We start from the raw sequence: 144,179 nt of genomic DNA on the forward strand, positions 1-144,179 counted from the left end.
CCAGTTGTATACAGGTTTTGGGAATTGTGGGACTATCTGCTTCCCAGAGGGTGACAGGAGTGATCTGGGGTAGTATTATGAAGAATATAATCCTAAAGCACCTGCTTAATTGCAAAGTAAAAAATCAGGTCTGACAACAATGATTTGTTCATGGTCCATGCAGGGTTCTTATTTTTGGTAAGGAGGGAGGAGAGTGTAAGGAGGATTTCTGTCTGGATGATTAGTGGTAGGTTATACTGGGTCATGAGTAGACTATTGCCCTCCAGAGGATTTACCCCCCTTCCCGACCAGGCCATATTTTGTGATACGGCACTGCCTTACTTTAACTGACAATTGTGCAGTCATACAACGCAGTAGATAAATTAAATTTATGTCCTTTTTTCCCCACAAATGGAGCTTTCTTTCTGTGATATTTGATTGCCTCTGCATTTTTTTTTTGCGCTATAAACAAAAAAATACCAACAATTTTGAAAAAAAAAAACAATATTTTTTACTTTTTGCTCTGAAACATATCCAGTAAAAAATCAAATTTCTTCACAAATGGCGGTATATATACTGGAATTTTATTTATTTTTTAATACTAGTAATGGAGGCGATCAGCTACTTATAGCGGGACTGCAGCATTCTGACACTGGGTGGGAACTGATTAACTGCCACTGACATCCCCAGTGAAACTAATACAGTGATCAGTGCTAATAAAAAGCACTGACACTGTACTAGTGACACTGGGCAGGAAGGGGTTAATATCTGGAGCGATCAAAGGGTTAACTGTGTGCTATGTTTTACTAGGGAGACATGCTGCTTTGTATTTCTCTGCTGTGCAGAGAGATACAAACCAGCATGTCCATGCTGACAGGGAAGAGACCTGTGTTGTTTACACACAGGTCTCTCCCCTGTCAGCTTTACCCGGTGATCGCCGAGTGCTTGCCAGAAATCGCCAGCCGGGAACAGGTGATTGACATCCCTAGCCGCCGCTAGCGGTGCAGGTAGGGCGGCGCGTGCCCCCTACCCAGAAAAGTAAATCACGTATATCTAAGTGATTTTGCACAGCCCTGCCACCCTGTATCAGTACTTCTGCAGGAAAGCGGTTAAGAAAGAGTTGTGGCTGTGGGAGTGGAAGGTGAGCTCCTGTGGTACTTGATTGTTGTTGGACTTCTTTCTAGGTATCTACTAGGGTGAGTTGCTCAGGAAATTGGCTGTGGTGTAGAAGTTATGAGGCAAATAGTTTTGCCTATTGTTAGTTGCAGGACCTGAATTGGAATGAGAACACAGACTGCAGTAAAACATTTTTGTTTCAGTAAAATGGAGAACTAGAATCTCTGTCAGGTTTCTATTAATGTATGAGTCTTCTTGCTTCGGTGACTACCACTTTCATTATTTCATTCCCTGCTGCCCAGACTCCCAAAGGGACAGAAAGTGAGGCAGTATCTCTTCATTGAGGTCATGGACAGAAGTTAACACTTCCAGAGTTTTGGCTGAAGTTGGAATTTATTCTGATCGGTTTGTTAGATTGAGTCTTCTGATGACCATCTCTCACAGCACTGCAAGCTTGAGTGCGTCAGTGGTTTGGTGATTACCAACCTTATTCCCATAATCCGAAATCATTTAATAGGACATGGAGAAGGAGAGGCCATCTCAGGTTGTGTTTTAAGCCCTCTACACGGATACCTCATTAGAAGAGTGGTATCATTAGCATTTCTCTGGCACCTCCTAATGATTTGAACTACCACACCAGTGTGGTTTCTGTTCTGTGTTATGACATCAAGTTAAAGTCAATTTTCTGATTACAGAACATTGAGTCATTTTGTCACATTGCTAGAGGGTGTTTGATTAAGCCTGCTCTACAGGTTTGTATTGGGTTGTAGTAATATGTATATAAACAAATGCTTGCAGGTCAAATTACTTGTGACACCATTTGGATATATACAAATACAATCCTTTCATTAACCACTTGCCCTCCTGAGGATTTACCCCCCTTCCTGACCAGGCCATTTTGTGCGATACGGCGCTGTGTTATTTTAACTGACAATTGAGTGGTCATGCAATGCTGCACCCAAATGAAATTTACGTTATTTTGTCCCACAATTAGAGCTTTCTTTTGGTGGTATTTGATCACCTGTGCGTTTTTTTATTTTTTTAGCTAGAAACAGAAAAAGACCAACAATTTTGAAAAACAAACTATGTTTTTGACTTTTTGCTATTAAACATATCCAGTAAAAAAATTTAAAAAATCAAATTTCATCATAAATTTAGGCCAAAATGTATTCTACTACATATCTTTGCTAAGCAAAAATCCCAATATGTGTAAATTAATTGGTTTATGTGCAAGTTATAGTATCTACAAATGGCAATATATATACTGGATTTGGTTTTCTTTATTTATTTATTATTACTAGTAGTGGCGGCAATCAGCGACTTATAGCGGGACTGCGGAACTGCAACAGGCATTCTGACACTGGGGGAAACTGACTTGGTGTCATTGACATCTCCAGTGACACCAATACAGTGATCATCACATACTGGATTTTTTTTTTTTTTTAATACTAGTAATGGAGGAGATCAGCAACTTATAGTGGGACTGCAGCTGGCATTCTGACACTGGGTGGGAACTGAATAACTGCCACTGACATCCCCAGTGACACTAATACAGTGATCAGTGCTAATATAAAGCACTGACACTTTACTAATGACACTTTACACTTTAATGACATCTGGGGCAATCACAGGGTTAACTGTGTGCTTTGTGCTGTTTTACTGTGTGCTGTGTGTGTGCTTTACACTGTAAGCACACTGTATGGCTCTGCTATTTTGGCCTAAATTTATGAAGAAATTAGATTTTTTTACTGGATGTTTTATAGCAAAATGTCAAAATAATATATATATATATATATATATATATATATATATATACTTTTTTTAATTGTCAGTTTATAGCGCAAAAAATTAAAAATGCACAGGTGATCAAATACCACCAAAAGAAAGTTCTATTTGTGGGAAAAAGGACATTAATTTTTTTTATGTACAGAGTTGCATGACCACGCAATTGTAAGTTAAAGTAACGCACACAAAAAAAATGCCTGGTCAGGAAGGGGGGTAAATCCTCTGGAGGGCAAGTGTGTTCTTTCTGTGATGTTTTTTAAATGCTTATTTAAATTATGTTATAATTTTTTTTAGTCAACGTAAGCATTGCTATATAACGTATTCAATGCTTCTAAAATTAGTTGGGTGTTGATGAGTTGTTTTTTTACACACAACGTTGTTAAGCAAAGTGTCCATCTCTTTTTGACAGCTGCACGAAAGGCAAGACTCCCAGGTAATACAGATTTCTATCTATGCAACCATCTTCCTTCAGCATAACACAACCAGAGGGGTCCTCACTGTCTAGTTATCATTATATAGATCCAGGTACTTGTCTGGACTCGTGTGCACAGGACTGAAGTAATGAGGCCATTAGTGCATCTAATGGAATGGCATAATCTTGTTGCATTATGCTACATGTTCCTAAATGACGATGAATGCGCTTGTTATCATTCAGGAGTAGCTCAAGGGTCTGGCACTGATTACTTTGGTAGATTGTAAAAATTTGCTGATTTGCATGAAACCACAACAACCCTGCTGACCTGCCCTAGAGAGGTACAATCTAATTGTTGTGTTGTTGCTATATTATGATTTGTCTATTAGGCATCACTTGTATTAAGCTGGGTGCACTGTCTAAGAAAATTGGGTGAACGATTGTCCGGTTTTCCTCGATGTTTCACAGCAAGTCAAACCCAAGGATGATGCTAATTGTACAAAACTTCTCGAAAGATAAAGCCTTTTTTTGTTTGACGGAGAAACGTTGTAGCATAGATTATTGTTGTTTATTGTTTCTGATCACAATCAGTTTTTTGTATCTGATTTTTCTCATACGAAAACAGTACACATTAAACGAAAATCACATATGAGAAAAAACTTGAAGTTTGTCCTTTCTGAAATTTTTGTTTGAAAAGTCTGAATCAGATGTCAAAAATTTGGTATTCACTATATCAAAAATCGTACGATCGTTCCACGTACGGAATGTTTCTCCCGATTTTCTCATAGTGTGTACCCCACTTTACTTCCATGGCAGATTTGCTCTGGCCATGGTGGAAAGAGAGAGCAGGAAGGAATGATTAAAGTGGACCTAAATATTTGCTATGTTACAGCCCACATGGAAGAAAAATATATTTGAAATATATTTTAAAAATATTCTTACTAAATATATTGACATATATTTGAAATACTACAATTTTGGCCATATTCAATATATTTAAAAAAAAAAAATATATATATATATATATGGTTAGCACTTCTGCCTGGCAGTACTAGGGTCGTTGGTTCGAATCCCAGCCACAGCACCTCCTGCTTGGAGTTTGCATTTTCTCGCTGTGCCTGCGTGGCTTTCCTCCAGGTACTCCGGTTTCCTCTCACACTCGAAAGACATGTTGGTAGGTGAATTGGCTCCTGTCTAAATTGGCCCTAGTATGTGTATGTATGAATGTGAGTTAGGGACCTTAGATTGCACACCCCTTGAGGGTTAGGGACTGATTTGAATGTACAAAATATATATATGTAAAGCACTGAGTAAATTGATGGCTTTATATAAGTACCTGAAATAAATATATATATATATATATATATATATACTACATGTTGAAATGTGTTTTTATATATTACAAAATATATGAAAAATATTTTTAAAAATATATTTTTTTTAAATATATTCTTCAGATTTTTTTTTAACATATAAAAAAGTCATTTTACCATATATTTTTACATATATTTGTAAATGTATTCCAAAAATGTAGATTTGTATTTTTAAAGACATGCAGTGTATTTGAAATGTATATTTAAAAATATTTTTCATATATTTTGTAATAAAAACGCATTTCAACATACAGTATATATATATATATATATATATATATATATATATATATATACCTGCCTGGAGTTTGCATGTTCTCCCTGTGCCTGCGTGGGTTTCCTCCAGGTACTCCGGTTTGCTCCCACACTCCAAAGACATGCTGGTAAGTTAATTGGCTCCTGTCTAAATTGGCCCTAGTATGTGTAGGTGTGAATGTGAGTTAGGGACCTTAGATTGTACACCCCTTGAGGGTTAGGGACTGATGTGAATGTACAATATATATGTAAAACTCTGCGTAAATTGAAGGCGCTATATAAATACCTGAAATGAATAATAAATAAATATATATATATATTTACTTATTTATTTATTGAAATATATTTTGAAATATATTAAATATGGCCAAAATTGTAGTATTTCAAATATGTCAATATATTTGGGAAGAATATTTTTAAAATATATTTCAAATATATTTTTCTTCCATATGGGAGGGAACATTTAGAAATGTTAATTGTGCCTAAGCCATACTCTGAAATATTAACCTTTTGCCTGGAATTCCTCTTGAAAAATAGCAGTACACTTACTGATTTCTGAAGATGCCTTGGCACGCCTGTGCATAAAGATTTGGTGATGTCTGTATTGCTTACACTTTCAGGTGCTGGAGGGTCAGATGTGAGGAAGCAATACGCTGCCTTTTCCAAGATGGCCACCTCCTACACAGAGACAGTACAGAACAAGATGCTTGTTTAAGCAGGGAACAATCACCTGCTGTGGGACCACAGACAATACTTTGCGCCCTCTGCCTTCCTTTGTCTTGGGCACAGCTTCCAGAGTTCAGTTTCTCCTTAGGGGAAAACAGACCTCTCCACAGAAACATAACTGCTGTCCTGCAGATCACCAGGTAAACATATAAAGAGTTATATTAAACTATATTTAAACTACAAATCCTAAAATCATTCCCTGGTAGCAACTTACATTTCATGTTGAGGGACTTTCTTTTGTAATGCAGGTTTGCTCTTGTTCAAGTTTCACATGTTGATCCTGCCAGTAGGAGACTTCCTGCCCTAGAATGACAACACTAATGTGTTGTCACCCTAGGAAGTGTGACTAAATGACATGCGCTGTATGTCTACACAATTGGCCAGTGTGACTATGGGAATTGTTCATTCATATTTATTTTAAACAACTTTAAATGTAAACATGGAACCAAAATCCAAAAAGCAAATTTACATTAAAAAAAAAAGGTTACGTTTAAGAAATGACTTATATACGTATTGAATGTTTAAAATTTGGGTTTAGGGAAATAAAGACATGCACTTTGCATGTAACAGCAGATACAATGGTTTTTCTTCTGTCGAGTAATTAGTGCACTATTTTTCCAAAATGAATGAACAGGGAAATATCACACTGAAAATAACAAAGACACTCTATGAACAGTTGGTATGAACAGCAGAAAGCTGCTGGTTGAGGAATAGGTAGCTACAATCTTCTAGGCATGGAAAAACAAAACTCTAATGATCGACTACTATCAAATGGGACTGTTGGCAATTTTTTGTTCGATGAGCACTTGTGGCCAATTAGCTGCAGCGCTTATCAGTGTATTCTGACAGTGGAGGAGTCCCCAGTGTCAGGAAGTGCAGTTAGAAGGATTCCCCCATCCACTTTGCTTATGTGCATAGGGAAATTCATTCAGTTTTTCCGAACAACCTGCTGGTTGATCAAAACACTAATCAATGTATGGCCAGCTTTAGAGGCAACAGCATGGTGAGAAATCCAAAGCCAGATCCCAGTACAGCAGCCAAAGGTTGGGGTCAAGGTTGTAAATTAAACTCAGGAAACCAGTGGATCAAACCAAGACAGGACAATATGAATAGAACACTGGAGAACAAAGGAAAAATCTAGCTTCCTGTCATGGATCCAAAAACGACTTTACAACTTTAACATGTTCTTCCTCTAGTAGCTCCAGTCCCCTTTGAACTTTCTGTGTTTATCACTAGTTAGGTCAGACTCTAGGTTTGTTAACAGTTTGCTTAGGGTTTTTTGAGAAGAGAGCAATGTCTGCCTCTCAGATATGTAGCCACTGATATGTGACCACTTTTAGCTATTTGTAAGGAGGGCATTCTTCCCATTGACTACCAATATAAGAAGCATCCTTCTTCCCGACCACCACACTAATGTGCTGTGAGCTGTAGGTACCAGGGGTTCCTGGAGGACTGAATGTTATTTCAAGGGTTAAACCATGTTGAGAAGGTTGAGAAAGGATGATGTACTGTAGATGTTCCAAGGACTTGACTGTTGCCCTCCTATAACCAGGCAGGTTAGAGATCCAAACTCTGATGGGTTTCCTGATATGAAAATGCTAAAATAACATACCAGAGTTACAAGTATCGCTGTATGCTTTATATAATACTTGTATTTCCTGTGTATTCTGTATTTATCAGTTTCCATAGTTGCATATCTAAAGACTGCCCAGACTTCTTATGTACCCTCATTACCTTTGAGAGTTCAATTGATTTCAGGTACAATGCTAACTGGATGGGAAGGAGGGAGTATGTTTACACCTCGCATCACAAGAGCTCAATGCAAGAATATGGAATGGATGAGAGCAAGATGTGGACACCAGAACATAATATAGATATTGTTAGAAACATGTTTTTTTTGCATTTCACAATAGTAATCTGGAGGGGCTATGTGGGTTATACTGTGATTTTATTTTCACATGAAAAATTGCATCACTTTTGTGGCAGCCAGCAATCCAGCAGACACATACTGTGCATTTAAAACGTTGGAGGTTTTTATTGACCCCTTATTGAAGTGTGAAGCTAACAATCAATAATAATAAATACATCATAAATGACGATTCAAGGAGTAATCTGATTGTTAACCCTTGCCTTATGTCAAAGTGTAACTTCAAGCACAGTAATCTACTAAGGAATGGGTTTACAGCTTTGACTCATTTACTTGTGTAAAAAAAAAAAAAATTCCAGCTTGAGATGTTGACCTTCATAAGAGATGAGCTTTTTACTTCTTTACAACAGGCGGGAAGAAAGAAGATGTATGAAATGAAATCCAGGGCCGCACTTGCTGGCAAAAAATAACAAAAAAAAAAAAAATATATATATATATATATTTATATAAAAACCCAGAACCCAACAGCTGGGGTATTATTTACATACGTACCTGCTATAATGGCAAACTTTTTTCTGTTATAAAATAAAAAATTATAATATAGAGATGATATTATATACACAAAACTAGTACACATTCTCTTGAATAATATGTATTACCTAAAAAGGGTGAAAACAAATCTCTTAACTATCTCTAAAAATATATTTCAACGTGTTGGCATGCTATGTTTAAGATATATATATATATTGTATATATCATAGTTATTTCTAACCATATACTATACTGTTTTGGGTTTATTATTTGTATTCATTTAATTAAAATCTTTGTGTTATAGATAAATATGCAGGTCATGATGTACCCATGTCATGGGTTTTGCAAAACATTCTAGCTTTGTAAAGAGGGAACACAGCAGTATCTTTTTTTAGCTGAAGTTCCACTAACTGGAATGCAATATGGAACCCTAAAGGACATGAAGGCTTATGCAGCTGTGCAGACAATATTTTCAGCAAAGCAGTTAAGGTTAACATGTAAATGTGTTAAAAAAAAAAGAGCTGCACGTTGTAAGCATGCACATGTAAATATAAAATATTTGTCCTGAACATTATTTTAAATATATACATATATATCCACTATACATTATCAGATGTGAAACTTATTTCTCCAGAATCTCTAGTGGATCTCTTGAAATGCTCAATATAAAATGTGCAGATTTTGTCAGACAAGGTAGGGTAAAGTTAGATTTTATGTCATGTACTGTATTTGTATAGACAATGGAGAAAGTGGAGGAGGAGGAGGAGGAATGCATTAAATCCAGGATCTGGTTCCAGGATTTTATCAAGACTTGCGTCATCATCTTCAGAATCTGACCACCCAAAACTCTGTCCTCAATTCTCTGACTTTTTGCATTGCTGTGGATGTTAGAAGCAGTGCCTACCAATTTTACTTACATAATTATGTTATCTCTAGCTTTGTTAGAAAGAATTGCAGCCAGTTTGGATGGTATAATCATTCTCGTGATGTTTCCAGACTGCTGAAATCCAGTATGGACACACAATACTTAGTAAGCCACTCTGACTAATGTTCAATGATTTGGAAGACTGGTTTGGCCAGTTTTATCATTGGGAGCATCACTGCAATGGGGAAAACAAAAAAAGAAAAAAAAAACAAAGGAGAAAGTTATCAGCTTTCAGCACTGTCAGACAGTGCCTTCCAGATACAAGGCTGTCTGCAGAGAAATCAGTCTTACACAATATAGGGAAGAAAGTCCGAGAGCAAAGGCTTGTTCCATCATGTGCTGTAATATAGATGTTTTAGACTAAAGTTTGTAAATGTAAGCTTGTGTATGAAATTGCATTAATGTTTTTATGTCCTTAAAACTTAAAGGGTAACTCCACTTTCATGGGAAAAAAATATCAAATAAAAATAAATATATATATATATATATATATGTATGTATATATCATATCCAATTACTATATAAGCCATATTATTGTAATTGAGTGATTCCTTTTCAATCTGCAGTGCTGTAAGTTTCCCTAATATTCATTGCAATATGGCAGCTTGGAGGTGTTTCATACACAGTTGGTGTATAGAACACCCCCTAGAAATGTAATTTCCTGCTTGTGTGATTGGCTGAATGATTTTCCCGGAATTCTGCACTCAGACACAAATCAGATACTCCCAAAGGGTTATTCATGTCTACAGGAATTCAGACCCTGAAACTTTCCTCATTAGAACTCTGCAAGTGCAGCAGCTTATTAATAATGAAAAAGTCACTCACATTCATTGTGTATGTTGATACAGACAGCTTTTCCTTCAGAGCAACAAATGGTGGAAATCTGCAACAAAGTTTGCTAAAATCTTTGCAATATACATTGATCACTCAGAGTAGATTGTTTTTTTCTCAACAAAAGTGGAGTTATTTAGGACTATCTGCCCCATAACCCCAGTACAGTTAAAGCAGAACTCCAGTCTGCAGCAACGGATATACATGTATACTGCATATTATATTTCTTGTCTGGTGTGTAGCTTTCTGCTTGTATTTCAACATTTATCTGAGATTTTCTACTTTACAACTGGAGGGATAAAAGAGGTCACATGACCATACATACTTCTCTTTCATCCTACTGTGCAGTGGTGGAAGGAGGCAGATAGGGATTTATTTACTAAAGCTGGAGAGTCCAAAATCAGACTCCCTTCTGCATAGAAACCAATCAGCTTCTAACCTCAGCTTGTTCAATGAAGCTTTGGCAATGAAACCTGGAAGCTGATTGGTTTCTATGCAGAAGGGAGTCTGATTTTGGACTCTCCAGCTTTAGTAAATAAACCCCATAGAGTCAACAGATCTTCGCAGTAATGTCACCTGTAACAGTAAATGACATTTTGCAGACTTCCTTAAGAATTCGGGGCCTAATGCAGTTTTCTGGTGGTAGGTCCCTTTAGAATGATCTGCAAGCATTTGCACCAGTTTTGGTAGTGTTACTGACACTGGCAACAAATTCAGATAGTTCTAATTAGTTCCACTGCAGCAGTGACAGATTTTTAAACAATCACCACCAGTTTACAGATTAGGAAAGTGGCAGTAATTAAGACTTTCTCCAAGCTGGCATACAGGAAGACACCCGTGCTCAGAATTGGGCATGTTTGTGGTGGGAAGTTGTCATTAATGTGACCAGCAGAGGGTTCTCATCTTTGTCTCCATTCAGCTTTCAGCCAGGAGATTCCTTGGATGAAAGCTAAAGTAAGACTAAAGGACCAGGGATAGTGGTGATGTTGTTACCCAGATTTGGCAATGCCTTGAGTGACTTGAGTCACTGGGTAGGCAAAGCCTGATGGTTATTATTATTATTTTTTATTATTATTATTATTATACAGGATTTATATAGCGCCAACAGTTTGCTCAGCGCTTTACAATATAACGGGAGACAATACAGCAAAAATACAGTTCAATACAAGAGGGTTAGGAGGGCCTGATTCTTGGAGCTTACAATCTAAGTGTACAATCTAAGAGAGAGGTTCATATTAATTTTGATTGACAGCACATGGCAGTGGGTGGATTCAAAAGCTGCTATTGGGCTGAATAGTTGCTATGGATCTGCCCACTGCCAGGTGCTGTCAGTTAATAGAAAGGTGGACCTGATGGGGATCTAGACTCTCAGTTCACCACCAAGATCCACTCAGTCCTCAGCCATGCTCCTGACTGTGTGATGTGCATAGTGTACTAAGGAAGGTGTGTCCAGTAAGTTTACTCCCACCTCAGTGCCAGGCTCCAACAGATTCGAGTAACTGTCTCTGACAAGGTACATAAATTAGGCACAGTTACTGATAATTTCCATGTGGCAGCCCAACCGAATTCTAAAGGGTGTCTACAGCACCTTTTATGCATTACCCCAATTATTATTTATTCTAATACACCGAGCTTTGCATTAATATATTAGTTAAAGTGTTAGTAAACCCACAATGGTAAAATCAGTCTGTTTTTGCAGTAAAGCATGCTTGCTATACTCACTGTGGAACCTAAAGGTGTGTAAAAAGGCTGTTTGATCCTGTCTTCTCTGATCCTCCCCTTCTTCTACTGTCCCCAATCCATCTGCTGATAGAACAGAATCTTTGGGGGGAAGCTGCACACGCTCAGTTTGGTGTATATTGCTAGAGAGTTTTTGTTTTCTTGGGAGGGTGCATGTGATCAGTACAGGGTCAATCAGCACTGTCCAAGCAGAGGGTCAGCCTCCTAGGGCAATCAGGGGAGAATGAAAACTCCTCCTACAAGATTAACTTTTGCTCTGCTGGACAATGATAGAGGTAACTGCTGATGAGAAAAGGTACAGTATTTAGCAGTTTATACTGTACTTACTGAAATAATTGCATTTCCATGTTCTGTGTACTGTGGGAGACCAGATTTAGTGAATGCAGGATCCTGGGTTTAGTAACACTTTAAGTACACAAAAGTAAACCAGGTGGTTTGTGTTACGTGTTTGCAATGCAGTATGGAACATCATTCTGAGCGGTCGACACAAATCCAACACCTCCTGTGCTCAGGGACCCAGATCAGAAGAAGGTCAGTCGAATAAAATGATAAATGTTCATCCAACACTGATCAAAGTTTGTGCGGCTCTAACACAAAGCTAGGGAAGCTCGATATAGACTGTAGTAGAGAACAAAAAACAAAGCGCACCAACCTTGCGCATTACCTCAGTAAGCAATTCATAAATTTATTGATAAATTATACTCACAAGAGTAGCAGTAAAAAAGGCATATAACATCCAAAACCAACACAGGGTTAGGAGACACGTACAAGTTCCATCCGGAAGGGAGATAAACTCTTGGTCAAGCTGACGCTTTTCAAAGGGGGTCCCTTCTTCCTCAGAGCTCTGAGGTAATGCACAAGGTTGGTGCGCTTTGTTTTTTGTTCTCTACTACATCATTCTGAGCGATATGCTACAGAGTAATTCCTGAGTCCCTGGATTCAGTGTACACAGACGTGGGTGGGCTTTGCAACTTAATTTCATCCAGATTAAACTGGGTTTATGGAAGCTGTGTGCACCACAGAAGACTCAGCAGCTGTCACTGACACTGTAAATCCCAGTGGTGTGTCCGTGATAGTCAGTGGGTCTTAGGAAGCTAGCCTAAAATATATATATTATTTAAAATAAAATTGTTCCTATCTAAGAACTTGTTAACCTTTACTTTTGGCTTTTTTGCATATATTGAGACAAAGCATTAAAAAATGGTCTCAGTTTATTTGAAAATATCTTTGTAACAGCGTATACCCAGAGATGGACGTGGTTCAACCATTTTGGCTTCAACCTCCATCTTGGCAAAGGGGTTAACCATCCTGACAAACATATTTCTCCCTCATTCCCCCCCCCCTCTCTGAGAGGCCCAGCGACATTTGGCCAGTATGTGTGTGAGTTAGGAATGTCACAGGAGGGTCATAGGAGCTATAAATCCCCCCAAGGGAGCTTGGGCCTAGCTGTCCGAAGAACCTGTAAAATGTAACACCTCGTATAAGATAAGGCAAGCTTTCCCAGGAGTTGAAAGAGATTCCAACCTAATAAACCTAACTCAGCGTATGTGTCAGGGATCTCCTCGATCCCTGCCGCGATGGTCCCGGCGCAGGCGCAGTGCACCGCCCTGTGCAGGGACACGGGCGTTCGAGTTCGAGTTCGCGCATGCGCAGTAGAAGCCGTGGCCGCCCGCTGGGCACCAATGGGCGGGATATTTAAATGGCCCTGAGCTGTCATTCAGTGCCTTCTGGTCTTCCCTGCATCCTGTGAACCTGTGATCCTGTACCCCTTGTAAGTTTTGACCCGGATTGAACCTGACCTTGCTGCTTTCTCCTGCTCTGACCCTTGCTTTGCCTGACCTCTCTCCTGGATGCCCCCTATTGGATTTGACCTTCTGTTGCTGACCTGGCGTGTGACCCGACCATTCTATGCCCGCTGCCTTGTACCTTGCCGTCCTCTCTGTTACCGACCCGGCCCGTCTGACCTTGCTCATCCATCCATCCCTTGCAGTGGGGTCTTCCGACCTCCTCACATCAGACTCTTCCCCGTGAGAGCCCCTTGCGCATACTACTACCACTGACGGGCGCACCCAGTAGTCACGACCTGGTCTCAGGGAGCTCCAAGTCCATCCCCACCATCAGGGGCCCTGGTGAACAAGCACCCTGGGACTTAGATTCCGTGCGCTGGGGACGCCTATTCAGTGGAGTGCTAGTGGTACCGCCGGGCGGTCCCTTACAGTACCAGAAGGCCATGACTGAGTCTAGAGGAGGTCCCTCGCCGCTTGAGGAGATCTGCAGGCACCTGTCTAATTTGACACAGGCCGTATCGGCCCTGCAGGATAGATGTCAGCAGATTGAAACCCAATTCCAGACCTGCACTATATCCGTTCCCGTCCCACAGGCCGCGGTCCCCGCACCTCCAGCCGTAGCAGCCCCTGTGCTGGTGTCTGGGGCATCCGCACCACTCCCGGCGGCCGACCCCCGAGTACCCTTACCGGAACGTTTCCACGGGGACCGCACACGCTTCAGATCATTCCGCGAGTCCTGCCTCCTCTATTTTGAGCTACAACCCCGAACCTTCGTGACTGAATCCGTGAAGGTGGGGTTCGTCATCTCCCTCCTGCAGGGTGAACCCCAAGACTGGGCCCATCGATTACGGGGAAAAAATGACCCTCACCTCAGTTCGGTTGTCAGTTTTTTTGATGCAATGGCCATCCTTTATGATGACCCGCAGCGGGCAGCTTCTGCTGAAGCTACTCTGTACACGCTCCGGCAAGGCCGCCGAGCGGCGGAGGAGTACGCATCTGAGTTTAGGCGGTGGATGGGGGATACTCGCTGGAACGAGTCCGCACTCCTGCATCAGTTCCGTATAGGCCTATCAGAAGGCCTGAAAGATGAGCTCGCCCGGGTGGAGGTACCTGAGACTTTAGAGGACTTAATAGCACTGACCATTAAAATTGACCGTAGACTGCGGGAACGCAGGTTTGAGAGGTCCGGCCAGGGTCATGGAAACCCCTGGGGATCATTTCAAGGTCCCAGTCAAACACCTAGGCCAATCATCCAAAACCGGCCACCTGGAGATAACCCCGAACCCATGCAACTCGGCCTGGCACGGCCTAAACTATCCCCAGAGGAACATCTGCGCAGACGATCCCAGAACCTGTGCCTCTATTGTGGCGAAGCTGGTCATATGGCACGTTCCTGCCCGCAGAAACTGAGTAAGTGCACCTCTTCTTCCTTATCCATTGGCAATGTTGGTCCATCCCAATACTTAGTGGTACCCCTTTCCTTTCAGCTTCCAGAAAGGACCGTGGAAGTATCGGCCATAATTGACTCTGGGGCATGCAGCTGCTTCTTGGATATTAATTTTGCTCACCAGCAGGGTATTCCTCTCCTATTGAAACAGAAGGGGTTCAATATTTATTTGGCCGACGGTTCCCGAATAAAATCGGGGGTAGTGAACCAGGAAACCCCCTCCATCACCACTGTCATTGCCGGCCAGCACCAGGAACTCCTCCGCCTGGATGCTATAGCTTCACCCCTCTTCCCAGTCATTCTGGGGCTCCCATGGTTACGGGCCCATAACCCCCAGATTGACTGGGAGACCGGAGTAATCACGTTCCCTTCCCCATACTGTCGGGTATACTGCTGCACTTCGGGCCCGTGGGCCCCCCAAATCCTCCTGTGCTCTGAGGGGGAAGCTGAATTAAAACAAGTAATCCCTGCAGTCTACCATGGGTTTCTAGATGTGTTCAGCAAACGGGGAGCCGATACTCTATCCCCCCACCGCCCTTATGACTGTCCCATTGACCTGTTACCCGGCTCAGAAATTCCTTTTGGGCGAATCTTCCCCCTTTCAGAGCCCGAATTGGGGGCCCTAAAGGAATATATCGAGGATAGCCTCCAGAAGGGGTTCATCCGCCACTCCACTTCACCGGCGGGGGCGGGAATCTTCTTTGTTGAAAAGAAAGACAAAACCTTAAGGCCGTGTATCGATTACAGGGAATTGAACAGGGTCACGATAAAAAACCGTTACCCACTACCGTTAGTACCAGAGCTGTTCCAAAGTTTAAAGTCAGCAGTGGTTTTTACCAAGCTGGATCTGAGGGGGGCGTACAACTTGATTCGCATAAGGGAGGGGGACGAGTGGAAGACGGCCTTCCGCACCCGCTTCGGTCATTTTGAATATCTGGTCATGCCGTTCGGGTTGTGCAATGCTCCGGCCACTTTTCAACACTTTGTGAATGATATTTTTAGGGACTTTCTGGATGTCTTTGTGATCGTTTATTTAGACGACATTCTGATTTTCTCCCCGTCTTTGGGGGAACACAGAATACATGTAGCAAAAGTATTGGGGCGGTTGCGGCAGCATGGGTTGTACGCCAAGGCAGAGAAATGTTGTTTTGAACAATCCAGCATTGCCTTCTTGGGCCTGATTATCTCCACCGCGGGGGTCGCGATGGATCCCCAGAAGGTCGCTGCAATACTGGATTGGCCTGAACCCACAGACAGGAAAGGCGTCCAACGATTCATCGGCTTTGCAAATTTTTACCGGAAGTTCATCAAGAACTTCTCGGGTCTGGTCTCCCCCATTACTCAGCTAACCAAGCTGGGAACCCGATTCAGATGGACACCAGAAGCGCAGGGAGCTTTCGAAGCCTTGAAGAAGCTGTTCACTTCGGCACCCATTTTGGGTCACCCAGACGCCGCCCTGCCCTATATCTTGGAGGTAGATGCATCGGAGAATGCGGTAGGCTCCATCCTCTCCCAACGAAAAGGCACCAAGGAACTGCTCCACCCTGTAGCGTTCTTCTCACGGAAGCTTACCCCAGCAGAGAGGAACTATGATATCGGTGATCGAGAGCTACTAGCGATCAAAACGGCATTAGAGGAATGGAGGTACCTGCTGGAAGGTGCGGTGCACCCCATCTTAATATTTACTGACCATAAGAACTTAGAGTATCTGAGAACCGCCAAGCGTCTACGCCCGCGACAGGCGAGATGGGCACTATTCTTTTCAAGATTCAACTTCCACATTACGTACCGGCCAGGATCAAAGAACACTAAGCCGGATGCGTTATCACGGATGTACGAAGACGCCAAGGAGATCCCAGTACCCGACACCATCCTGTCCTCGGGTAACTTCTTGGTCCTTCAGTTGGACCTTCGTTCCAGGCTTCCACAAACTCCTCTACCCCAGGCGGAGGGCCGCTCCAGAACAAGGGGGGACTCCTATGGAGGGAAGATCGAATTGTGGTGCCGGAAGAAGCCCGAACCCTGGTCTTGGGGCATTGCCACGACCACCCGATGGCGGGGCACTTTGGCCCAGAAAAGACCCTGGAACTTCTCCGACACTCATTCTGGTGGCCAGACATGGCTAAGGATTGTAAGGGCTATGTAAGGTCCTGTGTCACCTGCCAGAAGAACAAGCCATCAAGAAACAAGGTTTGGGGTCTGCTGCGACCCTTACCTATTCCTGAACGACCTTGGCAAAAGATCTCATTAGACTTTATAGTCGAGCTTCCGCCATCCCGAGACCACACGGCAATCCTGGTGGTCGTGGACCGCTTGTCCAAGATGGCCCACTTCATCCCATTGAAGAAAACCCCCTCGGCGGCCGAGACCGCGCGAGTCTTCATTCGTGAGGTAGTCAGGTTGCATGGGGTCCCTGAAGACATTGTCTCGGACCGAGGGGTCCAGTTCACGTCCAGATTCTGGAGAGCACTGTGTAAAGCCCTGGACATCAAATTATCTCTCTCCTCTGCGTTCCACCCTCAAACTAACGGTCAAACCGAAAGGACCAATCAGACCTTAGAGCAATACTTAAGATGCTATACTTCGTTTACTCAAGATGACTGGCTGCCACTTCTACCTCTAGCGGAATTTGCGTATAACAACGCCCGCCACTCAGCAACAGGGCAGTCCCCGTTCTTTGCCAACTATGGCTTTCACCCAGTCTTCCTCCCGGATTTGGTTTCGGAATGCCCAGTACCAGCAACACAAGATGTGGTAGCGTTCTTCGCTGCGAACAATAAGAAGCTTCAAGAGGCCATCAGTCGGGCCCAGGAAGACTACAGGAAAGCATTCAACAGGAAACGGAGAGGAGATCTGGTATTGCGGCCTGGAGAGAAGGTTTGGCTGGCGACGTCCAATTTAAAGATGCTTTGCCCGTCAAAGAAATTGGGACCCAAATTTATAGGCCCCTTCTGCATTAAACGGATGGTTAACGAAGTAGCCTACGAACTCGTCCTCCCTGCCACGCTCAAGATCCACCCGGTCTTCCATGTGTCCCTGCTGAAGCCAGTGGTCCCAGATGCCTTCCCTGACCGGGAATCTAGACCCCCGGAACCGGTAACGGTCGAGGGAGAAGAAGAGTTTGAGGTTGAAACAATCCTGAAGTGTCGAAGGAGGGGAGGCCAGACCCAATTCCTTATCAAATGGAAGGGCTATGGCCCTGAGGACAATTCCTGGGAACCAGCCCATAATGTCCATGCACCCAGACTTGTCCGGAGGTTTTTCACGATCACCCGTGGTGGAGAGATCGGGTGGGCATCCGGAGGCTGCCCGTAGGGGGGGGGCAATGTCAGGGATCTCCTCGATCCCTGCCGCGATGGTCCCGGCGCAGGCGCAGTGCACCGCCCTGTGCACGGACACGGGCACTAGGTCCGGGCCGGCCGCGGCGTTCGAGTTCGCGCATGCGCAGTAGAAGCCGCGGCCGCCCGCTGGGCACCAATGGCAGCGCAGGGCGGGATATTTAAATGGCCCTGAGCTGTCATTCAGTGCCTTCTGGTCTTCCCTGCATCCTGTGAACCTGTGATCCTGTACCCCTTGTAAGTTTTGACCCGGATTGAACCTGACCTTGCTGCTTTCTCCTGCTCTGACCCTTGCTTTGCCTGACCTCTCTCCTGGATGCCCCCTATTGGATTTGACCTTCTGTTGCTGACCTGGCGTGTGACCCGACCATTCTATGCCCGCTGCCTTGTACCTTGCCGTCCTCTCTGTTACCGACCCGGCCCGTCTGACCTTGCTCATCCATCCATCCATCCCTTGCAGTGGGGTCTTCCGACCTCCTCACATCAGACTCTTCCCCGTGGGAGCCCCTTGCGCATACTACTACCACTGACGGGCGCACCCAGTAGTCACGACCTGGTCTCAGGGAGCTCCAAGTCCATCCCCACCATCAGGGGCCCTGGTGAACAAGCACCCTGGGACTTAGATTCCGTGCGCTGGGGACGCCTATTCAGTGGAGTGCTAGTGGTACCGCCGGGCGGTCCCTTACAGTATGTGACAGAATCAGATAACCACTTTTCAAAATCCATTTTTCCCCTATGTCTCATATCTTGGAATATGAGAGACTTACATAAAAACCGGACATATCTTCAGATTGGCCACGAGAAGGCGAACAGTTTGGTAGGTCACTCGCATGGTCTCGAATACGTAGGAAAGCCGAAAAATAGATCTCTTGAACCGTTCAGTGTATAATTTCATAATTCATATCTAATCAATCCGCAGACGTGTCTGCCTAATAATCTACCTGCGGGTGGAATGTCACTTGAGCATTGGAAAAGTTATGGGCCAAAATATGAGTTAGGAGAGATTTTGGCTCTAGTTGAGGTATCTGCCCATACCTACACGCCCTAAATGGGGTATTGGTCCTTGACTTCAGAGACACCCCCTGCTGGGGACTACAAAATAGGCTGTCAGGCCTAAGAGTGTGAGTTGAAGACGTCTCCCATTTTAACATCAGTACCACCTGGGGAAACCCATGCCCTTTCGCTCTGAAACTTGGATCTGCTAATCCAGGACTTTGGCAAGTACCTTAACCCCTTCACCTCTCTCTGAAATCTCTTTGCTGTGCTGTTGGTCTCTGTCTGTTTATATATATATCTTAGTTACATCTTTTCTGTAAATATTTTTATTGCACCCATTTGATCTTTTAGTAATAAATCTTTCCTTCTGAAAGTGTTGAACTGTTTCTATAGCGCTTTATTGCAATTTACAAATTCCTGCCTCTAAAGAGAACGGTACCGTGTTTGTTTCACCCTCTGTATAACCGTGGTATACAGACGATTACCTCAACCATTATAGTGTTATAACTGATATCGCCGAGTTTCCTCTTTCTCTGTACAAAAAGATGGTAGTGGCAGTGTGAAGGGTTAATTGCGTAATTAACCTGACCCAGTAACAATCGCTCAGGCTGCCGGTACATCGATTGTGGCCCAATTAGTTGGAAAATCGTTGTGCAGGGTGCAGCTGGGTATGGCATTGTTATGCACGTGACATCGCAGTTTTAGATCTGCTAGTCCTTCGGTCACGAGTTTGGTGAGAAGGTCTGGGGTCTGCAGTCACGATTGTGACTATCTTAGCCATGCTTTGTACCAAAAAAAGTTGTCTCATAATAAATTAAACTCATAGAATACAATTTGGACTATATATATATTTATCACTTTGGTATCGTAAATAATGACAAAGGTATCCTTAGATCAGTAGACCTACATGTACAACCTAAGTGTAAAAATGTCTCTAGTTCATAGGAGGTATACAGATATGAAATTGTAAGTGGTTAAACATGTACACTCAAGCAACTGTCAGTATTTTTTAGCGGGTGGGCTTTTTAAGCTATTAACTGGTGATTCACCTCATTGGCATATAACATAGGTTGTACCCTTACTTTTAACTCTATATTAAGAATTAAGATTTAATTGCAAAAATAGTTCATCATGTTTTGTCCACCTAATCTTTGATATCCATTGTTTGTTCCCTATAACCAGACCTCTGGTAGTGCAATTAACTAAAGAAGGCTTACATTAAATGAGTGATACGTTGATGATTGAAGTACTTTTGTGTTCAGTAAATATAAATATAAAAACAATGAAATTGCTTATGTTCTCTGGTCAGTTATTTACACAGCTTGAACATTTCCTGTAGCTCCATGCAGTTTAAAACTTAATTGTATTTTCAGCCTCCTGCACTTTGTCTAGTCAATGATCATGTCTTCCGTATGTTCTTCACTGCAATAACCCCTCTCCACAATGCTGCTACTTACAGTCAGGTCCATAAATATTGGGACATCGGCAGAATTCTAACATTTTTGGCTCTATACACCACCACAATAAATTTGAAATGAAACAAACAAGATGTGCTTTAACTGCAGACTGTCAGCTTTAATTTGAGGGTATTTACATTCAAATCAGGTGAACGGTGTAGGAATTACAACAGTTTGCATATGTGCCTCCCACTAATTAAGGGACCAAAAGTAATGGGACAGAATAATAATCATAAATCAAACTTTCACTTTTTAATACTTGGTTGCAAATCCTTTGCAGTCAATTACAGCCTGAAGTCTGGAATGCATAGACATCACCAGACGCTGGGTTTCATCCCTGGTGATGCTCTGCCAGGCCTCTACTGCAACTGTCTTCAGTTCCTGCTTGTTCTTGGGGCATTTTCCCTTCAGTTTTGTCTTCAGCAAGTGAAATGCTTGCTCAATCGGATTTAGGTCAGGTGATTGACTTGGCCATTGCATAACATTCCACCTTCTTTCCCTTAAAAAACTCTTTGGTTGCTTTTGCAGTATGCTTTGGGTCATTGTCCATCTGCACTGTGAAGCGGCGTCCAATGAGTTCCGAAGCATTTGGCTGAATATGAGCAGATAATATTGCCCGAAACACTTCAGAATTCATCCTGCTGCTTTTATCAGCAGTCACATCATCAATAAATACAAGAGAACCAGTTCCATTGGCAGCCACACATGCCCACGCCATGACACTACCACCACCATGCTTCACTGATGAGGTGGTATGCTTAGGATCATGAGCAGTTCCTTTCCTTCTCCATACTCTTCTCTTCCCATCACTCTGGTACAAGTTGATCTTGGTCTCATCTGTCCATAGGATGTTGTTCCAGAACTGTGAAGGCTTTTTTAGATGTTATTTGGCAAACTCTAATCTGGCCTTCCTGTTTTTGAGGCTCACCAATGGTTTACATCTTGTGGTGAACCCTCTGTATTCACTCTGGTGAAGTCTTCTCTTGATTGTTGACTTTGACACACATACACCTACCTCCTGGAGAGTGTTCTTGATCTGCCCAACTGTTGCGAAGGGTGTTTTCTTCACCAGGGAAAGAATTCTTTGGTCATCCACCACAGTTGTTTTCCGTGGTCTTCCGGGTCTTTTGGTGTTGCTGAGCTCACCGGTGCTTTCCTTCTTTTTAAGAATGTTCCAAACAGTTGTTTTGGCCACGCCTAATGTTTTTGCTATCTCTCTGATGGGTTTGTTTTGTTTTTTCAGCCTAATGATGGCTTGCTTCACTGATAGTGACAGCTCTTTGGATCTCATCTTGAGAGTTGACAGCAACAGATTCCAAATGCAAATAGCACACTTGAAATGAACTCTGGACCTTTTATCTGCTCATTGTAATTGGGATGAGGGAATAACGCACACCTGGCCATGGAACAGCTGAGAAGCCAATTGTCCCATTACTTTTTGTCCCTTAACAAGTGGGAGGCACATATGCAAACTGTTGTAATTCCTACACCGTTCACCTGATTTGGATGTAAATACCCTCAAATTAAAGCTGACAGTCTGCAGTTAAAGCACAGCTTGTTCATTTTATTTCAAATCCATTGTGGTGGTGTATAGAGCCAAAAATGTTAGAATTGTGTCGATGTCCCAATATTTATGGACCTGACTGTATATGTTTTATTTGACCTTAACCACTTGCCCTCATGAGGATTTACCCCCCTTCCTGACCAGGCCATTTTTTGCGTTACTTTAACTGACAGTTGCGCGGTCATGCAACGCTGCATCCAAATGAAATTTATGTCCTTTTTTTCCAACAAACAGAATTTGCTTTCTGTGGTATTTGTGTGTTTTTTATTTTTGTTGTGCTATTAAAAAAAAGACTGACAATTTTGAGAAAAAAAATATTTTTGACTTTTTGCTATTAAACATGTCCCGTAAAAAAATTTAAAAAATCTAATTTCGTCATAAATTTAGGCCAAAATGTATTCTGCTCCATGTCTTTGCTAAAAAAAAAATTCCCAATACATGTAAATTAATTGGTTTATGTGAAAGTTATAGTGTTTACAAATGGCGGTATATATACCAGGATTTTTTTTTTTATATTTTATTTTTATTAGTAATGGCGGCGTTCAGCAATTTATAGCGGGACTGTGGGACTGTGGCGGGCATTCTGACACTGGCGGGAACTGACTTGGTGTCACTGACATCCCCAGTGACACCAATACAGTGATTAGTGCTAATAAAAAGCACTGATACTGTACTAATAGCACTGGGGAGGAAGGGGTTAACATGTGGAGGCAATCAAAGGGTTAACTGTGTGCTATGTGCTGTTTTACTGTGTGCTGTGTGCTGTTTTACTGTGTGCTGTGTGTCTGTGGTTCATTGTAAGCACACTGCTGTGCATGGCTCTGCTATGCAAAGCCATGTATAGCAGTGTGCAGGAGCTGACAGGGGAGAGAACTGTATTGTTTACATATAGTTCTCTCCCTCTGTCGGTAATGCTCTTCGATCAGCTGGGGCCCGGTGATTGACATGATTTTGCACACCCCTACTGCCCTGTAGCAGTATATCTGCTATAGGGTGGTAGGAAAGTGGTTAAAAAATGTCTTTCTGAGATATTCCCGGAAGAGAAGTCTTCCATGAACATAAACTAGTAATATGCTACACATTCTGTAGTAATGCAACTGATTCAAGCACACATGAATGCTGCTGCCAGAATCATCTACCTTACCAACTGTTCAGTGTCAGCCAGCCCTCTCTGCCAATCCTTACACTGGCTTACGATTGCCCAGCAAATTAAATCCTACAATACTAACAACAACATACAAAGCTATTCACAACTCTGCCCCTACAGTAGATACATCACCAATCTTGTTTCCAAATATCACCCAAACTGTTCTTTCTGCTCCTCTCATGACCTCTTGCTCTCAGGCTCCCTTGTCTACTCCTCCCATGCTTGTCTCCAGGACTTCGCCAGAGCCTCTCCCATCCTTTGGAACTCTCTACCTCAATCTGTCTGGCTACTCCTACTCTGGCTGAAAACTACTTTAGGGAATCCTATCATGCCTCCAACTAGACATTTATCACTTCCATCAGCTCATCCCCCACAGTTATAATCCTTTGTACAACTTGCCCCACCCTATTAGATTGTAAGCTCTTATGAGCAGAGCCCTCTAAATCCTCATTTTTTATTGTATTGTAACTGTACTGTCTCCCTCTTGATTGCAAAGTGCTGCGCAAACTGGTGGCGCTATATAAATCCTGTATTATAATAATAATAATCTAAAATCACTGTAAATAAGTGTAAGATTGTTCTAGTTATAGCGATATGATATTATCCGTGTTGGCTAGGAGTGGAGGTGTCATTACATGATTTAGTAACTGGCAGAAATATGCCTTTTAAAATGTATCTGCTGAAAATGGGCCAGTGGGAAAAGGGGAATGTAGCCAGATTTTGTCTAACAGTAGAAGTGGCTGAAAGTTGAATAGTAAAATAGAAGCTTAGCCACATGGGCATCATGAGACCTCTGAAGGTATGTTGTGGTATTTGGCATCAAGCTGTCAATAGCAGATCCTTTAAGTCCTGTAAGTTGTGAGATGTGGGGTCTCAATGGATTGGACTTGTTTTTCCAGCATTTCACACAGAAGCTCCAAAGCCCAAAGCATCACACTGCCTCTTCCCGGCTTGTCTTCTTCCCATGCTACATCCTGGTCCAGTCTCTTCCCAAGATAAGCAAACTACATGCACCCAGCCATCCATATGATGTAAAAGAAAATGATTCATCAGACCAGGCCACCTTTTTCCATTTCTCCGTAATCCAATTTTGATGCTCACATGCCCATTGTAGGCACTCCTGGCTGTGGACACAGGTCAGCATGGGCACCCTGACCGATCTGCAGCTACTCTGCCCCATATACATCACACTGTGATGCCCATTTTTTTTTGCTTCCAACACATCAACTTCAGGGACAACATGTTTACTTGCTGCTTCATATATCCCACCGACTTTCAGATGCCATTGTAACAATCAATGTTACTCACGTAACCTGTCAGTGGTTTTAAAGTTATGTCTGATCGGTGTATGCTGCAATCCTTGCATCTACAAAATATGCCCTAATTACTGTTCCACAAACAACACTCACACTAATGCACATAAACCACAGGACAAGAGGTCATTTAAAAAAATAAACCCTGTAAATGTAGATGACACAGAAAACATGGCAGAGGAAAGCAGTTGAAGGCTAGACAACCTGCAGCTTAAAGCGGAGCTCCACCCAAAAGGGGAAGTTCCGCTTTAAGTCTTTGTCCCCCACTTCATTAAGGATTGGCACCTTTGGGGAGCGGGGCGGAGGGGGTACCCAAATTTGACAGGTACCCGCCCCCACTTCCGCTGCGATCACCTAGGCGATCGAAAGCAGAAGTTGTCCTCCCCCCTCTCTCCCCATAGTCTTCTGGGACACATGACAGGTCCCAGAAGACTACGGGGCCATTCACAAAGTGCAGCGCTTCTCACTCATGCGCAGTGGGCACCCGGCTGTGAAGTCGCAAGCTGTCACAGCCGGGTGCCCATACTGAAGATGCTGGCACCAGAGAGAGACGATGGCCGGAGAAACCAGCGGTGGTGAGGACACCGCTAGACTGAGGGACAGGTAAGTGTCTGTATTATAAGAGTCAGCAGCTACAGCTTTTGTAGCTGCTGACATTTTTTTTTCTTTCAGGTGGAACTCCGCTTTATAATCAGTATTGTCAGCTCAAGCAGGAGAAACCCTTTGCCATTGACTAGAGATGAGGGAATGTGCCTGGGTTCAGTGCTCAAACTTAGCTCAAAATGGTTGAACTTTGTGGCAAACCACATTGAAGTCTTTAAGGGCAAATCTTGTTATTCTGACCATTTTTAGGCTTAGGCAAGCTATTGTCAAAGAAAAGATTTGAAAAGCCGGCCATAGAGAATGTATACCAATGCCAAAAGGCTTGAGGTATGCTTAAAACTGGAAGTGCTTCTATGGTTTGTGTCTCAAAGGCAGCACATATTTGGCTGTGGAAACAATTTTGTTTTGCTTGTACAGTGGCTTACATACAGCATCAACACTCCAATCTGATTGATTTTCAGGTTTCAAGGCTTTGTAGCCTTCAGGTAATTTAAGCAGTGACACATTTTTCCATTAGACATTACTACGTCTGCTATGACTAGTGGAAGTAGAAACCTCAACAGATCTACAAGCCATGCGAAGCTGCCTTCTTAAAAAAAAAATCATAGCTAATATAGCTTGGTAAAAAAAATGGTCAGTGGCTCAGCAGTTCTTGGTTATTTCAACACCATACTGCCTAATATTTAAAAAAAAATGCCTCTAATTTTAGGCCTGTCAGACATTGTATTATATTTTTTGGAGATGAATGGAATGGCCAAACTGGCAATAGGGTGATGAATGTGTGTTGCTTATTTTATATATATATATATATATATATATATATATATAAATATATCTATACTGTATATATACACAGGTGTTTGGAAAAAAAGTGGAAACACTAATTGATTTACAGCTATGAAAGTGTGGGCATGTTTCGTGTTGAAATCAGAAGTGAGGTAACATTCTTTTGATTCCACTGTGTGATGAGACACCTAGCTAACAGATGGTAAGCCTCTCTTTCGCCATTCACTGCATGCGCTGATAATAATACGGAGTCATGTCAGAGCTTACTGAGTTTCAAAGAGGCCAGATTGTTGATGCCCGCTTAGCTCCACGCAAAACTCCAAAAATGGACTGGACAAAATTATTGCCACCTTCTCAAAATTGTAAGAAATAATTGCATTCCAAGTTTGTTATTCTCCTGTAATTTGTAAATAAAATCACCTGTATCAGTTATAAGCTGCTAACAATAAAGAAATCACACCAGCAACCAGGTAAAACAGGTAAAATGGTAAAAAATTTACTCAACATTTCTGTTGTGTGTCTCTGTGTGCCACATGCAGCATGGAGAAGAGAAAGAGCAGCTCCAACATAATAAGGTTTCTCCAGCTATCGCCTCCCCACACTTCAAGCATTTGCCATCTTAAAAATATATTAAAATGAACAGTAATTGAATAGACTCACCATGCTCAACCCAAGACATCCGATTCAGGCTGTGAAGGAGGTTGTGAAGGAGGCTGTGGCTCCTGTAAGCCTGATAAGTCCATATATACACTATATTGCCAAAAGCATTGGGACAGCTGCCTTTACACGCAAATTAACTTTAATGGCATCTCAGTCTTAGTCCATGGGGTTCAATATTGAGTTGGCCCTCCCTTTTCAGCTATAACAGCTTCAACTCTTCTGGAAAGAATGTCCACAAGGTTTAGGAGTGTGTCTATGGGAATGTTTGACCATTCTTGTGAGGTCAGGCACTCTTAGCACTGTTGTACTAATCTAAAGGCCACACAAAGTGTGGAGGTCTTTAGCTATTGACTCTGCAGACAGTTAGCAACTTCTGCGCACTGTGCGCTTCAGCATGCGCTGACCCCGTTCTGTCATTTTACGTGGCCTACCACTTTGTGGATGAGTTGCTGTTCTTCCACTTTGTTATAATGCTACTAACAGTTGATCGTGGGATATTTAGTAGCAAGGAAATTTCATGGATGGACTTATTGCACAGGTGGTAACCTATCACTGTACCACGCTTGAATTCACTGAGCTCCTGAGAGCGACCCATTCTTTCACAAATGTTTGTAGAAGCAGTCTGCATGCCTAGGTGCTTGATTTTATACACCTGTGGCCATGGAGGTGATTAGAACACCTGAATCCAATTATTTGGAGGGGTGTCCCAATAATTTTGGCAATATAGTGTATTTTGAATTATTATATTATATTACTCAACCAAAAACATGTAGTAAAATATAACTTTTATTTGCTACCAGGGTAAGAATCCATGAGGGTAGCACTGCTACCGTATTCAGCCTAAAATGAACTTGGTCATAGTAAACGTTGAAAACGCATTAGGGGTGCTACATTCATAGATTCTTGATCTGGTTGCAATTAAAGGTTATATTTTATCACATGTTTTTGGTCCATTGCCTACTTCAATATATTATAAAAATGAACATTTTACAAACTGTATGTAGAACATCTTATATGTTATTTGTGGTTCACAGAAATTCAGTACTCTACGCATCCTGGTACCCATCATAGGCCACCTTAAATAAAATGGGAAATCTATAAAATGGATAGTGATTTGTTACTAGACCAATCAAGTTCTGTTTCTGACCTGAACTAGGAGGAAGAGGAATCCCTGTAAAGGAATGTTCGAGGTCTCCCGTGTGATGTGCTAAGTGGAGAAGAACTCGGTTTGAAATACAATGGCAGGATGAGATTTCTTTACTTATATCCTTCCATGGTTTCAAAATATCACAGAGCAACAATAGTTCTGTGAAAAGAAAACACGTTTGTTCAGACACACATTAAAGGGCCATCTGGGTGAGTAAACACAGCCTGGCAGTAAAGGGAGCCAGAGACCCAAGATCATTTAACAAACCAATTACAAAAGCAACCTACCCTCCCAATGTGAGGACATTTGTCAACATTGTAAAAATATTTCATTTGTTGTCACTGCAGACAGTGGAGATCTTCAAGACAATGGCTGTTTTATAAAAAGGCAAATAATATTTATAGTTAACTAATCCTAATTGCAGCAAAGTATTTTAAAGAGGCGATTATCATGAAGATTTAAAGAGGTGATTATCATGAACAAGGACAAGAACAAAAGGTCTGCATCGCCAAAGGCTAAACCATTCTTTGTGGAAGCATAAAACGCTTGGTAGTCTATTTATAAATATCTTCAACCAGGGTTCATATAACTTTCACCCAGAATTCACACATTTTCCCAACTGACTCCAAATAAAAATGTAAGTGGGTCAAAAAACATGTGGGGAGCACAGTGGCTAAATGGTTAGCACTTCCACCTGGCAGTAATAGGGTCACTGGTTCAAATCCCAACCACCCCACCACCTGCCTGGAGTTTGCATGTTCTCCCTGTGCCTGCGTGGGTTTCCTCTGGGTACTCTGCTTTCCTCCCACACTCCAAAGCCATGCTGATAAATTAATTGGCTCCTGTCTAAATTGGCCCTAGTATATGAATGTAAGTTAGGGACCTTAGATTGTACTCCACTTGAGGGTTAAGGGCTGATGTAAATGTACAATATACAGTTGTGTTCAAAATAATAGCAGTCAGACATCACTAACCTGATCAATCACTGTTTTTGTTAGAAATGATATTTCTACATGGCAAATAATTTACTAGCAGGTGTAGTAGAGTAATATAAATCCAACTGACCCAACAGTCATGACATGCATGCTGCTGATTCTGTGTAATTGAATTACTAATTGAAAGGGGCATATTCAAAATAATAGCAGTGTGGAGTTCTATTAGTGAGGTCACTCATTCTTTGAAAAACAGGTGGCAATTATTGCCCTTATTTAAGGAAGGAAGGCAGCAAATGTTGTACATGCTGGTTACAGTGCATTTCTCTCTGAAATTCCAAGGAAAATGGGTCGTTCCAGACATTGTTCAGAAGAACAGCGTACCTTGATTAAAAAGTTGATTGGAGAGGGGAAAACATATAAAGAAGTGCAGAAAATGATAGCCTGCTCAGCTAAAATGATCGCAAATGCTTTAAAACTGCAACCAAAACCTGAAAGACAAGGAAGAAAGTGAAAAACTACCATTCGAATGGATAGAAGAATAGCCAAAATGGCAAGGACTCAGCCAACAATCATTCCAGGAAGATCAAAGAAGGTCTAAAGTTACCTGTGAGTACTGTTACAATTAGAAGACGCCTATGTGAAGCCAAGCTATCTGCAAGAAGCCCCCGCAAAGTCCCACTGTTGAACAAAAGACGTGCTGAAGAGGTTACAATTTGCTAAAGAGCACATTGACTGGCCTAAAGAGAAATGGCGCAACATTTTGTGGACTAATGAAAGTAAGATTGTTCTTTTTGGGTCTAGTGGCTGGAGACAGTTTGTCAGACGACCCCCAAACACTGAATTCAAGCCACAGTACACTGTGAAGACAGTGAAGCATGGTTGCGCAAGCATCATGATATGGGGATGTTTCTCATACTACGGTGTTGGGCCTATTTATTGCATACCAGGGATCATGGATCAGTTTGAATACATCAGAATACTTGAAGAGGTCATGCTGCCTTATGCTGAAGAGGAAATGTCTTTGAAATGGGTGTTCCAACAAGACAACGACCCCAAACACACCAGTAAACGTGCAACATCTTGGTTCCAGACCAACAAGATTGACGTTATGGAGTGGCCAACCCAATACCCGGATCTTAATCCAATAGAAAACTTGTGGGGTGACATCAAAAATGCAGTTTCTGAGGCAAAACCAAGAAATAGAGAAGAACTGTGGAATGTAGTCCAATCATCCTGGGCTGGAATACCTGTTCACAGGTGCCAGAAGTTGGTTGACTCCATGCAACACAGATGTACAGCAGTTCTCAGAAACAGTGCTTATACAACTAAATATTAATTAAGTGATTCAAAGGAAAGCAAAGTCTTCAAACATTTTTCAGTTTATATAGTGAGTGTTTGAGTTTGTAAAGAAGAATACAAACACTGCTATTTTTTTGAACAGTCTAATATTCACTTTTCTTCAATGTTTTTAGAGGAACAACACAAATTTGATCTATTTTTCTTTATGTTTTGATTTGGAATAGAATGTGTAGTGTTCCCAATGCATTTGTGTGTATGGAAATAAAAGCTATTAGAAGGATTTTGAGCTTTATTCACTTTTTCAACACACTGCTATTATTTTGAACACAACTGTATATGTAAAGCACTGTGTGTACCTGTATATAAGTACCTGTAATAATAACATATAAATAGACACCTTAAGTAAATGTCCACATTTGCAGCCATATTAGGATAACACCTGCTTTATATTTTTAACATGTTCCCTTTCACAAAGCACAACGTAAATAAAAAAACTTTCTTTTTTTTAAGCTATACATTTTTAAAGTTATATTAAATTCCATTTTTTTGGTTTTACTAAAGTAAAAAAGATGTTGTACTTACCTGTTCTGTGCAATGAAATTGCACAGAGCACTCCCTTACCTCTTTGGTGGTCCCCTACAAGATCTGTCCGCTCCTTCTCTCCTCTGGGTGCCCCCTCAGCAAGTGCAATGGAGAAGGAGCACCTGTGTGGGGACACACCCCAATCCGGGCTGTGTTCATCCATAGTTACACACAGCACCGGTAAGCCCTGCACCTTCCTCACAGGAGTTTTACTGACAGCAGAAGGAAAAAGATCTTCATTTTAAGGAAGGTATTGAGTGAAGGTGGATGGGAGGCTCTGTTTAGCACTCACTTTTCTTGCTGATTGCAATGGACTGCTGAGTTTGAGCTGGTATACAATGTATTCAAATACAGAGTAATACCTGTTGATCTGCCAGAAACCCAGTGAGCGACTAATCTGCTCTTTGAGCTGAAAACACAGTGCTTCTGCTACTATTAATTCCAAGTTGTGTTTTCAGCCCTGCTCTGTTCTTCCCTTGGACTATGCAACACCTCTCTCTTAAAGCGTTACTAAACCCACGACAGTAAAATCATTCTGTATATGCAGTAAAGCATGATTGTTATACTCACTGTAGTACCTAAGGGGTTAATCCTCCACATTGTGTAAAAAGGCTGTTTGATCCTGTCATGTCATGTCCTCCCATTCTTCTACTGTCCTCAATCCATCTGCTGATAGTAAAGAACTCTAGGGGTCACTCTGCACATGCTCAGTTTAGTGTATATAGTTAGAGAGTTTAGAGAGCTATTTAGCAGTTTATATTTACTAAAATAAATGCATTTCCATATTGTACTGTGGGACATCAGATATAGTGAATGTAGGGTCCTGGGTTTAGTAACACTTTAAGTTATGAAGGAGAGGAAAAGGTGTTCTGTAGTTCAAAGGGAAAAAACTGGGCAGGGATGACAACACTGTTTTTGAATTTACTTACAGTAACCCTTTCTTGTAAACCTATCAAATGTGCTCACCCTAACCTCCATGTAACCCTAACACTAGAACTCACATTTCTCTTCTCTGTAATGCAATACTAACATCGACCTCTCCCTTTATCCATATAACTAAGACTTACCATGACTTTTCCTGTAACCCCAACACTAACATTCATACGTACGTTTAACCCTAATGACAACCCTCCCTATAACCCCAACACTAATGCTCACATGGACCCTGTTTGGCGGTCCCCTCCGCATAGGTGAGAACAAGGCCTAAACCCTAAACCACTTGTTCACATGCGCGCCTCTCCTGCTTTAGGATTCTCTGCACCAAAGACTAACCCTTTCTATGCAAAAAGACTCTAGCAATGGAATGTACTTATTTGTTGCAAAATAGGCTGGGGAGGGGGACATGCTGCTCTTAGCAAACATATGGCTGTTAAAGGTGTGAGAATGGAGGCTAAGGCCTGGTTCACACCAATGCAGGGGCGGACTGACCATTCGAGCACTCGGGCACTGCCCAAAGGGCCCGGGGTCAGTAGGGGGCCCCATGAGATGCCCCTGGTACTTTTATTAGGCTTTTTTGGGTGTGGTTTGAGTGTGGGCTAGGACACAGGGGCCCCATGATTCCTTATTGCCCAGGGGCCCCATGAGTTGTCAGTCCACCCCTGCACCAATGCATTGTGCTTTTTTGTCTGTTTTGCAGTGCGTTTTTGCCACGTTTTGCATTTTTTCAGGTTTTTTTTAACTCAAAATATTTGTTGCTGGGCAGAATAAAAATGCAAAATGTGGCAAAAACACAGCAAAAACGCACTACATGCATTTCAGCAGCTTTTCCATTGAACTCTATTGTAACAAAAATGCTGCTTTTTGCATTTAAAAAAGTCCCTGACCCTTTCCAAAAATGCAGCAGCTCAAAAAAGAATACATGTGAATATGTCCCGTAGGAAACCATGTTAAATGGGCTGTAGTGCGTTTCTGCAAAAAGCACTAGAGAACGCACTGGATTTGAACCAGGCAAAACGATAAAATACTTGTATGTATATAGGCACTGTACAACAAGGGGTAATACGGTGATTTTTTTGCAAACTACGCTTCTCAAAAAATTAAAGGAACGCTGAAAACACATCAGATCTCAATGGGGACAAATCTCAAGCTGGATATCTATACTGATATAGACTGGGTAATGTGTTAGGAACATAAGAATGCCCCATTGTTTGATGGAAATGAAAATGATCAACCTACAGAGGACTGAATTCAAAGACACCCCGAAAATCAAAGTGAAACAATTATGCAACAGGCTAGTCCATTTTGCTAAAATTTCATTGCAGCAACTCACAATGGTACTCAGTAGTTTGTATGGCCCCCACATGCTTGTCTGCATGTCTGACAACGTCGGGGCATGCTCCTAATGAGACGACGGATGGTGTCCTGGGGTATTTCCTCCCAGATCTGGACCAGGACATCACTGAGCTCCTGGACAGTCTGAGGTGCAACCTGGCAGCATCGGATGGATCGAAACATGACATCCCAGAGGTGTTCTATTCGATTTAGGTCAGGCAAGCGTGGGGGCCATTCAATGGTATCAATTCTTTCATCCTCTAGGAATTGCCTGCATACTCTCACCACGAGGCCGGGCATTGTCGTGCACCTGGAGAAACCCAGGACCCACTGCACCAGTAAAGGATCTGACAATGGGTCCAAGAATTTCATCCCAATACCTAATGCCAGTCAGGGTGCCATTGTCTAGCCTGTAGAGTTCTCTGCGTTCCTCCATGTATATGCCTCCCCAGACCATCACTGACCCACCACCAAAACAGTCAATGCGAATGATGTTACAGGCAGCATAATGTTCTCCACGGCTTCTCCAGACCCTTTCACATCTGTCACAGGTGCTCAGGGTGAACCTGCTCTCATCTGTGAAAAGCACAGGACGCCAGTAGTGGGCCTGCCAATTCTGGTGTTCAATGGCAAATTCCAATCGAGCTCTATGGTGCCGGGAAGTGAGCACAGAGCCCACTAGAGGACATCGGGCCCTCAGGCCACCCTCATGAAGTCTGTTTCTGATTGTTTAGTGAAAGACATTCACACGAGTGGCCTGCTGGAGGTCATTTTGTAGGGCTCTGGCAGTGCTCATCCTGTTCCTCCTTGCACAAAGGAGCAGATAATGGTCCTGCTAATGGGTTAAGAACCTTCTATATAAGGTAAGGTAACTGCCTGTCTCCTGGAATCTCCTCCATCTTGAGACTGTGCTGGGAGACACAGCAAACGTTTTGGCAATTGCATGTATTGATGTGCCATCCTGGAGGAGATGGACTGCCTGTGCAACCTCTGTGGGGCCAGGTATTGTCTCATGCTACCAGTTGTGACACTGACCCTAGCCAAATGCAAAACTAGTGAAAAACAGTCAGAAACAATGAGTAGGGGAAAACATGTCAGTGGCCTCCGCCTGTAAAACCGTTCCTGTTTTGGGGGTCATCTCATTGTTGCCCATCTAGTGCACCTGTTGTTAATTTCATAAACACCAAAGCAGCTGAAACTCATTAATAATCCCCTCTGCTACTTAACTGACCAGATCAATATCCCAGGAGTTTAACTGACTTGATGCTATACTCTGATTAAAAAGTGCTCCTTTAACTTTTTTGAGCGGTGTATAAAAAGTTATACTTTAACGCAAAACATGTTCAACCCCAATGCACAAATGTCAGGTCTCAGATTAGCCCCAAACCCTGTACCTTTAGGAATGCAGGGTACCATTGTAGGTGTGCATGTCGACTTCTTCTACAAAACTTGATGACATCCTCAGCCACTGATAGGCTTTCAGTAATGACAGGGAGGTGGGTGCACCAGACATTGTAATGGACAGCCTAGTGGCCAATGACAGCGGATGCCACCCTACTTCTGTCCTATACCTTTAGGCAGCCATGTCATACACTACCATGTGCTCAGCTACAAAGCTCATAACATTTACCTGCTGTGTGTGGATGTCTCATGTTACGTGGAAGCATTAAACTTCTCAACAAACAATGCAGAATTTCACCCCACCAATCTAATATTACACACTGATGACAATTCATAGGCATTCATAATCTGTGCTAAAGGCATAAAGTGTACGAAGAATCTCACATTTCCACTATATTAGTTTGGGTTTAAACATGCAAAGATCAATCGGTTTATATGTAAATGCGTTTTCTAAGTTAGTGTCTTTGGTGGAAATGTTAACCCCTTCATGCCTAAGGGTAAAACAAATGTAAATGCCTAAGCACAATTCTGCAACATTGACATGTGTTAGTAAAACCGTACATATCATCACAACTACTTTGTATATCCAGGTGGATTATACCTTGATTTTTTCAGGACAAATTGGGCTTTCATTTGGTGGTAAATGATAATGGATAGCTCCTGATTTTTTTTCATTATCAAAGGAAAACTGGCCCAAAATAGTAAAAAAAATCATTTTTTTTTATTTAGCTGTGTGTTTCTTGTTACGATCATAACCTACCACCAAAAAACAACCCAAAATAAATTCTTTATTTTTCTTTTATTTTTTAATATTTATCTTTTTTTTTTTTTTTACAAACATTTTTTTATCTCTCTATGTCAGGAGTTAGAGAGATGCAATGTATCTCTCTTCTCCATTCATAGAGAGAGAAAAAAGCAAGGGGGCCGGGCTGCACAGTGACTGATCATTGTGATAGCCAATCAGAGGCTATCACAGCGATCATGTGACCAGGAATTGGGAGTCCCGGGTCCCGATCATTAGAACGGGACCCGGGGCTCTCAGTGACACCGTGGTCCTTGTGCTGGGAGTGCGCCGAGCGGTGCTCTCCCAGCACAAAGATAGGTATGCAAATATGCGGCCCCACGGAAAAAAGCCCAGTTCCGTGAGGCCGCATATTTGTGTGACGTCGGCGTCAAGGGGTTGAATTAAAGTGTTACTAAACCCACAACAGTAAAATCAGTCTGTATATGCAGTAAAGCATGCTTGTTATACTCACTGTGGAACCTAAGGGGTTAATCCTCTGCATTGTGTAAAGGAATGACCCATATGGTGATCAGTGCCCTGATGATCAGTGTAGATGCCCCCTCTGAGGAATGCCACTTACCGGCTCTCCACTCCTCACACACTGTCAGCGTGAGGAGGACTGCCATTAACTGGCATTTCCTTTTTACTTGCGATCAGCTGTGATTGGGCAAAACAGATCACATGACAGAGCCTGTGCCATCGGCTCTTTACTGTGATCGTTGATCTGCTGTGTCCCAGAGACAGAGCGCACCAACGATTGCCACGTGCCCCCGGGGGTGCACGTGCAGTTAGAGTGGGAGGACATCACATGACGTCCTCCCAGAACAAGAGAACCGCCGCCCACTTCCTTTTATGGCGGGTGGGAAGCAGTTAAAATTATGGACAATTTCAAGGCACCCTCTAAAATTATGGACTGTCTCGAGATACCCTTTAAAATTATGGACAGTCTTGAGGCACCCCATTCTAAAATTGAGTAAACTATTCTAATAGTTTTATATAACGCAGCAACATCCACACATGTAGAACACCCAACGCTAGAGGTGATTTATTCTTCCAAATCAAATACACTTTTGCACACTGGTACTGACTAGTATTACAGTGATTCAGTTTTTCTCCATCACTGTGACATCAATGTGACCCCAGCACTGACGGAAAGAGGCAGGGGAGGATCAAAGATGCTGTGCAAGTAACTGACATCCTCCTTGTCAACTGATGTCATTGGTTGTCAGGATGCCCAAGGCTAGGTCTTAATGGCGCACAATGAAAACCTGTGGCTTTGTGTAACTAAAAGTCAGGCTTCTTCCACCCGCTAGCTTCTATACAAGTTTTGGGCAATTTTTAGACATTTTGCCAAGGCACCCGGGTTGAGAAAGGCTGATCTATACTGATATGGACTGGGTAGTGTTAGGAATGTAAGGATGCCCCATCATTTGATGGAAATGAAAATTATCAACCTACAGAGGACTGAATTCAAAGACACCCTGAAAATGAAAGTGAAAAAATAATGTGGTAGGCTAGTCCATTTTGCTGAAATTTCATTGTAGCAACTCAAAATGGAACTCAGTAATTTGTATGGCTCCCACGTGCTTGTATGCATGCCTGACAACGTTGGGGCATGCTCTTAATGAGACGACGGATGGTGTCCTGGGGTATTTCCTCCCAGATCTGGACCAGGGCATCACTGAGCTCCTGAACAATCTGAGGTGCAACCTGGTGGTGTCGGATGGACCGACACATGATATCCCAGAGATGTTCTATTGAATTTAGGTCAGGCAAGCGTGGAGGCCATTCAATCGTATCAATTCCTTCATCCTCCAGGAACTGCCTGCATACTCTCACTGAGCATTGTTATACACTAGGAGGAACCCAGAACCCACTACATCAGCATAGGGTCTGACAATGGGTTCAAGGATTTCATCCCGATACCTAATGGCAGTCAGGGAGCTATTGTTTAGCCTGTAGAGGTCTGTGCGGCCTTCTATGGATATGCCTCCCCAGACCATCACTGACCCACCACCAAAATAGTCATGCTGAACAATATTACAGGCAGCATAATGTTCTCTACGGCTTCTCCAGACACTTTCACGTCTGTCACATGCTCAGGGTGAACCTGCTTTCATCTGTGAAAAGCACAAGGCACCAGTGGCAGACCTGCCAATTCTGGCGTTCAGTTTCAAATGCCAATTGAGCTCTATGGTGCCAGGCAGTGAACACAGAGCCCACTTGAGGACATCGGGCCCTCAGGCCACCCTCAGGAAGTCTGTTCCTGATTGTTTGGTCAGAGACATTCACACCAGTGGCCTGCTGGAGGTCATTTTCTAGGGCTCTGGCAGTGCTCATCCTGTTCCTCCTTGCACAATGGAGCAGATACCGGTCCTGCTGATGGCTTAAGGACTTTCTATGGCCATGTCCAGCTCTCCTAGAGTAACTGCCTGTCTCCTGGAATCTCCTCCATGCTCTTGAGACTGTGCTGGGAGACATAGCAAGCCTTCTGGCAATGGCACATATTGATATGTCATCCTGGAGGAGTTGGACTGCCAGTGCAACCTCTGTAGGGTCCAGGTATCGCCTCAAGCTACCAGTAGTGACACTGACCCTAGCCAAATGCAAAACTAGTGAAAAAGTCAGAAAAGATGAGTAGGGGGGAAAAAAATGTCAGTGGCCTCCACTTGTAAAACCATTCCTGTTTTGGGGATCGTCTCATTGTTGCCCATCTAGTGCACCTGTTAATTTCATTAACACCGCAGCAGATGACACTGATTAACAACCCCTTCTGCTACTTAACTGACATCAATATCCCAGGAGTTTAATTGACTTGAGGCTATGCTCTGATTAAAAAGTGTTCCTTTTTCTTTGAGCAGTGTGTTAGCTGTTTGCAACTCTGGCAAAGGCCTGTGTGCTGGTGTTTGCTGTCTCCATGTTGAGATATCAGGCTCTCTGAAGTGTGCTAAAAGTTAGGCTATGAATTCCATGAATTGCAGGTGAAGATGGGGGTAAGATCCCTGGACTATGCGCCTCTTCTCATGAAAAAAAAATGGCTGAGATCTGAACAAAATGGATGTCACATACAGCTTTCATATGCCTAATACACACAACCATTACAGTAGGGACTGTGACATTTGCCAGGTCATAATGGATAAGCACCATTCCCCACCAAAGAACAGATGTTGGTGAACATTAATGTTCTCTTCTAGTTTTAACCCCATTTATTCTTATAGTTTCTTCTTTCTGTTTCATGGTATTGTATTCTTGAATGTACAGTGCATTCATAAAGTATTCAGACCCCCTTCAAATTTTTTAATTTTGTTATGTTGAAGCCCGATACTACAATTTAAATTGATTTTTTTCTCATTAATCTACATTCAGTACCCCATAATGGCAAAGTGAGAACAGAATTTTATACATATCTGCGAATTTATTAAAAAGAAAAAACTGAGACATCACATACTTAAGTATTCAGCTCCTATATTCAGTACTTTCTTGAAGCACTTTTAGCAGCAATTACATCCTTGAGTTTTTTTGCATATGACACAAGCTTTGCACACCTGGATTAGGGGATTTTCTGCCATTCTTCTTTGCAAATCCTTTCACGCTCAATCAGATTCAATGGGGACTGTCTGTGAACAGCCATTTTCAGGTCTCTCCAGAGCTGTTCAATAGGGTTCAAGTCAGGGCTCTGGCTGGGCCACTCTAGGACATTCAAAGTTGTCCCTAAGCTACTCCTGTGTTGTCATTTTGGAAGGTGAACCTTAAGCCCAGGCTGAGGTCCTGAGCGTTGTGGAACAGGTTTTCATTGAGGGTATTGCTGTACTTTGCTCCTTTCAGCTTTCCCTCAACCCAGACCAGTCTCTCAGTCCCTGCTGCTAAAAAAAAACATCCCAACAGCATGATGTTACCACTGCCATGCTTCACTGTTGGGATGGTATTGGGCAGGCGATGACCAGTGCCTGGTTTCCTCCAGACATAACGTTTAAAATTGAGGCAATCTTGGTTTCATCAGACCAGAGAAGCTGGTTTTTTACACTCTGAAAATGCTTCAGGTGCTTTTTTTGCAAACTCCAATGGACTTGTGTGTGTTTTGCACTTAAAAGATGCTTCTGTCTTGCCAGTCTGCCATAAAGTCCAGATCAGTGGAGGGCTGCAGTGATGGTTGTCCTTCTGGAACTGTGTCCCATCGCCACACAGGATCTTTGAAGCTCAGTCAGAGTGACCATCGGGTTCTTGGTCACCTCTCTTACTAAGGCCCTTCTCCCCCAATTGCTCAAATTTGGCCAGGCAACCAGCTCTTGGAAGAGTCCTAGTTATGCCAAACTTCTTCCATCTATGAATTATGGGAGCCACTGTGCCCTAGGGAACCTTCATTGCAACAAAAACATTTTGTACCCTTCCCCATATCTGTGCTTTGCAATAATCCTGTCTCTGAGCTCTGCAGGCAGATCCTTTGACTTCATGGCTTTTGCCCTGATACAGTATGCATTGTCTGGTATAAGGCTTTTTATAGAGAGGTGTGTGCCTTTCCAATCAATGTAATTTACCACAGGTGCAATCCAATCAAGGTGTAGAAACATATCAGCAATGATCAAAAGAAACAAGAGGCACCTGCTGCAAAGGGTCTGAATACTTACGCCAATGTGATATTGAAGTTTTTCCTTTTTCATACATTTGCAAACATTTCTACAATTCTATTTTCACTTTGTCATTATAGGGTGTATATAGAGTGTAGATTAATGAGGAATAAAAATTAGTTTAACCACTAGCCTACAGGGCACTTATACCCCCATCCTGCCCAGGCCAATTTCCAGCTTTCAGCGCTGTCGCACTTTGAATGACAATTGCGCGGTCATACAACACTGTACCCATATGAAATTTTTATCATTTTTTTGTGACAGATACAGCTTTATTTTGGTGGTATTTAATCACCTCTGGGTTTTTTATTTTTTTTTAAACCAAAAAATGGAAAATTTTGAAAAAAAGCGTTTTTTTCCTTAGTTTTTGTTTTAAAATTTTGTAAATAAGTGATTTTTCTCCTTCACTGATGTGCACTAATGAGGCTGCAGTGATGGACACTGATGAGGAGGCACTGGTAGGCATTGACAGGCATCACTGAGTGGCACTGTTAGGCAGCACTGATGGGTGACACTGAAAGGCAGCTCAAATGGGCACTGATATGTGGCACTGGCAGGTGGCATGGATGAGCACTGATGGTCACTGAAAAGTGCCACTGCTGGGGCTACACAGATCATCAGTGCTCTGATGATCTGTGTACATGTCCCCTCTGGGGAATGCCGATTACCGGCTCTCCTCACGAGCTGTAAGCGTGACAGCTCGTGGGGAGAGAAATGCCGATAACCGACATTTCCCTGTTTACATGTGATCAGCTGTGATTGGACACAGCTGATCATATGACCAAGCCAACATTTTCGGCTCTTTCCGTGGATCGGTGATCCGATGTGTACGAGGGACACAGCGCACCACCGATCGCCGTGCTGCACGCTCCAGGAGCCGCGCAGGCACGGTTAGACTGGGAGGACGTCATATGACGTCCTCCCAGAACGAGAAAACCACCTTGCGTCCGTCTTATTACTATATAACGGGTGGGAGGCGGTTAAAAAACTGTAGTATCACACTGCAACACAACTTATACATACTTTATAAATGCACTGTACAGCTCTATTTGGGACTGTTAGTCACATATTGTTTAAGGAATATCCTCTATAAAGACCGCTTCGGTGTTGATCAGGAATAGTCAGCAATGCCCATCTTCTAGAGGATGGCTTATTTTCACTAGGAACTAAGGAAACAGCCATGCAGCCAGGAATGTTGTTCCAGTCTTAACACATTATTTCCTCGCTTTTTACTTAACGTCTGTCTATGATGTTGTCGACTTCTTTTGAATTTCCTCTTATTGTTTAAGTCCAAGTGCAAGAATGCAGATGGGCAATCTCCTGATACTTGTACGGAAGTGACGTGGCCCTAGTAATCCCCACAACAATGAAGGTCCACAGGCTCACTTATGGTAAATGTGTGTGCCACCTCTGCCTGTTATAATTTCAGAAGCTCAGAGGAAGAATTACACAGGTCAGCAGAACAGTGCACTGCACAATAAACACTTGTTAGATGAGGTCATATGCTGGAATCATACAAACTGTAGGAAACAGGAGCTGCGTTGGATCAATCTGAGTAAAGCTAGCTATCCAAAATACTAAGACGCACTTGGTCTGTGACGCCTGCTAGCTTGATTGTGTTTAATGTAACAGCCTGTTAAAATTGTGTTTGTGTTTAACATCCCCATACTGGAAGTTTTCTTTAAAGGCTTCAACGTTTCTCAAAGATTTCCCAAAGCTTTGTATTGCTAAAGACTGTTGTACACATTGCTGTTATGTAAGCTAAAACCTGTGTGAACAAGGCCTTATAAATGCATATAAAAAGGTATTTGCAACACACATCTGATTACTCCAATGTTAAAGTGACTGTAAACCCTTGTAAAACAACGAAGTTTAAAATAGAAATGAAAGGCAAAACATTTGTGTATAGATATAAAAAAAATATAAATATTTTCTCTTTTTTTCATAAGAGATCACAATCTGTTCTCAGCTGCATAAGAGCTCAGGGAGGAGAAAAAGCAGTATGCAGATCTTCCCAGTAAATAACTGGGAAGGTGTATGAGGACAAGTCTGATCATTGGAGAACAGTACAGTGAGTTTTCAGCATAGCTAGAAAACAGACCACGGTGTGTTCTGCTGCCTAATGTGGTCAGTTTTTAATAGGAAAGCAGAGGGACTGGCAGGAACAGCAGGGATTTCACACAAAGTAAGCAAGATACTTTTTTTATACGAGTACATGGTATAGCAGGCACATATTAGGTATATGAAATACTGGCTTTACATATTCTTTAAACTAAAGCTAAGGTGCCCAAAATACTAGAAGATTGAATCTACCATGATCCAGTTACTATAAATATTTTATATTACAATCATTTGTGGCAGTAGATGGCCCACAGTACACTTCTATGAGTGCTACTCACCATAATTAAAGCCTAAGTTTAGGTAAAAGAAAAGTCAAAGTTCTATCCCTTCTTCACACTACTACAAAATGTACTTTTGCTTGTTCCCGTTGGCTAGATTTCCCTTCGTGTCCTGAAATCATCCTAGGAGGGACACAAACAGAAGTAAATCACCAGACAGAGACTCTAACCCAGGGGTGTCAAACTGGTGGCCCTCCAACTGTTGCAAAACTACAAGTCCCATTATGCCTCTACCTTTGAGAATCATGCTTCTAACGGTCAGCCTTTTGATGCCTCATGGGACATGTTTTTTGGCAATAGCTTGAGGGCCACCAGTTTAACACCCCTGTTAAAAGTCTAACCCCTCTCTGTCAAAAATGTCATAAACCGTGTGGAAGATGCTGGGCTTTAACCTTTGGGGTGTGATGGGGAGGACAGAAGACAATGAATGTCCTTATTCTTTTTAACAAAAGTAGTAGGGGGGAGGGGGTTTGGTGTTTTTTTTAGTTGTATGTTTAGTACAGCTGCCCAGGTATGATAATCAGCCATGCTCTTTGCCTGTAGTAGCTGCTTTTTACATAAGAGCTAACATATCTACCAATACTTGCGCACAGGACTGCTTGCTATTGGCAAGTTCTTTACACTTGTAATATCTTAAAAGATGGCCATAGATTAATAGAATTTCAATTGAAAATTCTTAGAAAAAGTTTTAAGAAAATTCGTACAAACATTCTCAGAACATTCTTTTGTTGCTCAAAAGATTTTATTTGCTTTTAACAATTGATTTTGGAATGGCTGGACATTACCAAACAAAAACCAAAATACACTGTTAAAAATGTGTTCATTAAAAAATTTTCCATCCTGCATTCAAATTTTTCTATCACTGCAGTCAAAAATGAACATCAACTTGACCCACTAATGATTAGAAAAATCAAATGAACTTTCTTCGAACATTCTTTTTTTGAAATCCTACATTCTATGGCCAGCCTAATTCTGTGGATCTCTGTATCAGTATATTAAGGAAGAAAAAACACTACTTGTGACAAACCCCCATTAGCTGTTCCAAATACTGCTGTAGCACTGATGTGGAAAGGCCTCTGTCTGCCAGATTCAGACTTGAGATTTAGGAGGGGACCACAATTTCACCCCTGCCTGGTGCTGCTGAAAGGCACACAGATTGATAACAGCACAGAAAGGGGCTATGACCTATGCAGGCATGGGTATAGCATGTGTGGCAAGTATGTATCTCAAACAAAAGAATATTACTTATCAATAGGTGGCATTGCAAAATACAGGAGCATTACCACTTTGAACCTACTAGAAGTCAATTAAAACTGTTATTAGAAAATAAAAACTCCATTACAAAAACAATGCAGTGAATTACCAGCAAAAGGTCTGGACAGACAAAATTGTTCAGATTATAAATCTGTGGTGACGACTTACTGCCACCTAGAGACAATATCATGAAAAAACACAACCTTCTGGGAAAAGATTCTAAATAATTGGTCTAATGCTTTCTGCAAGGATACGGACAGGAAAGAGGTGCCTCCTGAAGCAGCCACTAATCCATAGGCACATTCACGTGTCTGCTTTCATTCTCAGATCATCTGCACCGTTCTCTGGATCATCAAATGATGAGAAACAAATGGTAACCACAGCTTTAGTGGCCTGCCTCCTCTTCTCTTCGACACTTTTCTATAAGCTATTATATTCAATGTATGGTCTGAAAAACCATGACAAAATGGCAAGAGAAATACACAAAATGGAAAACTCGCCAAATGCAAAATTCACTGACATTCCGTGCAATTGATGAGACATACGCAGCAGCTGCTGGATTTAAAGCTGGCATGCAAATTACAAAATAGGAGCTATGCAAATTTTTACTGTAATTAAAAAGCAAGCATGACAGATCGTTTTTTTCTGGCTAGGTTTGCGACCAAAGCCAACAGTCTGGTTTCAGCTTTCATTTTCAAACCAGTTTAAGAGAAAAAAAAAAAAAAAAAAGAATCTGCTACAGATTTTTGTAAACTCTATTATTAAATCAACCGTTAAAGTATAACTAAAGGCAAAACATTTTTCTTTAGTTTTGGATAGAGTGGAGATGGATTAGAACGTCTCTCAGTTTTTATTGCTGTTTGTGCCCCGATAATGGAGATTCACCCACTCTGTCTTATTGACCATTATCATTGAAAGTAAAAGAAAATCCCAAATTTTGGGTTGTCCCCAGAGAAGTAATAGAGGAGAAATCTTCCAAGGGGGTCACTAGTTATGGTGACCTGCCCCCCCCCCCCCAAGGAATTCCCTTAATTTGCAGGGATTACCTCCCACCTCCCGTTTGGCTATAGGACAGGACGTGAATGGAAATCTACGCAATGGGACACAGATTGCAAAAAAAAAAAAAATAATAATATGACAAGGGTTATAACCCTCCCTATCCAAAATGAGAAAAAAAAAAAAGTTTTGCCTACAGTTTTATTTTTAATATTTAAAGTAGAAAGAACGTCTACAGTAATTAGTGTAAAACTCACTTGCATACAATTTTCACCTAGATATTCACTGTTCCATAGTTCGTTGTTGGCAATTAATATACAGATCTTTAGATTACAGACTAGCTGCTGTCTGTATTTATATTATACCTGTAAAAGGTCTTGCAAACATGGCTGCAATGTCACTACTCATACACAAACTCAAGTACAGGGCTCATAAAACAAAAACAATCATCAGAAGGGCCTTTTTGACAAAACATGTAGGGTTGAACCCACGCTTGTGACAACATCGTGTATTACCGAATCTGGAAATGATCTACGCATTCCCCTGGGGAGTTTGAATTGTACAGCAATGCCTATGTTTTTATATATGCAAGTAGCATTCGTTTAATGAATATTGGATATCATCGATTTTATAGTATGTGGAGCGTTCTCTTTTTCCATGCCCATTCCTTTGAGTGGCTGCCTATATATATGGTGGAGTGAAGTGGCAACATCATATTTCTAGAATCTGAGCCAATTGCTTTAAGTGTTATATGACTTCTCACTCTGAGGGTCTCACCATTCTGATAAGCCTCTGACCTGGGCATTGGTATAGAAGCACCAAGTGTATCGTTTCTTTCACCTGGAGATTTTTCTACATTATATGAACATTTTTTAATTTACAATTTAAGGTGGAGTTCCTTTCTTTGCATGGACATTCTACTACATATTTACATAGACACATATATTGAACTGATATGAGTTTTGTTTTATGAGCATTGCACTTGAGTTTGGGTTTATTGGATATTACCATTTTTGTATCTAATGGCATGCTAGCTGCTGGTATAGGGATCTCACCCTTCTTTTTTTAAATTCCACTACTCACACAATAAATACATGTTATTTCCAGGCATGTCTATGGCTACAGAAAGCTCACCTGTAATTGCGTTGGTCACACCAGTTTACACATAAGAAAAGCAGTGCGACCTGCTTGCAGTGACCTGGCCTATATTGGTTTGGTACAGCTGCCGTCACAGGCAGGAGTGATCACAGAAAAGATTTACCTTCCACCACTCGCAATAAATCACAGAAATTTCAAACTTTCTTTAAAATTTTATGAACAACGTTCTAGTCCTTTTCAACCAGACAAGTGAATCGGATTTGACAGCTTTTTGACAAACGGTATGAATTTACATTTCCTGCATATAAAATGTTTTAAAACGTGGTATAAAAAGGTCCATTGGCAACTGCCAGATCAAGATGAGGATTTTATGCCTGTTGAGGTCTTCTGTTCAGGAATTAATGATTTGGTCTCCCCAGAAATGGTTTCCTTTTTACTCGTCATAGTTGCAAAGAGAGTGTCCATCATTCCCAACACTTCCAGAAGTTCTTCTTGATAATGTATTTCCTTTTCTAAAGTGTCTTGGAGCTTCAGGAATAGTTGGTCGATTACCGATGACTGGTCGATAACAGATGAATAAATATCTAAGGATGAATCATTATGATAACCTCATTAGAATCTACACAGCACTGACCAGCACTGCTGGCAATATGAGAGATTGATGAAGGAATAAATTCACTTACCGATAACTTGTTCAGCTACATTTATCAGTATTGGGGCGAAGCGGGGCTCTACCACATTTCTGTTGAAAAAAATTCACTGTTATTACGGTTTCTTTATATGTACATCACCAAGATAATCCCACATGGTATTAACCCCTTCCTGCCATATGAATGCACAACTTCATGTGCTGAGTTAATAAACTTTCCCCCTTTAAGAGCCACCAGCCAATACTTTTTACACTTGGAGTTTCTCAATCCCAATTGTCACCCACAGTTTGGATCTATACCGATGTTTATACCAAGTACTTACAATGCTCGTATTTATAAAAAATAACGTATTCATGAATACAGAGATGTATTATTATGTCTGTATGGAGTTCAGCTTAGAGATCAAGATGAAATATCACATCTGAATATTTGTTCTAATTTGCTCTTAAGCCTGTTTATGAAGCTCAACAGCTAAAACCAAAAATGCTCTGAAATTCTCATTATTATTTATATAAAACTAGTCATTTTATATAAATAAAAAACATTAAAAGTTTATTAAAAAAAGAAAGAAAGAAAGCACAAGGGACATTATTGATAGAAGCTACTGTATGGTTTTATGAATGGTTTGGAGGCACTCCTAATGCATACCTCGGTCAGCTCCCTTATTTCTATTAACCCCTGCCACACTAGAAGATTGCGATGCAGGGTTGGGGGAAGGGGGCATCAAAGGAGGAAGATTTCTGCTGAATGACACAGAAGAACAAGGGACACATCTCACCAAAGATAATTAATGTCCCTTGTGCTTATTTTTTATATTACTTAACTAAACTTCGACTTTAAACTCAAAATACCTTCCTACTTTTTGCAAATTCCTATTGGCCCATGAAGCTGCCTACAACATTGATGAGCCAAAACTAAATATGTGGGCAACTGCACCTCATACCTGCAGTAGTATTCCCCCATTCTGCTAATGACAGAGTCTCTTTAACCACTTATCCTCCAAAAGATTCACCCCCCTTCCTGACCAGGCCATTTTTTGAGATATGGCGCTGTGTTACTTTAACTGACACTGTGTGGTCATGCAACGCTGTACATAAATGAAATGTTATGTCTTTTTTTCACCCCCACAAATAGAGCTTTCTTTCGGTGGTATTTGATCAGCTCTGCGTTTATTTTTTGCACTATAAACAAAAAAAGACTTCATAAATTTAGGCCAAAATGTATTCTGCTACATGTCTTTGCTAAGAAAAATCCCAAAACATGTAAATTAATTGTTTTATGTGAAAGTTACAGCATCTACAAATGGCGGTATATATACTGGGAATTTTTTTATATTTACTAGTAATGGCAGCGATCAGCAACTTATAGAGGGAATGCGGCAGGCATTCTGACACTGGGTGGGAACTGATTAATTGCCACTGACATCCCAATGACACTAATACAGTGATCAGTGCTAATAAAAAGCACTGACACTGTACTAATGATACTGGGTAGAAAGGGATTAACATCTGGGGCACTCAAAGGGTTAACGGTGTGCTGATTTGCATTGTGTTGTGTGTGTTTTACTAGGGAGACAAGCTGCTTTTTATTTCTATGCTGTGCAGAGAAATACAAAGCAGTATGTCCTTGCTGGCAGGAGAAAGACCTGTGTTGTTTATACACAGTTCTCTCCCGTCAGCTTTCCCCCGACGATCGCAAGGTGGCGGCGGAGAATCTCCGGCCAGGACCTGATGACTGACATCCCTAGCCGCCAATAGTGGGGTGCACTCTCTACCCGGAGATGCAAACCACGTATATATACACAAGTGGTTTTGTGCAGCCCTGCCACCATGTAGCAGTACTTCTACTATAGGACAGTGGGCAAGCGGTTAAAGTTTATCTAGACCCAAGACCAAAAATGTAATATATTGCAGGTTACCAGTCCTTAGATGAGATGGCTGCATTAGCTTTCTCTTTCGAAAGCCCCCCCCCCCCCACCAATTTTCACCTGGAGGTCCAACCAGTAACAATTAATCGTTCATTTTAGCGTATCTATTGAGGTGTTCTTTAGGTCACAGAGAGAACTAGGGCTGCTGACATTGTTTAAAAATTAGGCGCAGTATTGTTGGATTGGGACAGGAGTTTAGGAGCGGACTAGATTTTTGTCAGGGTCATCAAGTATTTTTTGCACCTGTTGAAGAGATACAACAAGTATTCCATTATTCTGGAAAAATTCTTTCAACCTCTCTACTGTTTAAGATGGGTATCTGATCTGATCCCTGAAGACTGAAGTGCGATTTGGCCGTCACGTCTGAGAATATTCCTATACAAGGTATTGTCAGACTGGTTTTATTCCTGGGCAAGAACTGCAAAATGTATACCCAATGGCATGTTTTCAGGGGTGTTCAGACATAGGGAATATGATGCACATATGCAGGTCTACACTATGACCAATACAATACTCTGGGTAATTCTCCATAAGGACCCTTGGGAGGTCCGCCTACACAAAAACTGAAGAGGTTTCTCACTGTGAACGCACACTTATCTCCGACATGTTCATAAGCCAGTAAACAAACCCAGGCCCAAGCATGGGAACCTTCATACCCTAGAGCTTAAAAGCCACATACAGGGCAGTTTCACTCGTGAGAAGCTGACAGTTTTTCCAAGTGACACACGCGATGACTTGGAAGTCCACATAACTATGGTAACGTTCATACCTCATGCCTCAGTCATTTATATCTTTAATCCCTATTAACCCTAAGTAAATGATTTGTGATCAGACAGTATGACACCATTGGGCCCTGTTTGTCAAATTCTTATCAATAAACTTTCTTGGTGAAAGAAGAGATGTAACAAAACACTTTAACCACTTCAATACCGGGCACTTTTACCCCCTTCCTGCCCAGGCCAGGTTTCAGCACTTTCACACTTTGAATGACAAATGCGCGGTTATGCAACACTGTACCCAAGCTAAAATTTTATCATTTTGTTCACACAACTAGAGCTTTCTTTCGGTGGTATTTAATCACTGCGGGGGGTTTTATTTTTTGCTAAACAAAAAAATGTCCGAAACTTTAGAGAAAAACAAAAAAACACATTTTCTTTGTTTCCGTTATAAAAGTTTGCAAATAAATAATTGTTCTTCATAAATTTAGGCCAAGATGTGTTCTGCTACATTTCTTTAGTGAAAATAACCCAAATCAGTATTTATTATTAAGTCGGTAAGAAAGTTATAGAGTTCACAAACTATGTTATATATCTGAAGATTGATCAATCCTGAAGTACTGACGGCCAATCTAACTTCTTGAGGTACAAGAATGTCAGAACAGTACAGATATCCCCCAAATGACCCCTTTTTGCAAAGCATACAGACCGACGTATTTCATAAGAGGCATGGCGAGTTTTTTGAAGTTGTAATTTTTTGGAAAATGAAGAAATTAAAAAAAATGTTTTTCACAATTTTTTTTTTCTACATACTGTCACCAGTGCAGTACAGCATCATCATATAACTGGTGTGGCGGTGATCAGGGACACTGACTGGTGAGAGTAGGGGAAAAAAAAAATATATAATTTTTTTTATTTATTACTTGTCCGAGGTACACGGCCGGTGACAAATCTCACCACAGCACAGCCCTGTGGGCATGCGCAATGCCTGTTCTGGGAAGGACGCCATATGGCGCCCTCACAGAGGGACGAAGTGTTTGCCCAACCACCATTTTGGCCATAGGCCGAGGGGCAACTGGTTAAACTGTTTATCTCACAAACAAAAAAAATAAGATTATTTATTACTGAGGTTTACATAAGCTTTAAAGGCAGAGCAAGAATTCAGGTTTAATTGCAATCAGCAGTGAAAAAAAAAGAAAAGAAAAAGGAAGAAGTGACAAGTTACTGCAAGGATGTGAAGAAAGAGAGCTGGAACTTAAATAAGGTCCCAAAACAGCTGGTGTGCGGCTAAGGGTGTTATATCAATACAGCCAGCATATACACTCATCAGCCACTTTTTTAGGTACGCCTTGCTAGTGCCAAGAAAATATCCCCCACACCATTACACCATCATCACCAGACTGAACCGGTGATACAAGGCAGGATGGAGACATGCTTTCAAGCGGTTTACACAAAATTCTGACCCTATCTGAATGTCGCAGCAACCAGTCTTCCCATTCTCCTGTGACATCAACAAGTCATTTTCTTCCACCCAACTGCCGCTTACTGGATATTTTCTCTTTTTCGGACCATTCTCTGTAAATCCTAGAGATGGTTGTACATGAAAATCCCAGTAGATCAGCAGTTTAAATACTCAGACCAGCCCGTTTGGCACCAACAACCATTTCACATTCAAAGTCACTTAAATCCCCTTTCTTCCCCATTCTGATGCTCAATTTAAACTTCAGCAAGTCGTCTTCACCATGTCTAAATGTAATGAATTGCTGCCATGTGATTGGCTGATTAGCAATTTGTGTTCCCAAGCTATTGAACAGGTGTACCTAATAAAGTGGCCGGTGAGTGATATACAGGTCTCAGGCACAGTGTTAGTGAAAATCTAGAAGGTTCGAGTTGAAACACCAGAAATAATGTGTAGGTATTAATTATTAAATGACAGTAATTTCACACAAGATGCAGCTGGATACGTACTTTATGAGAAAGGTCAGTATGGAACTCAGCTGTTTTTCATCTCTCCCTGCCAGAGCATTTTTAAGAGTTCCTCTTCTCTGAATTTCATTCATTACAGCCACTGTGATCTCTGGGGTTCCATTTTTAACATTGATCTGTAACATAGGGGAGAACAATACAATGTAAGGACAGACGGACACATACACACACACAGACACACACACACACACACAAATCAGTTGTGGTACAATGTAGTAACATGAGCTTTATTGCAATGTATCATACGCACATTAAAAAGGTGCCATTCATTTTGAAAGATACCAAGGCAATGCACCCCTGATGTATCTGTATAGTCCTCATTGCATTGTATATTCACCTTCATAACACCAGCACTATCTAAGAACTACTAAACACCTTCACCGTTTAGGGTGTATTGGACTTCATGTTTTGGCTGGAGTATAGGTAGTTCATGGGACTTGTTATCGGGTCCTTTGTATAATATTCATGACACATTGTGTTCATATTATTTATGTCACTTATACACTATTTATTTCACATACCCCTGATTTAGGGGACACGGTCTTGTGATGTCACGTGTATTCTACTCATCACAATTTCACTTGAATCCATAAGTTTCAGCGGATTTTATATTTCAGCAATAGATTTGTATTGCAAAAAAACCTTGCGGTTTTATTTTTCATCTACACAGTTTCTACGGGGCGGAGCTTGATTGATGTGACGTCATTACATTTTTGGCTGCCAGCTACTGCGCATGTGCTGAGTAGCCAGGCTCGTTTATGTGATTGCTGTTATGCTGTTGATGCTGGTGTCGGCTGGGACACCTCTTGAGTAAGTGCAATGAGTACCTAATAAAAGAATTGGTTTTTATAATATTGCACCATGAAGTCTTTCTGTTTCTCTCGAGTGCTTGGCATTTCCCCCCATGGATACGTTTGAAGGTGGTCCTTTATCTATTGGAGAAGTGGATTTTCGATTAACTACAAAGTTTTTCATCCTGTTATTTCGATCGATGAGGATCGGTGTGTTGCAGAGTTTCCGTTTCTGAAGATATATTTATGGATGATCTGCCATTATATTATCAAGGTTTTTTGGTGAAATTTTTCATATTTAGACACTTTTTTTGCACAAAAGTTTTTTGCACTTAAAAGTTTTTTTATATTTTTTTGTGGTATTGGCATATATATATATTTTTTTCTGGACTTATGATTTGATGATTTCTTTATATATATTTATATATTTATACACATTTACTAGCGCAAATTATTTATTTATTGGTACAGTTTCTACGGTTTGTTTTTATTTATCACTTCCACTTATCTTTCATTATGTTCAATGTGAACACCTAAATTTTGGGAGCATTTCCTATAGCAACTAATCAGTTGCAGTATAGAATTTTGTCATTGTACCTGTATCTCTGATTTTTGGGATCCTCAAAAGGATCATATCACGGTTTTTGTGGGCACTATTCAAAAAGAAGTAATATATGTATATATCTATTTTTTGTTCACCCATAGTCACCTATTTATTTCTAGTGGTGTACCTAGGTTACACCTTTTTTACGTTTGGGTGTTATTCATTGTTATCCACAAATTTGGATGTTTTCATGTGCATTCTATTCAATATTCTAATTTTGGTTTTGTGTATATTATTTTACAAGTTTTAGTATAATCTACACTGTGTGTGGTATAATCATAACAGGAGTTTATTTGTTACCTAGATATAGCGCAGCACCAATTAGTCTTTAATTAATGCACCCCTGATGCTCATGAATTGCAGTACATTACAATATATGGTAACATCCTACTGTGTACTGTGGTGCACTGGTTCAAGAAAAATGTTTGATTTTTGGTCTGTCTGGTGCTACCTTATCCACTTGCTGTCCTGGACAATTCTGACATTTATCACATACATGTATAAATCTGCATTTTGCGCAAGATTATTACTTAGAACCCTCAAACAAAATATATTTTCTGAAATCAAAGGCCCAGGAGAATAAAATGGTGGGTGTATCAATTTTTTGTCACATAATATTTGCACACCAGTTTATCATAAACACTTTCAGAAAAAAACATTAAAAAATACATTTTAAATGAGTTTTAGTTCATACAAACGCAATTAAATACCAAATTGTGGTAAAATATAAAAGATGATATGTGAGTAAGTAGATACCCAACGTCACGCTTTAACATTGTGAACACTCATGAAATGGCGACAAACTGCAGTACATTAAATTATCCACAGGCGAAGCTTTAAAAGCCTTTACAGGTTACCAGTTTAGAGTTACACAGGAGGTCTAGTGCTAGAATTCTTGCTCTCACTTTGATGTTTGTGGTAATACCTCATGTGTGGTGCAATCACCTTTTACACATGTGTGTGGGACCTGCCTGCATGTTTGAGCATGTGGGGGGGGGGGGGGACTTTAAATTTGTATTTATTTTTACGCTCTTTAAAATTTGTTTTTTTTATTGAACTATAATGCCATCACAAAGTATGAACAACATCCCTTGAGAACATGGGGTCTATCTCTCCTTTGTCCTCCAAAGCAGCTGAACAAACCAAGACTGTTTTGAACTGCTTGTAAACAAAACAAAGCAAGAAGCAATGAGGATTTCTGAGGTCACAGAGGTTGGGGAGGAATGGACGTTTCTCCCATTCTTCACAGTGCATCCAATGTAACAGGTCACATCGATCCCAGGCTTCCCAGTGTTACAGGAGAGCCCGGGAAAGGTGAGAGTGGGGTGTCCCTTCCGCTACCTGTAAAAGTGATTGATCAGCTATAGAGCTGCTCGGATCACTTTTACCAGAAAGCCCATTGCCTGCTAAAAATGATACCAGGATCATGGCTGCAGCTGTATATGTGCTTCCATTTTGCTTACTTAGGAACCCTAAGACAAGCGAAGCCCCATTTGTTTTAATGCTGATAGGAGGAGAAGACAGGTCAGATCAATGACATGTGACTAGACTCTCCTATCAATGTTCCCTTCAGCACTATGCAAAGAGCACTTGGAAAGACACAGTGGGCTTCACAACATGCTCTTCATATTCTAAATTAAACATAAAATGTTGATGCAGAAGTACTTCGTGTAGCGTTCTGAGGAGGGCAGTATTCACTGTTATAAATCGGCTCCTTAGGGCCCTTTCACCTGGGCGTTCTGTTCATCCTTTTTTGGATGGAAAATGGATAGCAATTCATTCATATGGGCTTCCAAATGTAAACATAAGATCATCTGTTTATATCCTCCTACATGAGTGTCCATTCAGGTCTTGTTTTTTTAAATCAAAAAAGTCTGTGTCCTTTTCTGCTTAGGTGGATGTTAAAGGATGTAAACGGATGTAGTCCGTTTACTAACATTCCATTTATGTCCATTTTTAGACAAGAAATAATTTTTGTTTATATTTTTGTCAGTTATGGTTACTTTCTTCAACGATTAGAAAAAAAAAAAAAAAACAGATGTAAACTGAACTCAACTGGACTGATGACAGATGTGCAAATCGGATTTAACCTGTATTCAGTATTAATCAGTTTTTTTTCTTAGCAAAACACGTGACTGAACTGATGACACCCGCGTGAAAGGACCCTTAGAGCAAATTTGGCCAGTTGTAGAGGCCACACAAACCTGGCCCTACAATTCTCTGGGCTCAAAGTCGAAGCCAATTTCAATAGTAGGTACTTTGAGGTTGCCCTGCAACCTCAAGTTCTGTAAACCATTAATATTTTCTCACTGTTTCCTAACCAAATGGCAACAAATTTGCCTCTTACCTCTAAAACAGCATCTAGTGCCGCAGACACCTGGAAGCCTCTGAGTAGTCTGTCATATTTTCTTAAGTGCTTCCTTACTGGTTTACTGACAACAAAGTCATCCTGTAGAAACGACAACACTGAAAAGTCAATAACTGTAATAGGTGTCTGACATTTAGATCAAAACAGTCATTTAGATATTCCATCTCACAGTACTTGTGCATTGAGGCTGTTGTGTAATTTATTGCTGCCTCTTTCAAGCCAAAGCACTCTAGCAATCCCTACATAGCAACTGTGAAAAGTCCTCCCATTGGCTGATCTTAGAAAATAGAGAAGTTCCAGGAGGTGATTATGTCCTTGTTTCCATACTGAATATATAAAGCAGAGATACTGCAGGTCAGTTTTCTGATGGCACAGAGTTTTCACAGCTGCTAGCTAGGAAATGTATACAGCAAGTTTTTCTTTAGGAGAAGCCAAATTATTGTAATTTCGATGTATTGAAAATTACCCAACTACATGCAACCTTTCTCTGCTAGTTGTAAACAGATTTGAGCAGCTGCAATTTTGAATGTAATTAATTATCTCTTGTTTTACAGCTTTATTTAGTATACACATTACAATATGGCACTTTCACGTGGTTTGAATACAAAAGGCCTTCCATTTCAAGAAGGAAAAAACAGCCTGAAAAAAAATAAATAAATCCATGACCCCTTAATAGGGCTGTGTTTCTGTACCTGTTTCGGCATATAGTCCTTGCCCCTCACAAACACTCTGTATCTCGGATGTTTTCTGGATGGAAGCTCATTTGGTTTCTTCTCTTCAGGTTTCCGGTGTTTGATATTAAGCACTCCATTGGTCATTCCCACCACAATCATCTCATCGTCAGCCTACAAGCCAGAGCATTAAATTATTATTTTCTATTGGATCTAATGTCTGATCTCAGAACATTTTTAGTAAGAGAACAAACTGTTTAACAATAGAACAGTACACTTTTATCACAATGAATATTTGGAACTGAATGTATGAAATTACACAGGACTGCGACTAAAAAGCGGTTTGATTATTTTCATCTAATTTCCATGTATTTTGGTGTGCTGAAAACAAATAAAATATTGAAAAAACTCCTAGACGACATGATTTGCCACGAAATGCAAATTGTCTTCAAATTTATCAAATTTTTTTAATTTTTGGTATTTTTTTATATTATGGGTTTTTAATCAAATTTAAAGTCCAAATTACTATTAATTAATTCACATAAGTGCATTTAAGATATAAAATGCCAAAAAAAACCTTAACCACTTCCAGTCCAGACACTTTTACCCCCTTCCTGACCAGGGCAATTTTCAGCTTTCAGCGCTATCACACTTTGAATGACAATTGCGCGGTCATGCAACGCTGTACCCATATGAATTTTTTACCATTTTTTTGAGACAGATAAAACTTTATTTTGGTGGTATTTATTCACCGCTGGGATTTTAATTTTTTTTGTTATGTAAATGAAAATGTCCAAAAATTTTGAAAAAAAGTGTTTCTTATAAAATTTTGCAAATAAATAATATTTCATCATAAATCTTGGCCAAAATTTATTCCGTTATCTTTTTAGTAAAAAAAAAAAATAATAAGCCAAATTAGTTTATAACCAAAAATAATAATTTTTAAACATTTTTTTTTTTTTTCTTACATACTGTCACCCTAGCAGTACATCTATGGTGACACTGTACTACTTTTGGGGGGTGATGAAGATTTTTTTTTTTTTTTTTTTACACTAATTGCTTTTACAATAAATTCTCTCTTTCTCTCTGTCTGCATTCTTGCATCTTGATTGGTCACAGCTTGTCACATGGTACAAGGCTGTTGTGAATAGCCTTGTACCATGTGACCTCTGTGATCATTCACAGAATTCACACGTAGTAAGCAATGATGTCAGAAGTGACATCTTGCTTACTACTTTGCATGTGATCACTGATTGGCCAATCAGTGATCACATGATCGGGACCTCGTACAGAGGTCCCGTCCGACGATCGGTGTTTCACTGTGTCCGGAGGACACAGCGGGCACCGGATCGCGGTGCTGCGCGCTCCCCGGGGAGCGTGCACAAGCAAGGTGCGGGGAGGCCGTTTATAAACGGCCGCCCGACCCTGCAGTGCCACCCTCCGGCCATTTATATACAATGGGCAGTCAGAAAGTGGTTAAAGGGGTTGTCCGAGTTATGTAAAAAAAAATATAGCACTGTAAATCTGATGGTTAGCAATATATACATAAGCTAAGCAAGTTTTAGAGGAAAAAAATTATATTTCCTCATTTCTCTAGTTCTCGTCTGCCCTTTGTTGTTATTTGCAGGTAAACAATCTCTGCCCCTCCCCCCCTGCAAAGGGGGTGAATACAAGTGCTGCTCTGAGTGACATGTCTGACTACTGGGATACTCAGCAGCATGCTGTATGTGTAAGCCTCAGCCCTGAGTCTGTGCTTCTAATGGTAGAAGGGGTTAATTTTTCCTGAAGAATCCAGTGGGTGGGATACCAAATACCCTCGTTTTCTGTGTCTATGGGACAGTCAAGACCAACAAAATCACTGGACCAAGAAGAGTTGGTAGCCGAGGGTGCTAACTGACGGTGAAAAAAAATGTCCTCAGAGAAACTTTGGTACCTTCCCATAAAGTTCTTCTACCACCTCTCCACATAAAATTGGGATTGATGAAGCAATTCATAAAATCACTTCCAAGAGACGGAGAATGCTTCAAATACTTGGTCACCAAGTTTCCAGGCCTATCGGAGGAAAAATTGAAGGAAGGTGTATTTGTCGGACCAGACATTAGAAGGCTTATAGTTGATCAAGAGTTTGTCAATACATAACAGATCCTCAAAAGAAGGGTGGATTGCATTTAAAGAAGTCGTACAAAAATTTTTAGGCAATAACAAAGATCCTCACTACAAAAAGATCGTCGGACGAATGCTGAAAGCATTTCAAGCTTTAGGTTGCCTGATGAGTTTGAAAGTGCATTTCCTCCAGTCCCACCTTGACTACTTTCCTGAAAATGTGGGAGCTGTGAGTGAGGAACAAGGTGAACGATTCCACTAGGACATTAAAGAGATGGAAAGGAGATACCAGGGAAAATGGAGCATTACAATGATGGCAGACTACTGTTGGATGCTTCAGAGAGACATTCCAGATGCTACTCACAAGCGTAAATGCACCAAGAGGAGCCTCACAGGGAAGAAGAATCGAGTTTAGTGTGTGTACGTGAGCTCATTTCAGTTCAAAAAAGGATTTTCATGAAAAAATTGTAATAAAACTTTAATTTTATAAGTCTATTTCCATTTATTTTGAGGTATTGCCTTATTTAACATAGTTACCTAAATTGTCAGGAAACGTGATGTCCTATGACAAAATGGAGGTCATTTTCGGATTCAGCGCACCAAAAAACATAAAGATTACGTTGAATAACCAAAACAGCTCTTGAAAAAAATTTTTTTTGCAGACCTGTGTTATTAGTGCTCAGTCACACCATGATGCAGATACATCAGTTTTTCTGCACACGTTCTGCAAGGGCACAAAAAAAAAAAAAAAACGTTCTCTATCTGCCCTGTTCACACAACACTAGTATGACATGGATTTTTTTTCTGCACAGGAATTTGCAACGTGTAGAAAACTCACTGCAGCGCACATGAAAACTGATGTAAAATCATGTCTCTGCAAGTGAGAGGAGACATATTTATTTCAGTAAACAGAGTCACTACAGAACTGTTACTCGATAAAGCAACAGTGAAAAAGCAGTAATAATGCTGAGAAAGGCTTCCTTATCCAAGACAGCTTTCAGCAGTCACCTGATTGTTTGGTGTGTTTTACAGTAATCATCCCTAAAATTAGCTGTTTTTCTAACCAAAAACTACTGCTGGAAATGAGTTCCAGGTTTCAAACTACTCACCGCTAATGCAAGATTCAAAATTGAAGCAGCGTAGTCAAAGCTATGAACTACTTTATAGTTCATTGTGCTGTAAATCTTAACATGCCTGTTTAAGAGATAAAAAAAACAAAACACATTATACATTAAATATACACAACAAAAACAACGATGTTAAAGCGGAGTTCCAGTTGAATTAAAAAATAAATATATATAAGTCAGTAGTTACAAAAACTGTAGCTGCTGACTTTTAAAATAGAGACACTCACCTGTCCCTCGGTCCAGCATCTTTAGTGTTGACACCCGGCTGTGACAGCTTGCGGCTTCACAGCCCACTGCACATACACGTGTATGTGTATGCGCTTTGTGAATGGTCCCGTAGTCTTCTGGGACCTGCCACATCTCCAAGAAAACTATGGGGAGGGAGGGCGGGGAGGACAGCTTCTGATCGCCTTAATCGATTGCACCGGAAGTGGGAGCGGGTACCTGTCAAATCCGGGTACCCACTCCCCAAAAGGTGCCAATCCTTAACAGGGAGCAGGTGACAAAGCCTTAATGCAGAACCTCCCCTTTTGGGGGGTGGAGCTCTGCTTTAAACTTTAAACAGAAGAAGCACTGGCACTGCACTGGCAGCTGTCATTGGTACAGTCTGGTGTACAACATCTGGACCTAAAGTATCAATATGTTAAGCACCATGAATGGTTTATTATGCCTCATTGCCACAAATCACATTCAAAAAAATGCACATCACAAAGCATCTGAAAGCTTTAATCTGATGGATGACTGGTGGAAAAAGTAGTCATATGTATTTTCTATATCGGTTCTGACCAACGTTTCAGACTGTGAGCTCCATAAGCTTTTATGGGGATGTCTCCCTACTGGGCCAGGGGGGCAGACAAGCTGCATAAAAGCCTGTGTGGCTATACATCACAGGAACGGACAAGAAAGGGAGGCGTCAAATCTCAGTAAATATACAGGGTTTGGACAAAAATATGGAAATGCTACATGATTTGCAGTTGTAAAAGTGATGACATGTTTCACGCTGAAACCAAAAGTGATGTAACATTCTTTTGCTTCTGCTGTGTGATGAAATACCTAGCTAACAGGTGGGAAGCCTCACATTCATCATTCATTGCGTGCGTTGCTAGTAGTACGGAGTCATGTCAGAGCTTACTGAACTACAAAGAGGGCAGATTGTTGGTGCCCACTTAGCTGGTGCCTCTATGACTAAAGTTGCCAATTTATTTGACAGTATCAAAGGTTATGATGGCATATACAGTTTGTGAGAAAACAGAAGCATACGTACGGTCATTAGGCAGGATTGTGACCTGGATGGAATAAGGAAACAACTGCTGCAAAAGTGACTGCAGCGCTCAATCTCAGTTTTCCAAAGTGTCCACAAAAACTGTGCGGAGGGAACTCCATAAAGTAAGACATCCATGGGCAAGCTGCAATTGCCAAACCACCAGTGACCGATTTTAATGCTCAGAAGAGGAGAGAGTGGTGCAACACCCATGAACTGTGGACTATCAATCAATGGAAGACTGTAATATGGTTTGATGAATCGAGGTTCACACTGTTCCCAATAACTGTACGTGTTTACATGTGGCGAACACATTCCCAAGCTTACGAACAGGACTGTCTCATGTCAATGGTAAAGCATGCTTGCAGCACAATCATGGTTTGGGCAGCCACATCTTGGTATTTTGAAGGCCCCATCATCACCTTGAAAGGTAAAGTCACTGTCAGCGACTATGTACAAATGTTGGCCAACCATGTGTACCCCAAGATGCAGACATTGTTTCCCGAAGACAGTGCCATTGCTCTGATTCACACAGCTGGTGTTGTCAAATCATAGTTTGATGAGCATGCAGACGAAGTCTCGCATCTTTCCTGAGCGCTGCAGTCGCTAGGACTCAGTATCATAGAGCCACTATGATCAATTTCAGAGAACATGGTTTGGGCCAGTTTCCTGCCTCTGGCATCTCTTCAAGAACTGGAACTATTTTTGCATGAAGAGTGGTATAAGATTCCAATATCCAACATACAAGACTTGTATTTGTCAATTCTCAGGAGAATTCAGGCCGTTTTGGATGTCAAAAGCAGTCCAACACCATATTAGGTAACATTTTCATTCTTTTACCTGTGTTTCCATAACTTTCATTTTTTCATAATCAGGGCAAAAGGATAAGTGCACTTATTCTTTAAAAAGGAACTTTTCACTCACGAATGGATTTCTCCATTACAAACACACCTGTCTAATGATGCAGAAAGCAGCCTTTGTCCGGAACTGCTGAGACACAGAGAGGTGACAGTCTTGTGATGGTTTCTCAGAGACAGCAGTAACCCTCCACCCTTCAGCATGTCCCACACTTTCACATATCGACCACCTAAAAGAGGACCGGGTACAGTTAGGAAACTGGAAGGTACTGCTCTATGATTTCTAGCATGTAAAAATGATGCTCAAATTATTTTTGTGCACATGAACAATATAATCCCTAAATTTTCTGTTAAATATAAAAAATGAATTCCTTCAAGTATATAAATCTCCAATATGTTAAGTAAAATGGCAAAAAACTACAAATACAACAGAAAAAAACACTTTACATAGATGGCACTTTACAGTGTCACTAAAGGCAAAACTTTATTTTTACTTTTAGATAGAGTGGAGAGGGATTAGAACCCCTGTCAGGTTTTATTGTGGTCTGTGCCCTCATTGGGGAGATTCACACTCTCAATTGGACTTGTTTACTGTTAACGTTGAAAGTAAAAGAAAACACCAAGTTTTGGGTTGACATAAAAGCAATAAAAGGGAAATCTTTCGATGGTGACAAGCTCAGGTGACACCCTGGGATTCCCTCACTTTGGAGGGATTTCTCCCCTCACTTCCTCTTTTGGATATGGGAGGAGAAGTGAAGAAAAATGTCCCCAATTGGACAAACCAGCAAATAAACCCTCCCTTATACTTTCCACAAATGACAAAAAAAAGGTTTTGCCTTTAGTTAAAAAAACGTTGAAGATCACAAATTCAGAATTAGCCCTAGAATGAATCCACTCACTCCATACTATCATACGTACTTATAGTTACATATTTGTCTGTAAGGGCAGAGAGCCCGAAATTCTTTTTTTTTTTTAGCAATTTATTTTAATTTTACTTTTTTCCTCCACTTTAATTAACTGGTACCTCAAGAGAGCCAATAGGCTCCCAAGTCATTGCAGGCAATTGCTACTCTGTCAACTAGACCCCCTGATGCTTCCCTTACACAGGCAAAGACTACCCAACTCTGATGGTCAGGATTTGAGAACTCTGAATTCTGACTTTTTCAGATCATGTGCTTCCGAGTTCATGCTCTGAAGAGAAGATTTGCTAATGGATGTTCTCTAATCTCCTCGCTATCCACCACGTTCACACACTTAAAAGCAATCAGGCAGCTTTGCAGTTGCCCAAATCCCTTTTACTAAAAAGCCAGAGACAGCAGAGTGACAGTGATGTATAAAAATGATTGCAGCTGTGAGCATGTTTGCAAATCTGTTACTTCTGTGCTGCTATCCTTATAATGGCAGCAGTAAAAGGGGTTAAAAGCGCAACTCCAACCCATTTTTTTTTTTTTTTTTTACTATTTGAAAAGAGGCCCAAAGGATGACAATCACCATTTCTGTGTAAGAGAGCTGTCTGGTGCCATTACAAGATGTGAAGTAAAATCTCCCAATGAGTTCAAAGACAGCAAAAAAAAAAAAATTACATGGGTTCCAAGCCTTACTACTACGAACACCATTTTTCATCCACTGGTCTCAGTTTTTTCTTCATTAATTTTTGTTTCATCATTTTTGCCTGAGATATATGAGAATTCCGTGGCTGTGTTCACATAACAATTTGTTCTTAATATTTCCTGGCGGTTTTCACCTCACATGGAATCAGGTAAGTGTATAACCATATTGTAGAGTATCAGCATTAAATTTTCATAAATAAATCCAACATTTTTCTAGTTTATAAGCTGTATTGCTCCTTGCATGATACCTGCAGAGACAAAAAGTCCCTCAGAGGGGAAGAGAAGAACACTTTCCACTGGATGCTCATGGTCCATGGTCATCACACTCTTTTCTGTCCGGGTATCAAACACCTTTACTGTGTGATCGTAGGAACCTGTAATCACATGCGGTATCATTAACACATTCACTAGCCATGATATAGACAAAACATACAGGGGGAAGAAAAAAAACAAACATAACATGTTACACACTTGCTGCATTCCCGTGTTTCTTAACTGGGGTTCAGCAGAACCCTAGGGTTCCATGAGAAGCCCCCAAGGGTTCCGCCACAATTCACCATTGTGGATGTATGTCAATGGTGAATTCAGTGCACACTGACAGTGAGTACTGCAAGGGCACATTGATACTCTATGCCTCCCTGGTAGTTCCAGCTACTGTATCATCCCTGCAGAGTGCAGAGCAGGACAAGAGGAGAGCGTGCAGAGTGTCTCCTTCCCTCATCAGTGGCTATTGATTCCAGCAGTGGAATGTTGTACCAAGGTGAGCACAAGAGATGAACTGTGTACAGCATACCTGTACTCCTACTAATCCTAACTGTAGTCCACTGATCCCCCCAGGCTCTCCTCTTCTGTCCATCAAAGGCACTTGTGTGTGACATCACCTGGCAGGAATGAGAGAGGATTGCTGGCAGGGATCAGGGTGCAGGAAAACAAACAGTACTACAGAACCCCTGTGCCTGGGCCTAGTGACCCCCCTGTCTAATTTCAGTTGAAGGGGAAATTCATGTGCGCATATCCCAAGTTCAACCCAGAATTGAGCATCTGTGCAGAGAAAAAAAAAAAAGACAGCGCAAGTTTTACATTAACTCTTGCCTACTGGACACTTTCACCCCCTTCCTGCCCAGGCCAATTTTCAGCTTTCAGTGCTTCCGCACTATGAATGACATTTGTGCAGTCATGAAACTATGTACCCAAACAAAATTTTTATCTTTTTTTGAGATATATAGAACTGTTTTTTGGTGGTATTTAATTACCACTGGGTTTTTTTATTTTTTGCTAAACAAACAAAAAAAGACCACAAATTTTGGAAAAAAAAATAAAGTTTCTTAGTTTCTGTTATAAAATTGTCTCCTTCTCTGATGTGCCCTTCACGAATAGTGCCCTGGTTATCAGTGTAGATGTCTCCTGTGTGGACTGCTGCTTATCGGCTCTCCTCACGAGCTGTCAGCTTGAGGAGAGGACTGCCGATAACCAGCATTTCTTGTTTACATGTGATCAGCTGTGATTGGACACAGTTGATCACATGGTAAAGAGCCTACACCATTGGCTTTTTTTTTCCACGATCAGTGATCTGCTGGGTCCTAGGGTCACAGCGCACCACCGATCACCTTGCTGCGCACACCTGGGGGCGCACATGTGCCACTAAAGTGGGAGGACGTCATATTACGTCCTCCCAGAACAAGAGAGGTCCTGTCCGTCATTTCCCAATACGATGGACGGGAGGCAGAAATATTGAATATTTATATACTATTATTTAATGCAGTTTCTAAAAATAATTGTTATATCAACATCTCACTGATCACACCGATGTTCCATGAAATGTAGATCTGAAGATTATTTTAGGAGTTCCCTAATATCTCTAAATGTTTGCCGAGGGTTCCACAAAGGCAAAAAAGGTTGAGAAACACTGGTTCACAGATAAGCAGATTACCAAAAAAAGATTTTGGGACAGGTATTTAGCTTCCCAATAGTCTCTGTAATGATACACACACTAGAGACACACACTACCACAAACATCAGTAGGGACCTCACAAGTTCACTGGCGTTCAAACTGTTGTCCCAAAGAATAAATCTAAAATTCAAAGCTTACTACAATCCTTTAGTTGATAAATAGTGAACACAAGCCAAAAATATTTAGTTTTTTTTTAAGACAGACTGGAAAAGGGTTCACCATTCATGCTGACATCCTAGCCTAGTGACAACTGTACCTTGGACAGGTTGCATGGAAAACAAATTTCTCTACCCATGCTATACAATGAGGGTGAACCAATCGCCCACTGTGACTGTTCTATTTTGACAGCTAGCCCTGGCATTTGTCAAAATAACCAAAATGGTGCCTCCATCATACTGGATGCAGGCGCTGTCCAGCGAGAGGCAACCAACAGGCTGGCACCCACTGAATGAATTATGGTCGGTTCATCAGGAACCAGCCAAAATTCCATTAGTGTATGGCCAGCCTAAATCTCCACAAGAACACAAAATAATAAATCTATGAAAGGCTTTCTAAAAATGTTGCAATACATAATACTAATTTAAAAAACACCAGTTATGTTTAAGGAATAAAGCAATTCGTGTGCAACAGATCGCATTGCTTTTCTTGGACTTTCACATTTTACTGCAACTTGTGCCAGTTTACTTTTAAGGAACAAGGGATTTAGATTTTATTAAAGATTAGGTAAGAAATACAGATTCAAAACCTAAAATTTAAGACAAGCTACACCTGAGAATAAGGGTTTCTGCCTTCTAGCAGTTTAAAAAAATGGGATTGTCTCACCTCAAATAGACAGATGGGAGGTATGCAGTGCTTGTACCCCAATGCATCATCCAAATACAGTGCTCAGCATAAAAGTACACCCCAACATACTTGTCAGAAAACTTTTACTTTCCTTTCAGAATCGCCATATATGGGAAACTATACTACAAAATACTCCCACAAATGTGGGACATTGACTGCAAATAAGATTTGTTAATTTGTACAAACAAAAAAAGTATTGAATATTAATTCAAGACCACGTTGCAAAAGTGAATACACCCCAATGAAAGTCTTAGGAGCAAACCTAAATTTTAGACAACAAAATCCTAATTAACAAGAATCCAACTACAGGTGAGTCTAATTATTCATTAAACAGGTGTGCAGTAGACAGTTGATTATAGAAGTGTGTTACTTAAAGAAAACCCCTCCCATTTCATGCTGTCAGCAATGGCACCACATGGAAGAGAAATGTCACAAGGCCAGAGAAAGAAAATAATTTCTTTACACAAGAAAGGTGAAGGTTACAAGATCAGCAAAGCTTTATGTGTCAGAATACTGTAGCAAAAGTGATGCAAAAATGTAACAAAGATGGAACTGCAACCATCTCACAGAGACGTCCAGGCTGTACACAGAAGTTAACACCTCAACAGGAGGGTCTTCTGATAAGGATTGAAGAAAATCACCATGCAAGTTCACTGCAGTTAGCTAATGAAGTAGAAAGCCAAACAGGGGTGATTATTTCCCATGACACAATACGGTGTACACTGCAGAGGAATGGCATGCATGGGTGTCATCCACGAAGGAAGCCTCTCCTAAAGCCCATGCACAAAAAAGCCAGCCTAGAATTTGCCAGGGCCCATGCTGAAAAAGAAGACAACTACTGGGACTCTGTACTCTGGAGTGATAAGACCAAGATGAATGTTTTTCGAACTGATGGCTTCAAAACTATATGGCGTTGCAAAGGTGAGGAGTACAAAGAAAAATGCATGGTGCCTACAGTGAAACATGGTGGTGGCAGTGTCGTTCTGTGGGGCTGTATGAGTGCTGCTGGTGTCGGGGAGCTGCATTTCATTGATGGTATCATGAATTCACAGATGTACTTCTCTATATTGAAAGAGAGGGTACTACCATTACTCCATGCCCTTGGTCATCTGGCACTTTTCCATCATGACAATGATCCAAAACACACATCTAAGGCCACAGTTGCATTTCTGAAGAAGAACAGGGTGAAAGCGATTCAGTGGCCAAGTATATCTCCTGATCTGAACTTAATTGAACACCTATGGGGAGTTCTGAAGAGGAAGTTGAGCATCATTCTCCATCCAGTACCCAGGCTGTAAAAGGTCGTTCTTGAAGAATGGAAAAAGATAAATGGTGCAATATGTCGCCAACTTGCTCATTCCATGCCTAAAAGACTTGTTGCTTCCCTTACAAATCATGGAGGTCATACAAAATACTAGATGTAGTAGTTTTTGTTGTGGGGTGTATTCAGTTTTACTCAAATTAGTTGATGCAAAAATGAAGATTTTGTCATCTAAATTATATTATTAACCTTACTTTCATGTAATGAGCTAAACAAATGTTCTATAAAAATCAGTTTTGTCAACATTTTGGAAACTGTTCTTGTGTTCATTGAGATATTAATAAAATCTTACTTTTCAAAAGGGGTGTACTCATTTATGATGAGCACTGTATAGCTCAACCTCTTGTTTGCTGGAAGAGAAGAAAGACTACTCACCTGTGACAAACAAACCATCATTGAGTTTACTAGCACAGCCGCAGCGCACGTAGTCTGTGTGCTCTTTGTAGGAAGAGATTTCAGTGCCATTTGGAATATCCCAAATCTTGGATGAATAGTCATCAGAGCCAGATACAATCCGATATTTGTCTGACATGAAATCCACAACATGCACTGCCCTATACAGGAACAAAAACATGTACTTAGAATGAAAAATCAAAGCTAAACATACTAATACTGGGGTGGGGGGGTGTATCTATTAAATAAACTACTACTTAATGGTGTGTTTTCTGCAGCCACCACATGTTTAATCCCTTTGCAACCACAAATCCTATATTAACTCCCTCCTTTTGAGAACTAGCAGGCAATACTTTGCACAGTTACCAACCCTCAAACAATAACAGTTTAGGTCCCCATTAATGATTGGGAACCAATCAGAACACATCCCACTCAAGCTGACTCTTAGTCATCTATGACTCCAGTGATGTTGAATTCCTATCGCCCAACGCCCGGGACATTTAGTTCCGTGCACCAGGCAGGTAGATTTTTTTTTACCTTCAGCCCTGCTACAGGCAAGCAGCAGGGCTCACCTGTTAAGTGGAAGGCTTCCACAGAGTGCCAGCTGCTCTGTCCCCCCCCAGTGTGAAGCTACCCCCATCTCCTGGGCTCGAGTTGCCCATCTGAGGGCCCGGGACCGGCTCACCGCCGGCGGCTAGAGGGGAGGGAGTACAGCGGACACGTCCACTTCCCTCCCCTTCTTGTCCTGACCCAGAAGTGACATTATGATGTCACTTCCAGGTCCCCTTTAAGAGATTCCCAGCAATTGAGACCAAGAAAGAATGTAATGAAGTCCGATGTGTACTGCATTGTCCCCTATGTGATTAAAAAAAAATAATTTTTTTTTCTTTTCAATTGTAAAAAATGAAAGTCACACCCAAGCACATAACATCCCCCTCACATATATGCACATACAAACGTAAAAGCACACGCTGGGGCGCCTACGCATGGAAACGTCAATTGCGATACACATATTACATATCGCCGCGCACACCAGATGAGAGCAATAAAATTATTTTTTATTAATCTTGTGCAAAAAATGCAAAAATGGCTCTGCCAGCGAAAGGCAAAGGCACCCAATCAGTGCTCATTACACTGGAAGGTCTCTCTCCTCCCTGCCAGTCCCCAGGTGCGGTGCTGGAGACAGGCAGGTAGGGGAGGAGGAGATAAACAGCGCAATGTTAAAAATATTAAAATGTTTAAGTCACCATAAAATCCCTTTTGTTTTTAAAACATTCCTAATATCACCTCCGATTTAAATACGGTTTTGGTTAAAAAAAAAAAAAAGAATTTATCTTGACAAGTAGATGGTCATCAGGGACAAGTAGATTGGGAAACCGATTTAGTCCCTTGGACAAGTAGCTTTTTCAAAAATTTCCACACCCCTGTATGACATAATGATAGCATGCAGGCTGTGGGCTTTACAAAGTCTTTAATTTAAAGAAGGTGGCAGTGTGCATGCATGTAGTAGTGTAATTGTACTGAGCATCTAAAATCAGAAACTCATAAAAACACTACTGCAAAAAGCACAAAATGCTTTTGAATTGTCCTGTGCAGAGGTAAGGGGTATATAGCCCAAAAGGGCAGGCATGTTGTCCTGTTTTTTGAAGCCTGTTTTACAACATGTAAATATATTACGTACAAAAAAACAAAAACAGGCATATATACCTGGAAAAAAAACCTACAAGTGTATCTATAGTCAAATGTAAAATCATATATTGATTCTCAGATTGTATTTCAGTTATTTCTAGCCTACTCCTATTAATCTGCATTGTCTCAAACAGGTACACTTTGGTAAGTAAAAAAAAAAAAAAAAAAAAAAGCGTATGATCAGCCCTATGGAGGAGTTAGAGGTTTTCAGAAATCAGATTACCTAGCAATGATTTTGGACAATACCAGATTTAATCTATATCCACATTAATACACATGTCAGGATGCACAATAAGCAGGTTCTAAACTCACAGCTACTATATGCAAAATAACAGCATAAACCATAGTGGTATGAAAAGAGACTCCAAGAGAACATTTACTTGCTGTGTCCGGAGAACTGCCTGAGAGCAGCCTTGCCATTGATATCAAAAAGCTGTACAACACTGTCTTCACAGCCAGCGGCCAGTAATCTCCCATCCGCTCTGTAGGTCCCACAATAAGCTGTGTCTTTGAAGCGAGAGAAGGTTTTTATAGGCTCTTGAGAATACTGCCCGTAAATGTGGATCTAAGGAGAAAAAGTTTTCTAGCTGTTAACATCTAAATTTGGACTGTGCTAACTATACAATACCACAGCTATCCTAAATATACTAATGCATACTGCACAATTAATCCTTTAGGAGTATAGGAAAATATCTATGACAACAAATCTGTCATAACGTAATAATCGGCTTTGTGGTTTGTGTGAATATTATTCTAAAAGCATATAAAAAAAAAGTTTTTCCTTTAGTGACCAGTATACATAGAATAATAAGGAAAAACAAATCTATATATTACACACATATACACATACAGTGCTTTGAAAAAGTATTCATACCCCTTGAAATTTTCCACATTTTACCATGTTACAACAAAAAATGTAAATTTATTTTATTGGGATTTTATGTGATAGACCAACACAAAGTGACACATAATTGTGAAGTGGAAGGAAAATGATAAATAGTTTTCAAATTTTTTTACAAATAAATATCTGAAAAGTATGGCATGCATTTGCATTCAGCCCCCTTTATGCTGATACCCCTAACTAAAATCTAGTGGAACCAATCGCCCTCAGAAGTCACCTAATTAATAGAGTCCCCTTGTGTGCAATTTAAGCTCAGTAAAAATACAGCTGTTCTGTGAAGCCCTCAGAGGTTTGTTAGAGAATATTAGTGAACAAACAGCATCATGAAGGCCAAGGAACACACCAGACAGGTCAGAGATAAAGTTGTGGAGTTATAAAAAAAATAATCCAAGCTTTGAATATCTCACGGAGCACTGTTCAATCCATCATCCAAAAATGGAAAGAGTATGGCACAACTGCAAACCTACCAACACATGGCTATCCACCTAAACTGACAGGCCGGGCAAGGAGAGCATTAATCAGAGAAGCAGCCAAGAGGCCCATGGTAACTCTAGAGCAGCTGCAGAGATCCACAGCTCAGGTGGGAGAATCTGTCCACAGGACAACTATTAGTCAATCAACAAATCTGGTCTTTATGGAAGAGTGGCAAAAAGAAAGCCATTGTTGAAAGAAAGCCATAAGTCCTGTTTGCAGTTTGTGAGAAGCCATGTGGGGGACACAGCAAACATGTGGAAGAAGGTGCTCTGGTCTGATGAGAGCAAAACTGAACTTTTTGGCTTCAGAGCAAAACGCTGTGTGTGGCAGACAACTAACACTGCACATCACCCTGAACATACCATCCCCACCGTGAAACATGGTGGTGGCAGCATCATGTTGTGGGAATGCTTTTCTTCAGCAGGGACAGGGAAGCTGGTCAGAGTTGATGAGAAGATGGATGGAGCCAAATACAGGGCAAAAGACTTGAGACTGGGGCAGAGGTTCGCCTTCCAGCAGGGCAACGACCCTAAACATACAGCCAGAGCTACAATGCAATGGTTTAGATCAGTGGTCTCCAAACTTTGGCCCTTTGGGCACTATTCCTAACACTGACACCAAAAGTGGGGCATAATTCCCCCAGCTGACACCAAAAATGGGACACTATTCTTCCCACTAATATCAATGATGGGACCCTATTCCATCCACTAACCTCAATGATGGGCCAATATTCCTTTCCAGTGATAGCAATGATGGGGCACTACTCCTCCTCCTACTGACCACAGGCACTATGAAACTGAACACCACACCTGAGACCTTGTTTACTCTCTCTGATTTTGGCCCTGAGACTTTTTTTACCCCCGCTGGCCAATCCAAAGTCTGAAGGACAGTAAACTGGCCCTTTGTTTGGAAAGAGACCTCTGGTTTAGATCAAAGCATATTCTTGTGTTAGAATGGCCCAGCCAAAGTCCAGACCTAAATCTAATTGAGAATCTGTAGCAAGACTTGAAATTGCTGTTAACAGACCCTCTCCAAACTGACAGAGCTTGAGCTATTTTTCAAAGAGAAGAATGGGCAAAAATTGCACTCTCTAGATGTGCAAAGCTGGTAGAAACATACCCAAAAAAAGACTTGCAGCTGTAAGTGCAGTGAAAAGGTGGCTCTACGAAGGGGGGCTGAATACAAATGCACGCCACACTTTTCAGATATTTGTAAAAAATGTTGAAAACTATTTATCATTTTCCTTCCAATACACAATTATGTGCCACTTTATGTTGGTCTATCACATAAAATCCCAATAAAATAAGCTTTTGGCGGGGTTTGACGTGTGTGTGTGTGTGTGTGTGTGTGTGTAAATCACACCATTAGAAATTGTTATTGGCTAATTTTGTGATCTGAACTAGATTTGTTCATTAGTGCTCAATAACTTACCCTAGTAGATGATGTGACAGCATAACTTATAGGCTGGGCAGGTGAAAAGTCTATTTTTGTTACTGCACCAAATTCTTTGATCTGTACCGGAGTCTAAGAGAGAAATATTATAATACAAGAAAATATGAGCATGATTTTCAACCAGACAAAATATTTTTTTATTTAATTGATTTAAACATCCAGTTCTTGTTTGCGTCCCCTTACAAGGGAACAAAGTTAAATCTATGTGTTTTGTTTCCAAATTTAAAATATAAACCTTTAGTAGCATAAAGCAGTCAACAGTAGTCATTTCAATGATTGAACGAAAACTTAAAGTTTAAATGAATCAGTAAACATGTATAATTACCACATGGCATTTGTTTTAAAAGGGAGCTTGAAAGTCGCTACACTGAAGTTTAAAAATTGATAAATGCACATATTTTTGCAGGTAAAAAAAATGCATTTATTTTATTTTATTTTTTACTATGAGCCTTCAAAGTATTGCACTCAAGATCAGCAGATCACAGGTGCAATGCAAGGCTCTTGCAGACTGTCAGTGTAAGCTGTCTGCTTGTACCTTGTATGGACAGGCAGTTACACAATGACAGGAAGCATCAATGAACTACAAATCAACAGCTCCGTGGTAGGTCATTGAAAACTAAAAGCCAACAGACGCAAAGGCTATCGGTACTTGGAATTCTTCCATTCACAGAACTCTGTGAATGAATGATGTGGTAGGGTGGGCGAAGCCCCGTATGGCTGTAAGCCCCACCTCTGCTAACCCATGTAGGTTGGAGGGATTTTTAGGTAGACAGAAGCAGTCAAGTGAAAAGAAGTGTTACTTTATATTAGCAAACTTAATATCATGAAATAACTAATTAAGATGTTATATTTGGGGGGGGGGGGGGAAAAAGATCCAAAAACAAAAGATCGGTACAATAGTAAAAAAAAAAAAAAAAACATTCTAAGTTTACATATAAATCTGAGTGAATTTCAAACTCTTTCTTGCTATGGGCCCTATGTAAAAAGCCTATAATAAACATATCAGCCAAAAAAATCCAACCAATAGACCACAAACAATGATTACCCAGAAAGACTTCCTGCTAATTGGGCAATGACTGTCTCATGTCTATGGGTGCCTTTACACAATGCTTTATATGCAATATGTGTAGAATTTATGTCAGAGAGATTCTTCTTTAAAGGAAAAGAAGGCACCAATATCTATACTGCTTATAAGTCACTTATCCGTGTCACATCTTTCAGTTTCGTAGTTGACAAAACCCATTTACTTTTAACACAATTATTTTATATACAGTATTACCTTATAGCGCCTCCAGTACAATGTGTCTTGTGTTATCTTTTCCCCAAGCTTAGGGTACGATGGGATGGCAACAGGTTTGTATCCCGACATCTCCCCGTCTCCACAATATTAGCATATAGCAATGCAGGTTCTTCAGGAACAGCAGCCTGTTTTAAACAAAGATTAAAAAATGAGTAAAATTTTAGACAGAACAAAAACACTGGGAAAGAAATGTGAGAGTACAAAACCATAACACAATACCACTCCTACACTGTAAAGTGGACCATACAATAACATTTTTAATTCATTAATGTATTCTTTCACATAACTAGAATATGTACTGAACGTCCATCCAACACTTGAAGACCGGCAGAGGAAAGAACAGACTAATGACCTCATTAGTAGATGGTTGCAGAATGCCAACTCCAGGCTGTTGCAGGACCTAGATCAGGCTGTAAGGGCCTGTGTCAATAGGATATCGGCTGGTGTCATAGGTATCTGTTTACAATGTCTGAGATTATTCAGAATTCACTGAAAAGTGCACTTATCCTGCAGTTTACCTCCTTCAAGTATGTTTTTGCATAGATTTGCATGAGCATTAAAAACCCCATCTGATGTTTATAAAAGCGCATTGTCACAGATGTTTCAATATATCCTGCAATGAGGATAGATGTGCTGTTTGGCAATGAATCCTAGATTGCAAGACTGGCTGAGCAGGGTTACAAATCTTCTAGCAGGTAAGACAAACCGGTATGTGAAGAAATAGGTAAACTTGACAACCGACACTCAGAAATGGACACTGACACTTGGTGTGATCCCATAGGCCTTTTGCAACCAGGACTAGAAAGAAATGGCAGTGCAGCCCTCCTCAGACCGGGGAAATCCAAAAACTGCACAAAAACATGAAAACAAAGGACGCAAACCCCTGGTGCATTAACATAAAACTATTTATTAAGAAATAAGAGAAAAAAGGTTACACTCACAAACCAAGTGAACTATTGGCATCTAATTGCATAAGCACACAATGTGGACCGCTCACCACCTCCAACTGGAGACCACACAGTGGTGACTGTTGATGCGTTTTGGGGACCATCCCCATCCTCAGAGCAAAGGCTGAAGTCTCCCAGGAGAGGAGGGAGAAAGTTTTTAAACACTCATTTGTCCTGCCATGATGGCTAGACTCCGAAAACATGGATTCGTTCCATATCCGCTCTAGTGCAAGAGAATTCGTCTTGCTATCATCAATGGGGCCGATGTCACCACTAGAACATTTTCCCCTTATCTGGAAGCTGGGACATCTGGTATGACGTATTTTCGATCCCAAACTTCCAGTTCGGGGGCTGCGTTCCGGCTGGAGATTAGTTTGCGCTCCAGCATCAGGAAGCATGACTAGCGTGAGTTCAATGAACAGGAAGCGCGCAGTTCAGTTCATTTTGACAGCAGACCCCAATTATTATTCAGCAGCAACCACTGTCTCCCATTAGAATTATCCCCCCATGCAAATGCTTCATGAGCCAGTGGCTACCATATTCCACTGCATTAACTGGCCCCAAACACACACACATATATATATATATATAGATACACACACACACACACTTATGCATATACCGATTTACTATTCTGCGATACACATTTCCATTTTACTTGAGGTGGTTAAGTTGGTTAATCGTGTACTGATAACATGTTTGTATGTTCTTATTATTTACTGTATATGCATACAGTACGATTAGTCCCCTTTAAAAGAACTTCCTCCCTCCTCTCCCTGCCTCCTGATGGTAGGTGGGCTGTGGGATCCACACGTTATTTTACGGAGTTTAAGTTCTGGGAAACTTCAGCCCTTGCTCTGAGGAAGGGGACAGGGTCTCCGAAACACGTCAACAGTCAATACCATCTGGTCTCCAGTTGGAGGTGGAGAGTGGTCCACATTGTGTACTTATGCAATTACATGCAAATAGCTCACTTGGTTTGTGAGTATAAGCTTTGTCTCTTATTTCTTAATAAATTGTTTTAAGGTAATGAGCTAGGGGTTTGTGTTCAAGAAGAGATTCCGGAGCAACGCTGCAAGGTATTCCCGAGTGTAGCTCGGGGTTACCGCTTGTGGTGCTGAAACTTTACCCCGAGCTACGCTCGGGAATACCTCCAGGGGGGGTTAAAAAACAGCCACTTACCTGTCCCTTGGTCCCGTGGTGTGTCCCCCTTAGCCCGTTTCACCGGCCATCCTGAACTCCAGGAGGCTGGAATCTTCAGTGTGGGCACCCGGCTGTGACAGCTTGCGGCTTCACAGCCGCATACCCACTGCGCATGCGCGAGTAGCGCTGCGCTTCATGAATGGTCCTATAGTCTTCTGGGACCTGTCATGTGTCCCAAAAGACTACAGGGAGGGAGGAAGGGAGGAGAGGGTACCTGTCAAATTCGGGTACCCGCTACCCCCCCCCCCCCCGCCACCCAAAGGTGCCAATCCTTAATGGGGAGCGGGGGAGCAGTCCTTAAAGCAGAACGTCCCCTTTTGGGTGGCCTTCAAAGTGACCCTGTCATGACATACAAGTTTCAGAAACAAGTGTACCTGCAAAGTAAGAGGAAATACCGAACTTACCTGCTGCTTTTGCTGCCAGAACACCACAATGTTCAGTAGAAATCTTCCTCCGAAGTCCACAGGGAAACCAGCACTTCTCGGACTGCTGATCTCCTGGGTCCCCCGCAGCTCTCATTAGCTACTCCAGAACTCCACTCATTACAGGATTACACTCATTAGTTATGGAAGGTCAGGAGAACCCAGTGAAAGTTCTGGAGAACATCAAAACTATTGCAAGCACCTTTTTCCTGCACACTTCACAGCAAGATTTCTCCTGAATGGCGGCAAACTTGCCTCTGATACTTTTAGGGGGTGTTTAAATGACCCTGTCATGACATAAAATTTAGAATAATGCTGATCTATGTGTAGTTCTCTGACATGGCATGGCACAAGAACCAGCTTCCCTTTGGATGTACTTTGTTTTATAGGGTTTAGTTGTAAAAAAAAAAAAAAAACGTCACAGGCAATATGACATCGAAACAAGAGATGTAACATAATGGAAACATTTTATTTATTGCAGCTGAAGTTGATGCATCAAAAAACAGACAGTGAACTAGCACTAGTGAAAACAATGGCTAACCCTTGTACGTGTGTTTACATATGATACAAAGCATAGGCGTGAATGAGCCCTTCCATTTTCTGATTAGGGCTCCCCTGACATCCAGTTAACCATAGTGGTGAATAAAGAACAACTGTATGCCACCAACATAAAAAGCTGCAAAACACTGACTGCAGTGCAGCAAATCGCTTTAAACAATGATCAGCTAGTGACAATGGATAGAGAATTGGTGTCAACTGCTTAGTTAGCAATTGCTGCGAAAAATTACCTAAACCTAATATTACAATTTATTTATAAATGAAACCTGCAAACTGACAAGCTTTATTCACGCAGAAAACAACACCAATGCTCTTGAAACACAAAGTGTGGCACATCTGTCAAACTGACAATGAGCCCTTACAATGAGACCAAGCAGAGGGGAAGAGCCAGGAGTCAAGTTTGCTATGCAGAGTGGACATTCTACCTTGCAATTAAAGAACCAGAGAGTGGTTGTAAAAAACAGACTGTGTTGGCAACTCTAGATTAGACATCCATGACAGGCCACCTGTCACATACACCAAAAAGACCAAGCATAAGATACAGGGCTATTAAAAGCGGTTTGAGGATTTAAAGCAGAATGTGAAAATCCCATACTGAGACAAATACTGGAGTTGATGTCCTCCTCTTGAAAATGCTGGTTGCCTGGCTTTCTCTAGCTTAAATATATTTTAGGAATCATTAACCCAGCACAAGTATGCAGCATGAAATCATATAACCTGATCTCCATACTTGTCTGGGGAAAAGACTCGGAGTAGACACCAGAGGATCCGCAAGTTAGCAAGGCAACTAACATTTTCAAAACAAAGAGGTCAGTAATTACAATCTTGCATTTCTCTCATAATGGTCTTACCTTAAAAGGTATCACTTTCAAATGTTCAAGAGTTGTGGTTGCAGTTTGTAATGTCATAGTTCATCGATCTCCCTATGTTCATGAATTCATTCACTTAGATTGTGTCTAGGGGCAGACATTTTCTTGTTCCAGGTCACACAGAATCCAATGCATGTTTGGCCTCTGTGTTGCATCACAAATGTGGGAGTGATTATGTAATAAAAACATATGGTGATCTGTCAAAAGGAGATGTATAGCTAAATCTATTTTGGCCCTATGTCTCCTACGGATCACAAGAGTGCAGCGCGTTCTTCACGCCTGTGACCCGTTTTCAGCCGACAGTGGACTTAAACCCGCTGTTGGCAGATGTCACTCAGCTGGTTCAGCCTCTGAAAAGATCCAGACTTTAAAGTGCCTTATCAGCACCTAGCTCAGAGAGCTGCTCCTGCCCCCTCCACAGCTCGGCGCTCCACTAACCGCTGGAGGGACAGAGCAGAGAGCCGGTGATTAACAGTCACAGCTCTCTGCTCAGAGCGGACCCGAGAACTGAGCGATCAGCAGTGTTTGATCTCTCAGTTCTTGCTGTAAAGCCGGTGGGGGACAGATGAGAAATCCACCTAGATAAGTATAAGGTTTCGTTTTTTTTCAAACGCTCATTCTTCTCCTTTAACCACTTGATCTCCACCTTTTTAAGTACAGGGCCTAGAGAATAAAATAGTAGGTTTTTAAAAAAAATTTATGTCACATGATATTTGGGCAGTGGTGTTTCAAATGCAATTTTTGGGAATAAATACTTTTTTGAATTATAATGCAAAAAAAAAAAAAATTACTTACATATAAAAGATATGTCGAGTAAATAGATACCAAACATGTCATGCTTTAAATTTGCGCACATGCTGTAAATTTTACTATTTATAGTTGACACTTTAAACATTTTTTTTTTTTTGTTTACACTGTTGCTTTATTTATATTTATTGCTCTCAAAAGAAATGTAAACATCCCTTGTGACAGCAACAGATATGTGACAGGTACTCTTTATGAAGGGATTTGGGGTCCAAATCCCTCATTTGCCCTTAAAATAATCTGAAACACCAAGATCGGTGTTTTTAAATGCTTTACATTTTGAAAAAACGGCACCATTTAGTGCAGAGAAAACTGGAAGTGGTGTCAGAACATCAATTCTGGTTAACTACAGCAGACAGCTGATCAAAGCTTTACATTTTAAAAAAAAAACAGCACCATTTAGCTCAGAGAAAACTGGAAGTGGTGTCAGAAGAGCCTGAGAGAGCAGTGGGGAGGGGGCGGCTAGCGATGTAAGGGTAACGTTGCTGGTCTGCAAGTGGTTAATTGCTCTCCCTGTTGGTGTCTGTGTCAGATCTAATCATTGTGTAGCTCTCACCTGTACCAGCAGTAGATGGAGAGAAACCAAGAAACCAGGAATTGTGAGATATATATAGTTTCATTACAGAAAATGTCAGTTCTTACACTACAATAGTGACACGTTAACCTGTACAGTGCCAATCGGAATGCCTTATGTCTGAACACAAACAGAAACTGCTGATGCCAGAATGTGAAAATTTTCTCCTCTATAGGCTGTGTGTACTGGGCAAGACAATGACACCATGGAGCTACATGATCATAAGGGGCAGATAGGAAGGGTTATACTGTCTTTAATGGTACTGAAAGATATATGAGAGCGGCCAATGCTCATTCTTTGGCTATTCTGCTGATGGAGTCACCAGAGTGAACCGGGTATACAGATGAAACAATTGAACAGCCAGAGAAAAGTCAGCAGGTGGTTTACCATTTATAACCCTTGGAAGGTTTGTCTGAGGGAGATTTCCCTTCACTTTCTGTGTGTAGACTGAACAGGAAATAGAAGATCGTCTGATGAATGGGATACTCACATTAGAGAGTTGTCCACGTGTCCCCATTGGAAGATTTCCCCCCTATTCCTGATTTGGTGGCAAAGTCTAACTTTAGGCATACTTTCACTTGTGGTGACATTGCTGATCAGGACAATTAGAGCAATTGAACCCCCCTAATGGGGACACAGACAGCAATGCAGATCTGGCAGCGGTTCTAACCCCTCTATCCCACTGTAGAAAGGAACGGTGCCTCTGGTTATCCTGTACTCCTCCTTCTCTGGATGGGATCGGTCAGACTGACGTGTGGATATGTCACCATACACAGATCATCTGACCTCTCCACTGCCCTCTTACCGTTCTCCTCCGGCCTCTCCGTCCGCTGTCTTCCTCCCCCTCTCACCGCCGGGCAGTCACGCCGCCAGAATCGGCACTGCGGGCCACCATCTTGCCACCTGACGCATTTCCGGGAAAGTCGCATCCACTTGACGTCATGAAAGAGCCGGCTCAGGTTTGAAGGATTATTTTGGGGTTGGATGCTGGTTACCAGCCCGTCTGCTGCCTGACCTGTGTGCCGAAAAATCTTCAACCGGAATTACCAGAAAACCGTTGCAGCCTCGTCTCCTTTGCCCGGTTCCAGGAAAAGTCGCACCGGATGTGACGTCAGACAATAACAACAATAGGAATCTGCAGAGGTGAGTGACAGCAGAGAATGGCCGGATAGCCGGCCGGTGTTTGGGGTGTAGAATGATTGGTGGGGGAGAGCCACAATGCCGGGCTGTATGTATAGGAAGAGTGTGTGTTCTGTTCAGGGTTCATGTAGAGGGTGCTGGGAGGAGGGCATGGTAATTAATGGGATTCCATGACCCCCTCCAACCTTTTCATGTACCCCAGCACAGACCCCTTGGTGCATAAGGCAGCCTATTCACTTGAATTGCAAAAAACGCGCCAAAAAAGCTCCTGTACCATTTCATAACACATTTAGTGTTTTTCTGTGCATTTTGCATGCAGCTGCTTGCCAGGTTTGGCACACCATTAGGAATTAATAACACCAGAAGTGCGACTCCTGCTTTGGCCATTCCCAGAATGCACAGATGTGAATACAGCCAACTCCGTACACAAATATGTTCATTTCAATATGTACCTTGCTAGCCTTAAACTGTATCAATCCACTTTGTGAGCACCAATTGCCATGGAAAACCCAGATCTTACCATGTAAAGGTAGCATAGACATCATCACTGTGCTGTACATAGGCTGTGTATAGCTGTGAGAGGGGTCCAGCAGGCTCCACCTACTACAGACTGCCTCTAGAAAAGTACAGGAGTGGGCGGAGACCAGACCAGTCATCCTCCACAAGGAGAGAAAGCAGCAGTGACTGGTCTTTATTACAAGAAGCTCCTTCACAGTGTTAAAGTTTCACACTGGAAGGAAAATACACATAAAGAAATCCCCGTGCTACTCACCTAACCTTATCCTCAGCACTATATAAAATCCCCACATTACTAAATCCTTACAAAGTGCAAGTTGCTAGAAGCCGCTACCACTAATATGTATAGTCACAACACATTGAAAATACTTATGTGTGGGGAAAAAAAGTCCATGCTCCTAAAAGACTTTAGAGTAGAAAATATACAAAAATGCACAAATACAATCATAAAATACAGTTCGGTCCATTTATATTTGGACACAGGCACAGTTTTCATACTTTTGGCTCTGTATGTCACCAGAATAAATTAAAACAAAACAATCCAAATGAATATGAAGTGCAGACTTTCAGCTTTAATTCAAGGGGTTGAACATAAATATCAATTACAAATTTTAGGAACTGCAACCATTTTTATACACAGTCCCTCCATTTTCAGGGGCTCAAATGTAATTGGACAAATTAATATAATCATAAATAAAATGTTCATTTTTAATATTTTGTTGAGAATCCTTTACTGGCAATGAAGTCTGGAACCCATGGACATTACCAAAGACTGGGTTTCCTCCTTTCTGATGCTTTGCCAGACTCTAACTGCACCTGACTTCAGTTGTTCTTTGTTTGTGGGTCTTTCTGCCTTTAGTTTTGCCTTCAGCAAGTGAAATGCATGCTCAATTGGGTTCAGATCAGGTGATTGACTCAGCCATTGCAGAATATTCCACTTCTTTTCCTTCAAAAGCTCCAGTGCTGCTTTTGCAGTGTGTTTTGGATCACTGTCCATCTGTATTGTGAAGTGCTGTCCAATCAACTTTGCTGCATTTGGCTGAATCTGGGCTGACAGTATATCTCTAAACAGTGCAGAATTCATCCGGCTGCTTCTGTCACATCATCAATAAACACCAATGACCCAGTGGCACAGGAAGCCATGCATGCCCATGATATCACCATGCTGCCTCCACCGTGTTTTACAGATGACATTGTGTGCTTTGGATCATGAGCTGTTCCAAGCCCTCTCCACAATTTTTTCTTCCCATCATTCTGGTACAGATTAATCTTAGTTTCATCCGTCCAAAGAATGCTTTTCTAGAACTAGTCTGGCTTTTTTAGATGTTTTTTGGCAAAGTCTAATCTGGCTTTTCTGTTCTTCAGGTTTATGAATGGTTTGCACCTTTTGTGGTGAACCCTCTGTATTTGCTCTCCTGAAGTCGTCTCTTGATTGTAGACTTTGACAATGATACGCCCACCTTTTGGAGAGTGTCCTTCACTTGTCTGAATGTTGTGTTTCTTTACCATAGAGATTATCCTGCGATCGTCCACCACTGTTGTTTTCCGTGGATGTCCATGCCTTTTTATGTTGCTGAGCTCACCAGTGCGTTCTTCTTTCCTCAGAATGTACCAAACTGTTGATTTGGCCACACCTAATGTTGCTGCTATCTCTCTGATGCATTTGTTTTGTTTTTGAAGCCTTACAATGGTCTGTTTCACTTGCATGGACAGCTCCTTTGAACGCATGATGTAGGTTCACAGCAATAGATTCCAAATGCAAATATCACCCTTAGAATCAACTCCAGACCTTTTACCTGCTTAATTGGTGAAGAAATAACAAAGGAGTAGCCCACACCTGGCCATGAAACAGGGGGGATGGCTACTCTTAAGAGCTGTAATTCCTAAACCCTTCCTCCAATTTGGATGTACATACCCTCAAATTAAACCTGAGAGTGTGCACTTTCAGCCCATATCAATTATATAACTATAGCTTGAAAATGTTTTGGTAAATACCTGAAAAAAACTAAAATTGTGCCTGTGTCCAAATATATATGGACCTAACTGTATATCATATAAAAACATCACTCAATATCAATGTGATGTGTTTGCAAATGTTGTTTATACGATATATTTGATGATTGCATTTGCACTTTTTTTGTATACTTTTAACTTTTTAGTCTGTTGGGAGCTCTTTTCACATAAAAGTTTCACACTGGATTACTACACAGATGCGCAATAAATATGCAAAGCACACCAAGCATGTTAAATTACCAAAGCCAAATAGGCTGTTCACTTTGCAAGGGAATTTTCTCCAGAGCTTATTGAATGTGGTGTAATTTGACTTTGCAAGAAATACCCACTGACATAACATGCAAGGAATATAAAAATAACAGTATTTTTGCTTGCACATGATTGGATGATGGAAGTCAATAGAGCTTCACCTCATTCACTAGGCACTAGGGCAGGGATCCACAAATCCTAGGTCACCATGGTGTCTAGAAATTGTGTCCTGGCACCTGGGATTTTGTCAGCCCCTGTCCGCTGTCAGGCACCGGGAAGTCGCCTCACTGGTCCAGGGCCCAAACTTCCAAATGAGGAGCAGTCAGGCTCTACCTCCCTTTTATACCCATAGCAGTTCAATAACAGCCAGATCCCCATCTCCCTCACAGCAAACACCCCCACCCTGCTCTGTCTCGAACATTTCCGGCTCCAGGTTCCTAGCTCCCAGACGGGGTCTTCTCAGGGGTCACGCACGCACGACTTATCCTCAGTATTCCCCCACTATGAGGCGGCCAACAGAGTCTGTGGAAGTAACGTCACACAGAGAAATGCCAAAGCCTGCCCATGTGGCTGTGAGCAGAGAGGGGAAGGATTTGTACATTCCATCATTTGACTATGAAGACAGTGACCTGGAGAAGGGATACACAGTAGGGGAGAGACAGCACTCAGGTGCTGTGTGTATGGAGTCTTATATAGATGTATAGTACAGAGGAGACGGGGGGTGTCCTGTAATATGCAGTGTGAGGGGCTCAGTCCTGTCAGGTAACCAGCTCTGTATCCATGGACCCCTAACTGTGTGATGTCTTCATCTACAGGTGCTGGGAGGGATAAGGAGAGCCCACAGAGTTCCTTCCATCCGCCCAGAGCTAACCGGAACCTCTTGTCAAGCCTCACGATCCAATTCGTGGCATGAAACTGACAATGAGCCAAAACAAAACCAAATCGGTAACTGCTGCCAACATCCCTGTAAATAGTACAAAAAAGATACAACCAGAAGGTCAGAAAAGCCCATGGGACTTTAAGGGCAGAGAAGTATAAGACATACAATATGTTTAAAAGACCAATAGTCAATCTTTATAATAACAAGCAGTGGCCAAATGGCTAGTAGAGCAAGATAAAGCATAGTATGATACACCAATTAAATGAACCAACATATACCCAAATGGTTTATGGATACACCAATGTAGATACATGTCTTGATTAGCAGTGGTGTATTCTTCCCATAGCTCCCAACATGTTTCGGATGAAGTTCCTTCCTCAGGGAAAATTACTGGTATAGTTGTACTACAATACAATACGGTCATATGAATAATATATATAATCAAAATAACAATATATATTCCAAGTTGTAAACAAATATAAAACACGACAAAACAGTGTATGCAAATGCATCCATGGATAAGAAAACTTACAATTATTGCGTGTATCAGTGTTTCAATGTAGACATCCAGAAGAAAAAATAGTAAGACCACGATCAAACAGAGGGTTTTCAGATAATGGTATCCACACCTCCAACTTTCAGAAGGCCACTGCAAGGATCCCAATGAGGCACCACCCATAGGAGAGGCCATTCTATATAGAATACATACAGTCAGGTCCATAAATATTGGGACATCGACACAATTCTAACATTTTTGGCTCTATATACCACCACAATGGATTTGAAATGAAACAAACAGGATGTGCTTTAACTGCAGACTGTCAGCTTTAATTTGAGGGTATTTACATCCAAATCAGGTGAACGGTGTAGGAATTACAACAGTTTGCATATGTGCCTCCCACTTGTTAAGGGACCAAAAGTAATGGGACAGAATAATAATCATAAATCAAACTTTCACTTTTTAATACTTGGTTGCAAATCCTTTGCAGTCAATTACAGCCTGAAGTCTGGAACGCATAGACATCACGAGACGCTGGGTTTCATCCCTGGTGATGCTCTGCCAGGCCTCTACTGCAACTGTCTTCAGTTCCTGCTTGTTCTTGGGGCATTTTCCCTTCAGTTTTGTCTTCAGCAAGTGAAATGCATGCTCAATCGGATTCAGGTCAGGTGATTGACTTGGCCATTGCATAACATTCCACTTCTTTCCCTTAAAAAACTCTTTGGTTGCTTTTGCAGTATGCTTTGGGTCATTGTCCATCTGCACTGTGAAGCGGCATCCAATGAGTTGTGAAGCATTTGGCTGAATATGAGCAGATAATATTGCCCGAAACACTTCAGAATTCATCCTGCTGCTTTTGTCAGCAGTCACATCATCAATAAATACAAGAGAACCAGTTCCATTGGCAGCCATACATGCCCACGCCATGACACTACCACCACCATGCTTCACTGATGAGGTGGTATGCTTAGGATCATGAGCAGTTCCTTTCCTTCTCCATACTCTTCTCTTCCCATCACTCTGGTACAAGTTGATCTTGGTCTCATCTGTCCATAGGATGTTGTTCCAGAACTGTGAAGGCTTTTTTAGATGTCGTTTGGCAAACTCTAATCTGGCCTTCCTGTTTTTGAGGCTCACCAATGGTTTACATCTTGTGGTAAACCCTCTGTATTCACTCTGGTGAAGTCTTCTCTTGATTGTTGACTTTGACACACGTACACCTACCTCCTGGAGAGTGTTCTTGATCTGGCCAACTGTTGTGAAGGGTGTTTTCTTCACCAGGGAAAGAATTCTTTGGTCATCCACCACAGTTGTTTTCCGTGGTCTTCCGGGTCTTTTGGTGTTGCTGAGCTCACCGGTGCGTTCCTTCTTTTTAAGAATGTTCCAAACAGTTGTTTTGGCCATGCCTAATGTTTTTGCTATCTCTCTGATGGGTTTGTTTTGTTTTTTCAGCCTAATGATAGCTTGCTTCACTGATAGTGACAGCTCTTTGGATCTCATCTTGAGAGTTGACAGCAACAGATTCCAAATGCAAATAGCACACTTGAAATGAACTCTGGACCTTTTATCTGCTCATTGTAATTGGGATAATGAGGGAATAACACACACCTGGCCATGGAACAGCTGAGAAGCTAATTGTCCCATTACTTTTGGTCCCTTAACAAGTGGGAGGCACATATGCAAACTGTTGTAATTCCTACACCGTTCACCTGATTTGGATGTAAATACCCTCAAATTAAAGCTGACAGTCTGCAGTTAAAGCACATCTTGTTTGTTTCATTTCAAATCCATTGTGGTGGTGTATAGAGCCAAAAATGTTAGAATTGTGTCGATGTCCCAATATTTATGGACCTGACTGTAAATCAACTACAGTTTGGCTCACTAGCAAGTGAATACATACGGCATAATAAGGGCCCAAGGTTAACAGTGGTTAAAAGTAATAGTGATAAGGTATTAATGTTACAGCACAATAAGTCCAAAAAAGTGTAGCATAACACTGACACCTACAAATCACGTAATAAATAACATGCCAAATGGGTGTCAGCAAAAAAATGTGAGCAGATATCTATATAACTTGCGAGCCAAGTTGTATCCACCAAATATCAGCCCCCCAAGAATGCTAAAAATGGACACAATATGTCCCAAGTATAATTGGATCGCAAACACTCAACACACAACTACCACTGTGTCCATAAAGTTAATTTTTCATATTGTGTTGCGCTCCTATTAAGAATCTCTACTCTACTACTAATTCCTTAATATACCCAAAGTAGACAATGTGTAATCGAGTGATTACAAAAATATATAAAAATGAAAAAACGAAAAAAACATGTGTATACAGTGATTCAAAAGAAATCTAAATATAATAAACACTAGTGTAAAGAATATCTGAATGTAAAAATGATTCTCCTAAAGAATACGTGATACAATAATCTGTACGTGAAAATAAAAATAAATAAATCAACCAATATTACACCATAATTTGTGAATAATCAAAAAATGTAAAATATATATAAATAAAATATATAATAAATATATATATACTGCAAATAAATGAATAAATAATTTGTGATAATAATGTCCTTTAAATTCAGTGACTTTGTGCTTGATTAAATCTTGATTTGGTGACTTATTGTGAATCCGTGACTCGGTGTGAATCCTCTAATTAGTGAAGATGTATGCTCACCTCCTTATCAGCCTGCAATTAGGCTATATACACTTGTGGTTCACCTCCTATGGAACCTGCTTAGATGGAATTCCTCCTTTATAGACTGTGAAATGTGGATATCCTTTATCCTTAATTAGCCCATTAGGGATTGATCACTCTTTGCGAAACTCCAATCCCCTTATGGTCTCCTCTCCATGCGTTTCTCCATATGTGGGGACAAATTACCAAACATAGTGTTTTATCCTTATAAAAGATTTCCGCTTTATTGCTTCCAGAAGGTACACTCACATTTGTTGTATGAAGTATAAGACAATTTGTATAGCACGAGTGGTCCGCCAGCCGTTGAGTCATGCACCCGCCGTCTGTCAAACAATCCGGCTTTCTCCGAGTGACATTCCAGCCCCACCCCTACGCGTTACGCCACTGGTCACGTGGCTTCATCAGGGGGTTGTGATAGGTTAGTCACTCTTCCTTTGCCGGCTTAAATAGCACAGCCGCGCCATTTTGTTGTCTATCCAAAGGGAGCAGCCATGTTTTTGGGGGCACTTACATAGCTATAATATTATTGCCTATTGATACATATGTTTATCTTACTGCTATGTCTACCCGGAGAAATACATTGTAACATGACTCTGCGGCTTGACAGGATACAAAACGATCTTTTTGACATATAACAATCATGACTACTTCTACTTCTTACAAATTAAATTTTTGATTAAATGCATACAATTTTCTCTCAACCATAATTATTTCTGGTATAAAGGAGAGTATTACTTACAAGTAAGGGGCGTGGCGATGGGTGCCCGTTTCGCACCCAGCATTGCCAACCTATATATGGCGAAATGGGAGGAGGAAGTAATATTTAATGATATCAGTAGTAATATAATTAAATATGGCCGATTTATTGATGATATCATACTATTATGGAGAGGAGATGTTCCATCATTGATTAATTATTACCAGAATTTGAATCAGAACACTAAAAATATTACATTAAGCTGGAATATTAACGAGAAAGAGATAAATTTTCTAGACCTCAAACTAATAAACACAGGGGACGGTATAATAACAACAAATTATTTTAAGAAAACAGATCGCAATTCATATATTCCTGTCAACAGTTGTCACCACAGACCATGGATTAAGAATGTCCCTAGGGGACAGTTCTTAAGACTGCGACGCAATTGCACCAATGTAGAAGACTATAGAGAGCAGAGCAAAGTACTGACCCAAAGGTTTGTGGATAAAGGGTATAAGAGAGAAACTATATTAGAAGAAAGTAGGAGAATAGAAGTTATAGATAGAACAACACTATTAGAAAAGAAAATACAACATAAAGCAGATAAATAAGATATATCGATAATATTACCTTATAACAAACAACACAGAGATATACAGAAAATTATATCCAAGCATTGGAACATACTGAAATTAGATAAGACCCTAAAACCCATTATTAAAGATAAGCCCAGGTTTATTTACATAAGGGCATCTAATGTTCGAGATCGAGTAGTGAAAAACGTATTAGAACCTCCCCGGAAATCCACTAGTACTTTGAGTTTTTTCAATGAGACAGGGTTTTATAGATGTGGTCGATGCTATAGCTGTAGAAGAACGCATGGGAATCCAAGACGTAGACAATCATTTATCAACCCCAAAAATGGGAAACAATATGAGATCGACCAATTTATTACATGTGATAGTAAGGGTGTAGTATACGCCCTAAAATGCCCATGTAATTATTTATATATAGGACGCACAAAAAGAAGTCTCAAAGAACGTGTGAAAGAACATATACACAATATTAATATAGGCTACAAATATCACCATTTATCAGTACATTTTAAAAAATATCACAATCAGGACGCAGAGAAAGTAGAATTTTGGGGTATTACTAAACATAATCCACATTGGAGGGGAGATAACTTAGTGCGAGAAATAAGTAAAAAAGAGTCATTTTGGATTTATGAGTTGGGTAGTTTAGCACCAGGGGGGTTAAATAAGGAATTCGATTTATCATGCTTTATTAGTGATGTTTAGATTCTAGCATGGTTTATGAGTTATCATTCACACATGATTTCTTTGCCGTGACCTGGGTATGTATGTGTGGTGAATGTGGGGTGATTAATAGTACATTGGGACCGACTCGTCTCTCATTTGCCACACAAATACACATCTATATGTTGGATGGATTGTGTATTTATAGGGATACTTTAATACAGGCAATAATTACAATAGAGGAGGACTTACATTTTTATTGCAAATTACACATTTTTGATGTATGGTTAGAGGTAGACTCCGTGCCCATTCATTAAGGTGTGATGGGAGATTAATATCCATGTGGGAGTAACCGTGCATTTATTATTTTTTATTTTATATTTTTTTATATATATATATATTATTTATATATATATATTTTATATATTTTTTATAGTTCATAGGCATGGTAGATTCCATATATGGTATATAAGAGATATATTTTTTATTCTTTATTGTTTGTATAAAATATTTTTTGCATGAAATTTTCCTATTTTTATTTATGATTGTTATATGTCAAAAAGATCGTTTTGTATCCTGTCAAGCCGCAGAGTCATGTTACAATGTATTTCTCCGGGTAGACATAGCAGTAAGATAAACATATGTATCAATAGGCAATAATATTATAGCTATGTAAGTGCCCCCAAAAACATGGCTGCTCCCTTTGGATAGACAACAAAATGGCGCGGCTGTGCTATTTAAGCCGGCAAAGGAAGAGTGACTAACCTATCACAACCCCCTGATGAAGCCACGTGACCAGTGGCGTAACGCGTAGGGGTGGGGCTGGAATGTCACTCGGAGAAAGCCGGATTGTTTGACAGACGGCGGGTGCATGACTCAACGGCTGGCGGACCACTCATGCTATACAAATTGTCTTATACTTCATACAACAAATGTGAGTGTACCTTCTGGAAGCAATAAAGCGGAAATCTTTTATAAGGATAAAACACTATGTTTGGTAATTTGTCCCCACATATGGAGAAACGCATGGAGAGGAGACCATAAGGGGATTGGAGTTTCGCAAAGAGTGATCAATCCCTAATGGGCTAATTAAGGATAAAGGATATCCACATTTCACAGTCTATAAAGGAGGAATTCCATCTAAGCAGGTTCCATAGGAGGTGAACCACAAGTGTATATAGCCTAATTGCAGGCTGATAAGGAGGTGAGCATACATCTTCACTAATTAGAGGATTCACACCGAGTCACGGATTCACATTAAGTCACCAAATCAAGATTTAATCAAGCACAAAGTCACTGAATTTAAAGGACATTATTATCACAAATTATTTATTCATTTATTTGCAGTATATATATATTTATTATATATTTTATTTATATATATTTTACATTTTTTGATTATTCACAAATTATGGTGTAATATTGGTTGATTTATTTATTTTTATTTTCACGTACAGATTATTGTATCACGTATTCTTTAGGAGAATCATTTTTACATTCAGATATTCTTTACACTAGTGTTTATTATATTTAGATTTCTTTTGAATCACTGTATACACATGTTTTTTTCGTTTTTTCATTTTTATATATTTTTGTAATCACTCGATTACACATTGTCTACTTTGGGTATATTAAGGAATTAGTAGTAGAGTAGAGATTCTTAATAGGAGCGCAACACAATATGAAAAATTAGCAAAAAAATGTGTCTATTCAATTCATGGCATGCACTGTCCTTGGCACCTCATACTTGTAGATCTCCTTCCGTTTGTCATACAGGGACATGGCGGACAGCACACACGCTCAACACCGTAACACAAACATGAGTCGCCCTAGGAATGCGACCAATCATGCACAAAAGACGCGAGTGCTACGGCTTGAATGGCTTCAGGGCTTGACCAATCAACAGCAAGGGGGCAGGCCACCAACCATAAACATTCTGAGGAATGAAGAAAATGTGAAATGGCTACATGACTTACGTCCCCATGCTCTCATTGTTATGCTGTCTAGGGTACAGAGGGCCATGCTCCAGGCCCATTTCATGCCTCATTGTGGACGTGAGGTAAAAAGAGGTGGGAACGGCAACGGAATCTAGGCTGCTCAGTCTAAAATGCCTGGGCCTATATTTTGTTCCAGTCCGGGTCTGGCACCAGGCATGAGCTATTCCTATTGCCTGACATCCCAGACATACAGTTCCAGGTGCCAGGCAGCTGATTTAAACTGGCTCCTAACTTTTTTAGCTGGCTCCTAGCTCAAAGCAAATTTGTCAAGCCCTGCTCTAGGGTAAATATCTTTGCAAAGCGTACAGTCTGTTTGCCTTTAGTAATTCAACCTCCAAGATTCAAGTCAAAATCCTCATGTATTGTTCTTTTTGGACAGTATTGGTTTAGCTCAGAGTTCAGTTTGAAATGCCTTGTCCACCTCCGGGCTGACTTGAGATGTCTAGCTGGTGGGACTGTGCATGTCTCGCCAAAGTGTGGAAATCCTTGGATGTCACTAGAACGTGTACGTCTTTTCAAAGTGAGGAAATCCCTGCATGTCACCAGAACGTGCATGTCTCTCCAAAGTGTGGAAATCTTTGGATGTCACCAGTACGTGCATATCTCTCCAAAGTGAGGAAATCCCTGCATGTCACCAGAACGTGCATGTCTATCCAAAGTGAGGAAATCCCTGCATGTCACCAGAACGTGCATGTCTCTCCAAAGTGAGGAAATCCCTGCATGTCACCAGAACGTGCATGACTCTCCAAAGTGAGGAAATCCCTGCATGTCACCAGAATGTGCATGTCTCTCCAAAGTGAGGAAATCCCTGCATGTCACCAGAACGTGCATGACTCTCCAAAGTGAGGAAATCCCTGCATGTCACTAGAACGTGCATGTCTCTCCAAAGTGAGGAAATCCCTGCATGTCACCAGAACGTGCATGACTCTCCAAAGTGAGGAAATCCCTGCATGTCACCAGAACGTGCATGTCTATCCAAAGTGAGGAAATCCCTGCATGTCACCAGAACGTGCATGTCTCTCCAAAGTGAGGAAATCCCTGCATGTCACCAGAACGTGCATGACTCTCCAAAGTGAGGAAATCCCTGCATGTCACCAGAACGTGCATGTCTCTCCAAAGTGAGCAAATCCCTGCATGTCACCAGAACGTGCATGACTCTCCAAAGTGAGGAAATCCCTGCATGTCACCAGAACGTGCATGTCTCTCCAAAGTGAGGAAATCCCTGCATGTCACCAGAACGTGCATGTCTCTCCAAAGTGAGGAAATCCCTACATGTCACCAGAATGTGCATGTCTCTCCAAAGTGAGCAAATCCCTACATGTCACCAGAACGTGCATGTCTCTCCAAAGTGAGGAAATCCTTGGATGTCACCAGAACGTGCATGTCTCTCCAAAGTGAGGAAATCCCTGCATGTCACCAGAACGTGCATGACTCTCCAAAGTGAGGAAATCCCTGCATGTCACCAGAACGTGCATGTCTCTCCAAAGTGAGGAAATCCTTGGATGTCACCAGAACGTGCATGTCTCTCCAAAGTGAGGAAATCCCTGCATGTCACCAGAACGTGCATGTCTCTCCAAAGTGAGGAAATCCCTGCATGTCACCAGAACGTGCATGTCTCTCCAAAGTGAGGAAATCCCTGCATGTCACCAGAACTAGTGTTTTCCCTCTCTTCTTGATCTGTGAAAACCTAAATTTGGGATTTTCTTTCACTCTTGATGATAACAGTAAATATAACAAATAGAGAGGGCGAATCTCCCTAATGAAGACATAGACAGCAATAAAAACCTGACAGGTGTTCTAATTCCTCTCCAATCTATCAACAAATTTAAAAAAAGTTTTGGCTTTATATTTTAAAGTGTCAATGAACCCCAATTTTTAAAATGTTTTTCTTACATGGTTTCCTCATTATCCTATGCTGTATAATATTCAAGATGTTTAAAGCATTCAATACCTGGTTGATCCTGCCTTTTAGTTTCACTTCCACATTTTCTGTGGCACTGCAATAGTAGCCAATCTTCTAGCTGTTGCATTGTCACCTTTACTGAGCCTACTCGGCCTGTATCAACGGATACACCTTCCCCCATTTCTCCTCCACACCTACATCATCTCACCATCTGATGGAGTGAATCTAGAAGGGATGATTGATGGAGGATTCTTTTCCCTGCTAGTCGCCCCACGTAACATACGTTCCACAGGCTGGAAGAGTGTGTCTACTGCTGTGATTGGCAGCAGTTTCTTCAGAGAGTCTCAATCGCGCAGCAGCTGCAGGCATGCACATTTTATATCCAATGTCGTCATATTCTTGATTGTTCCTCATTCTGATCTTTCACTGTGACCGAGAGCGAGCAGTAAAAGGGTTCCAAAACAAGGTATTTGTGGGAGATTTGTATTATTTATGAAAAGAGAAGTATGGCCTAAACCTTTTGGCCATATTTCTCTTCTGGGTCACAGGAGTTACTTTGCACTTCTGTGACCCAAAATTCGCCAACAGCTGGCTAAAGCCCACTGTTTGCTGACACCACAGAGTCTCTCCAAGCTCTTGAAGGATACCAACAATATCGGGATCTACCCAGATGCTAGATCGACAGCTTGCTCAGCCTCTCAGAACTCTGCACACTGTCAGAGCCACTGCTCTGACCTGTCTGAGACTCCCAGATCCCCCCAATACAACTAGTGTTGATTTAATGATATCATTGCTGGAAAAAATTGAACTACGGTGGGACTGTTATATGATTGGTGGCCCAGGAAGGAACAGGCACAGCAGTCACCATTTGTACAAACAGAAACAAAAGACACAAGCCCTTATTGTACAGGATACAAGGAGTGACTTGATAATGACTGTAGCATTACAATCACATTTAAGCTCTTATAAAAGTTACTGTCTAAAGTACAGCTTTAATTGGAAGCCCATAGGCTGCCATCAACTTCATTTTCCCTGGAAGATCTCATCGTAGTGGGTATAAATAAGTGTGTGATCAGGGGTGATAAGTGGGGCCAGCAGAGCCAACTTAGGTGTCCTCTTATCAAGCAGTGGTAAATTACCGCTGCTCAGTTCTCCAGCATTCTCGGAGAACACAGTTCTCCTGTGAATGCCTTTTATGAAGCGGTGTAGATCAGTTCTCCAAACGAAGGGAGAACGATTTACAAACGCTGGAAAACGGCTGCTTTTACTATAATCTCGTGAGATTACAGTAAGAGATCAGTCAAACACCGTTTACTAAGCAGAGGTAAATTATCACTGCTTCGTTTGTGGTTCCTCCGATTCTCCAGCTCTGGGCTGGAGAATCTGGAGGGAGAACACAGATTGCCAGTGAAGGGCTGATATCGCTCCTTCATATACTGGCCATCTGTGCGCTGAGATGATCAGCGGAGAACATGTTCTCTTCTGATCATCTCTGTTTCCTAAACCACTAATGATCTGAGATCAGCAACGATCCTCAGGATCGCCGCTGATCTCTGTTTCATAAAAGGACACCTATGTGTAAGTTCACTAAAAGTATAGTTACTCTTGTAAGATTTATGTAAATATGTAAATTTCTATGTGCATCATTGAGCAGGGAAGAGGAAAATTGGTGACATCACATTACATGACCTTTGGACTCTGGGCTGTTTTATCAGTTTAGTGCTTAGATATGAGGGCTGGGCCTATCGCTTTACACCAGAACAAACCTCCACTAGTGTTTTACGCATTGCAGTTACTTTGTGAGCTAACAATTTATAATACATTTTTGAAGTAATTTGTCATGTAAGATCTGTATTAAGTGTAACTTAACACTTATAAAAATCACTTCTACAGTTTCAGCAATATTTGTCCAATCTTTTTTTAGATCTGAAACAGATTTGGAACATTACAGTCCTATGATGCAGATTTAGGAGTTGTAGTAGTGCAAGAACCGCAGATCTGCCATGTCTACCTTAAACAGTCTGGAGGGCCCCTCGGAGCTGCCGGGAGAGGACTGTGTCAGCTTTTGTCTGTCTGGCATGCCTGACATTAAAGTAGAACATGTGATGGACTCAAACACAGAAGAAGGCCAGGCTCAGAATGTGGCGATGGGAATGAAGTTCATTTTGCCAAACAGATTTGACATGAATGTTTGTTCTCGCTTTGTGAAGTCTTTAAACGAAGAAGAGAGTAAAAATATTCAAGATCAAGTCAATTCAGATTTGGAAGTAGCTTCTGTATTATTTAAAGGTTGGTTTTGTCTGCTTTGTTTATATTGTCTATCTATCATCGTTAAATATTTAACAATTGTGAGGCACTGTCGGGCAGGATTTTGGACTGTTTGTGACACCTAGTTTTCTCACCTACACATGATGAGGGGCTATTTTGTTTACAAATGATTTAGAGAAAACAAACGTTATTGTTTTTTTCAACAGTTTATTAGATTCCATCTGGGACCTGGTCCTGGAGGCTTTGTAGAGCTTTGGGTGTGGAAGCCTCCATTCCTAGGTCCATGTTTTAAATGGTAGCCAGACTTCATTATTAGTCTCTGCTGTCCACAGGCTTTAATATATGTGAGTTGACTGATGTTCAGAGCTCTCTCTCTCTGAAAAGGCTGACTGCTAACAGAGTACTAATAAGCTACATGTGCTTTCCATGCTTTTTGGAACCCATTAGGGAACACCCTATTGGCCAGTACTGAGTTTAGTTAGTGGCTCAGTTTATTTGATGTTATAGGCTTGCTGTACAAAGCCTTCCTGCATTGAAACTGTGTTTGCTTGCCTTACTGAATTAAGGTGCAGGACAAACCTGCTAGGACTATTCCTGGGGTCTCTTTTTTTTCCTACATGGTTTACCATTGCTATTACCAGTTCAGCCTGTCCCCTTTACACATTGTTACTAGCACTTACAGTCCATTCACAGAACATATTTTCTACATTATACAAACTACTTTGATACAGTAATTTGACAGTGTATGCAATTACGGAAGTGTCTGTCTGAGCATGTTTCAGCAATGTAATTAAGAAAATAATTTACAGCCTTTTGAAAAATCTAAATCTTTTTTTTTGTTCAATCTGATTTTATTAAAATGGAGTACAGAAAAGGGTACATATAGATATGTTGTATGGAGATTGAATATTGGGAGTACTGTGTAATGAGAGATTGTCAATATAATAAATCATTCTAGTAAAATCACATTACAGTTCAGTCATTTTTACATAGAACAGAAATGGGAAAAGGAAGGGGTGCACAGCATCATCTTTGGCATCAGTTGTAGGTACATATGGAAATTTGTGTTTTCAGAAAGTATACTAACATTTGGTATTAAATACAGAACGTATATGTTGAGGGGATCAGATTATATGGTGGTGATGCTCAATGTGATGGGTAAATTAAAATCTCAAATTGGTAACATAGAGTAGGAAAGAGGTTGAGATGGACAGGTCAGGATAGGAGGGTAGAATTAGGGTACGGATACACTCCACCATGGCTACTCAGGGATGGGATCAGTGTCACTTGCAGGAACTCAGATGAGTAACAAAACATGGACCATAAGATCAAGGTAAGTGGAAACTCGTCCTCTTTTTCATGCTTTTGGCACCAAGAGGTGTTCAAGGTCTCTTATATAATCCAACTCATTGGCCCATTTCCCTAGGGAAGGGACAGCGTTCGACTTCCAATGGCGGGGGATGACCGCCCTAGCCATGGTCACAAAGTTTCTCAGGACATCTTTTTTTATGGATTTGAAGGGCCCAGGCGGCATGGAAAGGAGGGGTAAATGGAAGTCACCATCGGTTTGTAGTATAAATCAAAAATGTGTTGCCAGAATCTCCTGACAGGGAGACATTCCCACCAGATGTGTAGCATAGTACCACTAGAGGCCTGGCAACTTCAGCATATGTCTCAGGTGGAGGGGTTAAACCAATGGAGAACCGATTGGCAACTATACTATCTGTTTACTAGTTTAAAACTTTTTTCTTGATTCTTAGTACAAAAGAAATATTGTGGGTTAGTATAAAGCACTCTTTCCAATCCGAAGGAGGGATAGTGTGATGAAGCTCCATTTCTCAAACTTGTGTGTATGGAAGGAGATCGGGAGAAGGTGCATTCAGAAGTAATGAATAGAGTTGGGAGACTACATGAGTAGGAGGGTCTTCCTGTAGAAGTAAAGATTTGAATTCCATTGGTTTAGTAAGGATGGCTGGTATGGAGGGGAAGAGCGGACATATCACACAACTTTCTGTTTCATCACTGTGATGTAGTATATCGAGGTGCTACAGAATAGCTTCTGTTGTCAAGGATGGATCTGCCTGGAGGACTTGGGTGAGTCTCCTGTGTTCTTGTTTAAGCCAGGTTTCAAATCCCATAACATGTAGAGCCGGTGGGAAGACCGGGGTCCCAAAGAAGGGGGTTATAAGTCCCTCATGTTTGGAAAGACCAAGGGCAGATGTCACGTGGTCCCATTGGTGGATTGTTTGCCGAGTGAGATTGCTGGGAATAGAGGAGCCCTTACGATAGGTGGAGGGAGGGTCTACGGAAAAGGTTGGAGGTCAATAGGATTTATGTGACCTTTCAACTAGACACACAGCTTAGAAGAATGATGAAGCCAGTCCAGAATTTGGGTGAATACAGCTGCTTAGTGATATAGAGAGGCATCTGGGACTCCTACCCCACCTCATGTCTTTGGAAGAGCGAGTGTTCCCATACGAGATGTTGTGACTTCCAAATGACAATGGAAAACAGTCGCCGAAGTTTCTGAAAAAAAAAACAAGGTGAGGGGGACGAATTGTAATAGTTTGAAACAAGTAAAGAAAGCGGGGGAGAACATCCATTTTCAAGGCATTTACTCTACCTAGCCACGAAAGCCTTTTAATGGCGTAGGATAATAAGTCAACTTGGGTCTGAAGCTTCTTTTTAACGTTTGTTTATGTTTGACTATCCTCTAGAACATATCTGTAAAGTCTGTCTGAAACAAATATACCACAGAATTAATTTTATGTATGAAAACTATTGTTCTTTCCAGCTGAATGCAATATACACACTTCACCATCTCCGGGTATACAAGTCAGACATGTGTACACACCATCAACAACCAAGCACTTTTCTCCCATCAAGCAGTCTACAACACTGACAAATAAACACAGAGGCAATGAGGTATCGACCACCCCGCTGCTAGTAAATTGTAAGCAGTTTTTTTTATATTGTTCTTTTCATTTTAATGTATGCATGTGTTAGAGGTTAGATATACTTGAATGCAGGATCTGACTGCTGGAAGATCTAGATTTATATACTCTCCCCAGTCCCCACCCTCCAGCTTGGTGGGGAAACAATAACCGTTGCACACATTTTTGTCCTTCAGAAATGGTCAACCAGTGGTGTCAGGTACTTGGCTCTCTACTGGTGATTGTAGATGCAGGGAACTTCTTTCAGAAGAAGCCGGAGTAGGGCTCGGGTACTAAAAGATCAGACTAGAAATTTTCAGAGACTGAAGGACATAAAGGTGACAACATATTATGCAGCCCAAAATGAATAGCAATAAAGTGTAGCGCAAAAGGCTATCCCATATAAAAATAAATAATAAACAATAATTAAAGTCCCATGAAAAAGTCTCTATAACGCCAATGTGCAATGTGTATAAGATAAATCTTTTATCTTCAGTGCCAACCGTGCCACCACCATTAGGTGAAAAACCTAATGGCACTGCCACAGTATACACTCATCTAGCTGACGCTCTCATATAATATGTACTATGGAAAACAGAAAAGTGGAATCATAGTGCTCTCTATTTATAAAACAATTTGTTAGTGCCCAGATAAAAACACTTACAAAATGTAAGAAACAAGCCAGCATATAATGTATCATTTCATTACATGGCTCACCACCCCACTCTCCCAAATGGTCATCAGTACAAAACATCTAGGGCCTTGTTGAATCTATGCCACAAAGAATTAAGGCAGTTTTGAAGGAGAAAGGGAGTCCAACCTGGTACTAGCAAGATGTACCTAATAAAGTGGGTGGTGAGTGTATGTTATTACTTGGATTAAGGTCACCAATATATTTATAGATTTAGAAATTGAGATGTATATTTATTGCTATATTGGTTATTTATGTATATGATATTAAGTAATCTGTTTATTTACTTCTAGTGTCATTAGTGGATAATAAGGGATTTGAGCACTGCACACATTTATTGTATTTATTCTAAAGTATTGATGTTGATGTAAATAATCTGGTTCCCAGTCATGCAGTTTCTATACCACACTGGATCTTCAAGGACTCCGGAGCTTGTAGTGTAATGTAAAAGAAATAGAAATGAAAGTGCCACACTAGGGCTAAGAATTTCTACTTCACTCCAATAAAAGTCAGGGGGAAAGTCTAAAAAGTACCAACATGTTTTGGGGGTCCAAAAACACCCCCTTCATCAGGGCTTGAATGAACACAATGTGAAATGGACAAGGAGTGAGCTGGACTTCTTAATTTTAATCATGGACATCGTTCAAATGCATAGTAAAAAAAATAGTAAAATATCTGTTTAAAATGTATGAATTTGCTGTATGACTTGTTGCGAGCTTGCGAGCTGTTGGAATTAGTTTAAAAACATTCTCAGTCACTGGCATTTATTTTTCTTCTTGTTAGTAAATGGATTTGTAGTATTTCAGTTTGTGTAATAATGAATATGTGCTCATGTTTGTTATACAGCCCTGTCTGTTCATCAGCTGGCTGCTCAGGGGGAGATGGTCTATTTGGCAAGCCGACTTGAACAAGGTAACACAAGATCTTGTAGAGAGTTTAGACTACATTTTCTTTCATTAACAGAGGTTCCCTGCTTCTTTATGCAGTTAGAAAACTCTTCAGTGTGACAGTTATGTTAAGCTTCCATCATTCAGGTATTTGGAGCGCTGCAGTCAAGAATGCTTGTTTTATATGGCTTACTGGAAATGGAAATACAATTGACATAGCGAGGATATGATACATATGTAAATTAGTTACATTTGGCTTTCATCTAAGGAAAGCCCTGTGTTTATTGTGCATATTCTAGTAAGAAAAAAACCTTTCAGATGCACAGTCTGTCATATGTATTGTAATATATATTGATACGATTTACAACAGTAAATACAAGGATTATTCAAATAGAGTTACTTTTCCCACAGAAAATGTGATTAATCTCACAGATGAAGAAGGCTTTACTCCTCTGATGTGGGCTGCAGCACATGGACAGATTGCAGTGGTGGAATTCCTTCTACAAAATGTAAGCAATAAGTTAGATGTAGTTATTGTTTTTATGTGTATTGTTGCAAAAAGTACACTTTCTACTCCTCACTTCTTTTTAGGCAAAACCCCAGCCAGCAAGCTGTTTTTTTCCCTGATTTCAAATAGGTCTTAGGATATTGCCTTTTATATAACAGCCTTGTTCTGAGCAGCTTTTGAGGCTCATTGATCCCCAGTAAACTGTATCTAAGTGTTGGCTCACTAAAGGCTTGCTGTATTGCTCTGAAAAAAAGCTCAACAGTTCCCCACCATCAGCCTGAATTGTATTCATGCTGTGTATGTCACTTTTTACATGTACTGTACCATCTGTCATAGCAGAACACGAAATTGGTCAGATCAGGCAACGCTTTATCATTCGTCCTCCATCTTGCTTTCGTGTTCCTGTGCACATTGTATGCTCATTTTTGTGTTCCTAGCTAATAGGAGTGAAACCTGGTGTGGACCCCTAGTGCTCTGGATCATTCCCAATTTTCAAAGTACTTTATGTACTTGGAGAATCCGTTTTGCACATAATTGTGACTGTTTGAGTCATTATGGATTTCGGCTGGAACCCGTCTGCTTATTGTCCTCTATCCCATCTTAATATCAAGGTGTTTTATTCTACAGAGGTGGAGCTTTTTTGCACCATTCTTAATGAGAGAGTGTGTGACATAGTGTGTGAAAGTCCCATGAGGTCAGCACTGTCTGTGATTCTGCAACCACCATTTATAGCATCAACAGAGTCAATTAGATAACACATCTTTCCCTCTTTTACTATTTGGCTACACAACAGATAAGCATCTTGACCATATCTGCCTGTTTTATGTATAATGTAACCATAGAGTTTGCTTCTTGGCTGTTTCTATTACAAGCAGGCTTATCTAGTAATATGGTCACTGATGGTTTGATTTACTAAAGCTAGAAAATACAAAATCTGGTCCAGCTGTGCATGGTAGTCAATCATCTTATAACTTCAGCTTGTTCAATTAAGCTTTGACAGTAAAACCTGGAAGCTGATTGGTTTTGAAAGCCGAGATGCACTGGATTTTGCACTCTCTAGTTTCATTAAAATCAACCCCCGAGTGTACTGTATATTCTGTGCTTTAAGACCTATGGGAGAAAAGTGTATTGAAGCGTGTTGTGGTTTTTAATACTTGTTATTGTTCTGCAATTCTAAGCTAAACCACTGAGGCTATGAAAATACGTTTATATATGGTTCTCGTTTACATTAGGGGGCCGATCCTCAAATCCTTGGAAAAGGACGGGAAAGTGCCTTGTCACTAGCTTGTAGCAAAGGTTACACGGATATAGTAAAAATGCTGGTGGAGTGCGGAGTAGATGTTAATGAATATGACTGGGTAAGATGTCATGTTTTTATGTGTTCTCTGTATTATTTATCACTGCAGGTTATCACTCGCATCCTTAAGAGAATTCATTATTATGTAACTTTTTTTGCATACTGTAATTTCCCATAAATCAAAGTTTACCTTTTCTACTTTTTTGCCAGTAGTTTTCTAGGCATGCATGAAACACATAAAGGGCTTTACAGTTGTTTTTCCTCCAAATCAATTAAAATATACATACTAATGCAGCTGGTGGAAGCTTCCATTTTTTTATTGAAAAAATGGGGGGGTTTTTTTAGTATGAAATGGTCATTATGTAAGAAACATCAATGCCGAGAAAGAAATGCACCTTGTACGCAAATATAGCATGCACATAAAAAATTTATTATATAGACAATTGGCAAGTTATCAAATGGTGAAGACAAATTAAATAAGAGACCTAACTACAGACTGTTCACAGAAATAAGTGCGTAATAATTATACCAAAGCCTGCATTAGCAGAGTAAAAACAGCTGATAAAAGCCTAAACCAAATGTTGTGTGCCATCTCAAATTTAGGCGTACAGGCATACCTCGGTTTACGAATTTAATTCATTCTGCGGGACTTTTCGTATAGCAAAAAATTTGTAAACTGAAACACCGTTTCCTATAGGAATGCATTGAAAACCAACTACTCCATTCCGGAGGTCAGAAAAAAGTCAATGCTACTAAAATACCGCATGAGTTATTTTATCAAGTCATGCAGTATTTTAGTAGTGACAACCATGTGTTAATGTTTCAGCTGTCAGCGGGGTTCCCCACTGACAGCTGAATGTAAAAGAAATTCCAACAATTAAAAGAAAATGTAAAAATCGGCATGGGGTCCCCCCTCCCACCCACACCAAGCCCTTCGGGTCTGGTATGGATTTTGAGGGGAACTCCCACGCCAGAATTAAAAAAAACAAAATATTGTGTGCGGGTCCCCCCCCCCAAAATCTATACCAGACCCTTGTTCGAGCATGCAGCCTGGCAGGTTAGGAAAGGGGGGGGGGAAACGAGCCAGTTTTTAATTGTAATTACCGCTTTTTTTTTTTCTTCACTATAGCTCAGAGATTCAGCTTTTACTTTCCCCCCAGCTAATAGAGAAAGTTTCATTTTATTTTATTTCCCTGAGTTAAAAGAAACAATGTTTCCTTTTAGTTTCTGAAAAGAAACAAAGTTTCCTTTAACTCTGGGGAAAGTGACAGCTAATTCTGTGAGCTATAGTGAAGAAAAAAAAAAAAGCCGGCAATTGCATTTAAAAATCGGCATCGACATACACTTCATATTGCGAAAAAAATTTGTAAACTGAGGCATTATTTTCAATGGATTTTCATTTGTAAACCAAAAATTACATTAGTCAAGGCGTTTGTAAACCGAGGTACACCTGCATTTGGAGCTTAGCAGTACACTTAGACATAACAGATCACAAATGACTGTATGACACTGCAACCTGAGTGCGTCAGACCTAAACACATAAGAGCCAATTTTCAAAATCAAGTAGCAGTCGCTCTTAATGGACAACATATAGAAGATTCTGTCTGCCACATACCCCCAATTTTTGGATTTTTTTTTCAGGCAACTTCTGTGGTCATAGATCAATTTCTTGTATGGGAGTGTTGTATTAATCTCTGCTTTCTATTGTTGAAAGTTAGGCACTGCAGCTTGGATCCACACCTTAACTATCAGCTCCTTGGCAGTAGACAATACCTCATGCAAAAAAGGTCCTCAGATAAATGTGTGATTCTGAAGACTCATGAGAACCAGCAGGCATAGCTGAGGATTTAGTTGTGCCAGGGATCTAGTTGAACCGGGGAATCCATGACATCATGCAAAGAGGTTATTATTTGCTTCCAGTAAGCTTGTAACTGTAGGCTGGACCACCAATCTCTAATCTCAGCTTGTTACCTGTATGAAAGACACCTGGTAGCAAGAAATCCTCCTGAATGATAGGGGATCAAATACTTATTTCCCTCATGAACATGCAAATCAGTGCATCATTTGTTAGACATGCATTTCTTTTGAATTTGTTGTTGCTATTCTGTCTCTCAGTGTTACAATACACCTACCATTCGATTTTTAGACTGATCATTTCTTTGTGAGTGGGCAAACATTCAAAATCAGCAGGGGATCAAATACTTATTTCCTTCACTGTATATTAAATGCTTGCTTGCTGCATTTTTCCTTTCCACAAACATTTATTGTTCACTGGCAATGTGCCTTGAAAATTGCTAAGGAATTTGAATAATCCACGGAGAGTCCATTTCCTAGCACAGCCCCTGCCCTCCTTGCACATCATAGCCCCCTTCTCTTCTGTTAGTGTCTTATTGCTGTGTTGGCACAGCATCTCTGCCCCTGACCTCACCTCACTATATAACCTTATATGTAGCTTCTGAAAATGGAGCGAAAAGGAATACCATAGGGTGTCACTTGAATGGCAGCTCTGAATATGCTGAGGCAGCTGATTGTGCATGCAGTGTCAGGGTCTCAGGTCTTTTGGATGTCTACACAAGATATACTTTTTTTAAATTATCAGTACATTATAGATCTTGAACATAGAACACAGTAGTGGAAAATGCCTAATATCTTTACAAATATATGACAGCATCTAAGCAAACTATTGCAAAGGCCTGTTAAAGCCCTCCATCCCATTTGATTAACTGAAGTCCTGCATGCATCAATGTATGGTGTATGAAAAACTAACCATTATTTAAAAGGACAGAAGTTGTCATTTTTATAAAATTTGGGACCACTTTATTGCCCACTTTTTGCCTGAACATTTGACTGTTCCTCATTGACCGTATAAACACTTGAATGTTAGACCTAAAATTTTCCCTGTCAAAGGCCCCTTCCTTCATTTTTTTTTTTCCCCCTCCTTTTTTTTATTTCTCTCTTACCCCATATTCCAATTCAGCTAGTTTTATACATCCCTCTACCACCTCACCTTATGGGTGCTCCTAATAAACACCTTTAATTCTGGTCATTATAGACATACCAGTGAGTAACTTAATCTGGGATTGTTTGTTTTGTTTTTTCAGAGCTAAAATACCTAAATCAGTTTGCAGAATGTCATGTTGTACACATTATCACTCCTTGTAGATGAAATAAGCTACTTATACTATGCTCACGTTCTACTTTCTTGAAATTACTGCTCTAACTATATTTTTTTTGTTTTTGTATTTCTAGAATGGAGGAACACCACTGCTGTATGCTGTACATGGGAATCACGTGAAATGTGTGAAGATCCTGTTAGGTGAGTTCAAGAAGTAATCCTTACAATTACTGAAATAGTTACAGTGCATCTAAGCCCAAGAACAAAAATTGATAACATTGCAGTGTAACGGTCCTTAAAGGTGGTGACTGCGTTACTTTTTTTCTTTTTTTTTTTCTTTTAAACACTTTTTTTGTCTTTTAAGTAAACTGGTAATCCTGACATTACCTCTCTTGCTGTCTCAAGGTGTGTGTTGAGACCACATAACTGCTCCCTTTTTTCTCAATAACAGCAGTGTGTATGGGGGGGGGGGGGGGGGGGTAAGATATACAGGAGTCTGCAGATATACCAGAGAACAATGGTGTTAGAGTTTACATACACTTTAAGCCATATTCAGAATCAGCCTATATTTTTTTTTATTGCACATGATAGGACCAGAGGACTTCATTATCTTGACTGTTTGGGTTATGCTGTCCCCTTCAGGCGAATGGACACTGGCCAAATAAAGAAACAAATGCCCAGACAGAAACCTATCAGTGCAGCTAAGCCTCAGTGTTCTGCAATTGTCCTTAGGTGATGAATATGACTAATGACTACCTGGGTATCTCTGAAGATCTTTCTTATGGACTTTGTTCCTGTATATCTGGGCCTGTTCTTTACAACCCTGGTGGGGTAGAGATAGACACCAGATTAGTTGATACAGCCAGCAAGCCAAGGGAAGCTGTATCCAGACCCCGCATAAAAGACTGAGGACGGCCTGTAATTTCTGCCGGTTGGTGCTGGACCCGCAGGCAGTGATCTTCAGGGTACAGTATACCCAGTGACCTTGCTGGCAGGAGTCTCTACTGGTCCAGGGCAGTGATTCCCCTGGTGGGGAGTCAAGTCCTTGAAGGCCCTGCAGAGCTCACCCACTGTGATGGGTGAAGATTGGGTGTACTGACCCTTCAGCTATTAACTGGTGAGTGCTTCTGTGTTATAGTGGAGCACTGTGGCAGTTCCCCTGACTGTGTTCCCTGTGTATTGGGTCAAATTTTGCGCAGTTTACAATAGAGCAATATACAGCAGTGGTGGTGTGGCAAAAAGGTGGACCGTTGTGGTGCTTGTGTATGATGATGTCATTGCTCACGTCTTTCGATCCCTGGGTGCAGTACGTGTTTTTTGCAGCACCTGAGCTACACAGCATGGGATACCCAGCCACACTGCGTAAACTATCTGCCTGCAGCTCTCATCCAGGCACAGTGAGTATTGAAACATGTCAATTGGGGGTGCCTGGGGATGTTCTGACATTCCTTCCAGCTGGATGGCGGCTTTCTTTTGGGGTTCACAGGCCTGTTTAACCCTCAGCAAGCCATGGCCTCATGCAGGAAGAGAGGCAGGGGATGGGCAAAAGGGTGGACTCCAAAATCTCTACCAAGTTGAGAGTTCACAATTCTCAATTTTGAATGATTTTGCATATCTCGTAATTCCGCTGTTACAGGGGCACAATCCTCCATTTCCTTTGTGCCAAGGTTAGTCATTCTCTGCAAGCATACTTGCACTGCATGATCAGTTCTCAGGCTTATCACTGTTTTGGAACACCTGGGATGCAAACGTGGGCACTCTTCTTCTCAGGGTCCAGGGCTGTCTAACACATAGAAAGCCACAGTGGACTTTCTGGCGGATTAGGTACACACTAACCTTAAGTTACTGTTGCCAGAATCCTCTTTTTCAAAGATCACTTGTTTTGGGTCCTGGCTGCTTCAAAAATTCCCACAGATCACCCTCACTTACAAGAGGTGATATATGCCGATTGGGCTTACCCAGAGAAGTTGTTTAAAATTTTTAAGTGTTTTGCTCACCAGTACCCCATGGAGGAGGAATTCTACAAGAAATGGGGCTTACTGGCTGTTGACCCAGCTATTTCCTACTTAAAGGGTAACTCCACTTTCATGGGGGAAAAAATTAGCAAATAAAAAATAATATAGCATATACAATTGCACCTCAAGTTATATTGTAATTGAATGTTATTAAAAAGTACCTTGCCTTTTCTATCTGCAGTGCTGTATTTTTCTGTAAAATGCAATGCAATATGACAACCTGGAGATGTTCTGTACACAGATGGTATGCAGGATGCCCCCCCAGAAATGTTATTTCCTACTTAAGTGATTGGCTTACAGATTTCCCCAAAAGTCTACACTATGATACAAGCCACATTTATGTCCTACCCTGCAACAAAAAATTTAATTTTTGGTGAGATACTCTCAAAGAGAAATCATGCAGACCCTGCCACTTTCCTCATTAGAGCTCTGCAGGTGCAGCAGCTGATTGATAATTCTAAAACCACTCCCATTCAGATTCACTCTGCACTTGAGCACAGGCAAACAAATAGCTATTACCTTAGAATAACAAAAGGTAGGAATCTGCAACAAAGTTTCTTAAAATCCTTGAAATGTACATAGATAACTTAGAGGGGAATGCTTTTTTTCAGCAAAAGTGGAGTTACTCTTTAAATAAGACCCTGATGGTCCCAGATGATGAGGTCCTGGTCTTTGCAGGCACCATAGATTAGAGGTTAGAGGCCCTCTTTAACCACTTGCCTACAGGGCACTTTTACTCCCTTCCTGCCCAGGCCAATTTTCAGCTTTCAGCGCTGTCGTGCTTTGAATAACAATTGTGCAGTCATGCAACACTGTATCCATATGAAATTTGTATAATACAGATATAGAGCTTTCTTTTGGTGGTATTTAATCACCACTGGGTGTTTTATTTTTTGCTAAACAAAAAAAGACCAAAAAGTTTGAAAAAAATATTTTTTTTTTACAGGTAATTTTTATGCTTTGATGTGCGTTGATGAGGCTGCACTGATGGGCATTGATAGACAGCATTGATGAGGTGGAACTCGTAGGCATTAATGAGGAGGCACTGATGAGGCTGCATTGATAGGTGACATGATAGGCGGCACTGACTGGCAGCACTGATGGGCACTGATTGGCAGCACTGCTTGACCTTGATTGGCATTGATAGGCAGCACTGATGGACACTGTAGGGGCTGCACTATTAATCAGTGCCTTGATTATCAGTGTAGATGTCTCCTTTCACACTTGCCAGTTATCCATAGTACTTTCCTCATGCTGTGACAACTTGACGAAAGTACTGCCGATAACCAGCAAGTGTGTTTACATCGTGATTGGACACAGCTGATCATGTGGTAAAGGGCCACTGTGATTGGCCCTTTACCATGATGTGATAATTTGTGTCTGAAGGACACAGTGATCACAGAGAGCGCCGGGTGCTTGCCTCAGTGGGCGCGTTTCTGGGAGGACATCATATGACGTCCTTCCAGAAATGGACGACCGCGCTGTAGCTGTCAATTGGCTATAGCAAGGTCAGCAAATGGTTAAGACATCATTCTTTCTGATAGGAGCAACTCTGCAGCCTGTGGTAGCTGCTGTGTTGCTTTGAGTGGTAGCAGATACTCACACTACTGAGTGAAGAGCTATCTCTGGAGTCCCCAAAACAAAATCCACGATTAACTGCTTAAAATCAAATGATTCTTTTTAGGTGGAATTTGGATTTTACAACCTAAAGAACATAAATGCTGGTATCCTCATAAGAGCTTCATAAATGGTTAACCTTAAAGTGTTAGTAAACCCACAACAGTAAAATCAGTCTGTATATGCAGTAAAGCATGCTTGTTATACTCACTGTGGAACCAGAGGGGATAATCCTCCACATGGTGTAAAAAGGTTGTTAGGTCCTGTTTTCTCTGCCCCTCCTCTTGTTCAGATGTCCACCTGATAAGACAGACTGAACCTTTAGTCACATGCACATGTTAAGTTTAATGTGTATTGCTTGTGTGTATTGTGGGAGACCAGATATAGTGAATACAGGGTCCTGGGTTTAGTAACACTTTAATGGGTGTGGGACAGTGTTTACATCCTTTAGAAGCATGCATTCTTTCAATAAGGTGGACACATGCAGGAGGGCAAGAAAACTCTAGACAGGCTCAGAATGAATAATGCCTGTGTTCTAACAATTAGGGCAACATTGTACTTGCTACTTTGTATATAGATTGTCTGATTAAGGCAGTTTTTAAAAAATACACTTATCTGTTTACCACTTAGCATCTGCAATACACTTCTACAAAGCCTTTATGCACAATGCCCAATACAGTTATAGTCAAGTTAACTGGCCCAGATAAATTTGGTTTAGACATCTAAGCTTCAATATTCTCTGATCATGAAAGGAAAATGACTGAAAATGAATGGAAAAATGTATTTCTTTCCTGCTTTTTACAAAACAGTATATTTCAAGAGCATATACCCTATTCTTACCAATACTTCACGTATTGTCTAAATTACCCAGAGCAAGCAACATGAATTAGGAGAGTTTCCTAAAAGCTTGATGGTTTGGCGAGTTGTTTCTTTATTTTTATCATTGACTGTGTTTTTGCATACCAGGTGAAAATGAAGTTGCCCATAAAAAAATTTGTGGCAGTTGGAAGTTTTGTGCATATATTGTGAATAAGGCCTTATACATGTCCTGATTCTGGTTCTTTGAATCAATTGTGTAATAATTTATGTCTCAGGTTATACAAACACATAAAATAAATACCTTGCTAGAAAAGCATGTTTGACTAAGAGCGGTTCTTTAACGATGACTTGTATTTGGCAGAAAATGGAGCGGATCCAACCATCGAGACAGACTCTGGATACAACTCCATGGATCTGTCTGTAGCTCTTGGCCACAGGAGTGGTAAGTTGTGTACTTACAGCAAACAGTGCCCTAGGTTCACGCTCAACTTCATTCAAAATGTCTACTTAATAGTGATTGTATTTCCTATCACATGCGGCAAGGCATCAGGCATTATGTTGACAATATCTAAACATGTAAATATTGCGAAAATATAATGGTGTCACACTCTGAGTCAATTAAAAAACATGCTATAAATATCCTTAGGGGGCATGTCTATATATATTTTATTAAATATCGGTTAATATTTGTATTTTGTCCTGGGACATGATTTTTTTTTTTTTTTCTTTTGCCTCATGTTTTCCTACAAAGCTTTAGCATCATCCATGCACTCAAAAGGGAGTTGTGTCATTGGCTTAGAGACACTGTCACCTTGCCTGTGCAGGACAAAGCGACAGTGCCCCTGAAGCAGGTATCCTCAACCCACATATACTTGTCTTACCAGCACTCCCTTGTAGGTTCTTTATCCTGTACAGCTGGCCATTTAATGGCCTGTATTGGTGACCCGAGTGAATGTAAACATTACTCACCATCATATGACAGCATTCTGGCCTAGTAATTGGCCGCTATGCTTGGGAATCATTCTAGGGGAGCAGCTCCCTCACTTTCTTTTCTACAGACTAGAACAGGGATTAGCCACTCTTTTGACTTATCTGAGATTCAGCTGTGAAGCATGTTGGCATGTTTTTTTTTTATTTTTTATTTAGCAACTTAGTCAGAGTTAATGGGGTAAAAATAATAAAAAAGGACTCTAGAAATCAACCAGCTGTTTGGAAATTTTAAATCACAACCTGAGCCAAAACATATTTTATTGTTTTGGTGAAAATGGGGAAGGGTTATCACATCGGCCAGGTTCTAAATACTGTTTCTCTAGACATTGAGGAGATTTACCCTCACTTTCTGTATAGTCACCAATACAGAAAGTGTGCACTATCCTCCCCAACATGGAACACAGACAGTAGTAATATATATACCCTCACTTTCTGTATAGTCACCAGGACAGAAAGTGTGCACTATCCTCCCCAACATGGGACACAGACAGTAGTAATATATATATCCTCACTTTCTGTATAGTCACCAGGACAGAAAGTGTGCACTATCCTCCCCAACATGGGACACAGACAGTAGTAATATATACCCTCACTTTCTGTATAGTCACCTGGACAGAAAGTGTGCACTATCCTCCCCAACATGGAACACAGACAGTAGTAATATATATACCCTCACTTTCTGTATAGTCACCAGGACAGAAAGTGTGCACTATCCTCCCCAACATGGGACACAGACAGTAGTAATATATATACCCTCACTTTCTGTATAGTCACCTGGACAGAAAGTGTGCACTATCCTCCCCAACATGGGACACAGACAGTAGTAATATATATATCCTCACTTTCTGTATAGTCACCAGGACAGAAAGTGTGCACTATCCTCCCCAACATGGAACACAGACAGTAGTAATATATATACCCTCACTTTCTGTATAGTCACCAGGACAGAAAGTGTGCACTATCCTCCCCAACATGGGACACAGACAGTAGTAATATATATACCCCCCCTTCCTTATAGTCACCAGGACAGAAAGTGTGCACTATCCTCCCCAACATGGGACACAGACAGTAGTAATATACAGTCAGGTCCATAAATATTGGGACATCGACACAATTCTGACATTTTTGGCTCTATACACCACCACAATGGATTTGAAATGAAACGGACAAGATGTGCTTTAACTGCAGACTGTCAGCTTTAATTTGAGGGTATATACATCCAAATCAGGTGAACGGTGTAGGAATTACAACAGTTTACATATGTGCCTCCCACTTGTTAAGGGACCAAAAGTAATGGGACAATTGGCTTCTCAGCTGTTCCATGGCCAAGTTTGACGATTTGGACCCCATGGTTGGAACGTTTTCTCCCACTGAATTTTGATGATTCGCTGTTCCTCCCTTAACATCCCCTAGCCACATCAGATGGTGGTTCTGTGGGCTAATCCATACATTGGTACAGTCCCAAGATTACCATTTCTCTCCTGGAAGTCACATATCCCCCCCCCCCATTCCCCCTCTTGGTCTCCTCTTTTTCTCCCCTTCTTCTTTCCTACCTGTACTTGTCTTTGCTTTCTTTTTTCTTTTTCTTACTTGGAACCTATGTGTAGTTCTTGGTAGCAGCTTTCCATATTTAGATCATAACTTTGTTTTACCTCCCCTCGCATTGTATTATACCCTATTGTTTCCTTACGGTTCCCATTCTCCTTCTTGCCTTGGGGCCTTGTTTAAACAAGATAAATAGTCACATTCAATATTTCATATGTACCTTATTAAAAAAATGGGGAATTTTTTTTTTTTTTTAAAACATGCAATAAAATGCTACAAATTTCCTAATCACTTTTCTTTCTCTCTTTTATTCTTCCAGTTCAGCAGGTCATTGAGAATCATCTCCTTCAGCTTCTCCAAAGTATTAAGGAATAATGGACCATTGTAGCTAACATTTCAGTGTTCTTTCAGTACTGTTTTATTTGTTTAAAATATAATTCCAATCAAATATTAACTATACTTAAACCTGCTCCCACCCCATTCTAAGCCTATTCTAACTACCCTGTAAAGAAAGATGTCTATACTTACCTATTCTGAGGGCACTCTGGTCTGGCTATGGATCTGGTGCAGCATCTTCAGTGTAGAAGAGGGACAGCCAACAATAGATGCCGTTGACAGTGATCTCTCCTCTTCACTGAAGCTGGCCGCTGTAGATATGTGACCAGAACAGAGCGCCCTCCGCAGTAAGTAAGTATAGACCTCTTTCCTTTACAGGGTAGTTAGAATAGGCTTAGAATGGGGATGAGAGCAGGTTTAAGTATAGTTAGTATTTGACTGGAAGTCAACTTTTTTTTTTTTAAATGTGACATTTCTTGAAGTATTGATGGTAGTGTCTACTCCTATCAGTTGTATTAATCACTCCATATATCTAAAGACAATAAGGGTTACTTATAAGGCTGCAGGAATGCTGTTACTGTGTACATTTCATGTTTCACTTAAGCTCCAAAATGCTGAGGCACAGAAAAATCTATTACTCTCTATGGTGGTGGTTCACAGCTCCACTCCAAAACGCCCGAAGCTCAAAAACGTTTTGCAGCTACTTTTGCAGCTCAATTAGGAGAAAATTGGTGCATTTTTGAAGCAGCTGAAAGCAGAAAAACATACCAACAAATGAAGTAATGGATGAGAGATTTCTCTGTTGGTTAATACAAAAATGCCAAAGGTCCAAAATGCTATACAAAAACACGCATACAAACGCATGATCAAATGCCCCCAAAAAATGTGCAAACACGCAATGCTCAGGTGTGAATGCAGCCTAAAGCAAAGATAACATTTTTGGGGTAGATTTTCCTTGGGAGTATTTATCTTTTTGTTTTACTTTTTGCAATTGGTGTAAATAATTCATTTATTATATTATTTATTTGGATTTTGCACAAGGGTTACTTGAATATGTTAGAATTCTAGAAATGCACTTTTTTGAAGCCTGGATGTGGTAATGTGGTAAGTGAATAGTATATATTTAGTAAGCTAGTTAAGTATGGAAAATATTGCTGTGCAATGTACTTTTTTTTTTCTTTAAATCTCCCCAACATGCTTTTCCCTTAGCTTTAGCTTGTATAAGAGAAGTGTGTACAGCAAGCTTTTGGTAAGCTGCAAGCAACTTTGTTCAAGCCTTTTAAAGAGTAATTCCAACTTAAAAAAAAGAAGAATGCTGTAATAAATACCTGCTTAAATTTCCTTTAGTTCATTTTGCTCTGATGTCTCTCAGGGCTTGTGCCTACATGCTTTCTTTTCTGAACAGCGTTCTGTGTTCGGATTGTTTAGTAAGCATTTGACAGGTGGTAAGAAGGCGGTGTATCATCTCCTCATCACCTGGTTTAGCCCTTTGAACACGGCACTAGCACATTGTGGGGGTGCTTGCAAAGCTGCCCCTTTCACTTGAATGGGTTGCATTCAGTGGGAGCTACGCTTTCCAAAATTGGCAGGGGATTTAATTCCTGCCAGGTCCGTGAAGCAAAGCATTTCCTCAGTGGCATGTGTACACTCCTTGCTGCTGCCTCTGCAGCTAAAGGGGGAGCAAATGGGTGAATATCTGTCTGTGCAAAACTAATCACACGGCTGTTTCCTGTGGAAGCCAAGCCATTTAGACTACAGAGGTGAAGTCAACTCCCAATGCTAATGCTGAACAGGATTGAATGGATCACAGTAAGTATTCAATCCTGGTCAAGCTTGCCCTCCTGGGCCCTACTCTCCTATCCATGCTCTTCATATACTTAAGGCCTGTTTTACACGGTGCAGCAGGGGATGTGTCCACTGATCCCCTGCAAAGCAGAACAGGCGGACACAGACACAGTACTCTCTGCTCTATGGGAGGCTAGGTGTAAATAGGTGTCCATTTACACTTGACTGCCCTCCGATCTGATCCACTAGACTGAAGGGGAACGGATTCCCTTCCATTTCTTTTTAGCAGATTGGATCGGACGTAGGCGGGTGTAAACGGACACAAGTTCACATAGAGGTGAATGGAGGGTCCAGTCAGGCCCACCTGAAAAACTGACAGGTGGACCTGATCGGGCCAATTGTTTGAAAGAAGCCTAATACTTCCACTATAAACTGTAAAAAAATTAAATTTTAACTCAACTTTTAAATTATTTGTAGCCAATGGAAACATATTTCAGGCACTCCCATTCAAGCATATTGGGGCCAAAAACACTTGATGCTCATGAACTTTTCCGAGCTAAAATCTTAAAGTGCGACTATACCCGGGTGTGAACATGCACAATTGAAAACAATGGGATATTGGATGTTGAGTGTTTTAGACTTTAGAACTACAAAACACTATGGTGTGAACGGGGCCTAAAGCAAGTAGAACCACACAAATTCATATCAAAATGGAATAAAGGATACATTATTTTCTTTTGGTATGCTGATGATACATAAGGTGAGTATTTTTAATGCATTTTCTTTTTTTAATTTCCATAAAACAGTGTTTCGTCAACAGCAGGTGAGGTGGGGAGCAGCTACATATGATGACCTTGTGTTTTAGTGCGAGGTCTGTTTTTAACAAGCTGCTAGCAGGCTTTTAACCACTTGCCCACCTGAGGATTTACCACCCCCCCTTCCTGACCAGGCCATTTTTTGTGTTACGGCCCTGTTACTTTAACTGATAATTGTGTGGTCATGCAACGCTGCACCCAAATTAAATTTACGTCCTTTTACGTACTATTTGAGCTTTCTTTTGGTAGTATTTGATTGCTTGTGCGGTTTTTATTTTTTGTGCCATAAAAAAGACCGACAATTTTGAGAAAAAACAATATTTTTGACTTTTTGCTAATAACCATCCAGTAAAAAACAATTTAAAAAATCTAATTTTGTCATAAATTTAGGCCAAAATGTATTCTGCAACATGTCTTTGCTAAAAAAAAATCCCAATACGTGTAAATTAAATGGTTTGCGTGAAAGTTTTTTAACGTTTTTTAAATATTTTTACTAGTAATGGTGGTGATCAGCGACTTATAGTGGGACTGCAGCGGGTATTCTGACACTGGGAAGAACTCACTTGGTGTCACTGATATCCGCAGTGACACCAATACAGTGATCAGTGCTAAAAAAAAACCACTGACACTGTACCACTGTACTAATGGCACTCGGCAGGAAGGGGTTAACATGGACGATCAAAGAGTTAACCGTGTGCTGTTTTACTTGTGTCTGTGTGTCTGTGCTTCACTGGAATCACGCTGCTTTGGATGGCTGTGCTGAGCACAGCCATCCAAAGCTAAGTGTACAAGCTGACAGGGAGGAGAACTGTATACATACAGTTCTTCTCCCCGTTGGAGATGCTTGGCAATCATCGGGCCCGGTGATTGACAGCTGCAGCCACGAATAGCGGTGCGGGTAGAGTGCGCACGCGCCTCATGTGCGTCCCCCTACCCAGACATGAAAAATCACGTATATATACGTGATTTTGTGCACCCGTGCCGCCCTGTAGCAGTATATCTGCTATAGGACAGTCAGGAAGCGGTTAACAAGCTTCAAGTTGTGCTGAAGCTTACTAAAGCATGCTAGCAGCATGTATAAAGTGCCAGTCTGCTTCCCATTAAGAACTGTCCTTAACATTCACAAACTGAAGTTTAACGTGATGGTAAAGCTTACATTTTTATAAGTTATTTCAGATGCTATTGAATTTATTAGAATTTTGCTGCTTCTTCTCTTATTTCCTCTCCTTTTCCATGTAGAAGGAACCTGTCCTCTTGCAGGGACCCATGGAGCCACCCCTAGGTGCACACTTCCAGCTGGCACTATGGATAACTCTGCTTGCATCCACTGAAGGAGTGCCATGGAGGGGAGCCATTCCCCTTTTGCACTTCCTCCCTGAGAGCGATAGCTATCATCTTGAACTTGAGCAGTTTCTACTGAACTGTGCATTTGAAGCACTAGTGCAAGGGTGGCGAACAAGTTAGACACAAAGAGCCAAAATTTTAAACTGAGAAAGTCAGAGAGCCACACCACGCAGTGACCTGCCAAAACAGACAAACACTCACACAAAAACACATAATTAAAACCATATTATTCACCATAACACTTTCTTCCCCTTACAAAACACAGGGATGACCAGAGACTGCGGACAGCACAGGGATGACCAGAGACTGCGGACAGCACAGGGATGACCAGAGACTGCGGACAGCACAGGGATGACCAGAGACTGCGGACAGCACAGGGATGACCAGAGACTGCGGACAGCACAGGGATGACCAGAGACTGCGGACAGCACAGGGATGACCAGAGACTGCGGACAGCACAGGGATGACCAGAGACTGCGGACAGCACAGGGATGACCAGAGACTGCGGACAGCACAGGGATGACCAGAGACTGCGGACAGCACAGGGATGACCAGAGACTGCGGACAGTACAGATGACTGCTGACCTTTGGGGAGGTGGGGAGCGGGTACCTGAATTTGACAGGTACCCGCTCTTACTTCCGCAGAGTTTTTGTTTGATCTTACCTGTTCCTTGATCCAGCCGCGCGCTGTCTTCCCGGCTTCTGTAATGGCGCTCGGCATGACAGCCGGGTGCCCAGTGCGCATGAGCGAGAAGCACTTGCGCTTTGTGATTGGTCCGGCGGCTTCTGGGATCTGTCATGTGTCCAGGTACCGCCTTACCATTCACAAAAAGCACCGCTTCTTGCGCATGCGCACTTGGCACCCGGCTGTCATGCCCAGTGCCCACACTACAGAAGCCGGAAGACAGCGCGCCGCTGGATAGAGGAACAGGTAAGGTCAAAGAAGTAAGAGCAAAGAGCCGCATTCATTTTGGCCGGGAGCCGCATGTTCGCCACCCCTGCACTAGTGGCACACATTCCACTACCTGGAAGTTCGGAGGGAGAAAGTGGTGCTATGAACCTGAAGCAGGCAGCTGTGAACGTTGGATGTAATGTAATGTTTGGCCACGTAAATAGACCGTTAAAAAAAAATGTACGGTTTTATGTTTCAGTCATCGCTCACAATGAATTTTAATTAAAAAAAAAAAAAGATGAATATTTAATATTATTTAAATGGTACTTTAGGGCTCGTTCACGCTAGCTTTGGTCTTTGAAGAACGATCTGTGTTCAGATTGCTCTTCAGAGAGCATTTGACAGGTGGTGAGAAGGCATTAGTGCAACCTTACAGAGCAGCCCCATTTGCTTGAAAGCGATAGGGGGTAGAATTGCTGCCAAAGCCATGAAGCAAGGTATCTCAGCCACGGCATGTATACACCCCTACCTCTGCAGCTAAAGAAGGTAGTGGTTGGGGATCGGTAAATGTGCAGCTCAACCACAGGGTTGTACCACCCCCAACTACTAATTTGAATAATTATTAATAATTATAATAAATAATTAATAATCAATTAATAATTGAATAATTAAAAGGCTTCAACAAAGGCTTACCAAAAGTTCTGCACATGCATTGTAAAAGACTTCTGTACACTGAGCTGATAACAGCTGAAACCAGATACAAGCTGACCTAACAGTTTATTTTCATTGTTTGTTAAGTGTATATAGGACTGCTTTATAATTTGGTGCGTGTACATATATACAATATATATATATAATGTATATGACCTACTATTCTGTGTGTATGTTTACAAACATGAATAAACTGCACTTGTATTACCCATGCATTTTATCCATGTGTATATTTCTAGACGTGTTAAGATCTACAAAGAAATTTTTGTTATTTTTCTTAATGTATGCATGGCTGCCAGCCAGCCAGAAATTGCCAAACCATTTGGGGAAAAAAAACAGAAGTGGAAGTTAATGCACCAGAATAACGACATAGCTCAATTTAGAAATGTCCAGTCATTTAAAACAGTCACTTGAGCATGTACCATAACGGCTTTTAACCACTTGCCCTCCAGAGGATTTACCCCCCTTCCTGACCAGGTCATTTTTTGCGATACAGCGCTGCGTTACTTTAACTGACAATTGCGTGGTCATGCAACGCTGTACATAAATGAAATGTATGTCCTTTTTTCCCCACAAATGGAGCTTTCTTTCAGTGGTATTTGATCACCTGTGTGTTTTTTGTTTTTTTTTTTGCACTATAAACAAAAGACTGACAACTGAAAACAAAAAAAAAAAACTATATGTTTGACTTTTTGTTATAAAACATCCAGTAAAAAATTTTTTAAAACATCAAATTTCATCATAAATTTAGGACAAAATGTATTCTGCTACATGTATTTCCTGAAAAAAAAAATCCCATACATGTAAATTAATTGGTTTATGTGAAAGTTATAGCGTCTACAAATGACGATATATACCGTATTTGCCGGCGTATAAGACGACTTTTTACCCCTTGAAAATCTTCTCAAAAGTCGGGGGTTGTCTTATACGCCGGTATACGGCATACTGACACTTTTTAGGGGGGCGGCGCGGTGCCGCCGCCCCCCCCCCTTCCAACGGAAGGGACACTAAGTATAGGGGTGGGCAGGTGCTGTTTCTTACCTGGCTCCGGTCCCACGACGATCCGGTCCAGGAAGCGCGGCTGCTCCTTCAGTTCGGCCACTGGATGTTTGCGCGGCTGCTCGGCTCCGCCTCCTCACCGGTGATTGGCCGCCAGAACTGTAGCTCAGGAAAGGCACACAGGCGGCCAATCACCGGCGAGGGGGCGGAGCTGAGCGGCCCCGCGAAAATCGAGTGCAGGAGCAGCAGGTAAGTGTTCAGTGTAGAGGTGCTGCTGGAACCACATATGCTGGCTGCTGCAGCACCATACTAGAACAGGGTCAGCAAGTGTAATTGGTGTCAGTGGGAGGAATAGTGCCACATCATTGGTGTCACTGATACCAATGATGGAGCACTATTCCTCCCACTGACACCAATGATGGGGCACTATTCCTCCCACTGACACCAATGATGGGGCACTATTCCTCCCACTGACACCAACGATGGGGCACTATTCCCCCCCCACTAACACCAATGATGGGGCACTATTCCACCCCCCACTGACACCAATGATGGGGCATTATTCCACCCCCCACTGACAGCAATGATGGTACACCATTCCTCCCACTGACACCAATGTTGGGACACTTTTCCTCCCACTGATACCAATGATGGAGCACTATTCCCTCCATTGATACTAATGATGGGGCACTATTCCTGCCACTGATACCAATGATGGGGCACCTATTCCCCCCACTGATACTAATGTTGGGGCACTATTCCTGCCACTAATGCCAATGATGGGGCACTATTCCTGTCACTAATACCAATGATGGGGCACTATTCCTCCCACTGACACCGATGATGGGGCACTATTCCTCCCACTGGTGTGCATTGGAAGAAGGGTAGTCTTATACGGCGAGTATAGCCCAAACACTACATTTTAGCAGGAAAAGTAGGGGGTCGTCTTATACGCCCAGTCGTCTTATACGCCGGCAAACACGGTATACTGAAATTTTATTTTGGCAGCGATCGGCGACTTATAGCGGGACTGCAGCAGGCATTCTGACACTGGGGGGAACTGACTAACTGTCACTGGCATCCCCAGTGACACTAATACAGTGATCAGTGCTAACTAAAAGCACTGACACTGTACTAATGACACTGAGCAGGAAGGGGTTAAACTCAGGTCTGCCATTCCGATTCATATGGCCTGCAGAGGCTCTAAATCTTCAACCAATGTTACATTTTTAAAAGATGGGTAAATGCAAGTGGGGTTCAACACAGAGCTAAAATGTGCAATACATATTGAAAATTGTCTAAAATTGCATTGTAATGATAGAGCCCAAGTCAACAGATACCTCACATTAAAACTGGCTATACACTGTAAGATTCCTCTCTTTCAGTCAGTGGGTGCTGAATGAGAGGAATATTACAGTGTCTAGCCAGTTTTAGAAATCTGATGATCCCCCTATCCTTGCTAAACACAATGGAAGGAGGAATCTTCCCTGCTAGCTATTGTATTCTGACAGCCAGCACCCACAGCTGTCAAATACCCAAGTAGTGGCTGCTTCTGATTGGCTGCAGCTGTTGTTCAACTGATAATTTTCTACCTTGCTCCTACGATTTTCAGATTGAGGGCCGGATCACACTATAGAAACGCAGTCCAGATGTGTTCCAGATGCGTTTTTGCATGCACTTTTTTGACGCATTCCAGTGTGGGTTTTTTTATGCGGTTTTGGCGCGTTCCAGTGCAGTTTGTATGCATTTTAGTTCATTTTTTTCCCCTCTCTTTTTCTTCAGGGCCAGTTGACACTACATGCGCTTCAGTTGCTTTTTTTCTGCATCCAAAATGCACAGAAAGTAGGTGATATGCTTGTCAATGTCATAGTTCACATCAGTGCTTGCAGTTCCAGTGCATTCCAGTTGCAGAAAAAAAAGTAGAACATGCTGCATTTTTTCTGCACAGAACTGTACTGGGACGTGGTAAAACGGCTGGAACGTACATTCCCCTATTTAAACTGAAGAAAAAGAGACAATAAAAATTAACTGGAATGCATAAAAAACGCACTGGAACACACCAGAAACACGCATGCAAAAACACATCTGGATTGCTTTTCTATAGTGTGAACCAGCCCTTAATTTAAATAGGGACGTGTGTGTTCCAGTGCGTTTTTGATGCATTTTACAGCATTCCAGTACAATTCTATGCAGAAAAAATGCAGCATGTTCTACTTTTTTTTTCTGCAACTGGAACACACTGGAACTGCAAGCACTGATGTGAACTATGACATTGACAAGCATATCACCTACTTTCTGTGTGTTTTGGAAGCAGAAAAAAAAGAAACTGAAACGCATGTAGTGTGAACTGGCCCTGAAGGATGTTGAGTGGGAGGGTCCAGCATGGCCACCCATCGCTCATTCAGCAGGAATCAGCCACAATCCACTCTTTGACCAACTTTAACTGAATAAGGAAGGTTTACACAGAATCACCCAGCATCAGTTTAGGATAAAAAAAAAAATATGTACAGAAATCTCCAAGACACATAACCATGAGTACGCATAATTCAGATAATTAAAAACCTCCTGCGCTTAGATGGATGAACTACTCCAAGCTGCTGACACCCACCTTTATACCAAAAGTACACAAAAAATAAAAACTGTATGGTGTAGCACTAGGCCGTAAAAAGCAATATACAATATATATATATATGTGTAAATCTTGCTAATACAAAATACTCAAACAGACAAATAGATGCACATAAAAACACACAGGTAGATGCACATAAAAACACTCCCCATGAATTGCCCCAATATAAGGGGAGCCAATGAGTGACTCAGTGAACATACAGTGGTTCCAGAGCAAGAACACAAAACAGTGCAAGTGTAGCACACTCAATAGGTGGTAATAGTGAGTTCATACACAGTCCACTTCAAACACAAGTGTAAAATCTTCATATACGTGAGAGTGCCACGGGTGTTACAATCCTAAAGTGGTCTGAGTGGCCCCTCACCTCCTTGCAATGACCGCAAAGGCCAGCACACTTTGTTGTATATAGCACGTATCCCTCAGGAGCCACCTTGTCTTAAAGACCGTACTGGATACCACACCAGACCACTGTCATCCAGATCTCCTCCAGCCACTGATTATTCTGGTAATACCTCTTTTCCCACAAAGTCATACTCAGAGACACAAATAGAAATCCTCCATAGCGTAATTTTATTGAGAAATAAACAATAAAAATGCCCACTCACATCTTATCAGACGATAATAAGCAAGAAATCCTCATAACATCCTCATAGCATAGGTATGCATGGAGTCCCAATATGGCGCGTGCGCCAGAAGTGACATCACCGCGCTCCGGAAGTGTCGTAAGGGCGCACCAACGCGTTGCGTCATGGGTAACATGAAGTGATAAGATGTGAGTGGGCAATTTTATTGTTTATTTCTCAATAAAATTACTGTATTATGCTATGGAGGATTTCTATTTGTGTCTCTGAGTATGACCTTGTGGGAAAAGAGGTATTACCAGAATAATCAGTGGCTGGAGGAGATCTGGATGACAGTGGTCTGATGTGGTATCCAGTACGGTCTTTAAGACAAGGTGGCTCCTGAGGGATACGCGCTATATACAACAAAGTGTGCTGGCCCTTGCGGTCATTGCAAGGAGGTGAGGGGGCACTCAGACCACTTTAGGATTGTGACACCCGTGGCACTCTCACGTATAATGAAGATTTTACACTTGTGTTTGAAGTGGACTGTGTATGAACTCACTATTACCACCTATTGAGTGTGCTACACTTGCACTGTTTTGTGTTCTTGCTCTGGAACCACTGTATGTTCACTGAGTCACTCATTGGTTCCCCTTATATTGGGGCAATTCATGGGGAGTGATTTTATGGGCATCTACCTGTGTGTTTTTATGTGCATCTATTTGTCTGTTTGAATATTTTGTATTAGCAAGATTTACACATATATATATTGTATATTGCTTTTTACGGCCTAGCGCTACACCATACAGTTTTTATTTCATGAGTACTCATAACCTCCTTTCATAAAATTGCAGTATCTGAACATTTCAGCTCTGCTGTCAGGGAAGGAAATGTATTGGCTAAAGTCTAAAGCTGGCCATACACGTGTAGATTTTCAGACGAGAATATTTGTACGAAAAGTCGCACGAAAACACTTTGGACATTTGGTGAATGAACAAATGTAGTTTGACAATTGTCTTTTTTGCTTTTAACATTTTAAATGTTTTAAAATGAATGTAATTTCTTAACGATAACCACATGTACTGGCCGAAAATTAGTTTGATCGAGAAAAGTTTTCCTTTCTGCCCTTTCGAATTTTCCCGTCATTGTTGTCAAAAACAAACATCGATTTGACCCCACAATTAGAAAATCAAACTAATCTATACAGGTATGGCCAGCTTTAGTCACACAAAAATGTGTGTGGCAATAAAAATTCAAAACGTGGTGTTGAATGAACTCCATTTACCATGCATTTCAGTGAAAGCAATTTGACAATTTGAGAGAAAATCAGTTGATGACTTAGCCCTGGTTCACACTGAATGCAGCTTTGAAATATTCCTCCTTCCCTTCAGTTAGCGCAATTTCAAACCCGCTGGTCAGTGCAATTTTATGTGCGGCTTGCCTGACATCTGTTCGACTTTATGCACAGATGTCTATCCAAGTCACACATGAAATTGCCAAAAATAGTGCAGGAAACTTTTTTAAAATCAGTGCCGCACTGCAAAGTTGGATTCACACCGACTTGAACGGTTGCATAGGCACAAATAGGGTGTGACTTGTCATGCAATTTAGAAATGTCAAATTGCATGACAAGTAACACTGGTGTGAACCAGCCCACATGGAAGAAAAATATATTTTAAATATATTTTAAAAATATTCTTCCCAAATATATTGCCATATATTTGAAATACTACAATTTTGGCCATATTCAATATACATTTCAAATATACTGTATATCTTTAAAAATGCAAATCTACAGTTTTGGAATGCATTTACAAATATACCGTATATACTCGAGTATAAGCCGACCTGAATATAAGCCGAGGTACCTAATTTTACCACAAAAAACTGGGAAAAACTATTGACTCGAGTATAAGCCGAGGGTGGGAAATGAGGCACCTACTAGTCAATGTAAAAAATAAAGTGGGAGGAATAGTGCCCCATCATTAGTATCAGTGGGGGGAATAGTGCCCCATCACTGGTGTCAGTTGGAGGAATAGTGTCCCATCATTGGTATCAGTGGGAGGAATAGTGCCCCACCATTGGTGTCAGTAGGAGGAATAGTGCCCCATCATTGGTGTCAGCGGGAGGAATAGTGCCCCATAATTGGTATCAGTGGGAGGAATAGTGTCCCATCATTGGTGTCAGTGGGAGGAATAGTGCCCCATCCTTGGTGTCAGTGGGAGGAATAGTGCCCCATCATTGGTATCAGTGGGAGGAATAGTGCCCCATCATCGGTGTCAGTGGGAGGAATAGTGCCTCATCATTGGTATCAGTGGGAGGAATAGTGTCCCATCATTGGTGTCAGTGGGAGGAATAGTGCCCCATCATTGGTGTCAGTGGAAGGAATAGTGCCCCATCATTGGTGTCAGTGGGAGGAATAGTGTCCCATCATTGGTATCAGTGGGAGGAATAGTGCCCCATCATTGGTGTCAGTGGGAGGAATAGTGCCCCATCATTGGTGTCAGTGGGAGGAATAGTGCCTCATCATTGGTGTCAGTGGGAGGAATAGTGCCTCATCATTGGTGTCAGTGGGAGGAATAGTGTCCCATCATTGGTGTCAGTGGGAGGAATAGTGCCTCATCATTGGTATCAGAGGGAGGAATAGTGTCCCATCATTGGTGTCAGTGGAAGGAATAGTGCCCCATCATTGGTGTCAGTGGGAGGAATAGTGCCCCATCATTGGTGTCAGTGGGAGGAATAGTGCCCCATCATTGGTGTCAGTGGGAGGAATAGTGCCCCATCGTTGGTGTCAGTGGGAGGAATAATGCCCCATCGTTAGTATCAGTGACACCAATGATGCGGCACTATTCCTCCCACTGACACCAATGACACTTGCTGACCCCTGTTGCAGTATGGTGCTGCTGCAGCCAGCATATGTGGTTGCAGCAGCACCTCTGCACTGCACACTTACCGGCTTTTCCCTCACTCGATTTTCGCGGGTCCGCTCGGCTCCGCCTCCTCGCCCGTGATTGGCTGCCTGTGTACCTTTCCTGAGCTACAGTTCTGGCGGCCAATCACCGGTGAGGAGGCGGAGCCGAGCGGCAGGAGCGAGGGAGTGGCCGGAGTGACGGAAGGAGCAGCGCTTCCTGGATGGATCATCGTGGGAGCCAGGTAAGAGACAGCAGCCCTCTGCCCACCCCTGTACGCGCCCCCCTTGACGGAGCCTCGCGCCCCCCACTATCTGCAGACGTTGACTCGAGTATAAGCCGAGGGGGCCGTTTTTCAGCACAAAAAATGTGCTGAAAAACTCGGCTTATACTTGAGTATATACGGTATGTAAAAATATGTTAAAATTACTTTTTTATATGTTAAAAATTTGAAGCATATATTTTTAAAAATATTTTTCATATATTTTGTAATAAACACGCATTTCAATATGCAGTGCGCATATATATATATATATATATATATATATATATATATTTCTTGAAATATATTGAATATGACCAAAATTGTAGTATTTCAAATATATGGCAATATATTTGGGAATATTTTTAAAATATATTGCAAATATATTTTCCTTCCATATGGGAGGGCTTAATATAAAGATACCAAATATGGTCATTTGTGGAACTGCCTAATAAAACACTGGCTCTTCCTGCTGAGGATGTCCCAGTGTTTAAAAGTCAGGTTGACAACAGACTTGAATCCCTTTCCAAGTCCTTGTTCCAAGTCCAAGGTGAATGTCCTTGCATGTCCTAGTCAGAGCCCAGACTTAAACCCCATTGAAAATCTGTGGAATGACCTGAAGCCTGCAGTCCACAAATGGTCACCATCAAATGTAACTGAAATGAGCAGTTCTGCAAATAAGAGTGAGCAAATATTGCAAAGTCTAGATGTGCACAGTTAGTAGAGACATATCCCAACAGACTAAAGCAAAAGGTGGTTCAATAAATACTGACACAAAGGGGGAGATCCTTTTTCCAACGCAGTGATTCTGTTTTTGAATTTTTGTATGTTTTTCTGACATGTAGGTGTTATATCTTTCAGTAACTACAGCTGAATAAAACAGGCTGCAAAGCAACAAAATGTGATTATTTTAAATGAGGGGTGATTCTTTTCCATACCAACTGTATATCCACAGCAATAGATTACTGTGTTTAATGGGATAGTGGATATCTGTCAGTATGCTTTGGTTTAATTGTTGGGTCTGTGAAACAACAATGCAAAAAATGCTTGATGGAAATACCCTTTGATGAGTCTTCTTTAAACAACTTTATTAAAGAGTGTCACTAATGGCCCCAGCAAAAGAAACTCCTTACAAGCCCACAGACAATTCCTCTTTGCAATGGCTGTTGGCCTTTGTGGACACCTCCGGTGCCTGGGTAAAGGTTGTGGGGTCCAGGGGCTAAAAGCTAGTGTTTCTGCCTCTGCCCTGTTCCATGTCCCCTAACCTGCTTATGTCTCTGCACATGCTAAAGCTGGCTATATACTAGTAGAATTTATTGTGAAAATTCTCATTTTAGGTACATTCTTTTGATTTCCTCATTGTTAGTGGGGTCATCAGTGTTCATTTTGCAGGAGTAGAATAGTTTCTCAAGAGAACTTATAACAGTGAATGTGGTTTTCATTCCGAAACGTCCGTTTACACCAAAATCAATTGTTAAAAGCAAATAAGATTTTGAAAGACTTTCGAATGACATTTGTCAAGTCATCAAATGTACCATTCAGAATTTTGTGTGGAAACATTTGTTTGGCAATCTACTAGTGAATGGCCAGCTTAACAGCTTAAGGACCAGTCTATAGCAGATATACTGCTGCAGAGTGGCACCTGTGCACAAAATCATGTATATATACGTGAGTTTGCATTTCCGGGTAGGGGGCGTGCGCGCTACTTGTGCCACCATTCACGGCTGTGGATGTCAATCACCGGGTCCCGGCCGGTAATTACCCACTGACGCCCGGTGATTACCTAGCATCTCCGACGGGGAGATCTTCCTCCTTGTCAGCTTGAGCACACTGCTCGGGATGGCTGTGCACAGTACAGCCATCCCGATCAGTGTGCTTACAGTGAAGAACACACCCCCCGCCCCCTAGTAAAACTCACACAGCACACAGTTAACCCTTTGATCGCCCATCACATTAACCCCTTCCTGCCCAGTGCCATTAGTACAGTGTCAGTGCTTTTTTTTTTTTTTTTTTTTTTTTAGCACTAATCACTGTATTGGTGTCACTGGACATGTCAGTTAGTTCCCTTCAGTGTCAGAATGTTCGCCACAGTCCCGCTAAGAGTCGCTGATCGCTGCCATTACTAGTAGGAAAAAAAAATATCATTATCTATACCGCCTGTCACGTACCTGATGGGAGACTGAATTGACGAGGTCGGCCTCACTTGTGTCACTAGCCCTGACCCCAGGCCTCTCATTAAGACCCCGGTCTCTGTGCTGGGAGTGTGCTGTGCAGCATGCTCCCAGTACAAACACAAACATGCATATATATGGCTCCACAGATAAGGATCATTTCCATGAGGCCCGCACATATGTGTACAGTTTTCAGGATTTAGGGTTACATTTTTATAATATACAATTCTGCATCTATATTCTGATGGACATTCACTTGGTAATCTGGCACAAAAAATACAATGCAAGTGTTTACAAAATCATTTCAAAAGGGTAACGGATGCAATGGACAGATACACCCTTATTGGGCATGTTCGTAACACGCGTAAGAACACTTGATTTTATTCCTTATGTCTGTCGCCAGTCAGTGAAGCATTAATAAGTACTTATAACAACAGCAACCCAACAAACACAAAGCAAACCGCAGTGAAGTCAAACTCCTATACAGAGGGAATTTTACAGGTGTGCTGATGTTACTTTGGAGGTGCAATAAACCTTAACTGAAATCCCATTCACACTCTTATAAACCATTTACTTCTCAAGTATAATGGATTGTTTATCCTGATCAGCGTTAATCACTTCCTGATGATTTTGTTGCTAATAAACTTAAACAGATTGTAAATGTCTGTGTTAGTTTTTAATATTACATTCTCATGCGTATAAGAGGCATAATCCTAGCACCTGTGTTGTAATACCTTTGTGATATATCGAGAATAGTTCATTATCTCTGCTGAAATGAATGACGTAGGGTTTTAGGGGACCAACAAATCAAGAGAATTCAATGGGTTAAATGGATTGTCAAATTTGATGCTACATATATGATAAAGGTTGAATAAAGGTTAAAACCATTTTGACGCTTAAACCAGCATATTTGGTTTGTTTTGGATACAGTGGACAAGAGTTAAAGTGGTTGTAAGCCTCAGATGTGAAATATGAACACAACATATCTCTCTATAGCGTGTACTTGTCTCAATCCAGAGCATTAGGTGTCATTTGTCTCTGCTGCCTTGTTCCTCTGCTATCTGCATGAGTAAATTCTGACAAGTTTTCCTGTTACCGGGGAGGGACCTCCAACATACAGCCTGTGATTGATAGCTTCAGCTCTCTTCCTGTGTGCTGTGTGAAGTGGGGTGTGTTCCTTCCTTTCCCACTGAATTCCTGCAGCAAGAATCTCAGATTTTTGCTGCTGGAATGACTAGGTTAATGCGATCAGCAGCAGCCGCTCCGGTAATTTAAACTAATAGTAGGCTTACAGCAACCACTGCTGTTCGCATATAGCCACACACAGAGTGGTTAGCTGTGGTTTGGGATAGATGTCTGAGGCTCAGACATCTGTCCCTATTTGCAGCTTAATATAATGTACATAGCATATACTGTGCAGGGTTCAGGAGTATAACAGTTTATACAGTGCAAGGCTCAAGAGCATAATGTACAATCAAGTGTATACTGTGCAGAGTTTAGGAGCATAATGTACAACATAGTGCATACAGTGCAGGGTTTAGGAGCATAATGTACAACATAATGCATACTGTGCAGGGTTTAGGAGCATAATGTACAACATAGTGTATACTGTGCAGGGTTTAGGAGCATAATGTACAACATAGTGTATACTGTGCAGGGTTTAGGAGCATAATGTACAACATAGTGTATACTGTGCAGGGTTTAGGAGCATAATGTACAACATAGTGTATACTGTGCAGGGTTTAGGAGCATAATGTACAACATAGTGTATAATGTTCAACATAGCGTATAACTAGTGTATAGTGTACAAGTATGCAAGGCTTTGCAAAGTGTTCAAGAGCTCACCTCCATGTATTCAGGCTGAGTCAAGACAAGCGTAAAGTGTATGAGAACTGTTGGAGGATAATTGGTGTTCTGCACTGTTTCCCTCAAAGTGACTCTGTGTGAAGGCTGGGACAGGTGTCCCTTGTGTATGTGAAGACATGTTCATTCCGGTGTGAGGCCTGGTGAGGTGGTCTGCTCAGTAGCCACAAAGGGGTGGTAACACACATTAACCACTTACCAACCACAATAACTACAGTGAGGAACAGAAGTATTTGAACACCCTGGGATTTTGCAAGTTCTCTCACTTAGAAATTATAGAGGGGTCTGAAATTCACATTGTAGGTGCATTCCCACTCTGAGAGACAGAATTAAAAAAAAAAAATTCAGGAAATCACATTGTGTGATTTTTAAAGAATTTATTTGTCTTGCACTGCTGAACATAAGTATTTGAACACCTAAGAAACAGCAAGAATTCTGGCTCTCAAAGACCTGTTACTGTGGTGAAAAAGTCCACCTCTCCTCCACTCATTAATCTAACTTAGTAGCACCTGTCTGAGCTCTTTAAAGACACCTGTCCACCCCACAGTCAGTCAGACACCAACTACTACCATGGGCAAGACTAAAGAGCTGTCAAAAGACGCCAGAGACAAAATTGTGGACCTCCACAAGGCTGGAAAGGGCTACGGGGCAATTGCCAAGCAGCTTGGTGAAAATAGATCAACTGTTGGAGCAATTGATAGAAAATAGAAGAGGCTAAAGATGACTGTCAGTCTCCCTCGGACTGGGGCTCCATGCAAGATCTCACCTTGTGGGGTATCACTGATGATAAGAAAGGTGAGGAATCAGCCCTGAGCTACAAGGGAGGAGCTGGTCAATGACATGAAGAGAGCTGGGACCACAGTTTCAAAGGTCACTGTCGGTAGAACACTACACCGTCATGGTTTCAAATCATGCATTGCATGGAAGGTTCCCCTGCTTAAGTAATCACATGTCCAGGCCCGTCTGAAGTTTGCCAATGACCATCTGGATGATCCAGAGGAGGCATGGGAGAAAGTCATGTGGTCAGATGAGACCAAAGTAGAACTTGGTCTAAACTTCACTCGTCGTCTGTGGAGGAAAAAGAAGGATGAGTTGCATCCCAAGAACACCATCCCTACTGTGAAGCATGGGGGTGGTAACACCATGCTTTGGGGGTGCTTTTCTGCAAAGGGGACAGGATAACTGCACTGTATTAAGGAGAGGATGAATGGGGCCATTTATTGTGAGATTTTGAGCAACAACCTCCTTCCCTCAGTCAGAGCATTGAAGATGGGTCGTGGCTAGGTCTTCCAACATGACAACGACCCGAAGTACACAGCCAGGATAACCAAGGAGTGGCTCCGTAAGAAGCATATCAAGGTTCTGGAGTGGCCTAGCCAGTCTCCAGACCTAAATCCAATAGAACATCTTTGGAGGGAGCTGAAACTCCGTGTTGCTCAGTGACAGCCCCGAAACCTGACAGATCTAGAGGAGATCTGTGTGGAGGAGTGGGCCAAAATCCCTGTTGCACTGTGTGCAAACCTGGTCAAGAACTACAGGAAACATTTGACCTCTGTAATTGCAAACAAAGGCTTCTGTACCAAATATTAACACTGATTTTCTCAGGTGTTCAAATACTTATGTTCAGCAGTGCAAGACAAATAAATTCTTTAAAAATCATACAATGTGATTTGCTGAATTTTTTTTTTTAAATTCTGTCTCTCAGAGTGGGAATGCACCTACAATGTGAATTTCAGACCCCTCCATGATTTCTAACTGGGGGAACTTGCAAAATCACAGGGTGTTCAAATACTTCTGTTCCTCACTGTATATACATTGTGGCTTGCAAGTGGTTTACTGGGGTTGTGGTTGAAGCTATTTTATTTTTTCAGCCAACGATTGTGTATCACATGAAAGCAGTCAGAGTGGCTAATTAGCCATCGAATCACTTCCAGAAGCATTCCCCCCGCCGATTGCTGTTGTTTCTTGGGCTTACTACTTTTACCGACAAGCCCGGGAAACAATCCAATGGTTTGCACATCTCGCTATAAAGGTGATCAGAGACCAGATCATCTTTGATCATCTCTATGATCTTGAAAGACTGAAGCAATGCCATGAATTCACTTCTGGTCTAGGGCAGAAGTAACCTTTTTTTTTGTTTGTTTTTTAAAGCAAAAGATCAACTATTTTATTTATCTTTTGCTTTTAAAGGTAGAGGAGAGATTTGATAAGACCCCAGATCTTTTCATAAACAGGACCTGTCATCCCTTATTTCTATTATTATTTAATACAGGTACTTAGCGCTGTCAATTTATGTAGCGCTTTACACATATATATTGTACATTCACATCACTCCCTGCCCTCAAGGATCTTACAATCTAAGATCCCTAACGCACATACATATACATACTAGGGCCAATTTAGACTGGAGCAGGGGCGGACTGACAACTCATGGGGCCCCCATGCAATAGGGGATCATGGGACCCCTGTGTCCTTGCCAAAGCTCAAAAAAGCCTATGAAAAAGGTACCAGGGGCATCTCATGGTGCCCCCTACTGCCCCAGGCCCTCAGGCAGTGCCTGAGTTTCCAAATGGTCAGTCCGCCCCCTTACTGGAGCCAATTAACCCACCAGCATGGTTTTGGAGTGTGCGAGGAAACCGGAGTACCTAGAGAAAACCCACACAGGCACAGAGAGAACATGCAAACAGTGTGCCAAGCAGGTAGTGTCATGGTTGGGATTTGAACTGGTGACCCTAGTGCTGTTAGGTAGAAGTGCTAACCACTTAGCCACTGTGCTGCCCCAGTGCTAGTATAAGAGATGATTACATTCCTTGTAAAAGGAATAAAAGTGATTAAAAGAAAAATAGAGAGAGTGTAAAAAAAAAAAAAAAAATTGAAGCACCCCCATCCCTCCGTGCTCGCGTGCAGATTCGAATGTATAAGTTGTGCATGTATATGTAAATGGAATTCACACTTTGTATGTGAGGTATCACCACAAACTTTAGAGCAAGAGCAATAATTCTAGCACTAGATATCCTCTGTAACTCCAAATAGGTGACCTATTAAACTTTTTAAAGGGTAGGTTATGGAGATTTTTAAGTATCGCAGTCTGACACCATTCCACAAGAATGCATAATTTTAAAGCATGACATGTTAGGTATCTATTTACTTTGTGTAAAATCATCTGTAATATTTTACAAAAGAATTGGGTTATAAATTGTGTTTTGGTGGGTTTTATTCATTAAAGTCTATTTTTTCCAAACAAAAAATTGTGTTTGAAAAACCACTGTGCAAATACTGTAAAAAATTGCACCGGTCGCCATTTTATTCTCTAGGGCAGTGGTCACTAAATGGCGGACTGCGGGCCGAGAACGGCCCCAGCAGCGCTCCCTTCCAGACTGCCAGCCCACAATGACAGATCCACCAGGGCGGTCATCACGGCAACATAACATCACAGTGTGCCCCACGCCCCTTGGTTATGTGATTGCTGAGTTCTCTGTCTTATAGCCGGCAGTGGGTAGCTGCAGCGTAACATCGATGCTGCAGCATTGAGGTGTATATGTATGTTTGTTTTTTTTATTAGCCCAAGACTTCTTCTTTAATCAAGTGGAGTTCTGAGTCATTGAACAAGCATGCAGCAAGTGAAGTAAGACTACCCAATCTGTATACTTGTTACGGGTCAGTGATCAAGAAAGTACTGAAGCCTCTGTATCAACATTTTCTGGGAAAATGTACTTTATATATGTCAATTGCATTGCCTGTTTTGTTTTGTTTTTGGATTACATAATGCAAGGATAGTCATTGCTTACATAGTCAGCAAGGAAAGTGCCTTTGTGTTAGAACAAAAAGCGTTTGGAAGGTTTAGCCAAAGGCTTTGATTGAATGATTGCTACATCCTTTACCTTCTTTCTGAATCTCTAGTCCCTTTTGCAAAAGCTACCACTATTAACTCTTTTAACAGACAAGCAATTTTATATTAATCATGTAAATGTATTAAAATATAGTCATCAATATTGGTTGTAGAAATCTGTAGAAATGTACAATGGTGCAGAAGCCATTAGATTTTAAGTACTATATTCAGATTTCTGATTGCTTGCTGTGAGTTACTGTACTTCTTCACCTTAGCGAGCTTAAAGTGGTTTTAAAGGCTCAAGGTTTTTACCTTCATGAATTCTATGAATGAAGGTAAAAACCTTACGTGTCCAGCAGCCCTCCTAGCCCACTCTAATACTTACCTGAGCCTCATCACAATCCAGCGATGTGCATGAGAGCCTCTGTTCTCCAGGGACTCTCCCTCCTCATTCGCTGTCAATTGCAGTCAGTGAGCCAATAAGGAGAGAGGGGACAGGACCAAGCCACAGCTCTGTGTATGAATGGACACACAGAGCAGCCGTGCCGCTGGTATGATGCTTGCTGCGGGGGAACCCGGCAGGAGGGAGTGCCAGGAATGCCAGCAGGGAACCCAAGAAGAGCAGGATCTGGGCTGCTCTGTGTAAAACCACTGAACAGAGCAGGTAAGTATAACATGTTTGTTATTTAAAAAAAAAAAAAAAACTGCATTTAATATCACTTTTAGGCCTCATTCATACCATGGTTCAGAGATATCAGTTTTTCTGCACGCATTCTGCAAGGACACACAAAATTATTGTTCTCTATGTGCACTGTTCACACCACAACACTTGTATCATGTGCGTATTTTTCTGTGCAGGAATCTGCAATGTGTATAAAACTCACTGAAACGGGCTTGAAAACTGATGTAAATTTGTGTCTCTGCAAGTGAAATCTGCACAATTTTCTCATCAGTTTTATGCATGTGCAGCACTACCCCCTTAGGGATTGCTGATGAATTTGGGTCCCCCTATAGTCCTGCACAGCCAGTCATTTAGCATTTTTCCACACAAGCTCTCATTCTTAGACAGAAATCAGGCCTTGAGCAATGGTTTTGGTATTTTATTGAGGGAATTAGAACTTGGATAGGGTAAGTGGGGTATAGGATGCCCAAGGGAACCGATATCTGAGGACAACTTCCTGAACTATTCAAAACTTCTCTTCTCTGATGCAGTCTCTGTTGGAGTGCTAGCCAGTAGCTCCTAGTTGTACCACCTCAGACCCTAGATTAACTTCTCTTCACCCAGTAATTTGGAGACTTTCTTCCTAAGCAGAGGATCTGGCTCCTGTTCCTTTAAATGAAGTGTACAGTCACTAGCAGAGGGCTAATCTGGTTTCCCACAAGAGTGCTCCTTCCCTTATCCACCCAAGGGGTGCAGGTATACTCACTCAGATCCTCTCCTGTACTGCTTGCAGGATGGCTGCTTCCTCCAGGCCTATGAGCTAGGCTGCTCCTTCCCTGCCATACAGGTGGTCCTCTCTCAGGGGACCAGCGAGTCCTGAGTTTTCCTACATTCCAGCTCCAGGCTCGCAGGCAAGCCCCATCCCACTAGGCCTCCTGGCAGCCTTCTTCCTCCAGCCTCACATCTTCCTGCCTCACACTCCTCTCCCATCCCCACACTCCTGCTACTGAGCAGGCTCCTACACTATTAAGGGAGTCCCAGCCCTTTGCCAAACCTTCTGTTGGGGATTGGCTGAGGTCCTTTAAGGGTGCAGCCAGCCACTCCTCAGATCCACCCACTGTCTCCAAGGCCCTCCTCTGAAAGCCTCAGAGCAGGGAGAAATTCCAGAGGGGCTGGCCTGCAGAGTCTCTCAGCTGTAGAACAGCATATAGTGCATTTTTGCTGCATTTCTGCTGCGTTTTGCATTTTAAATCTGCCTAGCAACAAGAAAAATAAAACGCAGAGCGTATCAAAAACGAGTCAAAAATGCAAGTGCAAAAACGTAAAGCAAAACGCAATACAGAAATGGCTCAAATGCAACCTGCATAGGTGTGAACCTAGCCTTAGTGCAGTTAATACAAAATGGTGTAAATGGACTCTTTTACGCATTAAAGTGTGCCACCAGCCCATTCAAAATCAATGCGTTATCGTAAAGGGAAACTTCAGTCTCTTTTTAAATAATTAAAAGTCAAAACCTTCAAATACTCTAGTTGATGACTTTTTAATGAAACAACACTTACCAGTCCAGTAGTCTAGTGCTTGTACCAGGGAGGGAGGGAGGGAAGAGACAATGGATTTAGATCATTGCTCCTTTGCAAAAAGTAAGAAAGAGAGGGGTTCGGCGTTGATAATGTCGATCGACGCCGGAAAAGCCTTTGACAGGGTAGATTGGGGGTTCATTATGAGCACACTAGAATCATTGGGTATTGGTTATAAGATGATGCAGTGGATAAAAAAATTGTATAGCTTCAGCCGCAGTGAAGGTTAATGGTTCACTATCACAATTCTTCAAAATGTATAACGGGACAAGGAAAGGTTGTCCTTTGTCACCACTACTTTTTGTTATCTCACTGGAACCACGTCTGGCAACCGTTCAAATGTCTTTTAGATGTAAAAAGAGTTATGATTGGGAAGGAAGAACATAAGGTTGCTTCTCTTTTTAAATAATGAAAAGTCAACACCTTCAAGTACTCTAGTTGCTGACTTTTTAACAAAACAACACTTACCAGTCCAGGAGTTTAGTGCTGTCTTCACCCAGACTGGTTCTTCGCCGGTCTCCGGATCCCTGGTGCCAGCATCTTAGATGTGGGAAACTGGCTGTGACTTCCCATGTTTCACAGCCGGCTCTCCACTGAACATGTGCAGGAAGCGTACTTTCACAATGGTCCTACCATCTCCTAGGACATGTAATGTGTCTCTGGAAGTTGCAGGTGGGGCTGGGGTCAAGCTTACATCACTTTCACATATGTTGGCAAAGCGGAAATGGGAGAGGGTACCTGTCAGAAAAATGTACCTGCTCCCAGAATAAAAATGGTAGAGGAGGGGGGGTGGAGGAGGAAGAACAGTGGAACTTTCACTTTTAAGTGACATTGCACTTTAACTCCTTGCATCTTAATGCATAGCTATGCATAGTGTGATGTGCGGTTAAACCTTCCTTTACGTGATTAATTGGACATTAGACAGCAGTTGGATTTTGGTGCACAGTCCAACTGCCCATCTTTATTCACTAAGATATGAAGTTAGATGCTGCAAAATCAACATTCATGTGCATCATGATAAAAATAAACCAAAACAATAATTTTACTCCAAAAAATACTATCATACCCAAATAAGTTACCCTAACCCCAAATTCTAACATTGACCCTTCACCTACCTCTAAACCCAGGTATTAAATTTAAAGTGATTGTAAACCTCAGACATAAAATGTGAACAAAGCACATCCCTCTATAGTGTATACTTGTCTCAGTTAAAAGCACTGTCATTTCTGTTTGCTACATGGTTCCTCTGCTATCAGCATGAATTACTTCTGACAATTTTTCCTGACACCAGGAGAAAAATGGTGACAGGGCAGGGACCTGCAGCAAATTGACAGCTTCAGCTCTGTTCCTGTGTGTTTTTTGAAGAAGGGGTGTCTCTTTCCTCCAATCAGCTCTCAGAACTCTCCTCATTGAGCTCTGCAAAGTGTACTTTCAGCTCTCTGAACCCTTTTTTTCTGAACTCTCCGACAAGCTTATAAATTCAGCACTTTGAATGGATGTAGAGAGGGGAAGACTGCAAACATGTAGTACCCTCCTAGGGGGAGTTAGAGGGAGCTAAACTTTCAATTGTTAGTTAGAGGCTGAGTAGCAACCAGGTGCAACAGTCAGAAGGATCAAATTTCGGTCAGGGCTGAGAGGGTCTGCAGACTGGCTCTCTGAAACTTCCTCCTGCACTAGAAGTTTGGAGAAAGTTCTAGAAGTAGTGGGCGGAGGTAAGGAGTGGCTAGTCTGCACTCTTAAGGGATCCTGGCCAAACCCGAACAGGAGGCTTGGCATGGGGTTAAGACAGCCCCTAAAAGTGACATAGCCTGCTCAGGAGCAGGAGCTTCTGAGTGGAAGATGAAGAGGAAGTGAGAGGCTGGAGAGCAGGACCCTGGTAGGGGGCCCAGATAGAGAGCAGCTCACCTACAGGCAGAGGACCATGGAGGGAGGAAAGTTCAGGACTTCACCAGCCCCCAGAGCAAGGACTTCCTGTGCAGCAGGGAAGGAGCGGCCCAGCTAGAAGGCCTGGTAGCAGCCACCAACCCACCAGCAGCACCAAGAGAAGGACTGAGTGAGTAGACCTGCACCCCCTGGGCCAGTAAGGGGAAAGAGGCACTCTAGTGGGAAACTGGATTTGCTTTCTTGACTGGGACTGTTTCACACTGCAGTGGCAGGTACTGGATCCCCTGCCCAGGGATTCAACCAGTACAGATGGATGAGGAGAGGATTCATCTAGGGTATGGGGTGGTACAACAGGAGATTGTGGCTAACTCCCCAGAAGAGTTTCTGCTGTGTAAAGACTTGTACATACACCGTGTTCCAAATTATTATGCAAATGATATTTTTCTCATTTACCTAAATAATTGATGTAAATAACAGTCAGCATAATTCTCATGTTATCAACTATTAAGAGTACAATTCAAATTTTATTGAACAAACCTCCTAATGATAACAGTATTTTTTTTAAACATAAAACACTTACAATGCACTATTCCAAATTATTACGCACAGTAAGTTTCAAAACACTTTATAGGTTGTAAAGAATTGAAAATTGTCATTTGTTGTGTTTGCAACATATTTACTGAAATCAAAAGCTATTTCAGTCAAACTTTTAACAACATTTTAACTTTTTAAACATTTTAACAGGTCACGTTACATTGTAACATAGGACCCCTTATTTGATAGCAGCTTCACAAGTCTTGCATCCATTGAACTTGTGAGTTTTTGGACAGTTTCTGCTTGAATTTGTTTGCAAGATGTCAGAATAGCCTCCCAAAGCTGCTGTTTGGATGTAAACTTCCTCCCACCCTCATAGATCTTTTGCTTGAGGATGCTCCAAAGGTTCTCAATAGGATTGAGGTCAGGGGAGGATGGAGGCCACACCATGACTTTCTCTCCTTTTATCCCCATAACAGCCATTTATGCAGAGGTATTCTTTGCAGCATGAGATGGTGCATTGTCATGCATGAAGATGATTTTATTATGGAAAGCATAGTTCTTCCTTCTGTACCAGGGAAGAAAGTGGTCAGTCATAAACTCCACATACTTTGCAGAGGTCATCTTTACACCTTTGGGGGCTCTAAAGGGGCCAACCCGCTCTGTTCCCATGATTCCGGCCCAAAACATGACTCCACCACCTCTTGCTGACGTCGCAGCCTTGTTGGAACAGGGTGGCCGTCCACCAACCATCCACTACTCTATCCATCTGGACCATCCAGGGTTGCACGGCACTCATCAGTGAACAGGACTGTTTGAAAATTAGTCTTCATGTATTTTTCTGCCCAATGCAGCCGTTTCTGCTTGTGAGCATTGGTTAGTGGTGGCCAAATAGAAGGTTTATGCACAGTTGCAAGACTCTGGAGGACTCTACACCTTGATGTCCGTGGGACTCCAGAGGCACCAGCAGCTTCAAATATCTGTTTGCTGCTATGTAATGGTATTTTAGCAGCTGCTCTCTTGATCCGATGCCTGGATCTGGCAGAAATCTTCCTCAATGTGCCTTTATCTGCACAAACCCGTCTGTGCTCTGAATCAGCCACAAATCTCTTAATAGTGCGATGATCACGCTTAAGTTTTCGTGAAATATCTAATGTTTTCATACCTCGTCCAAGGCATTGAACTATTTCACTCTTTTCGGCAGCAGAGAGATCCTTTTTCTTCCCCATATTGCTTGAAAATGGTGCTCTGCTTAATAATGTGGAACACCCTCCTTTAGTATTTTTTCCTTAAATTGGGCTCACCTGCCAATCTAATTATCACAGGTGTCCGATATTGTTTTCAGTGATCAAAAGAGCCCTGACACACAATGCCATCCATGAGTTAAACTGAAAAAAAAAAAATTTAATCTTTGTGACACTTAAATAGATATTGTATAATAATTTGGAACGCGGTGTAGTTGCTAAGGAGTTTGTCCTACACCCATTACCCCATCCAAGTTAAATCCCCTAATAAATCCAAATAAAACAAAGCTCAAGGACTGGTTACTGTCTTCTGATGCAAGACTGAGTGAAGGAAATGCGTGTTGCCTGGCTGTGGAGGACTATAGGGGAACCCAAACTCTAGCAACTCCAAAGGGGGTAGTGCTACAGACAGATACAACTTATGTATGAGGATTTGTGTATCACCTGAGGATAGTCACTTCACTGGGTATACCGTATATGAAGGTTTACAACCTTTTTAACCGTTTCTTCATTCTGGGTGGATGAGCTCTCGTGTTCTGGATAGATGCTATATGGGTCCGTCCCAGAACAAGCCTTGCACGGGCCCCATGGGCCACACTGTGGCCCAATCTGTCACCTGCTGTACTGGGCCCCTGCCGATGCCATATGATTGCTGTGACCAATCACAGCAGATCACATGACCATTGCACACAATGGATGTCTTTCATTCATGCCATCCATTGTGTAATATTATGTTGCTCACTGTGATTTGTCACAGTGATCAAATGGTACAGACAGGCCCAATCACAGCACATCTGTACCATGTGATTAGCTGTGGCCAATCACAGCTAATCACAACAGTACACACTGAATGAATCAATTTAATTCAGTATTCACTGTTATAAGCAATCATAATATGTAGAAAAAAAATCCTGATCACCTCCCTAGAGTAGTAAAGTGTTACTATGGTAACACTGTATTGCTCTGGTCACAGTATGGTATGTACAAAGAAATAAGAAAAAAAGGTAAGAAAAAAGGTAAAAAAAAAGTTAAGCTTATCAAAATGTTTTTTTGTTACTGTCAACAGTGTCCCTGCTCACTACCACACCAGGTATATGTTGATACTGAACTGCACTGGTGACAGTATGTATACAAAATTGTTAAAAACACTACTTTTAAAAATATCTTAATTTTCCTAAACATTGTGACAAAACAATTACTTCAAAAAACTTGCCATGCTTCATACTAAATACCTCGGACAGTCTGCTTTTCAAAAAAGGGATAATTTGGGGGTATTTGTACTGTCCTGGCATTTTCGGGCCTCAAAAAAATGAGATAAGCCATCAGTTCATCAGGATTGATTGATTTTCAAATATATATATATCCCATAGTTTGTAGATATATAATTTGCACACAAACCAGTTAATATACACTTTATTTTTACCATAGAAATGTAGCATTTTGGCCTAAATTCTTGAATAAAGATTTTTTTCTACAACATTTTCTAACAGAAACAAAGAAAAACATGTTTTTTTTTTGTTTATTTGGCAAAACATACATGTTGTATTTAAACAAACTGCCACCCATCAGTGCTGCCCAGCAATTGCGCTCATCAGTGCACAGCCGTGCCGCCCGTCAGTGCCACCAGTCAGTGCCATCAGTCAGTAACACTAGTCAGCGCCACCCGTCAGTGTCACCTCTCAGTGCCGCCTATCATTAACCATCATTGCTGCATATCAGTGCAGCATCATCAGTGCTTCTTCATCAATACCCACCAGTGCTGCCTTATCAGTGCCACCTCATCAGTGCAGCCTATCCGTGCCACTTCATCAGTGTCCATCAATGCTGCTTATCAGTGCAGCCTCATTAACACACATCAGTGAAGGAGAAAAATTACCTGTTTGAAAAATGTTAGAATAGAAACAAAGAAAAACTTTTTTTTTTTTGCTCTTTTTTGTTTATAGCAAAAAAAAAAAAAATACCCAGTGGTGATTAAATACTACCAAAAGAAAGCTATATTTGTGTGAAAAAAATGATAAAAATTTCACATATGTACAGTGTTGCATGACCAATTGTCATTCAAAGTGCGACAGCGCTGAAAGCTCAAAATTGGCCTGGGCAGGAAGGGGGTAAAAATGCCTGATATTGAAGTGGTTAAAGTATATCTAAAGGCAAACTTTTTTTTTTTTCATTTTGGATAGACTAGGAGAAAGTTAAAAATCCCGTCAGTTTTGTCTCATTAGGGAAGTATTTCACTTCCAGGCTTGTAGACTCAACAGAAAGTGGCAGGATAGTTTTCCAATGTGGGGAAAATCCCCTCTTAGTAAATTGTCATTGGAACAAGTGTCTATATTTGATGATTTCCCCTCTATTCTTGTTCTGGTTGTGGGTGGGTGAAGCATGGTGTGATGGCAGTAACTACACAGAGTCCAGATGCAGTAAACAGAATTTGTATTGAAGGCAAGGTTCAGCGATACAACAGGCACCCAAAGGTACCCAACTGAGAACACTCACAGGTTTCAGCAGCAATGTGGAATGGAGCAGGTCTCAGATGTGCCGACAGCGTCTGTCTCAAATAGCGGTCTGTGCACAAATGGGATGATTCCATGAAGGATGGAGTGTTCCTAGCCTGTCCCTACTCATCTGGAATATTTCCCTACTGCTATTCACCTTCCATGTCAATCGGGAGACCTGATCCTCTGCTGTCCACTTGCAAAATGTGCACCAAGCCCGGGATTCAAGGTCTTACATAGACTCTGCCTGACCCAAGATGGCCACTAGAGTCACATGGGCAGCATGAAACCGGATCACTTCCCCAATGACCCAGGAAACCATAGAGGAGTATGTTCTTCTTAATTTCCTCTACCTCTGCAGTGCAGCTGCAGTTGAGTACCACCTGCAGTGGATAAAATAGACCGCACCTGCCTACATGGTGGCAACTGAAAAGATGACATTGGTGGTGTGTGACATCCCCAAGTCATATATCTGACATCAATGCAGCAATTTGTGCCAGAGGAGTGCATGATCCACTCCTAAATATTGCTTATATAGTTCTTTAATATGACCTACAGCATTCCAATGTCCTTTCTAAGGGGTGCTGCCTTACATTCATACATTGTCTTTGTGCTGTGATTTTAGAATAATTTTTTCTTCAAACATAGTTATCCAATCCAAGTTTCCTGCCAACTACAAGCATTTTAGGTGGTTTTTTGTTTCTCATGCTAAATTACAATCCGAAAATAGAATAGCTTTAAAGGTTTACTGGAGTTTACTGGAAATGAATACATGGCCTGGTTGCTGGGGCAGCTATTTAAACAGAATTATGAATGTGCTTTTTTTCTTTAGATCAGGTACAGGGAGTGAATAAAGAAAAAAGGTGGAGCTTGGCAGCATTGTAGAAGAGACTGCAGATAAAACACAGCATTCAGGTTCATTTCATATTAATACCATTGACAAGCCAGCTCCCAGCATATGCAGCAAAGATTAGAGCCAGAAGTACTTTGTCTGTAAGTACAGTAAATATTTTTATGTACTTTACTAAAGTGACTGTTAATTTGGGCGATACGCTTGTGTTACAGCTAATTTGTAGTCTTCTTTTATAATAATTGTAACCTTTTTCAGTAGTATTCACTTCCAACACACTTTTATGAAATAATAATTATCTTTATTGCCACTTGTATTCATTTAAATACAACATGGAAAATGTGTGGCACGTATAGTTGGCCATAGATGGATGAAACCTCAGCTGGTTCAGCAGGGACCAGACGAGATTCAGTCTATCTATGGGCAGGCTGGTTGTACTCAAGTCGATCCATCGATAGACTTGGGTGCAAACAGCCTGCCTGATTTTTTACTACTGGTGGCTATAGCCGGTAGCAGTAATCATTATGTTCTGCCAGCCAGGAAGGATCCCTGTCGGCAGGACAAAATAGCATTGCTGGAGGGATTCCCCATCAATACTGACTGTGCTGATGGGAGAATCAAGTGGTTTTCTTTCCTTCCACCTGTGATGGAAGGAAAGACAATCACATAATCTATGGGCTGCTTGAGTCTTATATCAATTTTTGCTGGAACCTTTTTTTTTAAACATATTTTATTGTTATTCATTTGTTATTCATGTAATAAATTATGTTTGCTATTAATATCAGAATGAAGACTGCCAGATATTCATCAGTCTGCCATTTTTATTTACCTTACTGGTCTTTGACCCTGTCATTCTAACAATAAGAAAACATGGCTTTTACTATAATCTTATTTCCCTCTCTTTTGGGACCTTGTACAATTAGGCAAATTACATTTTTCATTACTTGCTTTTACTGTGTTTTTATTTTATTTTTTTCTATTTGTTTATTTTATTTACTTATTTTATGTTCTTTTTGCTTATTATAATCTGTATCTTAGTTACTTCACAGTCAGTCCTAATTTCTCCCTTGGCATTTTTTAAGTTAGCCAATTAATGATCTTATAGAGATCATTAATCAGAAAAAAACATACATGGAAATGCACAGAATTTACAAAATTTAAAAAAAAAAAAAAAAAAAAAATATATATATATATATATATATATATATATATATACATTATCTGTGTTTCCTTAATTGAGATTCATGTATCCATCTACAGTATTTATAGCAGCAAATTTCCTATGCTTTAAAAATTGGTGTTCTGACAGTTTCCAGACAGATCCATTATGATTCAATTGATAATCTTTTTCCTATATTATCTAAAAAGGAACATTAGCTAAATGAACAAAAGTCCACCTTTTACGCGTATGTGTAAATTGAGGCATTGTGGGTTGAATTTCTCTCTGATGTCTACCTATCAAAAGGGTGGATTCGTTTAGATCCTATAACCAGAGAGACTTGATAAAAAAAATTGTTATTTGGTAATTCGGTCCTAAGCAGCTACTCACACATTGTGGATGCCTATAACTCAGCTCAAGGTGGGTCTTTTCACATGTTGTATATATTCACTTGTATTGTAATTGTAGCTGTATTAGTGAACATGTAACAATGCAATTCAGTACTGTACATAATCTTTATTTTGTTTGCACAATTGCTTTTTAATGTAGCACTACCCCCTTAAGAGTCACTGAGTTATTTTCAGGCTCCCTGTCATACTGGACCCTTTTCTGAAAGCCCAACCCTTGCTGACACCACAGGACTCTTTTGACCAGAGTAAATTACCACCAGAAAGTAGACTCACAAAAATTAAAGTAAACTGATATGCCATTTATATTACATACAGTGGGGATCGAATGTTTGGGCACCCCAGCTAAAAATTTGTATTAATGTGCATAAAGAAGCCAAGGAAAGATGAAAAAATCTCCAAAAGGCATCAAATTACAGATTAGACATTCTTATAATATGTCAACAAAAGTAAGATTTTATTTCCATCATTTACACCATGGCAAAGCCTTCAGTTTACGCCTCTTGATGTAATCCCCCGTGGATTTCGAGGTGTGTTTAGGATCATTATCCATTTGAAGAAGCCATCCTCTCTTTAACTTTAGCTTTTTCACAGATGGCATCAAGTTACCATCCAAAATTTGCTGAAATTTTATTGAATCCATTTTTCCTTCTACTCGTGAGATGTTCCCTGTGCCACTGGCTGCAACACAACCCCAAAGCATGATTGATCCAACCCCATGCTTACAAGTTGGACAGAGGTTCTTTTCATTAAATTCTGTGCCCCTTCTTCTCCAAACGTACCTTTGCTCATTCCGGCCCAAAAGTTTAATTTTAACCTCATTGGTCCACAGAACTTGTTTCCAAAATGCATCAGGCTTGTCTATATGTTCATTGGCAAAGTTCAAACGATGATTTTTGTGGTGAGGACGTAGAAGAGGTTTTCATCTGATGACTCTTCCATGAAGACCATATTTGTACAAGTATCTCTTTATAGTGGAATAGTGTACCACAACTCCAGTGTCTGCCAGATCTTTCTGGAGGGATCGTGCAGTCAAACGTGGGTTTTGAATTGTTTTTCTCACAATCCTGCGAGCTGTTCTGTCTGATATTTTCTTGGTCTTCCAGATCTTGCTTTAACTTCCACTGTTCCTGATGACTGCCATTTCTTAATTACATTCCGAACAGAGGATATTGACATCTGAAAACGCGTTTCTATCTTCTTATAGCCTTCTCCAGCTTTGTGAGCCTCAACTATTTTCAGTTTCAGTTTTCTAGACAACTGCTTAGAAGAACCCATGGTGCTGATTGTTAGGGCAAGGTCAGATGAGTCTGGGCATTTAAAACCTTTGAGATTGACATCACCTGGTCTGCCCAGACGATGATTGAGAACAATCCATGACACTGGCATGTCTCAGCTTTGCAAAGGGGGCAGTGCATGCTATAAATTCTGCAGGGTGCCCAAACTTTTGCAGACGCCATTTTTTTTGTTTTCTGTTATTTTGAAAGTGTAAATGATGGAAATAAAATCTAACTTTTGTTGACATATTATAAGAATGTCTAATCTGTAATTTGATGCCTTTTGGAGATTTTTCCATCTTTCCTTGGCTTTTTTATGCACATTAATACAAATTTTTAGCTGGGGTGCCCAAACTTTCGATCCCCACTGTAGTTACATAGTTAGTCTGGCTGAAAAAAAGACAAAAGTCCATCCAGTTCAGCCATTAAAGAAAATAAAAAAGTTATAATCCTATACCCACAGTTGATCCAGAGGAAGGCAAAAAAACCAGCAAAGCATGATCCAGTTTGCTCCTGCAGGGGAAAAAAATTCCTTCCTGACTGATCCCTAGAGAGCTAATCGGATATTCCCTGGATCAACTTTACCTATAAATGTTAGTATCCAGTTATATTTTGTGTATCCAAGAAAGAATCCAGG

At 41.2% G+C, this 144,179-nt stretch overlaps 2 protein-coding genes across 4 annotated transcripts; one reads left to right on the forward strand and one right to left on the reverse strand.

Annotated features, from left to right (window-relative positions):
* Positions 1-45,629: 45,629 nt before the first annotated feature.
* Positions 45,630-78,752, reverse strand: UTP15 (UTP15 small subunit processome component). Its single transcript, XM_089686176.1, has 13 exons — positions 78,607-78,752; positions 72,404-72,549; positions 71,104-71,196; positions 68,678-68,862; positions 66,591-66,769; positions 62,349-62,474; positions 60,585-60,720; positions 58,355-58,439; positions 55,164-55,316; positions 54,451-54,552; positions 50,691-50,824; positions 46,113-46,171; positions 45,630-46,013 (listed from the first exon to the last, which is right to left on the reverse strand). Exons 2-13 carry the CDS (start codon positions 72,491-72,493, stop codon positions 45,784-45,786), a joined length of 1,572 nt encoding a protein of 523 aa, XP_089542302.1. The 5' UTR covers positions 72,494-72,549; positions 78,607-78,752; the 3' UTR covers positions 45,630-45,783.
* ANKRA2 (ankyrin repeat family A member 2) lies at positions 78,752-110,839 on the forward strand. Of its 3 annotated transcripts, none has more exons than XM_089686179.1 (10): positions 78,752-78,944; positions 82,535-82,716; positions 93,589-93,953; positions 96,727-96,885; positions 98,403-98,468; positions 98,855-98,952; positions 100,184-100,309; positions 103,498-103,564; positions 108,176-108,256; positions 110,669-110,839. In XM_089686179.1, the coding sequence occupies exons 3-10, from the start codon at positions 93,668-93,670 to the stop codon at positions 110,722-110,724; spliced, it is 939 nt and encodes a 312-aa protein (XP_089542305.1). In that variant the 5' UTR covers positions 78,752-78,944; positions 82,535-82,716; positions 93,589-93,667; the 3' UTR covers positions 110,725-110,839. The 3 variants fall into 3 exon arrangements, with proteins under 3 accessions (XP_089542305.1, XP_089542303.1, XP_089542304.1); XM_089686177.1 differs by having other exon boundaries at positions 82,535-82,664; XM_089686178.1 differs by lacking the exon at positions 82,535-82,716.
* Positions 110,840-144,179: the final 33,340 nt, after the last annotated feature.

This window comes from Staurois parvus, unplaced genomic scaffold (assembly GCF_062004578.1).
Source record: "Staurois parvus isolate SC_StPar_1 unplaced genomic scaffold, SC_StPar_1.0 ptg000392l, whole genome shotgun sequence".
In the NCBI taxonomy this organism is placed as follows: domain Eukaryota; kingdom Metazoa; phylum Chordata; class Amphibia; order Anura; family Ranidae; genus Staurois; species Staurois parvus.

Coding starts and splice junctions, on each gene's coding strand:
- UTP15 (XM_089686176.1), bottom strand. CDS start 72,493: ATGTCGGGATACAAACCTGTTGCCATCCCATCGTACCCTAAGCTTGGG. Junction 68,863..71,103: donor CTGTCACATCATCTACTAGG/GTAAGTTATTGA, acceptor TTTTCTCCTTAG/ATCCACATTTACGGGCAGTA. Junction 46,014..46,112: donor TGTAGCTGAACAAGTTATCG/GTAAGTGAATTT, acceptor ATTCATCCTTAG/ATATTTATTCATCTGTTATC.
- ANKRA2 (XM_089686179.1), top strand. CDS start 93,668: ATGTCTACCTTAAACAGTCTGGAGGGCCCCTCGGAGCTGCCGGGAGAG. Junction 98,953..100,183: donor TGGAATTCCTTCTACAAAAT/GTAAGCAATAAG, acceptor CGTTTACATTAG/GGGGCCGATCCTCAAATCCT. Junction 100,310..103,497: donor ATGTTAATGAATATGACTGG/GTAAGATGTCAT, acceptor TTGTATTTCTAG/AATGGAGGAACACCACTGCT.